The sequence below is a fragment of the Pagrus major genome, chromosome 5 (assembly GCF_040436345.1).
Source record: "Pagrus major chromosome 5, Pma_NU_1.0".
NCBI lineage: Eukaryota > Metazoa > Chordata > Actinopteri > Spariformes > Sparidae > Pagrus > Pagrus major.
Window position 1 is genome coordinate 35,745,800 of NC_133219.1, and position 144,179 is coordinate 35,889,978.

Here is a 144,179-nt window from a genome sequence, read left to right on the forward strand (position 1 = left end):
CAAGTCAGTAATGTTGCAGGATGCTTCAATTCATCAGATGATGACAGTACTGAATCCAAAGAACCAACCAGTGTTTTTACCCATGACACTCACAGATTTAACAAACTCACATTAGTATGCGTGAGATGGTATTGGATGCATTTTTTTGCCCCATTTCTTAAGTTACTCAGTGTAGTAAAGATGCAGTGTTAACATTCTTTGACAGGGAATCAACCACGGTGACTCTCTGGCTGTTTCTCAGCACACTCTGATACCATTACAGGTGGTTGTTCATGTATTCATGCAATCGTGGCTGAATTCAGACACTGTCTCTTGCTTTTCATCTTTATCTTGAAATGAAGGCAGCACAATATAACAAATAGAGCTCAGTGTTTGAATACAGGCTAACTTAATGGTATCATTTGTTTGAAAAAGATTTCCTTATTTTTGACGCCCAGTTCGTCTCTGCAGTAAACCCCTCACCCCCAGGTCGCCCATATAGTCAAACTATCTGGGATTTTCTTGCATGCCATGTTTTTATGCCTATAATGTTTTGTTAAATTATATACATGTTGTTGAGGTAGAGAATCTTTCCAAAATGTGATGTAATGATTATATATGGGATGTGTATTATGAGTCTTATTTTTCTGTCAGTCAACATTTGCACTGATAACAGTACTGTATTGGCCAAATTATTACACTTACTGTTTCACAGTACATGACTAAACGGGACGCAGAACCTAAGATTGTTTTCTCTCATTCCATCATCACGTTCTGTCTTATCTTGTGATCTCTGTTTGCAAATTTTACCATGTGTAAAATGAAAATAGTGTTTTTTTTTAATGAATTCGCAGAGGTATATAGTTGACTTGAAGGAGGGACTTGATGTGCGTGTACTGTAGCGTGTGGTTACAGTCTGTAGCCAGTGACTTGTGTGTATGTCTTATTAGTGAGAGCATGTGTGAAGGAGTTCTGAATTGTTATAATCATGTATGTCAGTGAAGGAAAGTTTCACCCAGTTTACTAATGGATTGTGGTACTGATGTTGGAGTCAAGTGATCTTAAGGGGTCAGATTATCATTTATTGTGTGGCATCCCAACACAGACTTCAAAAGATTCAGGGTCTTGTATTTTAAACACTGAAAACTGGGGCGAAAAGAACGAAGAGCAAACTTGTTTCTCTTCAAATCGCACACAAGCTCTCTCGTGGTTTTTAATATTTCCATCACCACAAAAATATCAGTTTCTGAGACAAAAAAACAGCTTGAAAACACTCCATTGGCTGCAAGACAGAGGTTTAAACCTTCCTTTCAAGTATCATGGAAGATACGCTGTGTATCATTTGACATTACCACTTGAAAGCTGAGAGATGCCAGTGAATCTGTCTGTTGGCATATGTCAGTACCTGATTGAATGCTACATTCAGTTTATATTTATGTGCGTAAACTGCCTGTTGACCGGCTGGTAATTCCATTATTTAATGTACTGTATCCTACATATTATTATTCCATGTAGCCTGCTTTTTTTATAACATGCTGTGCCAATAATGGACATTTTTTCTTATCATTTTTATTTGTTGGATTTTATGTAGATGTCTTTCATTTCATCAGTTAATATTTTTAGACCTTTTTTTTATTCTGAATATTTCTGTACTTCAGTGATGTGGCAAAGCACCAAACTGTTCTGCCTGCTGTTGTCTACTTTGCGTGTGTGATTATTTGTCTTCATGAAAAACCTGCTGTTGGGTAAATGATTCTTTTTCTGTGTCTAAAGTGAAAATGAGGTCCAGATTTGAATAAATGAAGCACCGCACTATGAAAAAATGTCCTAGTTTGTGATTCATTACAATTTAATGCAGACGTGATATCACTGAGTGTAAATGTGTGTTATTTCAGGATTTTAACATTTCTGTTTTATTTAATGAAACTATTAAATGCATTACTTTATTTTGTAAATGATTTTATACTTATACTTGATAACATTCTACTGAAAACATTTCCGACACAAGGTGGCGCTGGTATATCTTTGGTATTTCCTAAAAGCCCATGGTGGTTTTGGAGTAGGTGATCATTTCTTGACAAAAAGAAAATCCAATAAAAATGTCTTTTACTGCTACCACTATTAAATACTTTGAAAGCATATACATACATGTATACTCTCGATGATATTTAACTGTACAAAAGTGTGCTTAAAAACAAAACTATCCATAGTTCTGTTGTAGCTCATGCAGCAGGCAAGAATATTCTTATTGTGAAGGATAAAGGATTTAAAAAAAACAGCTGGGACAACACAAACACATTGTCATGATGTAAACCAGTTAACCCTAATCAGATCAGTGAAAACTGGCCAGTGTGCACAGCAACTTTCAGGTGTAAACTTGCTGAAACATGCCAGTAATGTCAGTTAGACATTATTAGTTATGTTGATGGAAAGACGGTAATTCTCCCATCATTTGTATTAGATCTTTTTTCACAGTAGGCACAATGTACATGCAATTGATTTGAACTGAGATACATCTCTCACAGGAGTGAGTTCATTTAATAACAGCTATGCAGATGACATAATAAATACTGTATGCCTGCAGTCTCAGCAGATGCAAACCAAGACGTACTCCTCAGACATTATGAAATGCCTTATTTATTGCTCAATCATAAAGTATCAAACAAAGATAGATCAAATCAGCTCAACTGGTGATGTTGAGTGACGACTAACCGAACAGGGATTTCTCGCCAAATGAAAGATCTGATCACTTATGGTTCCCTACTGCTTGCAGCTGAATGAGTTTCCTTATTGCCACGCCTCATCTTCCTGGAACAAACCAATCTGCAGGTGCATTTGAAAACACCTGAGGGTGCATTCCTGCTTAATTGGTTATTCTAATCCAGTTGCAGATAATTATTTAAAACAGAATTCAATGATAGAGCAACCATTCTCTTTGTCGGTCACTTGGATATCTACAAACAGATGTATTATATTAAATTAGGTCATTTTCAAAATGCTACAACTGAGAAAGTGATCAGCTTTATACTTAGGCTTAAAATACAACAGTGGTTTAACTCACGTCAGGACAATTATCAGTTCGGGTAGGAATATAATGTGCAGCCACATTCACGCACTAAAGGCTGCTAATATTAGCATTAGCATATCTGTGAATGGCTAACTGTAATAAAGTATCTGTATAAAACAGCACAGTGGCCACATCATACTAAAAAAAAATCCTAAAACTTCGATCAGTCCTGATCAAACAATATCTTTAGTGACAGGTTTTATGTTGACAAGTCACAAAGCAGAATTCTTTTGCATTTGCAATATTTTTTATTCCCATTTGTTTGCTCCAACATTATTTTATTATGTTTTTGCATAGTAATTTTCAAATATAAATCTTGGATATCAGTACCAAACATCAGCTATCGGCAGCTTCAGTTCAAAAATATCGGAATCTGTATCAATTGAATTCTACCTAAAAACAAAGCATGTTTATACACTCTTGTGTCGTAGGTATTCATTTGCTCTAACACTTGACAGGTTAAAGCGACAGTACAAACTAACCAACAGTAACATTACTATAAACATACATGAGTTTCTCATTACTCTGTTTCACTGATAGAAACAACTTTCCACAGTGTGTTTGACAAACAACACTTCGAGTCTGACTGCACTGACTACATATTATCCAGGAAAAAAGTAATTACATACTCTCAGTATGAAATTCTATTTGGCTTCCAGTTCTCTATCACAACACTTTCCTGCCACATCCAAAGTTTCAAACTTTTCAACACCACTCCTGCTGCATTAATGGATTCAGCATCACCAATAAAACCACCACATGTGTATGGAGCATCTCTGCAACTCCAACAAGCTGAAGTAGTGTATAAAACTAAGAGATATCCCAAGTTTTTCTGGTTGGTCAAAGAAGGCAGCAATCCAAGCAGGATCATTTTGGTGTTTGTAGTCTCAACAAGTAATGGGTGATGTGACTCAAACGAGTCTCCCAGAGGAGTAGCCATGATGGGCATCCTGGTGGCTCTGCTGGACAAAAAAAGCATCCTCCATTCATGTCGTTATCATCCGTTTCTTTTCACACTGATCTCCTCTGTCATTCTTCACTGTATGGCAGTCTAGTTCAGCACAATGTCTATAGAAATATGTAAAATTATAAAAAACAAAAACAAAAAGAAGAGTCCACATGCAGTGATACTGCTCGCTGAGTCACAGGTTAGGGTAACGAGTCATTCCAGGCTCCTCTGGGCCATCAGAAGCGTGCCAGAACTTTAATGTCCAGGCCACCAGCTCCACCTGAGCCTGCCCCAGAACCCTGAGCCTGGTTTGATCCATGGTCCACATGGATATGGTGAAGGCCCGAGTTGAAGCTGGCACACAGCAGACTGTTTGAGTCACTGGGAGCGAGAGAAACCAGCGGACCAGCACCATCCAGAGACAATGTCGCTAAACAGACTGAACGGAGAGCATAGGGGTTAGTGTCAAAAGACTCATCACCCAAACAGTGTATGTATACGTGCATGAGTGTGTCCATGAGTTACCTGCTGTGTTCTGGTCCCAGATTTTGACGGAGCCGTCATGGGAGGATGTTGCTACCCGAGCTGGGCCTCCAGGAGGCATGGGCAGAAACACACAGCAGGCGGTGGTCTGGAGGTGGCCTCTGTACTCCACAACTTTACAGCCAGGCTGACGTAGGTCCCATAGCTAATGACACAGACACAACTCCAGTGAGAACAAATGTTTCAAAACTATCTGCACAAGACAATAGATACATTAGAAACCACCAGAGATTTCAAGGATGTGTTGGAATCCCCACATGAGGAGCAACACTGTGTAGGAGCAAAACTCTTGTACTGAATCAAAACAACAACAATTAAAAAAAATAATTAACTGGTAATTAGTCATTTCTCTCTTGCTACTTTTTTAAAGAAAAGTCTTTGCAGTAACTGAGTAGCCACTGGCCTCCCTGCCTTATCAGTGCATTCACACTGGTAAGTGCCACACCCTATCCACCATCTGTGCATTTCCATCAATAAAGCCAACAACTACACAAACACCTCCCAGTGGTCTCACCGTGGCCTCACAGCCCTGGCCTCCAAAGCCATTGCTGCTGGACACCAAGTAGTTTCCATTTGGAGAAACGTCACAGTGGGTCTGGATGTATTGCTTGGCTGGAAAAGTATTGGTCACCTGCCATGCACGGCTGTCCCACACCCTGTTCACAGGTACATAAACCAAAATACACTCAAACAAGAAAAACACATACAGTATATATTCAGACATCTGTTTTTGCTGTAATACTGGGTCAGCTCAGGTTGTTTTCAAGGGCTTCTTAATCATTTTTTTGTATCATGAGTGCTAAGAATTGATTTCACTTATAAAAATGTTGGATTATACCACTTAATAGGTGTTCAAATAGGCTCCATATATGGGAAATATTTCTTAAATACATAGCAGGATTTATCCTCCAAATTGCAGGAATGAACCAATCATGTGCTCAGAGTTTTATACCTTTATCTGATGATGACCACCTCTATAGAACAAGAAGATAAGATAAATCTTTATTGTTCCCCAGCAGGGACATGTGGTTGGCAAAGCAGAACAGTCAATGACAAATATAATAAAAACAGATAAATCTAGAAAGTAAAAGAAAGAAATAATAAGAGGAATATAAACTAAAGTAAGGATAGAATAAAATATAAACAAGGTTATTTGGAGGAAAAAACAAGGTAAAGTGACATTAGTGACGATCAAATGCGCTGACAAATTTTCCTATAAAGTAGAAATGTGTCAGCACATTTCACATTGCCAACTGCAAACAGAGTGCATTTCTACCACAGTGATATAGTTGCAGTAGCAAATCTTTTGGTACCTTATGGTCTTATCCTCAGAGGTCTGGACTACAGAGGAGCTGCCTGGCACCCAACACACATGAGTAACCTGGACAGAGAAGAGAGGAAAGTGCACAAGTTGAAAGCCTGCTGGGCATGAACTGAGGAACTAAAGATGAATGGCTTATTGATTTGATTATTTTTCCTAAACGTTCAGGAACACACCTAAGGCGCTCCAGCGTGCTTGAAACAATTTTCTGTACAAGATTGTGTGCACAAAAAGCCCATACAATTATTCTCACCAGGTTTCTAGAAATGTTGTGTCTCTGTTCACATTTTGCTGATTCAATATCCCACAGGCACATCCAGTTGTCCCGAGAACCGGTGCACAGCTTTCTCCCTTCTACAGGACACAATGAAAACAGTTCCATGTGTTTGGTGCATATCATTAATGTGAAATAAGTGACAGTGTTCATGAACTTAACATGTGAGGAGACTCATTGTATGTGTGTGTGTGTGTGTGTACCAGGGCTGACAGCTAGTCCGTTGACCACCAACTCATGGCCACAAAATTCCTGGATAGGTTCGTCCCCCTGGTTAAGGTCCCACATCAGAACAGTCTTGTCCCGTGAGGCGCTGAAGATCCACGTACTGCCTGGGTAACACAACACCTGGCAGATAGTAGGAGGCAGAATTAAGAGAATGTATACAGTGTGTGACATGTGTAACAGCTCCGAACAGCGTCACACCTTTATCAGTTTGCGCACACAAAGTATTGACGTTACCTTGGTAACCTCTCGGTTGTGACCCTGGAAGGACTGACACATCCGGCCTTGTTTCCAGTCATACACCACCACAGCCTACACACACACACACACACACACACACATATATATGCACACACACACACACAAAGTAATCACTTCATGTTTAAGGATTGTCCACAGAATTTCACATTCTTGTTTCAGTCCTGTCCTTTTCTATAGTGCATAGATGAAAATTCTCGCTTTAGGCATATTTATAAATGATCAAAAAACTATGACACTGATTCATTCATGACTTAAATTCTTCTAAAAGCCAGACAAGATTATCAGCAGATTAACACTGTGATTAAAATAATGCATAATGTTGCTTTAACGTACCTGATCAGTTCCACCAGAAACACACAGATCTGGGCTGAGGCTGGTGACAGTGTTGACGGACCCTTGATGAGCGGGGTCATACTGCACCACCTGACTGTCAAAGCTATTATCTGCCTTGTCCCCCTGAGATGCCCTGAACACACAATAATTCATAAATTCAACATATTGAGCCACTAGTTCTATTTATATTAATGGATATATATTCATAAATATTACTGTTGGTGAGCATAACTGATTTGAGCCTATCTCTATCCTTGTATTACACTCATTTTCCTTTACTGACTTCACTGCTTAAACCGCTGCTTAAGATGAACTACTGAGATGAGAACAACCCTGACACATCAACACATCTGTTGATGACACATGTAGATGTAGATATACAACATATCAAATACACTAATAATACATTGTATCTATGAGCAAAAAGCAAATATATTATTGTATTTTCATCTTGCCTTGTTTTGTTTTGTTTTTCAATCTATCATCTAATCACTGTTTTCCCTCTGTTTGTTGTAAAAGTTGTTGTTTGGAGTGAATTTCCCCGGTGAGGTGATCAATAAAGTCTTATCTTATCTCATTTCGTGTACTGCAATCAAATTTACATCGGTATCTGCTAACAACAACACATGGGAGTAAACTCAACAGCGAGGAAATTATTTTTCCAAAGATTTAAATTGCTATTTATTTTAGAAGATGTTCCAGGAGCTATCTCACTTTTTTTCTTTTTTTTTGTCTATAAGTAGCTCCTCTACATCTGTTGCACACTGTCATGTGGACAATGAGTTACCAATTCTGCACCCAATCATTAAGGATCTTTAGTATGAATACCGACATCTTCAAGAGTACATTTCATTTTTCAAACGTGTAAGGACAATATACTTAAACCCTGATTTTAATTAGAATAACAAGGCTATGGACTGCGACTATTTTGGTTGCACATGCACCCAAAAATCTGATTACATTTTCACTGAGCACTGGTGCACAAATAATGTATAAAAAAATGTTGGGACTATAATGTTCTGCAATTCAAATAAAGAAAAACGTTCATCTGCACCTTCATTCCTCTCAACAATCATTCACATAATTTGCTGAGAAGTGAAATTAAATTGTGTTATTACTAAGTTTGGATGCTGGTGGCACTGGTGCACCTAACTTTTTCATTTAGGTGCACCTAAATTATGTGATGGTGCTTAGGCGCACCAGTGCCACCAGCATCCAAACTTAGTCCAGATCCCTGGTATACAGTGCATTCAAGGACACAGTAGGGCACTTGTCTCACCTGTAGAGATCAGACCTCTTGCGAAACTTGCTCTGTAGTTTGCCCATGTCTGCTAGAAACCTGCAGCCACACTGACACACACACACACACACACACACACACACACACACACACACACGAAGAAATGCTGTGAAACTGGGGCAAAAATTATGGCTGCATCCATAAATATCTATCCTTTCCTTTAGTGAGCGGTGATAATGAGGGCAATGGATCAAGCCAAGAGCTGAAGACTCAGTAAGATCATGTTCTAGGAACAAATACAACTGCATAACACTTTTCAAGGCTTACCTACACCTGTATCAACACATCACACATCTCAACTTCAGTAATGCAATCTCTTGCTGCGAAATATCTTGCGTAGGAGGTAAGACAGACCAGTCAACAAGGTGAGATTAAACCCCACGTTCCCACGCAAACACCACTTTATCTCACACACACGCACAGCTAAGCTCCTCCCTCGTCATCCTGGCGTACTCCTCAAACAATCGACAGGAAGGAGAGGGCTCAAATCCTATTAGAGCCGCATCATTACTGTCACAAGGAATTAACTTAGTCACTCGAAAACACCTGCTGTGAGCTGCGCTGCCGATCATTACGCAACGCCAGAGGCTTTTTAAAACGTTAAGTTTTAAACGGTGAAAATGGTGCATGACTCGTGGTGCACAGTCATGAAGATAAGGGACCAGTTTCTTACCTGTCACTGGCAGGTGTGGTCCGTGTGTGATGCTGAGGCAGTGTGTGGGCTAGCGCGCTAGCATGCTAACTAATCTTTATCGGTCATGCCAAGATAGATCAATGCTCTAGTAGCACCAAAACGTGGATGTACAAACGTTGAAACTTGGCAGAGTCGTTGTCGAAACGACCGAGAAGCTTTTCCGGCTGACTGCCATGGTAATAAGTTGTCCTAACTCCATGGGAAAGTGTACAGAAGTGTCTTTTAACTACACGGTCCCATCCCTCTCTCCGTAGCGACCATGGAGCGACGCTTTCTCGTATCTAGGCGAGGGCGGGGTCACGTGACATGACACAGGAAGTGTCGGAAAGCTTTTTCGCTTACAAAATAAAAGTCGGACGTATATTTACGATTTTTTTGTCGCATTTCTGGCAGTTAACGTTTAAATTTTAGGACATGTGCACCGTTTTATCAGGTCGAGTGAACGGGTTAGTGATTGACGAGGTAAATTATTTATTTATCTTCTCCAGTGGCAGATCTCTACCCATGGCTGGATTAACCTGCTGTAGGGCACAGGGGCAAAAAATGAGCTGCTGAGCTGCCCTCCCCTCTCACTCCCTGTGGATTGTCTACAGTGTTAGTAGTGATTCAACATGCATTCACAAATATGCACCATGTAATCACAATTTCAGCTGAAATAATTAAAGGAACAGTTCACGCAGAAGTTTTGTAGAGCACAATACACAAATGCTTCCAGCTTGGAGATCCCAAATTGATTTGAAAAGATGTCATTCACACCTTCTACAGGAGGTTGACCGAGTCGAGTGAAGATTTTGTAAAAAAAAAAAAAGTCCCCACGCGCTTCAGTTATTTTGGAGAATGCTGCTATGCTGTTTTGCTGTGAAAACTCAAGAAATGTTTATGGGCCATGAAACTCCACCCAACTTTGCCATCAGCATGAAGGTGAGTAGTGACTGGATTTTTCATTTTTGGGTGAATGGTTCCTTTAAGATCTTTTTCAAAACAAGGCTTCAAGATTGGCCATACGGCAGGACTCACCTTAAGGCCCTTATCATCATCAGTTGATGTTTCACTTTAGTAATCAATGTTCCCATAACCCTGAATGAAAATCACAAGTAATAAAATACCATAAGCCAGCTGCCACACAGTAACGTGGATTGTTTAGGGTTGCTGGGGGCCATGTGGCAGTCTACTGATTTGCATAGTTGGTAATCCAGCCTTGTGTACACCCTTGTAGACAATTTACACAGACTGTCTACATATACAGTATGATACAGTATATTGAACAGGCCTTGCCTAATCTGACATGGTGTAGCTCTGGCCACGTTCAGGACATTCAGTATAAGCTGTTATCCAGATCATTTCTAAACTACTAATTAATCTATGAAAGTTTTAACACTGTCAACAAACAAAAGCTTAAAATTGTCTTTGCAGATATAATCTGTCTTAGTGCTCTTTCTTCTATTAAAGATGCAAGATAGTCCTATTTTCTTTTCTTTGGTTCATATGTAAGTCCTGAGTAAAGATTATAAAGTATGTGTATAAATAATTTGTGAATTTTGTACATATGTTGTTATTTGTAAACCACCATTGAATCCTAACCAATAAAATATTGTAGTACTTCAAATTTGCATGTTTTTCTAGTTGATGAAAAGTAAACTGAGCTGATACGGCTTTCAGACAACAACATGATGCATTTGTTTAAAGGGGAATGTCGGGTATGCTGAACAACACATGACAGGTTAAAATGTTACTGACCTGTGGCTGGTTGTTCCTCTAGAGAGCTGGTCTGTTGACCTTTATTACAGGCACAGGTTTTGAATGGCTCCCCAAGCTGGAAATCTGGGACGGATCAGACAGATCCCTGGACAGCTAACATTAATTCTACCAGAACCGTTTAACAGTTTTTCTTTTCATGACATGTTTTCATGTGCTTCATTGTAGCTCAGACTTTTTTTTTTTGCTTTTTCTGCTAGATAAAGTCAGTAAAAATAAGAACGGCTTTGACTTCATGAGCTGGATTTAAACAAACTCATTACATGCAATTAAGCACTGAGTCACTGGGATGTTCCCATTTAAAAGGTCTAAATAGGCCACTTAGTTAGGTTACAATCAACACTGCTCAATACCTATGTGAGATGGCCTCAATTCTAACTTTGTTTGCAGCAAATGGTTTGAATGAGAATGACTACAATTCAACTCTTGAAATTAGTTGGCCAGGCATTTTAGACTATATACAAACTAAAAAAGTTTTCCAACACATGTCTCTGCTCAGGTGTATAAACAGGAATCCAAAGCCTTAGTCTGTTTGTTATATTAAAATGGTTGAAATCCCCTGGTGTAATGTGCCTTGACTAAGGCAAAGCACAAGCAGCTCACAGAGACAAGTGCTCTCACTTCACTATAATCCCCATCCTTGACTTGATGTTGCAAGACCCATTTGCCTCACCCACACTGTCACGAGGCCTGGTGTAGTGACTTATGTCACACACTGCTGAATGTATGCTATGGTACTACAGATAATTTATGGCACCGTTAAAAAGTCCTGAACTTTGTCCTGTGAATGGCCATCTGCTAATCTGAAGAAGAATTATGTAGTTATAAAGTTTTGGACAGGATTGTGGCTATTTCTCCAAATAAGAAGTAAAGCCATGCAGAGCAGTGCAGAGAAATGAACTGTATTTACAGGTGAAACACACACACGACCTACCAAGAAAAAAAGCTCGCAAGTTTTTAGGAGGCCGTGAACACAAAGGGCCTTCAAACCAAAACTGGCCTATAAAGCGGGTCAGCCATGGCTTTGAGCAGGATCCAAAAAGAAAAATTAAGCATGTTGCTTGCTTGCTCATTACTGTTCTCACTGGATTGGCCTGGAGACGTCCATTTAGAGAAAGGACCCACTCAGAGGGCTAAACCCAGAACAAAACAGTTCCCATAATAATGCACTGACTTATAATTTAATTGATTGTCCTTCCAATATTTAGTGGGCAAAAATCACTGATAACTTGGCAACAGCATTAGGGATGATCATAATGGAAAAAAACAGTGGATATATGATATGGCCTCTAACATCCATCCATCTACTCATTTCACCAATCTCTAAGTGTGTGGGTCTATTGTGAGAATAATGTGGCTAACAACTGCTGTACAGCTCTCCATATTGTAAAAGGCAGATGGAACAGATGATCTATGTAGCCTAACATTTAAACAGGGTGGATGCAAAGCTTATAACGCAGTCCAACTATCCTGCAATAAAGAGTACATTTATGGAATGTATCATATGATGATTTTGTTGAGACAGAGATTCAATGCTGTATTTCGAGGACGTCCTCACAAAAGCTAGCAATAAAAACAATACACACACACACACAGCAATCTGCACACTTCTTAATCTCAACAGAATCAGAATTTATTCTCAAAGGGACAGGGGCAAAAGTCTCATATCAACTTTGGATTATGATATTTTCTCAAGAGCAATCACTGAGAAGGACACTAGAAGTATTAGCCCTGTCATCCAGGGGCGTGTCCAGAAGGGGGCCTAGGGTGTCACTAAAGTAATGTCTAACATATACTTTGTTTGACTACTTACTGGAGGTCAGCTAATAACAGACTCAGACTCCCTTGTAGCCAGCTGTACCTGTATCATGCCACTGCTGAGGCCTAAAGGCTCGTTGCTCCCTTTACGTACAAAAATAGAAAAGTCAGTTTCAAACGTTGTAACCGTCACGGCCCAGATACTTCTGTGCGCTCTTCACGTCGGCATGAATGTCAAGCAAAACACCACTACCACTTCCTTGACCACCATCCAGCCTCCTTGCAGCTTCCTGTCTCTGTACCAAAGCGAAGTCACATCATACAGATGTTTAAAACTTTTCACCAACTCGCATAACCTCTCCTCAAAAAGTTCCTCCAGCTTTCAGAACAAATGAACTGAAAGTATGGACAGAAGGCTCCGTCCTTATCCGTAAGGTTGAGCATAAATGAGCCTTGCGAGGGCACAAGTGCTTTTATTGCCTGTTATTAATATAATTGAAGTTACAAATCACATATTTCCCAGGATGGGGTTGCGTCCCCCCTGTGTTTTACACCTGTACAAAGGGAATATGTAGGACAACACAGGCTGCGCACAAGGAGGATGAATTTAACACTTTGAATTTGTTGTGTTGTGTGGGCTTCAATGAACGACAAAAGTCTGAAGTTTATAAGCCAAGATGATTTGTAAAAACCCCCAAACCTTTCAACCTTGGGAGAGTTGACTACCATGCAATCACACACACACACGCACACACAAAAACATGAGTCATAGGTATATTTGCAGTGACTCTTCAGTACTTTCTCCCACACAGTGAGCAGAAAAAGCAATATAAGTGGAATTACCTTTCTATTACACACATGCTGCCCATAGAGAAATGAGTTCAGCTCCTCCATTCATGCACATTTTCTGTTCCACAGGTTGGGGGTATAAATACGTGTGTGTGTGTGCGTTTGACGTGACACTCCCCCCTAGTCGATGGGAGGCCGACGTCACCCTGCCAGCGGAGGAGTGGATGGCCTCTGTAATAAAAATACATGAAGAGAATTGAGGAAAAGGAGAAGATTGGCCGGGGGAGAGGAGGCAACAACACGGCGTCTATTCCTTTTTTTCTTCTGTCTCACCCCTGCTCCTCAGACATGGACGTGGACGCCTTTTAACGCAACACCGCGGGGATACATACACGTCTGCTGCGGCGCCGAGAGCTCCGGCTGAAAAAATGCTGTGTTATGTGTGGCTTTTCTTCTTTTTCTGAAGCAGACACACACCACAGATAACTGTACTGTATCCCAGCCTAGCGGATTGGAGTGAAAGTCCGCCATATTCTGCCTTACCACGCCCGGGAGTCGAGCCACTGGAAAAATAAAGCGACAGTTTTACGCATGTGTTTCTTTTTCTCTCTCTCTCCCGTCGCCCACACCCCACGGACGATCACTTGAACTGAAGGGATTTTTTTTTTCTTTTTGTTTTTCGGATTGAAAAGAAATTGGGAGACTTTGTAGAGAGAGAGAGAGAGAGGTGGCCGGGGCACGGATGGCAACGCTTACCGAGATCCCACACGGAGGATGTGTTTTTTAAAAAGGATCTGTTGATCATATTGAGTAGAGAAAAAGCAGATTACACCAATTAAGATCGCACAGATCATTCAACTCGGACACTGTTTTGAAAAGCTGTCGGGAGGCCCCGGAAAGCGAACCGAAACAGGGGGGAGGGAGGGCTGGGGGTCAATAATTTCTCAAATATCTTAATTTTTCCCTCTCCAGCACAATCTGTGCGCTGTTCACACTCATTATAAGGGCGTCCACGCGTAATTTCCACCACCACCAGGCCTGTATGAGGACGTTATCTGGCATTCACAGGCCTCCTGTTTTTGTTTTCATGTTTTTTGGACTCGAATCTGAATTCTGAATGAATCAGTAAAGGAGAGAGGGGAGGAAAAAAAACGCAGAAAAGTGAGTGTTATTTTTTTTTTTGGGGAGGAGGAGGAGGAGGAGGAGAGGAAAGAGGAGCGAGAATGACCCTGGAATCCATAATGGCGTGTTGCCTCAGCGAGGAGGCGAAAGAAGCCAGGCGGATCAACGACGAGATCGAGAGGCAGCTCCGCCGGGATAAGAGGGACGCACGCCGGGAACTGAAACTGTTGCTTCTCGGTAAGCTCGACAGGGAGGAACACGGGGGGGAGGGAGAGGTGAGGAGAGGGGAGAGAGATGCAGAGCCCAAATTCCTCTCTCCAGAAATACCTATGTCGGGTAGGTAGAAGAAGGTGGGGGTCTATTAGTGGGACTTCCCACCTGAGTGAAGTTGGGGAGTGGGTGGCTGCAAATATGTTGGGAGTGGAGCGCACAGATTGGCAGGTCAGCAGAGGGAGGAGATGCTTAACCCAGTCAGGCCTATAGAGCTCACGGTGTGTCACCTGATTTGAATAACAACCAGTTAAACAAATGCTCATCAAGTCACTCTCACCCCCCTCCTCTGTGCATTCACAGCAATCTGTGTGGCCCCCAGCTACAGAGAGCCCATCCAGGTGGTGTGTCAGATATCAGCTGGACCAAAGTCTAGCGTTTTATTGCGAGTAATCTAGGCAGCATTGCAGCTTAAGGCATAACCCTGGCAATGATTATATGATAGGTGTCAAGCTAGGTTGGAAGCGGGCTTTCCCCATCTTTGGAAAGGGGTTCCCACGCGTCCTGGAAAAACCTGGAAAAACTGGACCAGTTTTCCAGTCCAGACACTGAGAGAAAAAAGCAGAATGTTCTGGGAAACCTTGTGTTGTCCTGAAGCATGATTTAAACTCACCAGAACTACACAATCCAGTGTGGTATTGGTAGTATGCTGTGTAGTATTTAAAATATGTCGATTTTTTTCTTAAAAGGAAACCAGTTAGTTGTTCGTTTTAAGAGACTTGAAGCAAAAGCAAAACTTCCAGCAACCCTTGGTTACTGGTGCCCAGGCAGTCATGGATAATACACTGCAATTCACAAGAGAAAAAGGCATTGAGGTATCAATATATCATTGTATGGGCGCTCACTGTCTGTCATACCAGCTAGATAGTCACTGAAAATGTCCATGTGTGATGGTATGTTCATGGACCCACCTTTTATATGCATTTGAATCATTCCACACAGCAGAGAGAAAAAATGAGTCTTAACACCTCAACCTAAAATATCATAACATCTTAAAAGGTGTGTAAATATCACGGACATGGAGTACCTGTGCATATTTACAGCGTGGGGTTGTTAGATGTGAGGGTGGGGGGGGTGTTGGCAATCCTGTCGAGAAGTATTAGTCATACTGGAGAAATTTGAGGAAAACAAGTCATCTACTCACCATCCCGTTTTTAATTAGATTTTCAACAAAAAGCCCATTAGTTGTGATGACCGCGGTGAGTGGTGCCAGAAACCCTCTCTTCCTGATCCAGTGCCCTCCTCTCTCAATTCCTTGGAGGAGAAGGTGGTGGAGAAGGCCGGGGCTTGAGATCACGCCATCTAGCCTGCGTGTTAATGAAGGCGTGTGGGGTTTATGAGAGGCTGAAGGAGAACGTTTCCCCTTTTGCCCTCCCTGTTGGTACAAAATCCTGAAATGAATCCCCCCTTAACAGGATTTGAAGGAGCCGGCTACCTCCGCCCCTGTTAACTATGGACAAATGATTGTGTTGTTGTTGCCCTCTAATCTGTTTTAATACCCAACAATTCGCCCATTATGTAAGCACGTAAACAGCCAAAGACCCAAACCAAAAAGCAATGGAAGTTTGAGGACGTAACAGTGCTACTCATGAGACACAATATGGTATTTTTTCAAAGATTACTCACTATTCTCATATGATTCAAACGGAAGAATCAATGACTATGACTCATGTTCAATATTTATTTTTTTGTGTGGTGGCTGCTTATCAGTCAGTCCTCTCAGTATAGGCTATTATATTTCAGAGTGGTTTAGTAGCACGCCTTAAATGACAGGATGCTTACAATTAATGTCTCCGAGTATCGAGTTGTAGTGGAGATACAATCCATTAAGTAGCAGGGTAAAAAGTTTCCTGTAATGATGGATTACAAGTGTGATTTTTCTCCAACAAACACATATAACTTTTATGAATTTTCTAGTAACACTTAACATACTGTTAAGACTCTGTCTGTCAAGCACTCGTGAGTATAGTTGTTGTCAGAGGGTTGGTTAGTTGTAGTTGCTGTGTGGTGCTGTGGTGAATTATTGAAGGGACAATTTAAGTCATTTAGAGGCTGACTGGAGTATAGATAAGAAATGTGATAAGAATACAGTCCAGGCCAAACCAGGATACAGGCCATCATGGAAAGAAGAAGCACACGTCCCAACATGTGCATGTCTGAGCTTATAAAATAGTTACCTCAGCCAAGAAGGTGATGTTTTCGCCTGTGTCCATTTGTTGGTTAGTTGGTTGGTTTGTCAGCAGGATTACACAAAAACTACAGAACAGATTTCCACAAAACTTGAATGGAGTCTGGGTCTCCATCCCGGAATAGACTTAAATTATGGTTAAGCAGTTATGGGTGGTTAAGAACATAGAGTGAGCTATCAAGTTTGATTTTGGATTGAGCTTGATTAAATTAAAGGGGGCTGTTGAGCCTTGGCCGAGGTATGCACTGTACTGAGTGCCATCCTAGTTATGTTTATTTATCCGAGGTGGAAGAAGTACTCAGATCTTATACCTGAGTAAAAGCAGCAGTACCACAGCGTCGATAATATTTGTTTCATGTAAAAGTGCAAAAGTATTATCATCAAAATACAATTAAAGTACCAAAAGTGAAAGTAGTCTTTACGGAGAATGGCATTTCAGAATAATGTATGTGATGTTATTGAAGTATTGATGCATTAATGTGTTCATTCCTCCAACATTGAAGCTGGTGAAGTGGTTCGACTATTTTATATAGTTTATCTGTGGAGAAGCTTCCCCTCTGGATCAATGAGGTCATATCTTTATCCATAATAATACATCATAATTTTTTTGTTGATTAGATTTTGTATTATTAAACTAAATCTGCAGTAACTCGTAAATAAGGTTCTCAAATAGATGCAGTGGAGTGAAAAGTACAATATTTTCTTCTGATTTGAGTGTGGCAGTAGTATAAAGTAGCAGCCAATGGAAATACAGATACAGGTACCTCTAAAATTCTGCTGAAGTATAGATTTTGAGTAAATGTACATAGTTTCTCACCACCACTGGTGTACATTTCATACAGACTCCATCACTCCACCACTTGTGGCAGAGTTAACTGAAGAAAGGCTGTGCGCGCTCTGTATGGCGTCAGTAACCCATATGCTATCAGTGTATTATGGGGTTTTTCAAACTCACTAATTGCTTAATGTCCCGTGGGATCTAGCACAAAACTCTCCAGTCAAGTTTGGAAGTTTCTCAATTCTTCAAAATGTCCCTCGCTTGTTTTTTTTCACAAATCATCTTGGCTCTTAATTCACTTCTAGTCTTTCAAGCCCACTAATTGCTTTATATCCACAAGGGACTGTGTACATTGAAGCCCACACAACACAACAAATGAGCAAGCTTAAGAAACGCTGAAAGCATATCATCCGTCCTCCTTGTGCACCTAATATCCATTAGGGTGTTGTAAACTGATAAAGGGATATGTACCAAAATTAACACAGGTTTCACCTGGGCAGCAAACCAAGAATACTTAACTGGTCACAAAGTGGAGGAGTTGATGCAGCGGCAGGGGGAGAAGGGGGGGTTTGTAAGTGTAACACTTAGGAGCTGTCTGGCACAGAAGTAGTTTAAAGCCTGCTAATGAGTCAGAGATACTAAAGGCTTCACTAAGATAGGTGACTCAGGAAAAGTCCAGTAAAAATCGATGTCCGCCACAGCAGAATAACAGTAAGACGGGCCATCTCGGAAAGAACCAGCTGAAATTGATCCCCTATAGCAGTATATGAGCACAGGCGCATGAATTTAAAGTTATATCAAAACATTATACACAAATTGTGAATACGTTTTTGCCTAAATTCTTTCAGATTTAGTACTTTCAGACAGGACAACATTCAAAAACTGCAGTCCATTTCATATCGAAGCCTCCAAATTCTCATGAATGTCATGATTGTGTAATGTTTGTGTGGATCACGAATACAATACTTGTAACTAGAAACGCTTCGCTTCGTTGGAAAATGTTTACTGACAACACAGCGAAGTGAAACTACTGAGAGAACACATGCACAGTGTGGGGTCTCTTAGATGGCGGTGCTTTTTACTAACTTTATTCCAAATGAACCTCACAAAGTGGTCGGATATTGTGTTATATCCACTGAGGGCAACCCTGTTTAGATACTGTTGAACAAGATTGACAACATCTTTTGTCACCTATGATTTTTTGTTTTGTTTTTACTAGAGCCGAAACAATTAGTCAGTGACTCGGCAGCTATTTTGACAATGGAGTAATGTTTTCAGTCATTGTTCAAGCAAAAAAATTCCAAACGTTTGTTAGTTGCAGCTTTTAAAATGTGTAATTTGTGATCGTGAACTGAATATCTTTAGGTTTTGAACTTTTAATCTGTTTGAGTATGTCAGCCCGGGCTACTGGTCATCATTTCCAGACATATAATTGCTGCAAAGAACTTTGTGATTGCATTATTGTACGTATATCGCATCTGTGTGACCTCCTATTTATTCAACATTGAAGTTTTAAGCAGTCAAAAGGGTTAAACATGAATAATTATCAGGCCCATCTCCCTCTATTTAATTGATCTGAAATTGCTCAATTACAAAAGTGGCACAGCCCAGTTCAAAGCCTCGAGAGAACATTGGACCTAGTTTATGATGCCTGCCCCCCTTTTACGAACTTACACACATAGACACACAAAATTATCGACAAGTGGGATGACAGATGAGGATCTGAAAGTGAAGTTACAGTTATGAACAACTTAGATCATAGAATTACCTCTCTATAGTCACATAAAGTATCTGCTTAGGCTACTTCAAGGCTTGCACAGCTGAGCAGTTTCTTAAATCATGGCAGCATTACAGCATTTTTCATCCACATGTTTGCGCTCACATTTTTGCATATCTGCTGTTAAAGATATTTGCAAAAAGTGTTGATCTTTCCAATCACTGTCAGCTGCTTTTATCAGACGAATAAAAGCTGTGGGAACTTTATGAAGGCTGCGACCGAACAAAGTCCACCGCAAACTTTTAACAAGCGTTTAACAAACGCATGGTTGTAATTGTGAGAGGAAGCACTAAAGATGTCATGTGATTCTTGTATGAATGTGACCAAGTTAGTTAGCAGTGCAGTCTTAGAAAGTGCACAAAAAGGGGGGAAGGCTTAAACATTTTTTTAAATTCACAATGTGATTCAATGCTACTACAACCAGTCTTCATGCCGTACTTTAATGCAGTTAAATACTTGTCATAGTATCAACATTATCTCCAGTATAGTCGAGGTTTTTCATGGCACTCCCATAGTTATCCTAAACTAACACAACTCACACTAACATGTAGTGTTGCACATTGCACATTGCACATTGCAGTATTTTTTTATTGAATTCAAGTCTCTGTCTTGTGTTTTGCCTGGAGATTTGCAGGTGCTGCCTAAAGGCCGCCTGCCATTAACACTGAATCGATTTGACACCCACGAGAGAGTTTCTCTATGAAAGAGAAAAACAAAACGGACTCCTCAGATCATTTCCACAAGCATCTTTCAAGAATTTCAACTGCCCAACAAAACATCAGGTTCAGTTTCATTCTGTTGGATTTATCATTCAACATAGACTGTTAAACATCACTGATCTGACCTGCAAACTAGTTCAACAGGACACTGCTTTACCACAGATTAATACCTGAACATGTATATTTTAGAGTTATTTAAACAACTTTCAATTCTATAAAGCAGTTTGATAATCGTATAATTTTCACTGTCTGACTACTTTACGTTGGCCCACTGGACTTTTGTCGGACAGTTTGTTATTCTGGAAACAAATACCAACTCTGAAGGCCAGTTGTTTTCAATTCACACTCTATAATACACAGATACTTATGGATGTAACTTGAGTGACGTAAGTGATGTACTTATTTTAACAGAAACCACAATCCTTTGGTCCACTACAGCTTCAACGTTTAGTCGATTTAAGAGATATTTCCATCAAGCAAAAAATGTTTGCTGGTTCCAGCTTCTAAAGTTCAAGTATTTGCTTCTTTTCTTTGTCATTTATTAAAGTAAATGTCTTTGGGTTTTGGTGAGCATTTTGCACTTTATTAAAATATTTTGTAGACTAGAGCAATCAATCAAGAAATTGTGGAAATAACTGCCAGGTTCGTTGCAGCCCTAACGTCCAAATATACTAAAATATTACTAAGAGGAAATAACTTTCAGACTATTGGGGTTTTGAAATAATGGACTGTCGAAACAGTGGGCAAGAAGCAGGGCTAAATAATCATAATCCAATAATCCATGTTGACACGGGAAAAATCTGAAGTAAATAATATTATGTTTTCCAGATCTGACCTCTGCACAGAAGCTACAGGTTGTAGTTAAGAGAGACACACTGTAATTTAGACTGGAGGATTTGGTACTAAAGTTTGTCTGCCCTGTGCTCTGTGATGTCTCTCTCTTCTTGAGTCAGTTCTGTGCATAGCTGGCACTGATGTGGTGGTGCATTCAGGGGTTGTTGAAATGTACAACCTTGAAGATATGTCTTATGTTCTACCACTTTAAGTTGAGAAGAGAAGTCTGGGTTCTCTCCTTTTCTTCACCCTCTGAGTCCGACAGTCACGAGCCCTGGGGCTTGGCCTCTGGCTGTGGAGCCAGATCAGACACACTCACCTCAGGTGTAACGTCGATCCATCCACACCAACCTCAAACGCCAGGATAATCCTGGGTCGCCACATTGAAAGGTGACTCAGCAGCCTCTAATGGCAAGCACATACTCATACTTAGTCATCCTCGCTGTGTCTCTTATCTTTTCGAGCGTCTCTCTCATGGGTATAAAAGAGAAGACCCATCAGGACACAGATGTGGTCGAGCGATCTTTAATTATTTTGGAGAAATTGTTTTCCTCAATATTTTAAAGCTTTGAAATCATTTTTCTTATAACTAATTCAGCTGTTGGTCAAACAATTCTGTAAAAATGTCTCTTTTTTATAGCCTTGGGGAGCCTGTACAAAATACCGTAGCCTTGTAGGGTAGTAGCTTATAAATTAAGTTTCATCTTTGGGGAACACATTCTTGAACGGGTGGATCCCCAGAGAAACATTTACTCCACACACTCAACCTTTAAAAGCAGACTCGGCTGTCTTGAAATTAATTGTTTTTCATGTAATATAGACCTGAATTGCAATGGATTTTTACATTCCCTAGCCATTTGACCAGTGAACCAATAAGTTAATTTTGCACCCTGTCAGCGTCCATTTATCAGGTCAGACTTGGGGATATTAGAGGCCGTCAATAGTCATAAATGGATGAATTTATGAACCACTCACATGCGTCTTCCTGTTTGAGGACATTGGGTTCTTTCTCTGTTTGAACAGCCACGAGCAGCTCAGATCCTTTGTGCCTGTACACATCCAAAACCCACTGGCACATTTAATTTAAGTTTTTGAGATTACTCACTGTTCCACTTTGCCTGTTTAAAAAATAGAATGTGTCTATTTTTAGGGCGGACGCTGTAAGGCATTAACTCTTGTTCAACACTGTTTGTGGTCTGCAGCCACTAGTATGTGTCATCAAGGTTAATGTGAATGGGTGGACAGAGTGGTGTGTGGGTGGACAACACGTGGTCACAGGTCCAACTCACCCTTTGGTGCTGCAAGGTGAATATTTGAAAGCGCACCAAAGGATATGCAGTAGTGTTTTTGTAGCATTAGCATGTAGCACTAACAAGAAATAGGAAATCCAATTCAAAATCAAATGGAGTGAGCATGTACGAATTTTGCCTTGGTCTGTTAAAAAGGAGATGTGTGTGTACAGACTGTGTAGTATGACTACAAATAGCATAGCCATAATTTCATATTTCAAAGCCACCTTAACTAAACAAAGAAAAAAGTTGCATGAGAAAACACAGTATATTCTGATGCTTTTGTGTGCATGGTAGCTTTGATACAATCACATCTGCACGTGTCATGGGCTACGTACCTTATTGACATTTCTACAAAAGGTGTTATATCACGTTTACTTTACATGTTTATTGCCTGACTTTTATATTGGGAAGTGGATGGGATGGTAGTGGAGTTATAGGCGAGAAGGCTGGCCAGCCAGTGACCATATGTAAGCATGAGACCAGTGGACATTTTCAATGAGGGACCAGCGCATTTCAACATGTCTAAGTGTACACCACTGGATATTTTTAAAGATACCAAGGGGCAATTTCCAGCCGTGTTTGTGGCAACAAAAACAGGTATTTTAAGCCAAAACGTGATCTTTTACTAACCCTTACAAAGTGTTTTTAGTGCCTAAACGTAACCAGAGCATAAGCAAGGTGTTGTCACAAGATAAAACTGAAAATTGTACCAAAAGAAACATAAAGTTGCAACAAAAACAAATCTTATATCAACATATTTGCAACTGCAAATATTTATTCTGGTGATTGCATTTCCTTATTGGTTCATTCACTTTATAAACTGAATTTCTAAATATGATCTAAAGTGCTTGGCTAAAGAGCACTTCAGGAGTAATTGTGCTGACTCCAGTTTCCTCGTTACGACCTTCCCAGCTCATTTCAGGCTTCTGAGTCAGCAACCCTACAAAAGAAATGCTGTTTCCGTAGAGTTTATAGTATTTCAGCAATAACCTGTAGCTTGGTTTAGTTAAGTGCTTACTCTGTGTTGTGGGCCCACAGTATGGAGACGAAAATAGAGTTTATAATATACAGTACAAAGGAGTGTAACACAGCCAGACTTTTACAACAGAGTCTGTAGGTTACTCACTGGAATGCAGCACGTCTCTTGGCCGCTGCTATGCAAAACACACACACTGCTTCCTGCCAAGTTTTTCAAGAGTTAGCGGTGAGGTTAAGTAAGACCGTTGTGTGGGTCTGCCAAAATTCTCAATGAACCAAAGAGAAACTACACCCCCGGCTCTTCACACCCAAATAGTCCCTGTCACCACTGAGAAGAGAGAGATGTTGTTCTTGGTCTGTCCCCAGACCAAGCAAACAGGCTGAGAGGAGAGAAGCCAGCACATAATATTATACATGTGAATGACTAAGTGCATGAGTGAGTGAGTACATACTGTATGTGTGTTTGTGTACTGTATATCTGTGTGTATAAATGTGTGTGCACATGATAGGATGTTGCTACAAAGAACAATGATTCAGCTTTTTTTCCCCTCAGGAGAAATCTTCATACACCTTCACATTTTAAAATGTTTTTGAAATAGTTTACATTCCCAGATATGGCCAGATCTTCTTTTTCAGGGTTTGTGTTGCTTGAACTTAACTCTGAAGCTGTCAAGTAACAGTGGATCTAATGTGTAATATGTTAAGGGTTGTTATAAGGAGAAAACTCACAGAGAATTATCACCACACTAGGCAGATTTCCTGACCTCTACAGATCCTTTTAGCCTATTTTGGTTCATTGTTTTGGTTTTCTGGCCACTAGCTCCACTCTACCTAACATCACTGGCTCCATGTATCCCTTAAAGTGATGGCATATAAATCAGACACATCAATGTTTTCTTACAGCCCCGATCAGACATATTCCTGCTAGCCAAAGTAATTGCAATTCACAATATTATCCTGATAATCATCAAAATATGCTTAGAACCCTTTAAATGGTCTGGTAATTTTTTTTTTACTGCATCACTGTAGAACTAGCTCTCTGATTGCACTCAAGATTAGCACCATGTTTGAAGAATTTAAACACTCTCCTCTTGTTGTTATTGTTTTATTGTGATAATACGATTTCTGTTATGTTGTCGCTCTTCCCTTTTTTTTCCCCAGTAGGGCTCCAGGAAAAGTCATAAATGACTAAATGTCCATTTAAGGAGCGTGGATGCTGACACTGGAGATTAAATGTGCTGTCTTGTTAAAAGAAAACCTACAAAATAAATAAACTCTGCTCATTTGTCCTCTTTTCCTGTCTACTTTCTCAGGCACTGGGGAAAGTGGGAAGAGCACATTCATCAAACAGATGAGGATTATCCACGGCGCCGGTTACACAGACGAGGACAAAAGGGGTTTCACCAAACTGGTCTATCAGAACATCTTCACAGCCATGCAAGCAATGATCCGAGCCGCGGAAACGCTCAAGATCCCCTACAAATACGAGCACAACAAGGTAAACTGGATTCTGTCGCACAAGTGTCTCAACTGAAATAACGACTGACTTATAACTTGAGAAAAAGAGAGAAAGATGCTACAAAGAGGCCACGGCGTCGTTGTATATTTTTAGAGCGCTGTCTATCTTATTTGGAGCAGCCATCCATAATCGCTTCCTGTCCCTTTTTCACACTTCCTGTGTCCTTACAGCACACTAGCCCTCCATCACATGTTTGTGTTTGCACATATAATCACACAACAGAGACCAACTTTGACCGAATCTTCTGAAACTTTCACTTCAGCAGGTCTCTATTCTCCTTTTTTAGCTTGTGAGTTACTAACTGAGTTACGCAGTTCATTCCCTCCGAGAGTGACAAATGAAAGGAAGTGGAGCGTAGTAGTCTTCAGAGCCATCAGAGACCATTTCAGGGGTGACAGCTGACCTCTCGGCTTCGGCTCCTGCCTGCCTGGCAATGGTCCAGTGGCATGCTGTTGTTCACTGGAAGGTTTCGTGGAGATTTGGTTCAGAAGGGTTGATGGATCACTTAGTAGATTTTAGTGTGATCTCTTGCTCTCAGACCATAATGTCGGGATGTTAGAATTAGGACGCAGTAGATATTTTATAGATAATATACAGGAAAAACAGGTTAAAATGTACTAGGTAACACTTGAAACTGGCAATGTTTTATTAGCATTGTCCTTTCTGTAAACAGACATCAGTAAGTACACTATCTTCTGTTGGCTCCCATTCATTTCATCACTCGTCAAAAAAGGGTTAGGGTTAAAAAAAAAGGGGATCCAAAGTCTACCAGGTGTGCAGTAGAGAAGACTTAGTATAAACCATGAGATTTAAAATGGCACCACAACTCAGATTTAACTTGAGCACAGGCCCTATTTGCAACTGTGCTGTTGTGGTGGACCGTCATTCTCCGTGTGCTTTCGCTTCCCTCATGCTCACGAAGAGTGAAACTGAATGTGCTGTTGAAGCCCAGCAACTTCAGCCACTTTGAACACAGTAAAAACCAAGTACATCCCTCCAGTATGCTGAGTGAAAAATAATGCTGCCGTAATCATTTTTTATTAAAAAAGAAGGTAGCAGTACAAACGCTGGTCTGGTAGCTCACCAGGTAGAGCACTCACACCATGGCTTGGCCGGGCCCTTTTGTGCATGTCATCTTGTCTCTCTCACACTTTCCTGTCTCTCAGCTGATGCTGTATAACAAAGGCAAAAACAGCCCTGCATACCCTACATACTAAATAAAAAAATATATACTGAAGAAAAATACTTGAATACTTGTGGGGTACTATGAAAGTACTTGAGTACAGCAAGCAGCAAAGTTATGTGTCAATGAAAAAGTACAACAGAACTCCTGAACACCTGTCTGACTTTATACTTAACGTCCCTTTGCTCTCATAAGACTAAAATGGGAACTATTATACCTTTGACCTCTGACATCACAAAGGAAGTGAAAATGAAACCTGTTGATCGTGTCTACACTGGCTGCACGGACATTCGTTCTGAATGTCAAGATTGCAGGCACTTAGGCTAGTAAAACCTGGCATGTTGCTGTTATGAGACAAGGAGATGGAGAAATAAAACTCTTTTCTTCACCGTGGCTGAGTCTAAACATCTCAATCACATTTAAACCATCACATTGAGTTATTTGCCGCTATGATTGTTTTCTTGTTTACTTTTTTACTTGTTTACTCTGCCATCTCCACGTCCATTGCAGCACATAAAATAGGTATAACATGAATAACTTTATTTTACTTCAGTCATGCTGAATGACTTTACACTGTAAAGGAAATGGAACTAAATGAGGGTTAGATCAGTAATATAAAAGTCATGGTAGTATGTTGATTTCGTAATATCGGTCTGATTTATGGTAATAAAACAGTTTCAACATTCAGGCACACGTTGATCTTGTGTCAAGGGACTCAGGAGAGTTTTAACGGGAATCTGGGACGGCCACACTTTCCCCTTAATAGGCCCAGCAGGATTTGAGCTTTAGATATTTGGTCCATGCTGAGCCTGGAGGTGTAAAGAAAGTTCTGGATATAGAAATTGTGAGGGAGAAAATAAGCCAGTTATAATTAGGACTGCATAACCTGTATGTTGATTGGCTTTCATAGGTGCTGTCTTTTGATATTCAAAAATAAAAAGTTGCAGTTTTATTGAAGTATCACTTTTTTGCTTGGTGTTGTTAATTACATTTTTCTCCTTGTTTCTTCCCTCCAGGGCAACGCCAACATCGTAAGAGAGGTGGATGTAGAAAAGGTCAGCACGATGGAGAATCCTTATGTAGATGCAATCAAGAGCTTATGGAATGACCCGGGCATCCAGGAGTGCTACGACCGAAGGAGGGAATACCAACTCTCAGACTCCACTAAATAGTGAGTCGAGTGTCAAAATAAGTTGGGCATGAATTGAAATTTCTGAACATTTCTAAATATGTAGCTTCATTTTCTGTGTGTGTGTGTGTCTGTAGTTACCTGAACGCGTTGGACCGGATCGCTGAGCCGGCGTACCTTCCCACCCAGCAGGATGTGTTGAGGGTTCGAGTCCCAACCACGGGCATCATTGAATACCCGTTTGACTTGCAGAGTGTCATATTCAGGTGAATAAAGAGATATTTTCAGAAACATGATTGTTTGGTGTAAATACTCACAGTTTATGACTTATTCGCTGTTTTTGGTTCATAGAAAACACTTGTTTGTTATGTTAAGAGCTCATATCTATTATCTACCTTATTCCTAAATACTCTTTTCTTTAGTCTCACTAAGGTGGAATTGTGGTAGAAGGGGGCGCCATAAACACAAAAGTGACTTTTCTGCCAGTAGTCGCACCCAGAAATCAAGTCATCACATGTCTCATCTTTAAAACATTCAGAAAGGCTTGCAAAACTTTCAGTGCTTGTAGTGACTGATTTCTCACTTTTTGGATGCTGCTGCTGTCACCGTGACAGGATGGTGGATGTTGGAGGTCAGAGGTCGGAGAGGAGGAAGTGGATCCACTGTTTTGAGAACGTCACGTCCATCATGTTCCTGGTGGCGCTCAGCGAGTACGACCAAGTTTTGGTGGAGTCGGACAACGAGGTGAGTGATGAATACGCACAGTAAATAAATGTAATGACCAAACTAAGTGATTATTGTCTGTGTGGTACTTTTTGTTTCACATTTTCATAAACGATTTCGCCCATTTTAAAAGCTTTTGTTCTTTGATGTGGAAGCTATTTCTGATTTAAAACAATGGAAATCAGATTCTGCTCCTGCCTGGCCGTGCTCCACCTTTTTTTTCCCTTGGAAAGCATTTGTAAATGAACAGCCAGCTGTTTTGAATACCGCCTCAGGCCCCATCTCCTTCTTAAAAGGATATAGCAGTTGTGTCAAGTGTGTTAATGAGCAGCTGTGTGTTCATATGTGTGCTCGTTTTTGAACCCATGTTTATTTTCCTTCCTTTGCTTCTTTTGTTACATCAAACTACAGAAAACAGAGGACTAAGCGGCTGCACGTCCGCTGTATTCTGACGTCATTAGATTAGTTTTTATAATATACAGGAGATATTTCTGTTTAGCCCTCTTAATACGCTGCAGCGCTGGTGATGTGATAGCCGAGGCTTGCTTTCAGAATGGTTGTTTTGTTTAATTAAGCGCTGAAATGAAGTGCAAGCGGAGAAATTAAACTCTTGAAGACGACATGGCCGCCCTTCCCTCTCATATTTACTGCTCTCCCTCTGGTGCTGTAAAACATTTATTAAAATCTGTACTTAATGAGTATGAAAGACTGTGGTTTAATTAACTGATTAACTCTCCCTCTCTCTCTCTCTTTCTCTGTTTCTCTGTATGTCTTTCTCCTTGCAAACACACACATTCACACACACTCTCTGTAGAACCGAATGGAGGAGAGTAAAGCTCTGTTCAGGACAATAATCACATACCCCTGGTTCCAAAACTCCTCCGTCATCCTCTTCCTCAACAAGAAGGACCTATTGGAGGAGAAGATCATGTACTCTCATCTGGTTGACTACTTTCCAGAGTATGATGGTGAGTAACAGAAGCAACACACAGTTCAAATATCTGAATCTGCTCTTCTTGAGCTGTAAGAACAACACTGGACCAATGCTATTATGCTTTTTAAAGGTGTTATTGGCTTATACTAGTAGTGGTCCACACTGGTATTGGTATATCCTGTATTAGGCTGGCAAACATACCTAAATACAGAAGTTTAATATTTTGTATTTTCAGATTGTGAGGCTGCATGATATATCTTTCAGATGTCTGTATCTGCCAAAAATTCTGCCTGATATATGACACGGTATTTGATATAATGATGATGTATTGTCAAAGCGAGCCTTTCTTTTCACACGTCAGCCAGAACAGAACATTTCCCTTATAGAACATATAATATAATAAGAAGAAAAGCTCATTGTACCCTCTTGACAAGTCAGTTCATGAAGTGTTGTCCTCTCCTCTCCAGGGCCCCAGAGGGATGCCCAAGCAGGGCGAGAGTTCATCCTCAAGATGTTCGTGGACCTGAACCCAGACAGCGATAAGATCATCTACTCTCACTTCACCTGCGCCACCGACACAGAGAACATCCGTTTCGTCTTCGCCGCCGTCAAAGACACCATCCTGCAGCTCAACCTAAAGGAGTACAACCTGGTGTAGAGCGGAGCAGGGGCCGCCTAGCAGGAGGCCCCTCGACACACACTGACTGACGCAATCTGTGAAACGATACATCATATACACACACACGAAAAGAAAATCCAAGAAAAAAAATCTAATGGTTGCATAATACTAATTTATTTGCCATTTGTTGATCTCTTGGACCCCGAGGGGTGAGCAAAGTAAATTTTATCTTGCTATTTAAGAAGGAGGTAATGAAATATAGGGAGAGAGGGCAAGATACTCTGAAGGGTTGGGGAGGGATTTGCTGTTGACTGTACAGCAACGATCCTCATTTCTAGGCTTTGCGCATTGTGAAGTTCTGTTTTTTTCTGTTTATTTTCTTTTTTTTTTGAGAGAAAGAAAGAAACTACTCTGTGCACTTGAGGTTTTGGTGGCTTGTTTTGTCCATCAGAGCTGGAACAAATGCAATGTGCTCCCTGCCTCCTGCCTTTTTATAAACAAGAAGAAGAAGATGAAGAAAGGTTTTCATTCCTTTTTTTTTCACTGTTCGGTTCTTCCGAAGCTTCATCCTGGGCGTTTACCTGTTTACCCACTAGGAAAATAATGAAACCGATCTGTAATCGACAGCTTGACCATTTTCCCTCAAATGAGAGCTTGGCAGTTCTCTCGATAAATAGGCTTAAACTGTGATTTTTAAATGATTTCATACCGATTTGGTATTGACTTCAATCATTATTAGTATTACATTGCATTTTTGGTACCGTCCAATAAGTAGAGCATGTGTGAGTGACAGCAGATTCACCAAATTTTTGTGTGGAAGTAGCTCGAGTCTTGTGTCGAGTGAGAGTCTCATGTCAGTTCTCCATTAAAGTTCAGTATTGTTGGCTTTTAAAAAAATGCTTTCTGAGCTTCGAGGCGACCGGTTGAGGAGGCATGTTGAATCATGACAGTGCTGGTTTGCTTTTCACAGACTGAAGAGAGTTGAGGAGGTTATAATTTATGACACAATGTTGTTGAAAGATTTTGTTCGACTGTGCCACATTAACACTTTTTATTATGGTAACGTGTGTATTTATTGCCAAAGCCAAAACAACTCAAGCACCGGACTCCACTTTGCGCTGTTTACTACTTTAAATGAAGAGAAGCAGAATCGGACCGACTGACTTCACTGACCGACTCCTGACTGATCGACCAACTCATTCCTGAAGTATTCAACGATGGCGCCCTCCCCAACACACACACACACACACACACACACACACACACACACACACACACACACAGCTCCACAGCTTGGACTGACTAAAGCTAGAGTTCGTTAGAGGCTATCAGAGAGGAGGACGCCACCAAGTGCGCTGAACTGCTTGAACTGTCCAATCCCGGCCCCTCCACCCACCCACCCCAGCCTGCGGACTATCCAGTCACATTTCAGCTGTGTCTTTATAATCGTCCAATCACAGCCCGGCTGACTTGACTGTTCAATAGCAGTGGAGGATAACTTTGGCTGATTGCTACATTAAAGGGCGTTAAAGAGTGTTGATGTTCAGTTTGTACCAAAGTAAGCCCTTCTTGTTTCTGATTGGCACCTTTGATTTCCTCATTCCCAAGTTGCTTTAAGTTTTTTTGTTTTGTTTTTTTTCCAAGAACATAAGCCTGTAATTTACATTTATTGAGGCATAGTGCAATTATGAACGCTATAATCATTGTACATACATCTCTCTATATATATGGCAGCATCTTTGTTGGCTTTGTAATCATTACTTTTTTGGCAGATTGAATGTGCGGTATTGAAAATATGTATCTATGTACTTGTATTGTATGTCTAATGGCTAATTCATTTTTGGAAGAAAAAAATATGTTATTTACATGTTTGTTTTTGTTTCCTTTTTTCAGAGGAGAATGTACATTTTGTGTGTTTTTTTTGTTTTTGTTTTTCTCTCTCAGCAAAGAAACGTTGTTCAGCTTCAGTACTGTATAAAGAGGAGTATTATTATCCAACAACAGATTGATTGGTATGCCAGTACTTATAGTAGCCAGTCTGTTAAATTGACTTTTATATGGAAAAAACTGCAGAATCCAATCTACAGGGCTAATTGTAATCATTAGAGCACTTGTCATATAGGTGTAATCACATCGCTCATTGATTCTTATTCTTTTATATTAAGTGTCATTATTACTTCTCAATAAGTATTGATTATCTTTGAGGCATCTTGTGATCCTGAACACCCTCCAACCCCTCCGCCAAACACCTTTCCCTAGGAGAGATGTTTTATTTAGAGCGAGGTGGATGACAGGCAGGTAAAGTGTTGCTTTGGCTCATAATTTGTATGAAAATCATGGTGGAGGAGACGTAATTCTTTGATAGGTATGCCATCGCCTTTTAAACCCTCTCAAGTAAACCTCCGCCCTGATAGAAATTCAGTATTTTAGAGGCTGTCAGACTAATAAGTGACCGACCAGTGTACAAAAACATGCAAACAAAAAAAAGAGAGACTCAACCATTTGGCCTATTTAGAATATTTACATGGGCTTTATTTCTTTTATGGTTTACTTAATTTCCATTGTGATTAGAATGTACAGTATTACTTTAAGATTTATTTATGAGATGACGACATAAGAGAAAACACACAACAGTTCACATGTACATATTGCCTTATTGAATAAGCTGTGCCTCTGAAGTCTCATGCAAGGCGCCTGTGTTTTTATGAGAAGTGAAGCTAGTGCAGCCAATAATGTCCCTTTGTGCAGCTGGAGGATTGTTTTTTGTTACTCTGTGCTGTCAGAAGACCTGAGAACAGCTTTGAAATGTAGCTCATGTAGCTGATATGACGTGATTACCAGACATTATAAACACATCATGAGTGAATTGTAATCAGAACACACTTCTTTCTATTGATTTCATACTGTTGTCGCGTCAGATTCATGTCTTAAAACCCCCACGCCACAGTGCATTGTACTGCGTTTAACTGCCTGTTTGCAAGGTGTCACAATCCAGACTCCAAATTAGGTCTGCACAATTAATCAAAATAATATCGAAATAACAAGGAGCTGCAATTTTTTTTAATAAAGGTAAAATGTGTGACAAAACAGCGTTATAATGAAATACTGTAGTGCTGTAGAGACGCCCCTCGCCTACACATCTTGTTCTCCAGATGTAAAAAATTTTTTTTTTTTAAATTGCAATGGTGAATCATCATCATCAATAGGATTCTTTGACCATATCGTGCAGCCTTATTCCAAATGGCCACCAGCCGCATGCAGAGTGTTTTTGGGACATTTGGCTCTGGTCTGGCATCTCGCAGCCACTTTGGCAGGCGACCAGCCCTCACCTGGAGGTCCTGTTGTTTTCAGATATTTCAGCCAGCTGGTGAAATTGCTAACAAGGATGGTTGATTTTGGCAGGCAACGACCACTTCAGAAAGTTAATACCCAGTCCAGTTCACAGCGTACTCGAAGTATATTAAGGTCTTACAATAACCGCTTACCAACAGCGGGGAAGAATAGGAAAACAAACTGTTACTCTTGTTGTTGCCAGAGGAGATGTTTTGAAGTTCCAGCTTCTCAGTGTTGATCACTTGTTGCATTAATCAGTAACTTGTGTCCCTGCTGTTGTAAAGTGGCTATTTACACTGTCCCTTTTACCTTAAGGGAAAATCCTTGTTTAAAAAATTCAGATCATTGAACCCACTGAACAGAAAATGTCCGTCCACGAGCCCCAAAAAGAGATTCAAAAAGTGAATCCTGGAGTGTGTCAACTGCTCGTGAATCTCAGATGTTTTTACACAAGGATTAAAGCAGATAATAAAAAAAAAGAAGATATTGTACTGGCAAAGATGCAGAATGGATTTTGCCAGATAAATATGAGCCAGAATTAAGTACTGTTTCCAACTTGGTGAGAGACTTTCACATCATCACACTGAGGGAGCACATGTGAGTCATATCAGGCTGGATTTTTCCAGCAGGTGTTGACTTGCTGACACACACGGTTTGGAAACCTGTGCTGCGGTTCAAATATCAAGCAGACAAATCTTGTCCTGCTTTTTCTGCCTTTTAAATCATGAAGATATGAAGTCTAATGACTCATTTTGAAAATTGATGATAATCTCCAGTCACAGTTGTGTAAAATGTGTCCTGTATCCATAGTCACACCCCTTCAACATGTTTCTAAATGAAGCAACATGTTTCTTTTCAATAGCATGTCGACTCTGATTTTTATTTTCTCTCATTTCAGAGATCATTTCTACGATATAGTCAATTCAATGCCTTTAAATCTGTATCGTTTCTCCCCATCAGAGTTCAGGTCTGTGACTCTTGCATCACAGCATGAGCATAGTGCTTCTCCAGACGTCTGTGCCACATGCATTCGAACTCCAATTTGTATTACAAACCTCTGTCAAGCTCTGAAAGTTAAGTCAAAGTGAACACAGATGTGATTCTTGTTACTCTATAAAAGTTCAACAGAATGTGCCCCAAGCTTATTGCCAAGCAAGATGGTTAAAGTTGCCTCTTAGAGATTATTTAGGCTAATTTTCTTTCCTATGTTATCTTTGGTAATTTACATTTTACATGCAGTTACTGAGATGTAACCCAACAATTCCAAGAAAATACATCACGTTTGATAAATTCAGTGCTTTTTATATCCTTGAAAGATTGATGCTCTTACCCCTCCAAGACCACGGGGAAGAAAAAACCCTTAAGCCTGATTCTCCATTGAGAAAAGCTCAACTCCAAATGAAAAATGTTTGCATTAAGTTTTCCTGCCGATGATAACACGTTCAGTCTTTCTGGTTTTTGTGAATGTTCCTGTTGCAAAGCAATCATGATGATACAGAGTAGTTTGGACTTCTCAATAATGTATGTATTGAGAGCATTGTTCAAAAAGAGGACAAGAGTGTGGATAAACAGAGAGTAAATTGCACAAAAAAGCCAAAAGACTGCTTGTGGTTATTTTATTAAGGTTAGCTGCAGCCAAAACTCACTAACTTTGTTTGTATACCTGAACATGTAAAAAGGATTGGTCAACGTCAGGACACACACACATTCACAGGTACTGTTTGTCATTATCACTTTCTCAGTCAATCGTTTTTTTTAATGTTTTGATTCCCTTAAAAGTCCTTATAAGATGCATATTAACATTAATAAGAATATGTAAGTGTTAAGCACTCTTTAAGCACGTAAAAAACATTTAAGAACATTAATAAAAAACCTATACTATTACCTATTATGTTATTAAACCTTTAATGAGCCTTTGTGGTCGCTTTATTAAGATGAATACTTACTTTATTATACATTTATTGCAGTCAACTATGCTTTTTTCATCTACCAGATCTAAAATGAAAACACTATGCATGCACATTTAGTAGATTATTACATGTTTTCATCTCTTTATGATCTTTCATTTGATTGTTTCTATGACTTTATTTATAAATAATCTCATATCCTGTTTATTTTTTCTGTCTTTTGAGTTCATAATACTGAGCACAGATCTGTGCAACCGAAGCTCACTTTCACCCATGTGTGTTAACCTATTATTGACATCACATCCTAACAAAAAGAATACCCAGCTTTCATTCCCCTCAGAAACATTTGTTCTACTGCAAGAGGAGAAGGTGTAGAAGTGTTGAAGGTGAAACAATTGAATCCAGCCTGGATATAATTCATTTAGACGACTCATTCACTCACAGCTGGCCTTCCTGCCCCCTGGTGGCCATTTGGAGACATGGCACTGAGGCAGGATCCTTCACTTTCCATTTCCCTGTAATGCTGCGCAACTTTGGAGGATGTTTGACGCCCTGAGCCCCTTCTGACACATGTCGGATGTATAAAAACTCGCCAGGAAAGCTACTTGCAGCCTGCAACCATGTGATCAACGTCAGTTTACGCACCAGGCCCATGGATCCTACTTTTTTTTTTGTCTTTCATAAAACCTAATCCACCATTCTCAGTTTGCATGATCTCTGTGGGGTAAAGTCAACACAGTCTGCCTGCTCTGGATGCCAACTTCCCATTTTATCTGCTTCTATTTGCAGCCGGTGCCACGCCCTCCCGAAGAGGCTGGATAAAGTTGAACAAGTGTCCTCCTGCTTCAGACCGACCACAGCACCTTATCAGAAAAGGTCAGAGCTTTTTACTGCTAAAAAAAAATAAAAATCTCTGGACTTTCCCCTTAAACGCAGAATTTCGGAATATTTAAACCATTAAATTAAAATTAAAAGGAAGAAGTGGGTTTTCAAAGATGCTCTGCGCCCTTTCCTGAATTTGTGAAGTGAGAGAAGGGAGCAGACATCTCCAGACATCTCCAGAAGCCTTCAGCATTTTCACCTTGACGGCAGAGGGCTCATTGGTGTGAGGGATGGCTGGCTGCTGCGTATCGGCGGAGGACAAAGAGAACCAGAGGATCAACGAGGAGATCGAGAAGCAGCTGAGGAGGGACAAGAAGGACTCCCGGAGGGAACTGAAGCTGCTGCTGTTGGGTGAGCATCATCTTAGTGGCCCTCATCCCAGAGCAAAATGACATTTTCTGGGGTAAATCATAGACTATGAAATTAAGGGCGCATACTGACCATATCTTTTCTTTCCCTTTCCGGCCAGAGTGCCACAAAATACATTTCCGAAGCTCCTCTAAAAGTTCCCCTGATGGAGTTATATTTAGCTATTTTGGGGGGGTTGTGGTTTATATCCTCATGAGTCATGAGCAGGTTTAAATGTGCCATTACTGCTTCCTGACCACACCTGGACATGCAGGTATCATGGCAGGTGGGACAGGACTCAGCAGAAGGATCTCTTTCCTCCATATTTTAAGATGTTCTTGGATTGTTATGCATCAAGCACTCAGGTCAATGATAGTGTGAGGAGGTCTGTGTTGTATATCTTAACTGTTGTCTTTGTTTCCTTTCCACCTCATTTTTCTCTCTCGTCTCCGGATGGAGCGCGGTCAGTCAGTCAGTGCGCACTGGCTCCACCGCCGCACCGTTGATTTTACGCACAGTGTGGAGCGTTTTCAACCTTGATTATTTTGTCTACTAGACTCATCTGACTCTCACCTGGCACAGAGGCACTGCAAATAGTAACATGCAGAGATAGTTAAAGATGACAATGTATTCGGACTTTGGCTTGTTTCCAGTCAAAGTGTGTGTAGAAACCGAAATTCGCTCCTTCATCGCACTTGCCGTCTGCGCGTTAGAAGATTTATTTATGTTTGCTCCAAGATGGACTGGAGAAATAAGGGCGTTTATCCGCCCTCTGTTGGGATGAATTCCAGCCTCATTTTAAAGGAAAAGGGGATTAAAGAAAAAATATAAATTTATTATCCACTGCCGATGATGCATCAGGTCTATATATGGAGATATTAATAATGTGAAGTTTCTGATGCTCAGAGAAACATTAGTTTTTCCACTTGTCATGTCACAGTGAAGAAGGGGTGGACACTTCCTGGTATCAGCTCACTGACTTGCTCAAGGGCTCTTCAGCAGGTCTGAGGCTGGCTGGGAACAGGCTTTTTTTCTTATTTCTTATTTTTTAATTTTCTTTCTAGTCTTTCTTGGATCCAAAGATCCAGGACACCATATTCACCATACACATATACAACATTACATCTGTGTTGGGTTATTATGTTCATGGCATGTGTGCACCTCCAGCTGTGTTACATTATGAAAGTGGTAGTTCAAATGTTCTCAAACATCCTGTTGTGCATTCATTTCTGACTCTGCTGCCCCAGTGAGAGGAAGGCTGGGTACGGACCAGTAGTCTCACATTAAGTCTCATGTGTTAGTCAGGGTTGGGCTTCTGATCAGCCACTTCTTATTTGAATGAGGGTCGATATGTCAATATTGCAACAATATTGTAGGGATGACTATTGGTACTAAAATATGAACACAGTGAGATTTTTTATAAATAATCACCAGTAATGTGAAAATAATGACTAAGTGGGTAAAGGCAAGTATAAAAACAAGAAGAGCAGTCTGGTAAGTCACGTCACTTTACTGTAATGCAGCCTTTAAAACCAGAGAAAGACAACACTTTTCACGTTATAACGATATCCAAAATCTCAGATGATATTACAATAACAATATTAAATCAATACATTACTCTGCCCTGAAAAATACACCCTGTCAAAGTGTGACACACTTTTAATTCTTGAGAATATTTAGACATTGAAATTGTAATGTGAAACAAATATTAAAATATCCCTAATGAATAAACATATTAAATAAAACCACACAAACAAAACAAGAATAACAGACAATGTTGAAGTCAGCAAAAACGATGGAGGTCATGTACATATATCGACAAGACACACATGACAGATCAATAACGTAATAATGGTGACGGACATTGGGAAACACTCGACTGATCCAGTGAAAGATGAAAAAGGGTGTTGCCACGTGGCCTCCATGAGTCTGTGAGTGCACACAGCCTATTTTACTGCAGCAGTGAGGCTGCATGTCAGGGACGGGAGTGACTGTCAAGGCCCTCGGTCAGTGGTGTGTTTGGAAGCCATAACTAGCTGCTGTGGGCACACCTCATGCAAACGTCATGCAAATCCAGACCTGTGCAGGACGTGAGCTGTAGGTCTGCCTCGGCTGCTCTCTGAGAACGAGCTTTCTCTTAAAGAGAGTGTCAGGTTTCTGTCCGTAACGGCTTTATGAATACACACTTTATTTGTTGGGGAAATTCTTTTTTCTCTCAGCTCACTGTAGGGGATTGATGGATAAGATCTGAAGGAGGTGGTGAACGTTAACAGTCAGTATCATGTGGATTATGTGGATGTAAGGGCTCCTGGGAATTTCATAGCGATTTACGTGGTGCGAATAAACACAGAAAGAAGTCAGTGTGATGAGGGGGAACAGGTTTAACAGGTCACCAGAGGAAGATGATTCAGTTATAAAGGGTTCACTGTCCCAATTACACAATATGTGACATGTCTCTTTGTATCCGACTATTTTCCAGGTAACTCAAAGTACTCTAAGAATTGGATGACGCAAGTTTCCTTTAACAATGACATTTATTTATCTGATCACTGTGAGAGTGGGAGTGAAGCAGAGTGAAAGATCAACACCTACACGTTCGGCCTCTTCAGTCAATTCATTGACAGTGTGCGAGAGCTGGTCATGTAGTTCAGCTGCAGTTTATCTGCAAGTGCTAGACGCCATTGAAAAACCATTGAAAGAAAGCAGGAATCAAGCGTTTTTATGAACCACCATGCGGACTTGCTCATTTGAATAGATGTAGTATCAGTACCAAATATTAACAGTCTCATGCAAGCACACAATATGCAAAGAGAACAGACAGTCGTGGTCTTGTTCACAAATGAGGAATGCAGAATAAGCTGATTATCTGTTTGTGGAACCCTGGGATAAAACAATAAACAGGATGAAGAATTGCAAAAAAAGAGATTAATATCTTGTTTACAACCACTTTAGTTCAGTGTCTGATCAAAATATTATCGAAATTGCAAAGTGGACAAACTGCTGCATCCAAATCACAGGAGCTGCATTTATTCGATGAAGGTAAAATGTGTCCAAACATACCATTATAAATGAAGCTACCTAAAGTAACCTGAACCTACACTTAATTAAAAAGTTATGTTTCAAATGTTAGTTTCATTTGCAACTAGAATGGCACTCATTAGAGCGCATACCTCCGCCAAGGCCCAACAGTCCGCTTTGATTCAATCAAGCCTAGTCCAATATCAAATAAAGCATATTTAAATCTGCTGGATCTGGATTTTTATTTGGTTTCAGCATCAAATTGTGCTCGTAGATCCAAACCACTGAGTCGCACCTCATTTTTTCCATGAATGAAATGAATGAAAATGTAAAAAAAAACAAAAAACAAAACGCCATGTGAAAAAGTGAGTAAATAATTCCTTGATCCATCCCTTTTTCTGGATCTGCAGTAAAAGTTAATGGGGTCTATTCCTGGGCTGAGACTCATCCTCCATCCAAGTTTTATGGAAATCTATTTAGTAGTTTTTTATATAATCTTGCTGACAAACTAACCAACAAACAGACATGAAAAAAATTGTTTGAAGGTCGACAGGTGATAGCAGCATTCATTCACACAGCTTCTATGTGTCGACATTTGTGGTCAGTATTTATCATCTGAAGGGAAACTGTAAACACCCCATACAAGTCAGACATACACAAATACATGCAGATGTGCACAAAGATAAAGGCAAATAAACAAAAGAAAAGCAACATAAATAACTCAGTGAACTTTAATCCAGTGATGTGTTTCAGCATCACTGCAGTACCTGACTCAGTAAATTACTGTTAATGCACAAATTCATAAATAATTCACCCCGGTGATTTCATGTTCCTTCCTATAATGCACCTTCAGAGCAGATATTCGTTAGACCCTGTCTGGCTGGTAAATGTCCAAACTGAACATCCCAAGTTTGTGACGCAGGCTTCCCATCAAAAATGAGTCTCCAGGTCAAGATGTCCCTAATCACAGATCCTGAGACTGTTTGTACAGGCTGAGTAGCTCTCCTCCTCGCTCCTTTAGATATATACTGATTTAAACAAGAACAACACTCAGCAGAGCGCATAGATAGATAGATAGATAGATAGATAGATAGATAGATAGATAGATAGATAGATAGATAGATAGATAGATAGATAGATAGAGTTTTTGTATAATCCTGCTGACAAACCAACCAACATACAAAAAGACACAGCTGTTAACATAACCACGGAGGTGATAAAATATTTTTGACGGGGAATACATTTGGATTTACATTTTATTGGGGCTAATTGTGTCCGCTGAGAGATAACTTTCAGAGAAATATGAAAAAAAAAAATTGCTAATGTTCAAAACAATATGGTCGACATCAGAAGTGTGTGTGGTTTAAAAAAATGTCTGCCACATTAAAGACAGACAATAATAATAAATGTAATAATCGTACATGAATCCAACAGAATGTATTCAGTTGTAAAAGACTGAGGCCTCAAGGGTGAACAAGTCAAACACAGCAGGCGTGCAGGATCATGATTTGCCTCCGTCTCAGAGTTGACCCGCCCGTCTCGTCCAAATCCTCGTCATCTTCAAGAAACTTGACTTGTAAACAAGGTACATTCAAATGCAGACAATTTGTCTAAGCCTTTGTTTGCTAAGATGTAAAGACTCAAGTATTCATGGTGCCATGCAAAACAGCCAGCAAACCAGAAAACTGCCGCCACCACCCAGGCTCTCCACAGAGCTTTACCACACTGCTGGGAGGACATATACAGATATATACTCTCTCACACACACACACACACACACACACACACACACACACACACACACACACACACACACACATGCACATTCACAAACGAAGCTACTTCCAATATTCATGGTGTGTTAACAAACACACATTTGTTAAACAAATGGAGTCAGCATCATGTGGGCTGAATGAGAAAATTAGGAACTTGTGCTGTAAGAACTGAAGAGGGAGGTGACATGCAGGCTCTCTCTCTCTCTGTGTGTGTGTGTGTGTGTGTGTGTGAGAGAGAGAGAGAGAGAGAGAGAGAGTGTATGCGAGTCAATGCATTTTGAATTTATTGTCATGAAGTGTTAGGACAGTGTGTGTGTGTCTTTGTTTGATTGTCAGTGGTCCCAGCCAACACCGCTGAGAGAGAACCATGAAACTATCAAACACACACAATTTGTTGCATGTAAATATGTAATGATACTAAAAGTACGGCATGTATGACGCAATATGATTGGATTTAACCCTACAGGTACTGGAGAGAGTGGGAAGAGTACCTTCATTAAACAAATGAGGATCATCCATGGAGGCGGATACTCAGATGACGACAAGAGGAGCTACGCCAAGCTGGTCTACCAGAACATTTACACGTCCATGCAGACGATGATCCGAGCCATGGAGGCTCTTAGTATATCTTTCTCTGACGCGCAGAACCAGGTACGGACTGGGTCAAACTGGGCCTGGAGTTTATTTTAGTTATGTTATTATGTCTTTGTTTGAAGAACTGTTCTTACAACACGTGCATGCCCTTCCTTTATTCAGCACACATTTAAGATTTAAAGTCCGAATGATCATTTTGTAAATATTCATAGGAATTCAAGAAAAGTGACTCAGGCGCCAAATACAAAATCACAAAGCTTCAGTGATAATCCCTCCAAAAATATCACAATGGAACAGTTCAATGTTGTAAAAAATGTTGTTTCGCTATTTAGACACAAAACCACATGAGACAATTGTACGGAATGTAACTTTAATTCAGGCTATCCAGCATTTTCAACTGATTTTCACAGCTTGTCTGTTCATGTTATATAAATAAAGTTGTGTCACTACAAATAAAACATTCCCCACAAGAAATAGACTCATTAACTCATTAACTCATTAAGAAAATGCCCAAATTCTGCTGCTCTGCACACACAATACTACTTCAAATCCTGCACATTTCCTTTCCTTTCCTCTAATGTTTTTTTGCAGATCATTAGAAAACAAATCATATGATCAAAAGTAGGTTTCTGGATGGAAACAGAAATATTCCTGCACTAACAAAATATCAGGATATAAATGTAATTTCAAGGAGACGGAGGTGGAATGTAATAAAAATTGAAGCTAGTTCCCTGCTTCTTTTCTTGGATCTGTTTCCACAAAGTGAGAGAAGTCGGAGACATGTCGGACGGACCATTTTCTATTTGTCTCTGCGTCTGTTTTTCCGTAGAGTCATGCAAACGCAGTCCTGGAGGTGGAGGTGGACAAGGTGGAGGAGTTAGATCAAAGCCTCGTGACGGCCATCAGGAGTCTGTGGGCCGATGGAGGAATACAGGAATGCTACGAACGTCGCAGGGAATACCAGCTGTCCGACTCCACCAAATAGTGAGCATTAGACAGTATGAACACAGAGATTCTGATCTGTTCAGCTCTGTTAAATAGTTTTCTCAGATAGCTTAGACAGGTGAGTTAAACAGGTGTCTGACAGTCTCAGTATCAAGGCTAAAGTATTGGATTGCATTATAATGGGCAGGCTGTCGCTACCATTGATGTCCTTGGTATTGCTTCCTGTAAAGCAACCTGCAGGGAATGTATCCTATCATAAAAAAAAGTTCACGTCTGGTATTTTTTAGGCTAATTCCTTTTTATATTGAAAACGTTCAAATGTGACTTTTTTTTTTTTTTTTTGCTGGAAAGATCTGGTAGGCCAACTTTGGCTCCACCTTGGACAACCCTGATTTAGACCTTAATTTTGGGAAATAAAATGCATAAAAATAATAACAAAACAAACTGAGACTAGAGGCTCTCTTTTGGAAGATAGATGGGTTATATTACAGGGATTGGACTCCAGAGAAAAAGGGAAAAGACATTTTTTTTTTAGCTTGTGGTTGCTATTTTTAGCATTGTAGACTAGAACACACTGCATTTGTATTTCTGCACCGCAGCAAAACTCTTTCTGATTGGTTTTAACTTCCTGGTTAGAGTCTTCTTTAATAGCCTCCAATCACAACATTTCTCTTTTATATTTCCTCTTCCTGCTTGTGCCTATTTTCTCTTCTTTTTATCAGCTATCTCACGGATCTGGATCGAATTGCACAACCCTCTTACTTACCTGACCTGCAAGATATCCTCAGAGTCCGAGTGCCAACCACAGGTATCATCGAATACCCCTTTGACATGGAGAATGTCATCTTCAGGTGAGATATAACGTACAGATCTGACAGGTACAGGTGAATTTTGACGTTGCATAACTCTTCTCTTGTTGTTGGGCTCGGCTGTTATGGCAGGATGGTGGATGTGGGGGGTCAGAGGTCAGAGAGGAGGAAGTGGATCCACTGCTTTGAGAACGTTACCTCCATCATCTTTTTGGTGGCGCTCAGCGAGTACGACCAGGTTCTGGCCGAGTGCGACAACGAGGTGAGAAATCAGCTCGACAGCAGATCACCGCTCTATTCTTCGAATGTGTCGTCATTGTTCCATCTTTCTGCGCTGCAATTCGATTACAGAACCGTATGGAGGAGAGCAAGGCCCTGTTCAAAACCATCATCACCTATCCCTGGTTCCAGCGCTCCTCTGTCATACTCTTCCTCAACAAGACCGACATCCTGAAGGAGAAGATCATGCACTCTCATATAGCCACGTACTTCCCTGAATTCACAGGTTAGATATTACGTTTGAATAATCATTCTGAGGCCATGCACATAGCTGGGTCATTTCTTTGCATGTGCCACATGTTTAGATGTTTTTTCTAATCACTCTTTGCACCAATGTTGGACATTAAAGTGTGTTTACAGGTTTTGGTGAGTATGACTGCACGTAATCTGACAAATTGCCTCCAGTGATGTCACTCAGTGGCTAAGTGGCATTCAACATATTAAAATAATAACCTTGAATTGCAGGACCGCAGCAGGATCCTGGAGCAGCTCAAGAATTCATCCTGAAAATGTACCAAGAACAAAACCCGGAGAAGGACAAGACGCTGTACCCTCACTTCACCTGCGCCACAGACACAGAAAACATCCGCTTCGTCTTCGTGGCCGTCAAAGACACCATCCTCAGACACAACCTGAAGGAGTTCAATCTGGTGTAAAGAGGAGCAGGAGGACAGCAGAGGGTAGAAAGAACGACGTGAGGAGAGCCATGATAGGAGATATACGTAAAACTAGACTTTACAGTGATTTATCATGGTTGTCTAAACAGAGAACAATTGGATTTTACAGAAAGTTCCTCCCTGTTTACACAGCTATTGACAAGATCCTTGGTGTCATTGTGCCTGTAAAAGTCCAGCCAAAGAGAATGTAACCGTGTGGAAGTTGCTCTCTGAAATACAATTTTTATGTATTGTGTGTAATTAATAGCATTTATAGAGATCTACTGTATGGAAAAAGATACTTTACAGCAGAAGTGAGGATGTGAAAACTATTTATTTTTTAAAAGTTATTACGTAATATCATTGACCTGTTGTGTGGGCTGAACATTTCTTTAATTCTTAAAATAGTTATCAGAAATCATCTGAACCTTCAACTATTTCTGCTCATGCACAAGCTGTTTGTAAGACTTTTTTGTTATTTAATACTGAGTAGGACATTTTACGCCTCTCCCCTTTTGCTTTTAACACTGAGCCCTGTCTCTTCCCGCCTGCAAGTGCCTTATTTACTCAGCACAGTTTGTTTTAGATGAAAATAATCCACATTGTGCTTTAAGACAAATCCAACTCAACTGTTTCTTTTCATGAGAAATGCAAAGTTTATGTATGGTGATTTTGAATAAACAATTCTAGTTACTTAATGAAAAGTGCAGTTTGTGTGGGTGGAATCTTCTGGGTACAACAAAAGAAGGATGATGAAACTGATATTTAATACACATATTTTATTTTTTTGGAAAGAGCAGGAAAAGAAACAAAACTTTATGCCACTCCAGTGTACATTTTGCTCCCCAAAAACCAAAAACGACAAACATTAACTGGCAACAGAACTATTTAGTAGCATTAAACTGCGATGCACCACAATCCAAAAGCAAACCTTTAAAAAGCTTTTCAGAGTTACCAGCGGCTTATGATAATTAGCATTCGTTTCTATTAAATATACTTTTCTCTGCATAACTCATTAACACAGTTGGCATTGCATACATGTGGTATAAAAACATAAAAATCACAAAATTACAATCTGTAACACCTTAACACAATGGACTATTGTGTGAGTGTGGATATATACAGATAGTATATTATTTTAGATCAATATACAGCAGATTGATAAGTGTAGTATAAAAATAGCATGCCTCTCTAAATCACACACTGACAGTCTTCAACTGCAGCAACGTATTAAAAAAAGAGGAAGAATTAAGTAAGAGAGTAAAAGTAAGACGACATCTTTTGAGTTACATGTGTTATAAAGCCATACTCAAAATTTTAAATTAGTTTCCCTTTTACATAACCTGGTAAAATTAACACTGTACAACATGAAATGTGCTACAACAATTACGGTTGATTTGGCCTCGGTGTTATTCAAGCTGTTTTCTACCATTTCTCTTACTGGCTGTTGCACTGTAACAGTGTAGCTTCTACAGCAAAACACAACTTGAATTATGTTCAGTGAAACTGAAACTGAATGAAGTTAGTGACTCCATGTGAGTTAGACTGAGTGCGGAAAACTAAAGGCCTAGAAAAGTGAAAACCCTCCAATTTCAGCAGCATTTCAGACGCAAGCGGATTGTGCGAAGCAACGAAATAAACTATGATAAAATCTATTATACAGTGTGTGCAAGAGACAAAGATTGGTTAAATGTATTCAGAGTTTCTGTGGTAAATGAATGTAAGTGAGCTGTCCATTTAGAGAACTTCAGTTGGCATGCACACATACACACTACTCACTCAGTCTTTCACCCCCGACACAAATTAACAGTCAACATACAGCATCGTTTGTGTGTTTGCACCACTACTCACACACGGAGGTAAACAAATGGAGCATGCAGTAGAGAACAAAGGCACTGACACACACAGACTGTGTGTGTTTTCTTCTTCTTCTTCTTTTTTAAAATTTTCACGTTTATCATTTCTCACTCTTCTTGTTGAGTTAGTATTTAGGTAAACTCTCTCTTGCATCCTCCAATTTGGCAAGAACCCACTGAAAATAAAACAGAACCAAAGTTATTAACGGCAGGTTGGTCACATAACTTTAGTCTGGATGACATGCAGAAGCCCTTTAATTATACCGTACACAAAGCAGATAACAGTCGGGCATTTCTTAGACAACTCAGAATATAAAGCATTTAAACAGGGACATCTTTTAGTCTGAATCGTCAACTTACCTTGGCTATCTCAGGAGTTCTGAAGTTTATGATCTTCCCAAACTCCTTGGCATGGAAGACCGACTTTACTCTCTCCTGCAGTACACAAGACAGAACATTTAGTGCAATGATCTGCTAAATAATTATTTAAAAACAGTCTTCTGATGGTTAAAAGGTATCTTCTGATCTGGATTATAAATGAAAGATTTCTCGTACCTTGGCCTCAATGCGAAGTCGGCGGTTCTCTACAATCATCGGCTCCTTGGTGAACTCTTCAAACAGATACTGCCATTCACAGGTCAGCTGGCCAAATGTGCCTTTGGTCACAAAAAATATTCCCCTGGAAAAGAAACGACACAACGAGGGTTAGATCTGGGATACACTGAGTTCAGGTATGCAGGAGTCTTTGAGAACATGATAGGAAAACAAAATGTGCTGATCGTCTCAAACACCCACCTCTTGGTGATCATCAGGAAGTCAGAGTCATTGACCTTGGCATGAGCAAAGTATCTGTACTTGGCAAAACGTCCATTTTCAATTTTCTGAGGGGAGAGACAGAGTATATTATTATATTATAATATTTAAACAAACAAGACTAAAAATCAAAATGAACGCTCAGATGTTTCATGACAATTTCTATCGAAAAGCATTTTACACTTCACTCCGATGAAACTGGAAAATGTTGTGGGAGGTGAGGAAAGATGGGATGAAACAAAGACAATGGCAGAGAGACGATTAGATGTGAACATTTTATTGAGAACAAGAGGACAGGGAATAGTGGCAGTGAATGACAGAATGATAAATCAAACAAAAAAGCTTCATGAATATGAGGATTTTTCAACAATGAATGAAAATCTATACAATGAGAAGAAATATTTCTTTTGTGGCGAGAAAAATGATGAAAGAAAGAGTAAAGTCTAACACAGGAGTGATGAAGTTAAAAAAAATAAAGTAAGACACTCACAAAATAAAGAAAAAACACATTAAGTTATTGAAATACATAAAAACATTTCTTAAACTACTCAGACGCCTTTCTTTTGTTTGCTGAATCCTTCAAAAGTGAGTGAACTCCTAACTAACAGACGTGAGGCTCCAACACAGACTACAAACAGAACACCAACGCTACACTACAGGTGTCACTTTTCCTCATCACCCTCATCCTCTGAGCCCCTTCTACTCCATTCAATGTAGGCCAATCTTCTCTGTGGACATGACAAGAGAGAAGAGTCAAGGTCAGAGCAGAGAGAGAACCAGAAAGCCTGTTTCTACCCCTGAGAGGCTCAACGTGTTGTGTGGAGTGAAGTCAGTGATGGTTTAAGTTTAATCAAGGAAGTATAAGTTAATTTTAATCTGACTGCATCAGCAGAAGAGTTACAACAACTTGGTCCTTCAAATCTCTACACTACGTGACCATTAATTCATAAAATGTGCCATAATTGATATTTCTGTTTTGATTTGCGTATGGATTTATTTATTGCATTATCGCCCCTATTTATTTACATTTCATTTAATTTTTTTATTTATCTATTTTAAAATGTATTTATTAATGTTTTTATTCCTGTATTTATTTCTGCATTATTTTCCCTTTGCATTTTGCAGGATAATACATAGATAAATACGTAAATACATAAATACATAGATTTAAAAATTAATTGATAAAACAAATGGGAAAGTGAATAAATAGGCAAAGTAACAGAAAGCTACTTGAATACAGAAGCAAATTAAACACAGATATCAATTTATGTTCATTTTTTATAAATTAATGAATGCCTACATTTATCTTTTGGTGCACTAAATTAACTATTTTCTTATTTATGGAGCTATTTACTTACTTCTTTTCTATTTTTGATTTTGCCAGGTTCAGTCCTCCATAAAGCGCACTGGTGGACCCAAAAATATGGTTTTCATTCTGTTGTAAGTTTAATTTTGTCTAAAGATTTCAGATTGTCAATTTGCTATATTTAAACCCAAAATATAAATTCAATGAAGTTCTATTACAATGTTTGAATCCTATTTAACAAGCTACAACAACACCATAAAACACAAGCACGAAATGTGGCACTGTGATGTGTATTTGTATAATTCTTGCCATCGTTCACTAACACTACAAACACAAACCTACAGTAGCCGAGGTCTAAAGCTGCTGATAAGGTTCGGTGACAAATTAAAAGGTAAAGCCTGAATAAAACAGGGGAGAAACATGATGACGTCAGATGCTTCAGCACAGAGCACGAGAGGTCACTGTAGCATTTGCTCCACATCATTTTCATTCTCATCAAACCCTACAGTGACATACAGTGGCATCGCTCAAAGATATTTGAGCGATGCCTTGGAAGGTGCTCATCAAAACACCACAAGGGAATATCTTTGGGACCAGTGGTGTTCATCACTTCAATGAGCACTGAACCTGTGGCTCAACACCTACAGTAATTAAGACACTTTAATTTGTCACCTAAATTATAGGGGGGAATCCTACACATGACATCTTTACTATAGTCTAGCCAAATGGTGTAGCTCTGACCTGAGACTCATAAGCAGAAACGTCAACCCACTCCATCCAGCTCGACAGCTAGATAACATCATCACAGAAAAAGTGACCCACAGTTTAAAGCTTAAATGAAGCAGAACTGAAACACTTTGAAGCTACACTTAAATCTATGAACATGAGAAACCCGTGCTCCTGACAAACTGGCCCTGAACCACATCAAGGGTAAGGTGCTAATCAACAGTATGTTTAGCCAAAGGGCTGCATTGCAATGCTATTTTTGCTAAAACCTTAACAAATTAATTTGCATCCAGATGTAGCTTAGTCTACCAACATGAGGTAGCTACATTGCACAGAATTACTGCTGCATTAAAATACATAAACTACTGAGTGAGTGAAAACACCCATATTAACACTAAATGTCTCAGCAAACATCTTTTCTTTGGAACTGTGGGTGTTCTTACATTTCTCTCTACTCAGGCTGTAAATGTGTTCCCCTTTATCTCCTGACTGAATCACTGATAATTGAGCTACTTTTTTCTAAGGATCTATAAACAGGAAAGGCCTATAAAATTGCTGAAACATAAAAAGCTTAACGATAATTAAAATAAAGCAGACTGAAGGGAGGATGGTAAAAATAAAGAGGTTTTCCTGTGCTCGAACACGCATTAACACAAAGCTCAACTAAAACTGGCAAAAGTGCATAATGGGTGAATCATGTAACTCACTGCAAGGTGGTTCAGTCGCATTAAAGTGAATGCGAGTTTTCCCTGAACTTAGTTAACTGAAAAACTAAAAATATCGTCACTGAGTTGATAATGCAGAGATTTTTGTCCTACCTGGAGCATCTGACTGCCGAGGCCTTCCTTCTCCTTATATGGTCGTATGACACCATCCTCGTGGATGAAGCGTGGAGGACGGAGAGATTCAATATCTTGTGAAGTCTCCGCTGCCCTAAAAATGACACAAGACAAACCTTACTTGTTACCTTATTTGTGTACTGATTTGCCAAGTGGAATTTGTATTTTTCATTAATATTTTAAAGAAAAGTCACAATTTTTCATGAAAACATCGGCCGATTTTTTCAATAGCTCCCAGGTCATTTGTCCGATTGAGTCGAAATCAATGCCAAAAGGTCTTTCTATACTGGTTGAATGAGACACATCTGGTTTTTTTGGGATTTTAGTGGAATTTCTATTTTTCATAAAGATTTTAAAGAAAGTAAACTGGCAAAAAGCAAAAAACTAACTGTTATGAGGCTAGACATTGAGCGTACACCTTCAACATAAACATTTCTCATCTGTACATACACTGATGTGGTAATCGCATCAACACTGCAGCACATCCATGTGATCACATACCTCTTGATCCCTTGAAAAGTACTACTGGCCATGTCAATAATGCCTCCTGTAGGTCTGGCTACTGCGCCAACCAGACCTTTGCCAACACCTTTAAAAAAGCCTGCTGCACCCTCCTTCTGGGCTCCTGCAAAATAACACATCAGACATCACCACAAGGCTGGACACACAATTAAATAGTTACATTATTAGCTGTATCAGTACAAGCGCATACTAAATGTCAGCACTAATCATCAGTATGATTTTATGGTCCAATTCAACATACCTTTAATGGGTTTGGTAACAATCCCTGTGATCCCACTGACAAATCCCTGACAAAGGCAAAACACAAGAATATTACCAAGAAGCTGCAGACAATTTACTTTAGGTCATTACTTTGCATTCTTACACTTGAACACAAGCTTGTGTACATACAGACACTAATCCCTTTCCACCCCTGGTAAGCCCCTCTCTCAGGCCGCTGGGTTGTTTGTTCATAGTCTCTCGTCTCTTCTGCTGGTATTCCTCGTCCATCGTTATGGCAGCAACACCCTTTGCCATGGCACCTGTGATCCTGGAGGCTGCACCTGCTATTCCCCCTGGAAGGCAGATAAGAGCCTTTATAGTTATTTTTTAAAATATGTCTATTTATTTAAGTGTTTGTGGGAAAAACTGTTTTTATGCCTCTGTTCATCTTCTGTTCCCATGACAAGGCAAATTAATCTAAAAAGCACATCACATCACAGTTTTTTGGGCCAAGATAAATGTGACATGAAACTTTTATGTCCCATACCTAATGTGGAGGGAGAGATTTTAGGTCTCATGAATAACACAGTTCTGAATGTAAAACATGACATCATTAAAATAAAACCCAAGAAAAGCCAGAACTAAGTGTGACGCAGTACTGGCTGTAAATTGCCTGCAGACCAGCCCAACCTACATAAAAAACATAACTAGGGGAATGCCCAATGTCCACTACTAGGACAATAAACCCATAAATGAACAAATGCCTCCTTTGGATATAATAAAAAAAAATGCTTTTTTGGGTATAATAAATAAATGCCTCTTCTACAGGCCCCAGGGAAATAAAATAGTAAACTGAAGGTGCAAAGGGGCCTGGGTTTTAAAGGGTTCCCAAAAAAACAAAGTTTCCTCACTAAAGATGTGGGCAGCCCAGAAACAAAAAAGGGCCGAAATAGGGCACAGGTGCTCTGAATGCCCTGTGATTAGTCATGAGGGAAAACCAGCCCAAACAAAGAAAAATAGCAAGTCAAATTGGACTGCTACGAGTGTATGTATCTATATACCACAGCAATCAGATTCAGGTTTCTCACGTGTGAAGAGATATCATTTCCGCCATGTGCTTACCTACAGCTCCTCCCACCAGAGCCTTCACCCCAAGAGCCATTCCTTCAACAAACTCCTCAGGCCCCTGGATGGCTCCCTGGAAAACCACAGATAACAGTCACACAAACACAAAGAAAACATAAAGACACTGACTGCACTATCGGGGCTTTAAGCAGCCACACTGATGTTGATATTAACATAAACCTAATGCTGATATTTTCCCAAAATACAAATCTTACATATTCAATATTCACCCTAAACTGAGTATTCCATTCCTACCTGATAAGGCTCATAAAAGAAAGCCTCCACCCCCTCTGACAGTCCTCTGATCAGTCCAAAAGGATTTCCAAGTACATCCAGGCCGAGCACCAGCACATACATCTGTTTGATAGCCTGAAATATGCACATGCAGACGCCGGTAAGTCAACTTGTAGCCAGCACTTGATTGGTTTTGGTATAATTCTGCTTTTTTTTTCATTCATGAATGGATGACACATGAAAAATACTCTACTGGCCACTTCTGCAGTGTCATTGTCCATGTGTCCATGTGTGTTACCTGCTTGGAATAATGTTTGACGACCTCCCACTGTAGCTGCTGAGTGGTACAAAACTGGAAGGTCAACTCAAAGAAGGCCAGTCTGAAATAAATGACAGAATCAGTTAAGCAGCAGGGAATCCTGAAACAAACATAGTCACACAACCATGAATGAATGCTGCCGATTGCGATTTATGTGTTGCCTGTTTGGGCCTTCACATGTGTTCGTACTTGAAGACAACGTCCTGCACATCAGTGAGTGTTGCACCGATGCTCTTCAGCAGCAGGTTGAGTGACTGGACAGGAATGAGCTCTGTGTCTCTCTTCTCTTTCAGGCCGTCTTCTCCTCCGGTACTCAGAGAGAAACTCAGGTGCAGCTGCAAAAACAAAAACATGACTAAACATGGCTGTTTTTGGTTTAAACATGTGCCATTTAATGTGTCTTGTGAACAGATTTTGATGCTGTTCATGCTTGTTTTGTTTCAACTAAATTAAGAAGATTGCTGCTTAATATTTGTTTATCATCTTTTTTTCTGTACAAACCTTGATGGGGGAGATGTGGAAGTACTCATACAGGCTGATAGGAGAGTTGTCAGCAGCAGAGACATTGTTTAATTCTGTCATCATATACTCCATGTCCTTCTCAAACAGTTCCACCTAAAGTTGGGCACAAATATGCAGAAGCATTAATGTCAGACTGGATCTCAATGACACTTCAAGTAGATAAAGATTATATTGATGCATCGTAAGCTGCGTTTCAATATGTGATTGTCTGACCCCCTGTTCTGAGCTCATGATGCTGGCATTCTCAGGTGTGAACAGGTCCAGGATGGCGTACAGGAAGCCCAGATCGAGCTTCAGATCCATCTCCTGAATCAACACCTTGAAGTACCTGAGGCAGACAAGACATTCCCATCAGCATTTGGGAGCAAAACTGAGAAGAGCAGAAAATGGAGGCCAGAATGTGGCTAAAATAAAAAGCAATTTTAAGCACAACTGGTTTTCAGGCCAATTGGATTGTAGAGGGCAGATCAGAATCAGAACTGAAGTATGACTCCTGCCTACTGAAGGCAGTAAAAACCAATTCACAGAACAAAAATACAGTACAGTACATCACAAAAAGAAAGAATCACTTACTTGATGCGAGATATATCAGAGTGCCCTGCTGTTCTGGTAACAATGCTGATATCAGTTAGTGGTTTGGGTTCTGTAGAAAAATTCAAATAAAACCATATTACTGTCTGATATATCGCAAATTGACATCACATGATACTAAATTATACAGGACATGTACAGACCTGCGTCCATGGTGATAGATTTTGGCAGTTTTACGGGGTAAAAAACGTAGGGGAAGATGGCTCCTGGCAGCTGATTCTGGATCTGTGGAAGGAAAAAGAGGCAACTAAGGACTGCTGCTACTAGACTGATATTCTTCTGCCAGAAAGAAGATGTTGTGGTTTCTTTTTTGTTTTGTTTTTTTCAACTTCTTTTCACCTGAATGCGGTGGATTTGGACACGGTAGGCGCTCTGTCGGGGTGAGACGCTGTACTCAACCTTTACCCCAGGCAGGAAGTGCCTCCTGAGAGGAGCATCACACGGCTGAAGCATCCGCATGTCCAAGCCATTGGGAGTAAAGCACACCTTGGAAGACAACACCACACAATCAATCAATCAACAATCAATAAACCACTTGGAGCAGAAACTTTTTAAATTCAAGAATACAGCCTACATTGGTAACATGAAATAGACAGCTTCATTTGTACCATTTTTAAATTTGATTAATACCGTATTAGTAGTTAAAATCAAGAAAGGTGAATAAACAGTATTTAGTCTCAAACCTGCATGTTGTTCTCCAGGTCGACGATGGCGTTGTCCACGGGTCCAGATTCAATGTACTCTTTAAATTTGTCCTCCAGCATCTCAGCGTCTTTAGTGCTCATAGTCTTCCATCGACTCTTCTTCTTCGGCTTTAATTCCCACACCACATCAGAGCTATGACAAGAAAAGAGAAACACATGGGATGTAAAATCATGATATGTTATAGTAGCTGCAGGATTAATCAGGAGTGGGCAAACATACAAAAATCCATTTCACTGCAGTCTAATAAAAGACGACATGATGTATAGGTAAAAAGTTATTGCTTCTTTGTTATACTACAGTCGCAAACATTTAACACAGCCCTTGCAAATCATAAAACAAATGAAATTCTGTTGCTGTGGCCCTTTTTCTTTGCAGACTCACTCACTGATGTTGAGTTTAGGGAAGGTATGAGAAGAGACAACATATTCAGCAGCACAGTAACTTAATCTCGGCTGTATAAAATTAAGATCTAGTTCTAGTGTTCAGAACAGTAGGTTGACTTGTAATTTACACACAATATTGAGCCATATTCGTGACATGTTCATGTCATGACATGTTCATGTCATGAATATGCTTGAGCTTGGCCAGTTTTTGTGCTTTTTACTTCATGCGTAGATGTGTGCACATGTTTATGTTGCTGGTGATCTACCTTGTAATCCCAATGAAGGAGACCTCCTGACTGCTGCTGTTGTTGATGAGAGACACTCCCATGTTCTGTAGTGACAGGATTATTTCCTGTTCAGCCAACTGTGCCTTCTCGCTCTCACAGAGCAGCTTGTAGATACGCTGCTCCTGAGTGAACAGCACAACACGCTGGAGACCTTTGGATCAACAAGAAATCCAAATCATACAGATTGAAGACTTTATTTATCTCCAGAGAAAAATTATTGGTATCCCTTCCCCCCAGAAGTCTGGATCAGTTACAACACTGTGTCTCTTCAACTGGTAGCGATTCAGTGATTCCTGATTTATCTCATCAAAGATGAACGTTAGTTTACACCTGAATCCTGTGATCAATATAGCACCTTTTTGTCTTTTTGTGTTGGTTTTGACAGTCGTAGCCATTGAGTTCTTGGTACATGACAACACTCTTGCACTAACAATGAACTCGCAATTGTGACGACCATCTTAAGTGAATATAAGACTGTGAACAACAAAATTACAAATGCATTTACATGATCTGGGCATTGAATTTGAAGCTCCTTGAACTTTACCTTCATAAAAGGAGATTACAAACAGTTTTCCCTCATTGTTCATGTCCGCCCGCAAGTCCTGAAGATGCAGAACAGACAAACACACATACTGTTTGAATAAACAACTCATTATTTCATCTAACAATTTATGTTTTATGTTGTTTATATCTAAAACTCAATAAAGGTTAAAATGTGTCGACATTTAATATCATTACAGGCAAAAGACTACTATTTACTAGAAGAACTGATGAATGAAGCCAACTCTATGTCTACAGAGTTTTTAAAACTCATTCTTACTCAAAAAACACTGCACAATTCGGCATTCATCTCATTGGCCTCTCCTTAAAAATATGTAACTAAACTTTAAAAAGTGAGACTCATATATATTATTTTATTACTTTATTTACTACATTAGCGCATTACTATCACGGATTTTAATTGAAAACACAGTGTGTTTTGTTTGTTTACTTCAGGGCTTCATTAATGAAGAACATCTGTGTTACTTGAGCAAGTAAAAGTTCTGAGTGTGATATCTACACAGTCTATGTGTAACAAATTTAGCTTTATTTGTTTCAATGCTAAAAGCAGACTGATTACTGCTATTAGCAAGAAATACAAAGTCAGAGGCCCCTTTACTCTTGAAAAGGTGAGAAGTTAAGGTGTATCTCTGGTACAGTACAGTACCTCCTCACTCTTCAGCTTCCCACTGTAAGCACCACATTTCCAGCAAAGCTCTCGGGACCCAGTAGGTTCAGTCCAGGTGTAGTGCACAGCTTTCCCAGCCTCCAGCTCCTCCTGCTCTGCCTCCTTCTGTGAGCTGCAGACACATGAAACCCAACCAAACACACACATACTGTATGTATCAGAAAAATCACTTAGCACTACTAAAAGACAAGAAGTAGTATTCGACAGATTTGAGATGACAGGAAGCGGATAATGACAGACGGCTGTACAGTGTAACAGTAAAACAGAGGACGATATAACAGAGCCCAGCCACCAAGAATGTACCGCCATGACAAGCATCCAATCCAAAGTACCTGTTTGACACAAACAGTTCCTATAAACAGACAGAAATATGACACAACGACAACAAACACCAACATTTCCCCCAATATCTCTCCCTGAGAGTTAACTTTGAGATATGCATATTCACTTTGATACCGATCTCGATTCGGACGAGACAAAGCGGACACAAGAAAATGAAAGAAGCCATAATCTACGGATGGAGATGAAAAACAAGAGGATACAACGCAACAGAACGACTGGAAGAAGCAGGAGGTGTGATTCCACCGGCAGAATCCCATCCAGTCAGCAGCATTCAAAACTAGTGTTTCTACAAGTAAAGATGATTTAACACTTGATAATAGATCAAAGGAAAATAGTAATAAATGAGTACATTGGTTTAGATGTCTAACCTGCTCCTTTTACTGTACTGAAATGGTCCTGAAAGATTTTTGATCAGTGTTCATTTCCAGCAGATCAATAAGAGGTAGATATAGTTGGTTCTTTATAAATAAATTATTTAGGAAATGGAGTGACAAAGTTTTGAAATATATAAGTGGCTCATGATACATGGCGCAATGAGTACAACACAATATGATATAATGATATCATATGATAGAGTTTCTGTCAATGCCTGTAAATAACTAATTTCTCATTGGTAAGGGTACGGAGCAGATTACACAGACAAACCAGAATCAGAGCTGAATCAGTCGTCTTCTACTTATCTTTACCTGCACTCTTGATCTGAACACACTCTGAATTCAAGTGTGCTGTCACACTGAAGTGACCGTTTTCATTTCATTCATTTATTTTTCCCTGCTGCATCATTTCTGTGTTTCTGCCCTCTTGCAGGCCTCGTAAACTGTAAACTGAAAAACTGAAAAACATTTGGATCTTTTTTGTGATTTCATGCTGTACTTGATTTTTTCCACCAGGTGTCATCCACAACTTCCTTCCTCAATAAAGATAACCGTTAAACAAACTAAAGTACCTAATGCTAATGTGTTGCTCATAACACATTGTAAATAACTGTGTATTCTACATGTATTTGACGCTTTACTTTTACTCCTGTGAGCCCTAAGTGTATTTATATATACTCTGTTTTTTTTCTGGCATGACAGAAAATAGAAAGCTACTTTGTTTTGACTAGTTTTCATGTTACTACTCTCAATTGCACACTAAACTGTTGAGCTTTTGTCACTTTTATGAAATCTATTTTTAAATTTTTTTAAATGTATTATCACTATAATTGAATTTGTCGTCCACTATTGTTTTTAAAGCTTCACAATTGCTTCTTGTGAAAAAAAAAAATCTCAGGACAACTGCTGTCCTCAACCTTCAGTGGATGTGTTTAGCTCGCTGTATTACAGTAAGGGCACTACGTTCCCACACTATACGTAAATTGTTATAACAGTCTACATTATCCTCAATATGAGAAATCTGGCAACTCAACTTCCTTCATTCCCCCTCAATATGTTATTTGGCACCTACATAAAGAATGACAGCAACAAAATTAATGCAGCACTTTCAGAGTCTTTTTTTCTTCTCTCTAATTGATCTAATTCTTTCCTCCCTGAGTTCAGAGTGTGTCAGAAGAGTTTTCACATTTTTCTACCTGTCCTCCTCCACTGAGAAGGAGAGGTCGAGCAGCTGGTCAGCCACCCACGTGGTTTCTGTCCGGGCGCTGCATGACCCACAACACAAAAACATAAATGGCTGTCAGCAAAAACAAACACTGTTAGTTATCGAAATGTTTAAGGCTTCTGCAACAAGAGAAAAGAGTATCGTCATTCAACAAATATGCAAAATCCATATCAATGAATCAATGGAAACAAATGTTAATGTTGTGCATGAAGAGATCCTACTTTGATGGCTAAATTAAAACCTGCTGTTAACAAAGTGAGTCACATAAAATAAACAGCTTATAGAAATAAGCAGAATACCTAAAATAAAAAACAGAAGGTGAACGAACGGCACAGCACTACGCTTGGTTTTGTACTTCTCCATCTTAAGGCAAGTGTGGCATCTCCACAACATAATTCAAATTGAGCTCTTTGAAAGCACATTCACAGACAACATTTACACTGAGTTCAACTAACACTGAACTTACTGAATGGAAAATAACAGGTTCGAAGTAAACAGAATTTCCAACAAACGGTTTGTTTACGTCCATGTTGTGCCAGTCCATCCTCAGCAAATACTTTAACTACATCTTATCCCTTTTCTCATCAACTTCCTGTCTCCATCTGTCCTGTGTCTCATTCATTTTATTGAGGCCCCTACCTAACTACTCTGTTGACCTATCATGACACACATCATCCCCATCATGTTTAATATTTTCAATTCTCTCCTTTCTCCTTGGCATTCCCAGCCTTTTTGCAAATACACCCCACCCTTAATGGTTTCCCTCTCGGTTCTGTTCTCTCACCTCTGATGGAACTGCAGAATCTGGTCTTTTGTGTGGTTGATAATGAGGAATGGAGCCGCGCCGTCGTGGTACTCAGAGAATTGGATCGTGGCTGAGTGTTCTGACAGGTTCACGTCTACAATGATCCCACCCACCTGCAGGAAGGAAACAAATCACAGTCTACACACTGGAATATAGTATAAGGGTTTCTCCAATGCTCTGAAACCAATGGTAGTACATTTGATCAGGACGACACATATCTGAACTTTTATCACAGACAGAAACAAGCTCATTGTACAGGTTGTTAAATAAACTAGTTAACATGAAGGTAAAACACTTATCTTTGTATGTGTGTCTACTTACAGAGTCGTCCAGTTGCAGCAATAAGCATTTTTCTTGTCGTGTGAAGTCAATAGTCTGAGGAGGCAATAAACAGCCTTCTACTTTGATCTTTAGCCGTTTGGTGTCGTTCTCAGGCCAGAAGGGAACAGCTGACTAAATGTGGAACAAACAAAAAAAAATTCTTACACTTTACGGTAAAGGTTTCATCTGAAAATTGCACACAATTAATCATTCAGCATTTGAAAAAAAGTTTAGATAGTGTCTTGCCGATTCTGACAGCATAAAAAAATCTGACTTTATTTGATTTATAACATTTTAACAATTTCAGAAGGTTAAAGCTGTGAATATCTCCAAAAAATAATATTAGTGAGAGTCAAGTGATCCGACTGTCAGGTAAATTGACTATTCATTTGTTGCTGCCATGACAGTGTATGATTATAGCATTTAAGTATAATTCACTGGCTGTAAAAATAGTAGTATTTGGGTGAAAAAAAGATGCATGTGCAAGGAAGCAACCGTTTTTTGGCTCTGACCTGTTCTGGCTGAGACTCTGTCCAGTTGTCTTGCCCCTCTTCACATATGAAGACTGTGTTCTTGGTTCTGTTGACCAGCATGTAAAACGGCACAAAACTCACGATGCGGGTCAGACTGAAACTGCTCGCGTCAATCTTCACACCAACCTGAGATCAGACAGACGTCACACAAATACACAGATGACAGTGAACAAAACCACAATAACAAAACCTGCTTTGGTTAAACAAAAAATAATTTAAAGTGAGAGTATGTCTGAATTAATTTACGTTTAAATATCAAACTCTTTGGAGGAATCTCACCAGGTAATCTTTGTATCGGCCTTTACATTTGACATCTCCATGGCTTCCAACTGTGTCCAGGGAGAAATCATCAGAGAGATCACTGTCTGAGATCAAAAGACGGACCTGAGGGAGGAATAGAATCACATTTATATAAAATATGAAATTACAACAACAAGTTATGGGTATGGATATTTAGAATACCCATTTGAATTGTGTACTGTATTCAAACAAAGAAAGACACCAATTTCAACTTGGCCTCAAAGCTACAGCACTAGTAGCACTAGAAGTTCTACTCAGTTTGGCATAGAGGCATGTACATGAGTGAACTACTTAGTTTCTTACTTTAATAAAAGTAATAGAATTTCTTTTACTAATTCATTAACTTATTTATTGAGCCTGCAAATTATTTTCTAGTATCCTTCTGATGTTCCTTTGCATTGAATCTTCTAGTTTAGTAGGAATCTTTAACACTTCAGCATACAGAATCTGTACAGCCCAAACGATACTCGATACTTTGGGGCTGATGCCAATACCGATAATAGTGAGTGAAAAATTCTGTCAGTATACACATATTTTTTTTACAGTGGTCTCTTATATGTGGTTATCAAACACTTGTGGCAAAGATATTTAACGGTAGGAGGGTATTTTACAGTTTAACAATAAACTTGACTGTCTTCAGTGATATCATAGAAACAGTTAATTTCACTGGGAATTTAATAATTAGAAATTATCCAAAGCATCGTTAGCTGCATCACAATCTCTTGACAATGAATATACCAATACCGATGTAAGAAGCCAATATCTGCCAATAATATCTGGCAACTGATATGTTGGTCGGGTTCTACAAATTTGCTAATTTTGTTGTAATACCAGAGATCATAAACTGTCTTACCTTATTGTTTTTCAGGAAGTATCGGGGCTTGAAGGAGAACAGCAGGGGCATGTCATAATCCAGAGGGTGTTTACGGTGGATATCATCGGCCTTGTACTGCAGCAACCTGCCTGTCTTGTTCAGCATCCAATATGGAGAATGGATAGCAACCTCTGTTTGTCCCTTGTCATATTTAACATGCACTGCAATGTCCAGCTCAGCCCTCTTCCGCTCAGACCCTTCACCATCGTCTTCGTCGTCCTCTCTTAGAGACTGGAACACTATGAAGGTGATTTCTTCCTGGTCACTTTTGAGACTGTAATACACAATAATTTGTTTATTCCGATTAGAAATGTAATTGCAGAAGGCGAGTGTAAGTTTGTATTTCTCCTTTATATAATAAGGATGATTTATAGATATATATCTATTTAAAGATGGCCCTCCTATAAAAACAGTTGATTTCTCAGTTGCTACTTACGACCAATATACTCAGAATAAGGAGACAACAAGTACACAAGAATGATGTAAAGTAAAATATCAACAGGTCAAACCTGTACTCAGAGGACCAGTCCTGAGCCAAGTAGTTCAGTAGGCAGAGATCAAGTTTTGATTGGTTGATGACTGCAGTGTGAAGCTGGGCAGAGTGGCCAGGGTTCAGAGTGGCCTCAGGGGAAGCGACTCCACTGTCCTGTTGAGCAGCAGGTAGAGAGAGACACTGAGTACAACAGTGAATCTGGATTATCAGAGTTTGGCAAGATCCTTAGCTTATAAGTCATCCTGTGGACTCTGCACTTTGCATGTCTTTAGATTTTCAAAGTGTGTAGGGATTATGATGGACCATTTTCATTTCTCAATGCATAGCATTTTCTTAGACTTGTTTTCTGTCTGCAATGCAGCCATCTCAAAAAAGCAATGCATTTACAAGCTGTGGTAAAAGCTTACTTGGATGCTGTGAAATTAATTTATTGGCACTGCAAATTTTAGCGCTCTCAACTCTCAAGTCTCAAACAAAAACAACTGACACTGGAATACACCAATAAAATGCCTTAAACTACTCGCAATTTGTATATTGTAATGCGCTGAAACCCATATGTTCCTTTTTAATTAACAACATAGTTGATTACCCGACACACCCTACCTTCAGTTTGTAGGAGATGGGGTAAGGCAGCAGGTTGCGAAGCAGAATCGAAGGCCACAGGTGCAATACAAAGGGCACATCAAAGTTCTCCCCAACATCTCCGGTGTGTTTGAATGTCACTGCATCTTTTACTGGCACGATGTTGACCATCAGCACACCACCCTCATTTCCACGGCGACGGCAGGTCTGCTGGAGGTGTGTCCCGGGCTGCTGGTTGCTGACGTCCTCGTAACTGAAGCCCTCTGAGCATTCAAACTGCTCAGCCTGACTGTCAGCGTCATCCTCTGTTATTGGCTGAAGACTCAACTCGGACCTGAGGAGGGCAGCAGAGAGATGTGGTGAAGGGAGGTGTGTACCATGTTTCGTGACAAAGAGAAAATGAGACAAAAAAGGAGACTGCTAAAGATGTGTGTTTATGTGTTCGTCCTCACCTATATGAATCCAGAGGCACACAGAACTCCTCAGTAGGAAGAGATGTACCCAGACACGTTGTTCCTTCAAAAACTTTGAATGGGATTGAGAAATGATTGATGATCTGCATGAAATGAGAGAAAGACTTGGACTTAGAGATTTCTTCCCTGTATTTCAGATTTAATCTTTAATACATAGAAGACGTACAAGAGAAACCTCTTGGGACTTCTGCTTATCATCCTTTAATCTGAAAAGAATCAACCGCCTAGCTAAATGACATTAATACATATTTAATTAGCTTAAAGGATGAGAGGATTACTGCATCTTGAAGGGAGGATGTAATTTATATCAATACAATCCCCTTTGAAATATGTAAAAAAAACATGTACAGGATAATAAGTGAAGTACCTGGAAAGGAGAGCGGATCTTGATGTACTTGCTGCCCTCCACAGAGTAAATCTGGCAAACCAGGAAACGAGTGACTCCTGAGTCTTTGTGCATTACACTGTACATTCCTCTGCCCACCTTAATCAGGGGGATCACACTGGCTGAGGTGTGGCCCATTGGAGCTGGAGGATAAGGGTGATAAGAGCAGTTCATATGCATTCAACTCTAAGTGTTTTATTTCTGTCTTTCTTTCTTTCTTTATATTCATATTTAGTTTAATGATGAAGAGCAACAAGAGCTAGATGAGGACATGGATGATGACATTCGTCAGAGAAGATAATAAGTAGTTTTTATACAATCTTAAAAAGACAAAGTCCTAAGTATGATCTAAACCGTTTTCTCTTCTGTGTTTGTGTGGAAAACATTTGCCAGGATAATTTTTTTAGGTGCTTTTTGTTGTAATACCCATTTAAGCCACAAGAGGCTGAATTGCCCCACTACAGCACGTATTAAATAGAACTAAAAGAATTTATCTTTCCTTCCAGGTGAATTTTAATTTCTCCATGCAACCCTAAACACAAGGTCTAAGCAAGCTCTGTAACATTACTATAATATCTTTCTCTTGGCTCGAAATGTAGTGCATCAGTGTGGATCTTAAAGCATATGGGTTCAAGAGAGACACCAACTCAAAAACAGAAACTGAGTATACTGTAGGCGGTTGGCAGTAATGTGTAATTGTGATATTGCAACAGCTAATGACTAACTTTCATGTGCATATACAGTATAACTGTGAATGCAGGTTGACTTACCAGGCTGTATGTAGTAGTCCTTTCCACTCAAAGAGATCATGGCTGAGAACTGGTCAGAGTCCGTTGTGGTTGAATAGTCCATCCCAAGGGTTTCCCCATCCTGCAGTGTAACAGTGAGGTTGGTGCTCTGCTGGCCGATGGGACAGAACATCTCACTGTGGCGGACTGACACTGGCAGGCCCAGGCGGTTCTTCACTACAAACGGAGCTTCATCCTTCTGGAAAGATTCAGCTGTCTGTTTAGCAGCCTCTGCAAATGCCTGGAAAGAATGAAAACATGACTGTTATAGACAACTGTCCATCCTTAGACTTCTTGGTCAAATGATTAAAGCTCTTCTCTTACCGTGCCCAGGTTACCCAACATGGCCAGTCCACATTTGGAGAGGGTAATGTTGAGCTGGTCTTTACTGCTGATGACAATGACTGTCTTATAGTCTGGGACATTGTAATCCACTTCATCTGACAAACCTGTGTACTTCATTGGTTTCTTCTTCATCTGGGTAGAGGAGAGTAATAAGTGTGAGTACATCTGTGAGTAAACTGTGTATGTGTGTGTGTGTGTGTATGTTTATGAACAATACATGAGTACCTTCAGTTCCAGTGTCCACGGTCTGAAACCATCTCTTGTATCATCTTCTAAGGGCTCCAGCAGTGGTTCCCACACTCCCATCATCTCATTGTAATAGTGAACCTAAAGGCAAAACCCAGTACAAGGCAAAAAGACAACAACAATATCAAAAACACAGAAAGTCAAACATTGTCCATTGCTATTTTACAATGAATGGTTCTGAGATCAAGTTTAGCAATTAAATGTAGAGCTTGCGTCTGTTACCTCCAGGTTGAGCTCGCTGTGTAAATTGATAAGTGTGGACCAGTTTTTCACATCTCCATGGAAGGAGGACTTGGCCAGAAGCATGGGTATAGTGCGGTGTCCCACTCCAGCCTCCAGAGTCAGACAGATGGATTTGATGATCACCTGCAGCAATGAATAGCCAATTAATTTACACATTATGTTCTTATGTATCAAACTGGAATAACTTTTATATGCAGTTAGAATAAAATGCCACTTAAAAAGAAATCTATGATGTGTAATATAAAAGAGACCAAAATTGATCAAATAAAAACTTCAAAACAAATCACAATTAGCACGATACTATAGCTTGCAATCATGTATCACAATAAGTCACAATGCAGCTAAATACCTGTAGTGACTCTCCCTGTGGTATCAACGGGGCCAGTGATGCAGTGTCTTCATCACCATCCTCTTCTAGGAACCAGAGTTTGAGCTCCTTCCAACCCCGTTTCTCCCACAGGTCCACAGGAACAGGACTATCCAGCTCCTCGGGGGTCTCTGCTGTGGGTGTCAGTGCTGACTGTATGGTGATCACTGTGTTGATGATGATTGGAGATACCTGGGTAAGAGATAAAAGTTGACTGATCATCATTTTTTGTATATGCATCATGTATACAAGGCAATCAAGTTGATCCCATTTATTTCACGGATTTAATTCCTGGTGTCAGAACATGTAATAATAATTTTAAAAAACTACCTTCAGAGTAAGAGCATTGATGGAGACCTCCATAGCCTGAGGGGATGTTGGGGAGTCTTGAGTACTCTGGAAGAACACCTGACAAGGTTGCAGCACTGTGGTCACGTTGTTTTTCCTCTTCTCTCTCAAGAAGGGACACGCCACAACCTAAAATAACAACCAACAGTAATTTTATATTGGTTATTGAAGCATGCTATTTAACTTTATAATTCTTTAATCATTTTCTTTACAGTAACAATACAAACCTTGAGGTCCTTGATACCGGCAGTCATCTGTGATCCCTCTGCACCGCTTTTCATCACTAGTTCACACTGTGTGGTCATCACCAGGGCCGGGGCGTCAGCACGCGTCAGGTCGGCCACAAACACAATCTCTGGGTTACGCACCAGAACATTCATCTCTGTCTTTGACACCACGGCTGGAGCTGCAGCTGACAGTGGCAGAGAGTATCAGAGGAAAACATCAGTTCAGGCCAGAAGACAACAGGGTACAATGTACAAGTATATATGACCCATTGTGTTACCAAAGACACAAAAAAGTCATCTAACTAAATAAAAACTGATTTGGGTAACTCACCTGACTCCTTAGATGTGACGGAGGAGTTCATGTTCTTTTTATCTCCTGCTCCTGAACTGCTCTTGGGTTGTGGCACTTGAGTAAAACCATGCTGAGTGGCTTTGAGGAAGATATCTGCCACAGTGAGCAGGAAGTCCATGCTGGCACACAGGTACACATCCTGTACCACTGTGTCCAGAGTGGTGCCATCATGGCCTTGACGGTAGTTTACCTCCACCATTGTGTTCTGTTCTGCACCAGGACGCATTGCCACCATCCTGGAAAAGACGTAGTTCAAGGGGGTTAAGGTTATTGACAGGAGGGATGTAAAGGAGAGGACAAAGTGAGACATATGTATACAGTAAATGTCACAGACGGTCAGAGACAAATGCTGACATGAAAGAGGGACTGAGAGAGTGGTGGTGAGAATGAGTGGTGATTATTATAATATCACCTCCAGCAGAGAACATTTGCTCTACATGATATTTTTAGACATGATAATTATGATACATAGCGGGACAGCTCTTCCCCTTTTCTTACTATTACAACTTTTACATCTTCCAGTCATTAAGTAAGATCACACTCACACTCTTTACATGAGCTACATCAGCATCTGAGGACAGACCACGAGAATATTTCATCAATCAAGCCGGACATATTGTTATTTGAGCTAGCATACTGTATATTGCTGGTTTGTATATCTTTACCATTGTGGGATCAATTTGGGTGTTGCCATTTTTCATGGTTTAATAGGCAGGTGTACAAAAATACACATCTCTCCCTGGATGTGCATAGATGATGCACATCTGAATGTGTGTACATCAAGGTGTGCATCTGTAACGATAAATATATGAATTTGTCTGTGTGCGTGTGTGCACCTGTAGTACCTTGGGGTGACCATCTTGATTCTGGGTCTCTTGTCATCAAGGAGGCAGGCAGCTAGTCGAACTGAGGCCTTCATGGAGCTGTCGGAGAACATGTGGAGGGAGGTGGAGATGGTGCCCAGAGTAAACTCTGCTAACTTCAGCTGCTCATCATGTGAATCAATCATCTGTATCTACATTATGACATAAACAATGTGTTAGACTGTGACAGCAAGATAAGCCTCATTTGATATGTTCACATATCACTTGTGCGTGGCTTGAATGCGTGTGTTTGTGTGTGTATAAATTACCACATTCTCATTAGGACTATACAAGACCAGCGTCATTGAGTCGAACTTGAAGTCCAATTTGAGCGTGGTCTTCAGCTTGTTGTTTTTCTGGGTCTCCACAACCGCAGCTGTCACTACTGTGTTACCTACAGAACCACATGTTTAAAAGATTTATTAGTTTTGGGTTACAATGGTTCAAAATACATTTTTCATCATATTTAAAGATTTTCATGGTCCTAGAAAACCTGTACATGTCAAACTCTAAGCTAAATATGGTCCATTTTCATTTTCTGGACAAACAAAAACATATTCATTTGCTTATCAAGTTCTTATGTCTGATTTTCGTATGTTTAACACCACAACTAACAACACAAACAAGCGTAACCACAAGCCCTTACTGCTGGCTGGTCCAGTGGTTCCAGAGCCTTGTGACTCTTTGTTAGATACAGAGTCAGAGGAGGGGTCAGTGGTGGGTGGACGAACTGGAGGAGGGTCTGCATCTGACTTCTCTGACAGGTTCTCACTCAGAGTCCTCAGGACCACTATCATGTCATCCTGGCAGAGCAGCAGCTGTTGGGAACAGACACAGTTTTTTGACAATACTGCAATAATGTACTTATCTTGGGATCAGATGTCAGAACAGACAAAAACACACAAAGACAGACAGATGGAAGCACAAAATTACTCTCTAATAACTCTAACATCCCAATAGAGCCTAATCTGTAGGCCAGTTAATTATTCATCCAATAAAAATAATCTAAAAAACTTTAAACAAAACAAAACGTACACTCATGGGCTTAAGATGAGCAGTGATCTCTATGTCAGGTATGCTGTGGTACCAGTTGGATGAAAGATTTCTCAGGATTTCCAAGTCCAGGCTGACCGGCTTCAGCAGCTGGGTTTCTCCCTGAAAACCTTCATCTATGTATGTGGTCCTGGAAATAGCAACAACACACGAGTAATGAAAGACACTATTGAAAGGATGTGTGATTATTGAAAATCTAAACTGATCACATTTTTTACAGCTTTGCAAAAACCCTTCTTGCAGCAAGTAAACATGTAATCACTTTTTTAATTATAATTCCCTCCCTGGTCTCTGACCTGTACATCTTGAGGTCGGTCAGTCTCACAGTCATTATATCCACAACAGGCGGGATCTTGGCTTCACTTTTAAAGGGCTGCTTGGTGAAGCTGTTCTTGACAGACAGCAGACCGAGGTCAGCTACAATGACATTGGAGGAGGACGACGACTGGGGCAGGAAGATGACGGGTGCATTGAAGTGGACGTCCAGAGCGATCCGAGTGCTTCGTTCTGCCAGCTCCTTCACACCTGACGCTGCCTTTTCCGCAGCCTGGACTGTCACCTCTGCCAGGGCCTCTTTAGCCTCCTGGAAGTTATTGATGAATGCCTGAGAGTAAGAAAGCATGGAAAACAACAGAGTGTAGGAGAGAAATTAATAGGAGTTGGTGCTGGAGTGCAGAACACACAGGAGAACTGAATGGTGTTCAAAGTGTTTAAAGTCTTGGATTATGACAGGGATGTGTTATTCTTACCAGAATGGAGGAGACAAACTTGTTGAGGAAGATAACCTGGATGCATCCCACAGTCAGTTTGACAGAGGTGTCAACTTTAGACATGTCCAGATAGGCATCTCCTTCTGTTGCATTTGTATAGTTTACCATGCAGAAGGAAAACACCTCCTTATCTGCTATAGACACAGCCTAAGAGGTGAATCAGGACAAGAAAGCAGAATTAAAATTAACAGAGCCATACAGGAAACAGAATCAGAATCATCAGTCAGCTATGATTCTTATCCAGAGTGACTTTTGTTTCGTTAAACTAGATTAGCAGTTTCCAAATTTTAATGGAAGGCCACTCGCTGATTGTACCTTCTTGTAAATCGCATCTTTGTCACAGTCTAGGATCACAATGCTCTTCAAGTTGGCCAGAATGTCCATCTCCTTTTTCTTCATCAGAATCTCAGAAACCAGACCTAGATGGTTGAGAAAGCAAGACAGTGAGGAAGCATTTGCTTGCATTTCCAGCTTCATGGCATACAAGTGCAACACATGGGTTATCAACACTACCATACCTTCAATACTAATCTCAGAGATCCTGGCTTTCTGTCCTCGGATGAAAACTTTCAGACAGCGCAGATCAGCTCTGATATGTAGATTCACCACATCTGCAAACTTTGAAGTCTTTGTACCTGTGAGAAAAAAGCAACGAGAAAGAAGAGGTGAGTATTTAAAGACATGTAGTAAAGGCGATGACAGAAGAATTACGGCTTTGGAGCGTGAACTTTAATGAAACTCTGAGAAGGTTCATTAGGGTCAGTTACTTTTTTTCCTGGTTACAATAGCTTCGCCTTTCTTCTCTCCCTCCTTCTCTGCCTCTGCCTCCTCCTCCTCGGGGATCGTTGGGAGCTCCTCCTGCCCTCCCTCCTTCTTAGTGGATGGAGGAAGGAGGTTGCTGAGGAAGTTCATGGTGTTGAGCAGAGCCTCTGTATGAAGATGGACATCCAGGGATGAGAAGGTCACCTGATGGCGAATGCAATGACAAAATGTTAAGTTAGTGGCTCGTAGAGAAGAAGAATAAAATGGCATCTTTGCTTTTTTGCATCAAATATCATTGTTTCATTCTTATAAAGAACATAAGATAAGTTCAGTTTTAAACATTGAATTAGCATTATTTTCCAGCATTGAATAGTTGATAGTGGAAACCTGCATAAACATGCTATACATTTTCCAATACAGCAGGACAGTATAACATAGAAGCATTAGTTTCCCTCACCTTGATGAGCTGCTCTGTATTGTTGTGTTCGGACTTGAACTCAGGGCCGTTCTTATCAGCCTAGGGAAGATATACAATCCTCAATGAGAAAGCCATGTATCACCATTTGGAAAGTAATCATCATTCAATACACAATTGTGGAACTACTGTAAACAAGTAGATTTTGATGCATAGTATCACACATACTTTAATGTACTCCAGGGTGAGAAGGTCAACCTCTGTGTTGTCTAGAGTGGTGATCAGTTGAACCTGCTTCTCTTCAGAATCTAAACAAGAAGCAAACAAATAAAACATGACATATGACATGACATAAGACCTGTAGCCAAGTCTCACCTGACTTTTATTCACAAGTGCTTAATTTAAGTTCTGAGGAATGTCTCCATAACTGGCTGAAGTCAAAGTGAGGGCAGTCAGAGACAATCCTGCAAGCATCTACTGACCCATGTATTCAGGACACTTGAGGCAGATCTCTCGTAGGTAGGTTTTAGAGGTCATGTCAAAGGTTCGCAGATTCAGGTCAGTGCCCAGACCCTCTATGTCCAAGTGGAGCACTGGGATCTCCTGACCTCCAGACAGACGACACAACTGAACAGAAAACTAGATGAACAAAGAAGATATAGAGGAAGAGAAAATGAAGAGAGAAAAGGGAAACCACGGGTTAGAATAACTAACTGAACACCACTGCCACGGATTGTTTGTAGCCTAGTTCAACAGGAACTCTCTGTACCTCACTGATTTCAAACTTCATGACTAAGTCAGTCATGTTCTTTGGAGTGTCCTCCTTGAATAGACTTTTTCTTTTGTGTAGGTCTCCGTACCGCAGCGGCACAGGATTATCTGAAAAGAAGGGTCGTTCGCCAATGGGAGAGCTAGGAGCATCGTAAAACAAATCTTCCTCTGATCCTGAGGGGTGGCAAAAACAAAAATAAACACAATGACCCAACTGGTATAATAAAGGTACACACAGCGTTATAGGAACTATAGCACAATTATTATTGGCTATTACCCAATGAGGTGATGCTGATGGTCTCACAAGACTCGAACATGAGAGAGGAACGTTGGTCAGCTAAGTTCAGAGGCCTTCTTGGAGTGAGCTGTGGGGTGAACGACTGCCTTGGCTGAGGAAGAGATCACCAAAACAAGAGCTACATCAGCAAAAAACATATTAACTTACTCAATTTATAAAAAATCTGCTATTCATTAAAAGTTATAAAAACTTGTTTTCTAGTAATAACAGCAACAATTTATTTATTCAGAGGTGTGAAGCCTGCAGTAAACTGTGTAGGCAAAACTGCAGAAACAATTTCATTTTCTTCCTGGATTTTGCCCAAAACAGTTTCTTTGTTATTCCCACTAGGTAATTTATCTGATCTACACAAAATGTAGACAGGAACCACATTTTGGAAAATCCAGGGACGATCCTGCTGTTCTTACCTTTACTGCAGCAGTGCCCTGTGCAGCAGGTCTGCTCTCAGGCAGTGGGATACTTTCTACCAGCTCGAGAACGCTTCGAAGTTTATCATCAGATATATGAAGAGACAGCAGAGGAAGCTCTCCATACAACTTATACCTGGAACACATATGCAAACATGGAATTACAAAGATATACACAGAAAAATACAAACTTTAATTTAAGTCTGAACAGCATCTTTAACCCTTTCAACATGGAAAATAAAATAACTGCATGTTTAGGGAAATAAAACGTACTTTGCCATTAAGGAGTCTTTGACAACCATCGCCCTGCTGAAAACCACTTTTAGATCCACTGGCTCTAGGATGTGGAGAGGTGACTGTTTCTGCTTACGTGCCATTTTCCAGTCGCCATCTATCACGCAAACAAAGGTGTTACATTTCTTTTTGTTGCACGCACACAAAACAAACATATACAAATATTTTTGTTGGAGCAATGAATATGTGTGATCCTTTCCTCAACTTGAAACACTTTCAAAGCTTTGAGACAATATCTGATGTCTATGGATTATTATCTTCGCTAATTCAAAGTACAGCAAACAGGTCTCTGAGATATAACCACTGAGATTTTCTCAATCTAATTTTCCAAGTAGAATTTGTATTATACTGTAAAACTGATCAAAAATATCTAAAACATTTCAGCATCCTTGCCCACAAATGACAAGTGCATGCTCTCCTATTTGTACCTGGTTTGCTATAAAGGAACTGCAGGCTGCTAAGTTGTATGTCAAAGCTGTCATATGCTCTAGATATGATTTCGTCAATGTTGCTGGAGGCCACTGATATCTGTGGAAGGTGCTTCTTGCATTGACTGGACATCTGAAAAAGAAAGAGAATAATCGATTTCACATGTTACAAGTTTCATACTTTGTTAACTCTGAACCATATTAATTATTTATTTACACTTCCTGGTTAAAAGTAGGACCAGTTTAAGATTTTGTGTGGGTCCAGTTTTCATCCCAGTGTCAAGCGTTGCACTTTCTGACCTGGAAATGTCCAAGATCCAAGAGTAAGATGTTCTGAGTGCCATTGTAAAAGCCAGTCTGTGGAATGATGACATAGGAGGCCATCAGATTTGCCTTCAGGTCCAGAACTTTCTGCGTTTCGATCACGTACATTAGACCTGAAAAACAAAATGGCATTAAGCTCATCAATCATAACCATAAAAAAAATCTGCTTTTTGATCAAATACAGTATAGACTTTCATGACAAAAAAAAATTATTTATTTAAAATGATGATGTTGATGAAACAAATCTTAGCCAGTCAGTTTCCACATGAAGCTCTACATGCAACATAAAGAATAAACAATATTAAACGTTGAAGCTACTTAAATTAGCAACAGTGAATCAAGCCATTGTAAGAAAAACCATGAGCTTCAAACTGCAAACAATCTCAGGAAACAATAAACAGGAAGAACACAAATCAAGGGACCCAGTGGCTGAGACATGCAGGCTGTTTGTAAACACATTTAAAGCATATAAAAACAAGGACTGAGGGATGTAAACATCTGCCCATCAGAGAATTGAGAGCAGTCTTGAAATCAAGAGCAGTAGTAGATGTACATCGTAGTACATGTTTTGTGCAACTGACCAGTGGCTGTGCGGTCTCTAAACTGCTCCAGTTTCATGAGGGTCGCGTTGGTGAGCTCGTCCAGCTGCAGGTCGTCAGGAGGCATGAAGAACGCTGACATGCTGTTCACTGTTATCTACATGGACAGACAAACACAGAACACACTTGATATGTAGCCTCTATTGTTTCTTTCATACTGAAACATGCATGCTGACAGACACCAACTCACAGCATCATAGATGATTTCCAAGGGCTGTGATTCCACATGAAGCCGCTGGTTAGCACAATCATCAATTGGATTGGTCTCAAACAGGATGCAAAGCAGCGGGGTCCCTGCTCCTGTGGCTGCCTTCCTTGATGACAGGAGGGTCGGTGCAGGCCGGTTACTGGCCAGGCCTGTGACTTCAAACAAACTAAGCTGGGCTGTGAGTCTGATAAAAAGAGCAAAAGAAAGGAGGAGATATATTGTAGGTACTGGGAGCAATAATCATGACCCTATGTTCCACCCTGCTGAATAAATAAAAGATGAGCTACAAGGTTGGTACTTTGTAGTGGACTCAGCAGGCAGACATGTGAAAACAGATTTCCCCTGCAGGGGTTTGGTGTGAATATGTTTTCAATTGACTGCTTATATCTGCAACGTTCTGAAAACCTGCCACTTAACACCAACCGCATATCGTCTCCATAACAACAGCTCTCCAATTTCGTACTCACTGCCGGTTTTTCAGAATTTTATTTGTAGCCTGATATCATTTGTAGCATCTGAAAATATGAATGAGCATAGTGATAGTGAGTTACTTGCTATAGTTGCATTTCAAGTATTGATGAAACAGCGAAAACATAAAAGGTGTGGTAGAGCGAGTGAAAATGAGCTAGCGGAGGAGAGTCACAGTGAAGGGTAGTGCAGAAGAAGTGCAGTTGTTAAGTTTAAGTTGTTAGTTTAACCATAAATTTAGATTTTACCATTTGTGTCACATACATGGCTTTAACTTTCTCCATCCAAAACTCTGCCATATTGACTAGCTAACATTTTGTAACTGATCTGACCAGCTGACTTTGGTATGGACTGTTTAGCTGTTGAAACATGTGGTGTGCATTGCGTTCTAAAACCAGCCACTGGCAATCAGCAGCTTTTGTCCAGCCTACACAGGGCAGTTCACACAACGGCAACTTTTGCCTGCACCGTTCTAAAACAGTTTCCGTCTTGTCATCAATGTTTTATCTGAACAAGCTTTCACACATACAGTGTGCCACAGAGGACCCCCCCCAAAAAACAAAAAAGTTATGACAAACTTGATGGCTTGTGCTCCAGGTCTCTGCGTGAGTGTGGACATGAGCTCTCCCACAGTCAGCCTGATGATCTCATTTTTGTCTTTGTTGTCTTTGAAGGACACAGTCAGCCTCTCCATGTGGAAATTGACCTTCATGTCTTCAAACTATAAAGAAGCAACAACAAAGGTATCAGATCCAGTAGTTTGCATTTTTGTTTTAGTAACATTGTTTAAGTGGATGGAGAGCCAAACGAAAGTGTATTATAAGTTGACAGGTGGGCGTCAGGGAGGGAAGTGACTCACATTCTTTGGCAGGTTGGGATTGACAGCGGCCTCGCTGTATCCAATGGCAGTGTAGAGTTTAGCTTTCTCAGCAGAGGTTAATAGCTCATCAAAACCTGACGCAGAGACACAAGGCAAGAGGGAACAAATGGAATAGAAAGAATATTATGAGTAAGAAAAACATTAACTAACACCATAAACTGTTACTTTATAAAAAATATCATGGAGAATTTTGCTTTGGTCCTGTTTGCCACTTGTGCATATTATCTTTAATGCACACTTCTTGCTGTTTTTCTAAGTCCTTTATTCTTTTCAACATCCTACCTCCGCTCTTGACCTCTTTAGGTTTTGTCTCATCTTCCCCGCCCCAATTCCACATCCAGCTGAGCCAACCCTGAGACTCCTCTTCCTCCATCTTCATCCCCGGACGGTAAATACACAGGCCTGCCTTACTCGCCTGGGCAAGTACAAGAAACAAAAAAAAGACATTCAAGTTCTTACTTTTTACAATTAATTAGAAATACACTGTCTTACCCTAACTTAGAGACTGATTGTATATACAAATATTTTCCAAATGTTTCTTCATATTTCCAGCTAAGCATCACCGCTAAACTTGAACAGTTTTCTCTATTCAGTTTGTGTCAGAGTAGAGACCATTAATTAAGGATTGGTATTAAGCATCACCTGAAATTTATCCAAAACAAAATAATGTCTGTGAGGGTTCTCAGTCATCCAGGTCATGGTATCTCTAAGTGCTAAACAAAGGTGACCAGACTTGCTTGATGGTTCTTGAAGACATTTCACCTCTCATCAGAACTAAAGAACTGAATAAACCTAGGCGAAGTGTCTTCAAAAACCTCAAGAAAGTCAAGTTGTCTTTGTTTAGCACTTAAAACAAAATATTATTTAGACCACCAAAATGTATTACCAAGATATTGAATGAGAAATAGTGTTTCAGTCTATGTCTAAGTGGTGTACAGGAAAGCCAAGATTATGTCAGAATGTCTAACCAGCTGTGAAGGAAAAGGAAATATTGCACACTGTGTGATATTTCAGCCAAAACCTCAACCGCTAGATGCAACTGCTGATAAGTGTTAGCACTTTCTGTGCTTAGTCTTGTACCACTGTGGTCATATGTGGTATGTTGGAGGAGACACATATTGCATTCTCGAAAAGGAGGCATACTGTGTATCATTTCTGTGTGTATTTGTATCTATTTATATTAACCAGTTTTTCTGCAACCATGGAAAAAAGAATTATGGGGATATAAGAATCCAAACCACAACTGTTGAGCACATAATTTGTCAGCGACAATACTGACATTACAATTTAAGCTACAGATCCAGCACAAAGTAATCATACAAAATGAAGATGCCAAAAATACAGAGATATAGACAGAGAGCTTACCTCTACTTCAGCCTGCTGTCGGGCCAACGTGATGTTAAAAATATCCAAGGTCTTCTCATGCTCCTGAGAATAGATACAAACAGCCTGATTAGAGCTTTCAGAAGCTTCTTGCTATTCCATGCAGAGATACTTCAATTACTAAATGTCCATTATTAATCACTTCAGGAAAATATAAAGCTCACAGAGCATAGAGACAGAGGAAAAGACCTTTAGCTGTAATGGTGTATTTCCCTGAAACACATCATCAACCTCAAATGCACTTTAATCAATCCTTTTAAAGGACTGAACACTCGATACGTGTAATTATGTACAGTAATGTAAGTATTTATGGCTAGAGGAAAGAATAAATGCATCACTGACAGGATACTGAGGAGGTAATACCTTTGTAATTAATGACTTGCATATCATATTACATTTCCATTTCATATAAACAATGTCGTATGGTTACTGTGACTGTAGTCAAGTACAGGAGGGGTATTTGCCGGCATGAAATCAAGCAGAAACAGAAGGTCTGATTTTTTACTTGGACAAATAGGAATTTCCCAGCAGATATATTATATATTTGGTGAGGCAAAAGTAAACCAAAAAAGGTACAGAGCAAAGCCAAACACTTCCAGCCAAATCACAGTTATATTTAGGACAGGTTGGCTGACATGTGATGGCTGTTCAAAAAGATTAAATAAATAGTGAACTACCATAACTAGCATTCTAACTACCTCCCGCAGCCAACTCCTTCCCTTCTGTGTCCACCTACTTTGGCTGCTGCACGCACAAACCCCATTTCAATTTCATTAATAAACTTATTAGCATGACAGATAAAGTTTGTCGAAGCATTTGCCAACAATGATATTAATTATCTAAATAGCATTGCTATACAGAAGCAATTTAGTAATTCTATCTATTTGAAATTGATTTAGCATAATACTGGAAATTAAGTCGGATGAGGGGACATTCCTTCTACTAATCTAAAACGACAATGAAAGAAAAATACTCAAAATGCTACCTCTCCTAATGACAAATAAAGCCGTTAGTGGTTCAAATATGCTGATTTTAAGAGATGAAAGTGGGAAACTAGATCTTCAGTTCAGCCATTTCCTACCTCTAGTGCCTTGAGCAGCTCCTCGCTGGGTTTCTTACTGGTGATTTTGGTCTTATAGAGTTCGCGGTAGCGTTTTACCATCTGCCGGTGGTGGCGAATGTGCTGCCATGACCACATGTGGAGACGTGGCTTCACATCCACCTCCAAGATGCCTGTGATCGCGTACCTCCACCTGCAAAACGGACCAACATGTGCAAGTGTGCTAAAATGTCATACGGCATAAAGTCATTGAATGGCATTTAAAAATCAAAGTGTTTTCTAACCATATACGGGCATTCCTGTGAACATGGTCCACAGGTCTGTACTTCCTGTACGGCAGGTTCCGTGACATCATATCCACTGAGCCCAGCAGCTCCAAGATGCTAATGTACTGGAAAGAGAGGAAGTCACAGAATTACTCACCGGCATGGAGCACTGACAGATTTTATCATCACTGAACACTTGAATTAACTCTTCTCTCTCTTGCTGCCAAAAAACTTTCACAAGACTACACACACATGCTTATACACTATACACACACCTACCTGGGGTCTGTTGAGTTCAATAGCCACCTCACTGAGATTGACCATTAGGTCCACCTTTGGAAAGGTGAAGTCAATATCTGACCTGGGATTCATCCGCAGCTTCGCGTCCGCTGAGATAGGACGAAAAACTGCGGACAACCAACGAGAAATAAATTATTTAAAGCAAACTGTCAACCTTGACATAATCATGTTTTTATAAACTTTGGGTCAGTACATGGTTTACAGGGACAAAATTGGCCTGTTTTATTAAAAATTGTGAAAATTCTTTTCTTTAGCAAGGAAAGACTTTCAAATATCTGTGAGTCAAGTGATACAGTATGTGGTTTTCATTAGGTGGTCTGGAAAAATGTTTTAAAGTGAGCATATGAAATAATAGTATAAAACTGTGAATAAAATGTGACAGTGAGACACTCACTGAAGTCATGGCTGATAGTAAGAGAGCTGTGGATATCCATGCTGCTCTGGAGACATTGCTACAGACACGGGGAGAAGACCTTCAATTAGATTTAATCTGATTTCATTTCTTAAACCAAAAGACAACATTTATATACATTCTACCTAATGGGCCTATTCTTCAAAGAGCCTTTGTGGACGACATGAATGATTAACAAAATCTGCAGTGATCTCAGAATGATTTGCAGAAGGCCTTTTTACAGCATTCATCAAAAGAAACTGTTCTGTGTTGTCACAGTAATGACGTTGTGTCTTAAAAAAAAGCAGAATAAGACAATCATAAGTCAAAGGCATGGCTAAATCCAGGCTGGGGGAGAGTGGAGACAAGGTGCAAAACACTAATTATAGGGTGACTCACCAAAGCCTCATCTGCACTGTGATTGGAGAAAAGTATTGAGTTGACATTCCAGTAGGCAAACAAGCTGTCTAGTTGAACCAACTGAGAAGAAGGAAAACAGAAAGCAATTAGAGAAGTGCAGAGCTGAGACAGCTGAGACGAAACACAGCTGACAGTGTTCAATGATTTCTTAAGTTTGGATCATGGCCCAAAGAAATAAAATTGGTTTCAAAGAACCAAAAGTTTTCAAAAAGTTAATTTAACTTTCAATTAACTTGAAGGGACAAATTATTCAAAAGCAATAGTAGTAGTTTCACAAAGTATACATTTTATATTTCCTATACAATATAAATGTAAAGGCTTTAACTAAAGCTGCTGCTAACAGACTGAATTATTTAATTTCTCACCTTGAAGAAAAGCCTGGAATTCTCATCCAAAATACTGGGATTCCAGTTCTCATCAGATGTCTGAAAGGTCAAACAAGCAGTGAGTAAGGGGGCCTCCCTGAGATTACTTTACATTTTTACACTTTTACAATTTTATTGAAGTTTGTCGCATTAATTATTGATTAAGAACTCAATGATTGCTGAATGTTACATCGGATACCTGAAGGCTGAGATTTTTCAGTGACACTCCAAAGGACAAAGGACAGTGTGGATTAGTGACCTGTGGAAAACACATGAGAGAAAAACAGCTAAGTTGGTCTCTTTCTGCCTACTTTACAAACACAAATTTGAGTTACATCACCAAAGTAACTCAGCTTGAATACTTACATCATCTTCATAGCGTACGTGGATGTTAGAGATCTTGACCTGCACGTTTTTGATGACCTGAGTGACAAGCTTCTCCACAAACGTGTCCTGCTTTTCCAGATTAGGGTTCTCTGTCAAACACAACAAATATGAAAAGACCAGAGAGACCAGATCTGGTCCTGCAGCTTTCTTGAAGCTTTGCTTTAGGGAACAAAGATTTGACCTGTTGTTGCTCCCTGATAACAACTGGCTGTCCTTCCACATACGCCTACTTTCATTAACTTACAGCATATTATGTTCTAATTTGTTTTAACAGTTGTCTCTAGTTTATCACTGCTGTTATTCATAGATTACTTTATTATAAAGTGTCCTTTCATTGCTTTTAAACATAAAATACCATCTCACAATAAGTTGACATTGACATTTAATTTCTACTACTACGTCTTTTCACCCTGACTGTTTTTCTGACTGTTTTTCACTCTTCCTCACTTCCCCAGTAACACACGCAACACTTGCTCATTCCATCAACAGCTTGTGGTTGATCATGACTGTAAATTGCCATTTATGAGAAGAATAGACTTGATTACATATTCATGTCTGATTAACTACACCATTGTCAAGTAGCAAAATCAAGATTTGTCAAGAAACATTTAAACCTTGCTTATTTCAAGATGTAACTGAACAAATTTTTAGCTTGAACGGACTGTTGGACTCTGTTGGTCTCACAACGCAGCGTGAGTACTGCACCAACATGCTGCTGCATTGTTGATGCTGACATATCAACTGTAAGTCCTATCAGACAGACTCATTTGAATTTGTTCTCTCAATATTTGAATGCTTTGAATGTAGTCTTTATACTTTACAGTAAAAGGCATTTAGACATGTTCATGAGTCCAATATCAAGGAACATAGATATTTGTATTGCGAATTCTATGTTGAATGACGTATTCTGATAAAAAAATATGAAGACAGTTACTGGTGTTCATACAGTTATTTCAGAGTAGAAGATACGTGATGTGAGAGAGGCTCACTCAGAACATGTCCGCAGTGCTAAACCACAGATAATAAAGTGTTAAAACTGCTGGCTTCTCCAAAAACAACACAGGAACTCAAAACCACACAAACCATAACCACATGGCTTCAAATCTCTGTTCTTGTTACTTTGCTGCATCTACTCCACACAACCATCTTTTATTTGCTCCTTTTTAACCTCTGCTACTAACCTTCTTGCTACCATTCACATTTTCTCCTACAGCTTGGCTAACAATCTCTCTGAAACCTGTTGAAAAGGTTAAAAAAAATGCTTGATGTTCTGCAGTTATATACACAATAATATTTGCTGAACTTACAGTGTTACACACAGTCCCCTTAAAATCACAGCTGAACTCTGACCTTGCTCGGCAGCCTTCAGCTTCGTCTCTTCTATCCGCTGTAGTTCCCTCTGACGAGCCTCCTGTAGCTGCTTCTCCTCCTTTTCTGAATCATACTTTATACCTGGAAAGAGTCGAGCCAGTAAAAAAAAAGATATTAGTTGTCTGCAGATCTCTGAATACAATGAAATAGAGAGAGAGTTAAGCTTGAGCTTCCTGTTTATCTGGACAAGTACATTAGGGTCATGAATAAGTGAGAGACCTTCTCTGTCTGACTACTGTGCTACACTGTCTCGTGTCTGCTAATCTTAAGGGCTATTCTTTAGACTAGATTTGATATTACTGATACCGAAAATGCTTTGGCTAATGCTAAATTAAAAATCCACTGAATGCAAAAATGTTTTTGAATTTAAAAAATGTTCACGTGAAATGAGGAGTCTAAATATTTTTACGTTGACATGCAGCAGGTTAATATCCTTCTAGCATTGGTTATGTCTACCAAATGGTGTGAATTGACAATATACACTATAATCTCTATGAGTACCTGAGTGTCATAATTTTTTTATGCATTTAGCTGGACATGGATGATGATCTTACTCGCTGTGGGGACTATGAGCAGATAAACACCATCCAGTGTTGCCTCCACTGACTGAGTGTAGAGGTTCTTCCAAGGGATCTTTAGCTCCAGCCGTCCTATGAACAGAGACACAAAGTGAGAATATATTCTTCTGTAAGGTAAACATATAAATAAAGGAATGGTGGCATATGGGAACAGTGACTACAATCTCACCTATATGGCCGGCTCTCACTTTAAAAGGAATGTCAAGTTGACTCTGCGACAAAAGAATAACAAATCATTGTACCACAAATCCATCATGAATAGTCGTATGCACTGACAGACTAGTGTTGCTTCGTTACGCATTTATTTGCCACTTACCAAGGCATTTTCCTTTATTTCAAGATTTGTTAGAACGGCATCACCTGTGGAGACAGAAACCCTTGTTGTTACTATGTACATTCTGATAAACCAAACAGATTAGCATTATGTTATGAGACTCATAAAAAGAGAAGGACTTTGGCCTTTGTCTGTTGACTTCATTTAACAAACTGGGATATGGGGCACATATATTATTAAAGCCAGTCATGACACGTTTGGTTTCACTCTGAGATTTAGTTAGTTAACTTAACAATAGTTGTAACAAGTTGGTACATGCTTAGCATTGGCATTGAAAGCTCTCTTCTAATACTCTTATTCTCCAGGATAGTGTGCAGTCATGTGAGTGTCAGACTGTCTGGTCGAGCTTGTAAAAAAAGGTCTAATTATGAGACCAAGTGGCGAGTCATAACCTGGTTGTGTGAAAGGGTGTGACCCCGAACTGAAACTCCTTGCAATAGCAAGTAAGGTTGGTCAACACACCAGGCACTTGCAGCAGAAGCTAACAATGCTGATTGATCTATCCATAAAATTGCACTTGGCTGCACTATCCTGCTAACACTGGACAGCTTAAATCGATTTTGGGACGGATAAATTGACACTGACAGCTGAGGCAGCCTGTCACACACGACTGGTGGCTAACGTCTCTTAGCACTAGCTAGCTAGCTTAGCGAGCGAGCTAGTCCACTAAAATGACAAACACAAGTTCAGTTACCTCCCCATATTCCAAGCTTTAGCTGGGAGCTGTCAAGGTTGACAACGTAGTCCCCTAAAAATCGGTTGAGGACATCCACCACCACGCTTTCGAAGACCATTTTGGCGTTTCTTTCATCTATCTGTCACCATGTTTACATCCTGAGGACTCGCTTGCCTCAACGTCTGATTAGGACGTCGTGCGGTGGGCGGAGCGTGACGTCATGACGTACCTGCATGCAACCATGCTGCAACAAGGGAGTTTGGGGTAAGTAATTTCTGAAATACCCCGATTTATGGACATATATTTGATCATAACTGATAACATTGTGGCCAAACTTACTCCACAAATACAAAATCTTTATTGTAGTGGCTCGTTAATGAAACCAAACAGTACAGTGACACGATTTACAAACTATGAAAGCAGTTGAATCGAACAAAATGTGCTCTTATTTTCATGTTTTTATGAGAAGGCATACCTCTCTCCTCTGGCCTCTTCAGTGACTTAAGTTCCAGATATTTAAGGGAGAAAAGGGCCTACTATAAATGAGCTTTTCTAAGGGGAGACAAGAAAAATAGGAAGTACAGGAAACATGGGATAAAAAAAGCAGGGGCCAAATAACAGTAGAGGTCTGGGCCAGATGAGAAAGGAGCATAGCTGCTATATATTAGTTGAAACATCATTTTTTAGGTGTGCCAAGCAGGAGAGAACCAGTGATTTAAAAATTTAGATTGAGATCAAACATATTTCAATATTTTGTAGAACATTTTAGCAAGCAAGCCAATAAAGTTGGATTGATTGTGTGTAATAGTATCTGGACTAACTCAATGAAAAAGTTGCAGATGCAATCCCTTTGTCAAAGTCAGGCAGTATTGAACATTAAAACCCCATAGACAGCCTTTGTCATGAATTCAGTTGCTTTTGACAAACCTTTATGACAGTATAAAAATCATTATTGTAAAAGCATTACAGAGAACTGACACAGCATGACTTCATCATACCAAAACAGAATTACAGAAAGAAAAGATTCCCCAGATTAAGTTAACTTTTTATGGTCTTTAAAAATAAAAAAAATATTGAGCAGCTTTAAAAACAGACAGAAAAATATAGTAAAAATACACATGCTCCTCTGCCTATTCATTGTATAACAAAATATTAACTACATATCTTTAATTTGACTTGCAGATTTATAATTGCCATCCAACTAATGCTTATCGATGAACTACCCAGTATTTATAAACCATTTACAAAGAATATAAACATCAATTACAACAAACAAGTGCTTAATAGATGGTTTGTAAAGCATTTCATTGTGTTAACAGTGAAAAAACTATTAACTTAAGTTTAATTTACTATGAATTTACCATCTATTGGTGATGGTTATTTTAAAGTGTTACCCTACAATTGCATACTTTTTACATCAAATTGTAATACTGTTGCTTATTGCTTAGTAATCTTACCATCCGGGAAAATCCCATAGCGGCTACCAAATGCACATTTAGCCTACACAAACTATACTTTTTATTATGTCCCACTCCTCAACTCTTTTCTTGTACATATTGTAATACTTATCACATCTCATGTGCTGTCTTTCCTTCCAGATTACACAAAATGAGTTACTCTTCTACTGTTTTTGTAAGAGGGAGTAACTGAAGCAGTGGTTTGGTGATCGCGCCAATGATTGTCCCTCTCCTCAATGTTCCAGCTGCAGGTTTATCCACCACTTTTATCCTGAGCTGCAGCTCCAGCAGATCCTCTCTACTGAGCTCTGTGAAGAAGAAATCTTCATTGAACACGGGGCTGTGGCTGTTCCTGACGGTGGTGCTCTGCTGTTGCTGTAGCTTCCCGGGGGTCAGACACAGACTCACTGCACAGTTCAGGGATCGTCGCTCAGTGTCATCCAAAAGGCCTTCCACAGACACCACACGGACTTTGACTGTGAAAATGGGTGAGAACGTGTTGGTGGAGAAGGTGGTGTGCTCAGCTAAGAGGTGCACCTTACCACGGCCCTGCAAAGGGAGGATGTGCTCACGCTGTCTCTCCTGGCACTGCAGAACGTCTAGTTGGAAGAGGACAGTTGGGGCTAAGGTGAGTGAGCTTGCTTCTAAGCTGGGGGGGCAACTGGGAGAGGTTGTTAAACTTAAACCCCCCCTCTTCCACATGCCTCTGCTCTCCCTGCTGTCAATTAATGAGGGACAAGATGTTGCTCCTTTCAGACGGCGATTGCCTGATGGGATGTAGGGGGAGGATTTAGCACCATCTGGGGAACTGAGGGTAGAGGAGTCACTGGAAGAAGCTGTTTCAGTTTCTGTACTTCCTGTCTCTGACAGGCTCCTGGATAAAAACAGAGGGAGAAACCCAGATAAAGTTTTCTTGGGTGGGTTTGTCTCCTTTGCCAGCCTGGGGGCAGCAGTACGATTGTTTCTATCAAACATGTAAACAGGGCACTTGGAGTGGAACAAAGACTCTTTCCTACGTGTGTTGGGGCTCTCATATATCCCTGTCAGGCCATATCCTTCTGCAGAGAATGGCAGAGGTTTTTGTGTAGCCTTCAGAGCCATTGATGCATCGCCAGTCTTCATCCTCAAATCCTTCACATCCTTTACATCCTTCGCCTTTACATGTGTAGTGTTTGAAATAAGGCGGCTATTGGCTATCTGGGTTTGGCTGTGCGGGTTAGGTTCTGCCGTCTCAGTTTCCAGCAGAGGGCTTCTCCTGCAAAGCCGAGGGGGCAGGCAGAACTCTGGGATTTTGTCTGGGGTGAGGATGTTGTTGTGCAGATTGTGAGAGACACTGACATCCTCCTCACTCTTTCCCACGTAACGACTCAGCTCAAGAGGAATGCTCTCCATGCTCTCTCTGATCTTCCCGAAGACCCACATAGTCATCTCCAGATGATTTAATATGATGCAAGTGTAAAGTCTTTGCACACAAATCCAAAGCTTTTTTTCCTTTTTGCAACAAGAATAGAAAATATAATTCAGCAATGTATTAAAGAGAACACACATTTTAAAGTTTTCTTTCAAAAGATGAATGACAAATATTTCCTTCTCACCTGCTGAGGTCTTGATGCGTCCAGCACCGAAGAAAGATCTGTGACAGATGTGCCACTGACAGATTTTAAAGGTGAGCGCGTGGCTCTGCGTCACTGGTCTGCTGCCCCCACCTGCGTCAGAAAACAGGCTGTGCACTTACATACACACACAACAGGAACACACACATCAGACACAGTGCATTGAATCACCCGGTGTCTGTTAGAGACTGGGTGGGTTTTAATCAGAAACGGTGTGCATTTAGCCGTGCTACGAGGATGTGATGTCAGCTTTTCACCATCATCACTTAACTCTGCAACGTATTAAATGTGATGCTGTAAATCCCAAAGCACACATGCAATTTTATCTTGAGTTTTAATATTTCTAATACACCATGTGATGATGTATGACCCTGCAATCTCAGAAACAGTCAACCCAAGTAAAGACAACTTTATTTCTAAGGCAAACTAAACTTTATGATAACAAAGTGTTCGATATTAAATTTAGATTCAAACAAATAACGTGTGTGTTGTTGTGGTCATGATGACAAGAGTATAATCTGCTTTTGAAAGAGCTGACCTCTTGTTCAAAGGCATTTCAAAGAGAGAAGCACCCCAGGCTTACGGACAGCACCCACAACCTTAAAGCCAGCTCCACCACTGCCGTCACCGCTGACCTTTAAACAGCTTGAATTCCGGACACACAACTGACCCTTATAACAGTCAAAATGTGAATGGATGCTGATAAACACGTCACTTTTTTAAAATGTTACATTTATTTTCATGCAATCTAGGACACATTTTGCATTAATCATCTCCATGAGACCAAAAGTTTGTAAAGTTAGTTCAAAAAGCCTCTTTGTTATCATTTTGGACACGACAGAAGTTGTGGTCGCTGTACTTCGTGCCAGAATTGTAGGCTTGGATTACGTACAGCATCCATTAGTTTGACTGCCTTTATTGATTTTAATTCACTTGGAATAGTTAATGCAAACTTAATACATCAATTACTGAACACAGAGTGTATTCTCTAATTGCAGAATGAATTCATCCTCCTCAGTCATTAGGACATTTCAATGGTGCAAATGATCCAGTTTCTATATTTTTATTGGCGCTGATGGAATGCATTATGGAATCCCACATATTAAAATCAAATATTATAATTTGAATACACATTTGACTTGTTCTCTCACCCTCTCTGCCATTGTCTTCGGCTAAAATCTAAACTTTGAAAGGAATTTAATTTTGATTATTAATGTTAATAGTTAGTACCAAATTTATTTTGTGGTTTCCGTACTATCTGAGCTTTGATGTAGGTCATATTCACTTTCTGGACTCCACATGCCCCTTTTGAAATGTATCAACTAATCTATAACGTGGTGTTATTTCTATCGATCTTCTAAGACCGCCAGTTATCCAAAGTTGTTGGTTTGACTTTTTCTAACCCTCATTCTGTGAGGAAAGTCCTTCAACCACAAGAGGGCGTTCATGGTTTAGATTTACTGCTGGGCAAGCTCAAACCTCCGTTTGTCTCAGTTAAGACAAAAGATGGATATTTAGGATATTTTTGTATAACATTATTCATTTTATTATAATTATAACATCTGTAAAATGATGACAAATGAAATGGAAATCAGAGGGTTTGTCAAATTAGTTTAAAGTCCGCACAGATGAGAACACCTTCACTGAAGACACCTGTCCCTCGCTTCATTATTATGATACTCTTATTACTGTAATTAAACAGTAAGTGTGAAATAACATCCCCATCTGTGTGCCAGCCTGCTTGCATGCAGTGTGTGTGTGTGTGTGTGTGTGTGTGTGTGTGTGTGTGTGTGTGCGTGCGTGCGTGTGTGTGTGTGACAAAGAATGAATATGAAGATGATGAATACATTCGGGAGGAGTCAGGGGCCTCAGGAGCACCCAGGGGTCAGGAGGCTTTTTGTGGAAGTGAAGATCGACTTTATTACACCAATAAAAACCCAGAGTGCTCTCTGTAATGGAGAGATAAATGATTGGGAGTCAGAGGAGGACCTTGCCTTTAACCGCTGTCACAGCTGCAATTAACGCTAACGAGAGAACAGTGCATTGTTGCCAAATGTTCTACCACTGTCAAGTGCATTACTGTTAAAACCTTTTTGTTCTGGAGCTCTGTAAAATGATAGTTTATTGTTTTTATTTTGTGGGCTTTTTTTTCGGTAATTCATTGTGGGGAGTACTATGTTAAGTCATCAACCAAACTGCTCTCGTCAGATACAGACTTTGTATTTTGTTCAGCCTAACTTGTGCAGACTTTTGTAGGACTCAAACTCAGAACCTTAGAACAGTGGTGTCTTCTTCATCTTCTATGCTACTCATTCACATGCAACAAAAGCCTTAACCAAAACACTTTGATGCAACATGAGAACATTATTCAAACCCAAATTTAAAATCTATCACTCTCTTTATTAAAATGAGCAGGTCAACTGACTTGTGGTTGTTGCTTATGTCATCTGAAACTTATACAAATGAAAACGCAAAGCAAAACATTCACTTTGCTTAAAACCACACTTCGACCCCTGAGTTTGTGTACATTATAACTGATGCATTACATCTATCTCCTCTCCGCAAGCTGTAACTTCATCCCCCCAGCCTCCTGCCCAGGGCTAAAAGTGACCTTTTAGCCTTCCTTCATCATAAGAAGTTACAAAAGAGACTTCAAACTTGTTCAGTAAGAGGAATTACTCCAGAGTGTTCAGCGTAGCGGATGAGACAGGAAGGACCTCTGGTGGCTCATGATCACAGATCAGTCAAACAAGTCTTTGTGGATTCTGTGGGTTAGTTTTTGTTTAAACCATCTCTAGCTCCAATTTCAAAGACTCAGTCAGTTTCATGCTCTCAGTTAGTTTTCCTTTTAAAACTCTCCTGATGATTTATCCAGTAATATTTTTGTGAGTTGTGTGTGAAGCCATATACCTACAGTAACAAAGGTACAATCAAATAATCATGCATCATGTATAATTAACATAAAATTAGCATACCTACTGTAGTGCATACATTTCTGCACAGTATAATCTGAGACCTGCATTAATTATGCTAGAGCATAACATAATGTGTATTTAAACTGATTAAATTTTTTGGTTATATAGTACAATTAAAAGTAAGTTTTGATTATGTTTTGCCAGTCTTGTAAAAAGTACCCAAAAGGCATACTTGAGTAAAAATAAAGATATCATGGTAAAATATTACTGCATTAAAAGTTAAAGTCACCCATTCGTACTTGACTAAAAGTCTTAAAGTAACTGAGATTAAATGTAGTTAGGTATCAAAAGTACAAGTAAAAGTAAATTCTACATGTATTTACATGTACTGTATGTATACTGTATACCATGGGTCGCTGATTATCGCCCTGGCCCATTATCAGATCTCATAATGGGCCTGCACGTCCTCGGCTCTGATGCAGCATGCAATCTGCAAAGTAACTAGCAACCAAAGTTACCAAATGGATGTAGTGGAGTAAAAAGTGAAAGTAGAAAGTAGCAGTAGTTTGAGTAAATGTACTTACATTACATTGTGCATATTTTCACACTGTGCCTTGATGTAACCAAACAGGTCCCGCCTATATCCAAGGCAGTTTTAGTAAACCAAACCTTTGTTATAAGTTTTCCTCTGTATCACTGCCAATTATTATGTTTTGACATTGTGCAGCGTGATTTAAAATTCCATGTACAAACTCCGATCAGGAGAAGAGCTGATGATACACTTTGTTAATTTCCATTTCACTTTAATCTCTATTATTGAGGATTCAAATAAGTCTATATGGGCACTCATTCCCTTGAAAAGCACTTAACCTCTTATGAAATTGCCGAAGTTTTGTGGCCAGAGAACTTCTTGGTCTGAGGTCCTAAGAGAAAGTGAGAGAGTGGGGAAGTTGGAGAGGAGAAACGATGGGAAGGAAGCCAGAATGGCTGCACCATTGACCTGTTTTGAATTGATAGTAAAATGTAATAATGGCTAATAAGGTGTAATAATTTGGGCCAATAAAGATAGATGGCAGATTGAAGATGATATGAACTGCGTCAGAAGACCTTACTTCGAGGACGGTGCGAAGACAATACACTTCAGCCAGAGGGGGCAGATAAAATTTGACCCCAGATCAGTGAATCAGTGTCCAATTATTAAGGAGAAGGAGAGCGAGAGGGAGGTAGGGAGGGAGGGAGACTGGAGAGCGAAATGGGTGAAGGAGCGTAGGGGGAGAAGGGAGACCGTTTTGAAGATTAGGTGGAAAAGAGTGGAACAAAATAGGTGAATAAAGATAAGAATGATGGTAACCTCCTCTGTGGCGGGGAGGATCTGGTGAGCTCTTTTTTTTAAGACACAACAGAGTCAGAGAAGAAGGAACAAGTGAAAGCAGAAAAAGAGAATAGGGTAGATTATGGAGGAAAGACAGAGAAGAAGAGTTATAGTAATATTCAGTGGTCCACAGTGACCTGTCGTTAGGACTCTCTCCCCTGACAGCTTCTTTCTGTCTCCAGGCCTGATGCCAATATGCTAATTCCCCTCAGATGGCCTTTTCATTGGCTGGTGCTGACTCCCGTCGACACGTGCCAGATGACTTTCCCCCTCGTCCCACTATTAAAGACCACGACCGTGACTATGGCAAGGCGACCATTACCAAGATAAGAGCAGATGTAGCCTTATGCCGGCTGCCTGCTTGCACTGAATCACATATAATGTTACAATAAGTTAGTCCGTGTATCAGACCTGCAGCTGACCGCAGTGAGTCAGGCCAGTGGTAGGGAAGATCAAGAGATTTTTGCACAATTGTTTAACAGATATAAAAACTTAAAAATCCAAATCCATTTAAAATTTTAATAACTTATTGACAATTTTAAGCAGCTACAATGAACTTTAATTTTTTTTTTTTTATCCTTGAGGCCCCTGTGGACAAAAGCAAAAGGAGTCCAGCCCCTTCTGGTCTGGTCCGTGAGACTTTATTTCGGGACGAAGATGTACAGTAGTCCATCATTTGGGACAAGTCATTTTTGATCCTGTTTGAATTGTGCCTTGAATCACACATATGATGTTTGTCCATTTAAAAGATCATTTTGCAAGTCAAGCTGCAGTTATGCTAAAGGAGAGTCATTTCTGTGAGCTATTTAATATCCAGGACCAGCTCTGCAAGGCTTTGGTTATGGGTTTTGGTGTCGAGAGCGCTTACGCAACTTTTGGTTGTCTAATTACGTACTTTCACACTCTTATACTTATACAGTTTTATGACCAATTGCTACTTTCTCAAGTTGAAGGATGATCTTCTCAGATTTCATTAGGAGGTCAGCAGTCATCTTGTAATCTGTGACAAATCTGGAGCAGGAAGAAACCTCTTAAGAATATTACATTTTCATTAGTTCTGTAAGAGGGCATGAAGCTCCAATGACCTTGTATAGCTGCGCATCTCTCACACAATGTCATTTCAACAGGAGACATTTCTTTCATTCTTTCTTTCTTTCTTTCTTTCTTCCCTCATTGGTGTTCATTGTCTTATCTCACTCATACTTCATACTTCGTTTTAATTTCTCATGGTTGCTGTCAGAAAATTGTGGCGGCCTGAGTTAATTTCCGGTAGGGAGAGTTTTTCAAATTTATTCTGATTCTGCAAATTATAAATCAATTTGATGCATATCAACTTTTAATAATGAGACTCTTACAAAGTCCATATAGACAGATTTCTGTCCTCTTTTAAAATGATTTAACAAAGTTAATAGTTGCTCTGATGTAGATTCATGCTTCCATTTATTGTTGAAATGGCTCCACTCATATTTTTAATTATCACTCAAGCTGTGACTGAAGAAGGAATCCTTGAATGACAATTATAGGTTTATAGAAATGAAGACAAATTTCTGTTTTACTCAAGTACTAATGTTGCCGGCGTTAGCTGCTGTCTGGAACAAAGAATAATATTTAAGGTTGTTCACGTCCGTGAGTGTGTATGTATGCCAGTGTGCTTGACTTAGTGCGAACAGCAGATCAGATCAATGAATTAAGCTGCTCATTATGATGGCCTGCTCTTGCTGGTCATTAAGAAAAATGCATGTAGAATTTGCCACCCATGCCCCTATGAAGTGTGTGTAATTACCACTAATGTATCATCGTCTATTCAAGAGCGTAACGTTTCGTTTCTGAGGGCTGACAGTGGAACACCTCTGACCCAAATGTTTTATTCATTCATAAGACACCTATTATTCATTTTAAACTCATATTTCAGATGATGAACAGTTTTTCCATGAATACATATTAATATCCTGTACACTTCTATCAGTGCGCACAGTTCTTCATATGGTTTAATATTATATTTGTGTTATTTAAATGAAATATCATTATATCACTTTCAGCTCTCTTAAACCTGGGATTGTTGTAATGGATGCATGAGAAGGGGTCAGCTTGTTCCAAAACCAACGAATAAACAGATTAGGTTAGAGTTACTGAACATTTTCCTCGTCATCAGTCATCAATGTTTTTAGTATTATTTATCAGTTGTATTGAATATTGTATGGAAAGTCTTTAGTGACCAAACATAACTCATTTTTAACCACATTTTAAACGCCTTTGCCTTTGGGAGCGTTGTTGTGTTGCACTAGAGCACATTTTAATAGAAGCTGCTGTACTGATGTTAAAAGTATTTTTAAAAAAAGTCTCCAGGCTTACGGTGTAACATTTTATTTGGAGAAGAGTCACCAAATCGTCCGATAACTGGATTCTATTTTTTATATTTTCTAATTAGTTAGATTAAACCTCATTGTTTTTTTTAAGAAGTAGACTGTAGACAGTGCAATTGTTATTAAGCAGTCAAACACAGAAGACTTGCAGTTTTCTGTGGTTTTAGTTTTGGAGTAAGACACATCGCTGAAACAACCCTCTGCAGTTGTGATTGTTTGGTTTATTTGCAGTAATTACTATACGATGCTTTTACCTCAGTTCGACGACATTCAGCTCCTGATTCAACTTAACCTCTGCAAAAACATTTAGGTACGCTGCCTCCCATCCAACTTACTGATTGCTTTTATCTTAAATTGAAGAGAAGCTTTTAGTGAGATGGCATATTCCCATCGAGTAGAGGAATTAATTCATTTTAAAAAAGAAATACCTTTGCGTTGTTTGCTTAAAAAACTCAAAAAGTTGTGTCAAATTTTTAGTCTGTTTGATACAAATAATTTATAAGTGTGGCTGTTTTCTACTAAGATTTACATTCAGTCCAGCTATTTGTAGAAATTGAACCTGCATACCAACATGCCTGAATAAGCACGAGGTATGGGACAATATGATAATTTCATGTCACAATTATCCTGTCCAATATAATTGCAATTCACGATATTATCCTGATAATCATCAAAATATTCTTAAAACTTTAAAGTGAAAACTAAAATTGAACTAAAACACACCTGAATCACTTTAATCTGACTTTTTGGTTGGAAACAAATATTTTTATTGCATTGCAGATAGGACACATCTTTTTTTTGTTGTGAAAAACAAACAATCAGACGAATCTTAAATAAGTCATCATGAATCATAAGATCTTCCTGTGGGATAAATAAATGGTGGTAACTGCTTCTTCCTGTTGTTTTTTAGTTTTGAATCAAGTATTTACACACATCCCATGGAACTTGTTTTTGTGTGGGATACAATGTGCCTGCCTTCCGCCACGGCGACCGGCTTTGGCAATTCAAAATAAATCAAGAAACCAATATAGGACTGTATATCAGCGAGCTAGACATTTTATTCGAGTCATTCATGTGAGGATATTAACGATTATCCTGATATGGACCAATCAACACGATCAACTTATTGTGGGTTTTTTTTTTTTTTTATCATGATCTGTGATAAAATCTGTTATTGTCCCATCCCTATTGAAAGCATCTAACACTTGCTTCGCAGACTAGTAAAAATCATTCAACATATGCTGTTACATGCTTTGACACAACCAGCTCAGTGTCTGCCCTTATAAAAATAAGCTGCACATACACCTCCTATTAGCCTGCGCAGTATAAACACATGTGCACATTAGGAGACCTCATGTGGTATTATGATTCCAGAGGCATCTAACTCCACTGTTGTGAGGACAGAGGATCATGGAGGGTAATAATGGCTGCATTATTACTCCTCTTATTGTGTCTTAATTAGTGGCATTTAATTATACACTAATGCAGTGAGGGCTATTAAAGACATTGAGGCCTGCTGATCAGGGAATTAAAGCAACGTGCGCACACACACACACGGGCACACACACACATACACACCTACAGGCAGAGGTACACACTTGTCACATAGACACTTTGGTCATGCCATTGAAATTGCAGTTGCCTTTAACTAGGAATCACAGACACCCTGCGGTGAAAGTGTGCGTAAAAATGCGTTTATAGACAAGAGAAAGTAATAGATCAGAAGAAATAACCTTTGGACGTCTGGATGCAGTAGAGGAAAGAGTGTAGAGAGCGAGTAAAAAAATCAGCTAAACTAAAAATCAAATGAAGATATAGAAAAACAGAATGATAAAATATTACCATAAGGATGAGGAAGATGAAGATAAGGGCAATCACTATTATATGTATTCTGCTCGTTAGCAATGACACCCAAATAGGCTTTAATTCTTCACTCCCACGCCTCTCCTCCACTGGTGCATCTCAATTATTTGTTCAGAGGCTGGTGTGACAATAGTGTCGGCTGTGGGAGCCTTTGGGATGCTAAATAGGGCACAGGAGGTTGAATATAAGTCATTTTCAGTGGGCTGAACCTGGCGCTTTGTGCTGCTGGAGAGGAGAAGCTTCAAAGCTACGAAACAAAAGAGAAAAACTTGATCCGATCGCCCTGCCCGCTTTTGAAGTTGTGAAGCTGCAGCCCAGAATGTCGGCTGCTCATATCCATCTTATGAAGACAGATCATAAGCACATCTCTCTCTCTCACACACACATACAGTATGCCCCAATCCAGACGTGATTCATGTCACATGTGCACATAATGGTCATTGATGGGCGATAATAGCATGAACTCAATGTAAATGTCTCTCCAAGCAAAGATTGGCTCAGGAAAGTTTGCTTTGAATAATTTCTCTTTCCACATCTCTTGAATTTGAAGAAGGCACAAGTCACGTGATGAGCTTGAGAGAGAACAATTTAAAACCATCCTGCTGAATTGTTTTATATTCAATATACACTTCTTCAATCAGAGTTTTGTGTTCAAGAGGGGTTCTCAAATTTGGTTGAATTAGTGCAGAGTCCTAAAAGCTCAAATGTCTTCTAAATTTTTGGATTCAGTAAATGCCCAAACTGATGCTTGATCACTGGATTCAGTATTACTGTACAGTTACAGCCAAAATGTAATTTAAAAATAAAAACTTTGAATTAAACTTCTCAATTCAAGTGCAGGTGTAACGTGAGGGAAATCAATTAAGTCAAATTATGCAATTCATAGAGCAACTGGTGGCAGTACGCACAGTAACCTGCGCTGTTATCATTTCCTGTTGGAGACGGATGTATGAGCACTTATTACAATATTTAATAACTGCGTGTAATTATTGCACATGCTAAAAGCAGCATAATTGAATCATACAAATCAGATTGTATTTGCAATTATATGAGTTTTTGCGCCAATCTCCAGTTGATTTAATTCAAAATAACACCGCAGTCTGATGGAATTTATCTTGTTTTTTTCCCCTCAGTTGTGATGTGCCAACAGTGAAAAACCCCGAATAACGTGTGGAGATTAAAACGAGTAAATAACTACAACAACAAATAAGATTCAGTCTTAAGTTCTTTATAAATATACTCAGATAAATAGTGTTATAATACAAGCATAACGTTTTCAATGCACCGATAAGTAACACACAAAAAAAAGTGCAACAGGCCTAATTAAACAACATGAAGGCCTATTTTGTTTTTAGCCGACAGGCCGGCCGTAGGTTCAAATAAAATAAATAGAGTAAGAGGAAAAATAGAAACAGAGTTGTTGGTTTGCATTTGGAAAAGAATTGTTTGTCTCCTAAATCAAAGCTTTCTTTGGGTTTAGCGTATCTACTTGTCTGATTGTATTTATCAGTGCCACATTACAGTATGTGGTAAATGCCCTCACAAATTGTGCAAATAAATTATGATTTCAATCAACATGGGTCTAATGAAAAATTCATCACACAGCAAAATGTTAACCTTACTTTTTAACAACTCTCCTACAGCTGCACTTAACGTAAACTATGCTGATTTATTTTATGCGATAACAGTGTCCTTCTTCTTGGTGTTACTTTTCAAAAATGACCCGCAATTTACCCGGTTAGGACAGCAGTAGAGCCGGGTGCAGAGGGTTGCCTTTCCCCTCTAGCAGATCACTTTTCTCCATCGCTGAGGCCGGTGAGCAGAGCTGGGTCGGGCCGGACTGCAGCCCCGTCAAACCGGGCACGGGACCCAGGGATGGGGTGGGTTTTATTGGCACGGGCACGGCGGGCAGGCTCTGCCCGTTGGCATTGTGGTACAGGCCTTTTGCTGACATGCTGAAGGGCGCGTACTCGGATGATGCGGGCACGGGCACGCCACCCATGGACTCCGACAGCATCCCGACGTGCGGCCACATGGAGTTGACCACGCTGCTGAGCTGCGGGGGCACCGGGTAACCCAGGTGGTGCATGACCGAGGTGAGGGGGAGCCCGCTCGCCATCACGCCCTTGTAGTCCCGTCCTATAATGTTCTCAATTGCGAACGGGTGTTTAAACCCGCCGGGCTGTGCGCAAGTGATGCCCCCGTAACCCTGAAAGTGAGGGAGCCGACCCACGGTGCTCGCCGGGCCTGCAGTGTGGTCGTGGTGGGCGGATGCCGTGCCCAGCTTGCTGCCCGGGTGGTGGTGGTGATGGTGAAAGTAATGCATCATCGGGGAGCTCTTGCAGGCCATGTGCTCAGCGCGCAGCACCTTGAAGCGCTTCCGTCTCCTCAGGAAGCTGCCATTCTCAAACATGTCACCGCAGTCCGGATGCAGAGCCCAGAAGCTGCCTTTTCCTGGCTGATCAGGCCGCCGAGGGATCTTGATGAAGCAGTCGTTGAAGGAGAGGTTGTGTCGCAGGGAATTCTGCCACCGTTGGGTATTCTCTCGATAATACGGAAACCGGTCCATGATGAACTTGTAAATGTCACTCAGAGGCAGCATCTTTTCGGTGGAGTTCTGGATAGCCATCGCTGTCAGGGATATGTAGGAGTATGGAGGCTTCTGGTCGCTGTAAGAGTTCTTCCCAGGACGAGGCATGACTGGTTACTGTTTTCTTGAAGTTTGAAATGTTAAATAAAAAAAAGCCTTTAAAGTTCTATTTCAAATTCTGTATTTTAAGGAGCTAACTTGACGGTCTTCATATCAGTCTCCATCTGACGCATATGTTCCAAAGTTCTGAGCCATCAGTTTTGATCAGTTTGAAATTGATTAATAAATACAATTTAGCCTCAAGGCCCGTTGCTGTTGGGTAAGATCCTTGAGAGGCTCCTGCATCCCAAGAGAGTTTCTTCTGAAGACTTTTCTCTGTCGGATTATGCTCTTGGCGCTGTGCGTAAAAGTCAGTCTCTGTGCGTAAAAGTTGAGAGGTCCCCTCAGTTTCCCCCTGTTACCGCGGCGTTTGAAGGATGCGAGGGGCCAGCCTGCTTCGCTGTCTGTCTGTGGTGTGTGTGCTCCTCTCCTCTTGTGCGATGCTCCCACTCGCCGAGCGTCGTTTTTGTAAGACCCCCGCAGGTCGCTGGCTCTGTTATCTATTATCCAGACACTTAGGGGACACGTCAGGGGAGAGCAGAGGGCTGCGTGTGTGTGTGTGTGTGTGTGTGTGTGTGTGAGAGAGAGAGAGAGAGAGAGAGAGAGAGAGAGAGAGAGAGAGAGAGATGGGGGTAAAGAAATGAATAAAAATCAGGGGTGGGTGGTGCGTTTAACACGCGTTCGCTTCTAATCTCCTGTTTGCCAATCAAAGACTCCTGCGTAATGTGCGCAGGGACAGAAAATAACCCGAGTGACTGATTTTAACCACTAAACTGTATTTAAAGGGGGCCATTCTTCTAAATGTCTTTCAGCAAGCAGCTTAAAAAACCCCAGCAGCTCCCTGATCGTGACCTTTGACCTCTTCTTTCGAAAAATAAGCTCCATGCTGTAATGTTACGGTCTTGGATTTCTCCGTCGCTTTGCATATAAAGCTCGCAGTAAACATTTCCGAAAGCGTACTGCCTGTTTTTAAAAAATCGAGATGTTGTTCAATGATGCTGAGATAACGTGATTGGAAACCATCCTGACAGAGAATGCGCATTTGAAACGGCTTCTTAGCGAATTTCACTTGAGGAAACAAATAGTAAAGAATGGAATATATAGAGTGCAACCTCTTTGTTAAATTTGCTCGACTGCACTTTTAGACTTTGCAAACAATAAATCATGTCTTCCTTTGCGCACAATCATCAGCGCGCGACTCCTCTGCTTCTTAAACAGACGCGCGCACACACACACACACACGCAGTGGTAAAGAGAGAGAGAGAAAGAGAGGGAGGCACGGTTGTTGATTAATTGCTGAGAGGGGAGTCCGGCGGCTGTCTGTCTGTTCAAACACTCTCCGGTGAATCCTACAAGGATGTAAACAAACTTCATCCCCTGCTCTGAATTCTGTTCAGCGGAGAACAACAAAAGCTGCTCCCCTTCCCGTGTATTTTTTCTCCAGCCAGGTGTCATGACTGGGTCCTTGACGGCTCCTGTCTTCTCCGGTGCCCCGGTGGGCCCCCGAATACATTACAATAATTAAGCCTTCCGTGATTTAGCCTCCTAGGAGAGAAGTCCAACAATGTAATTAAGGGCAAGCTCGCTGTATTAGGTATGAATATTCAAAACTGTGTCAATTAATTAGCCGGTGTATCTCTCCCGTTATGTCTCAGTCCTTCAAGCCCACTCAAAAGGTCAACTGTGTCGACGGAGAGCATATTTTAAAGACATCATGTAATTGCAAGGAAATCACTTCTTTTAGTGCCACTTCGCTTGAAAAACAGTGAACAATTATATATATATAACCGCTGCTAAATAAAGACAGTCGTTGTTGTGCTTGTGTTTTTGTTTTTTTGTGTGTTTTCTTTGCGTAATTGTTTTCCTGGCGCCTGAAAAATGAGTTTTGAAACTCCGAGGCCCTCAGAGGCCAACACGGGTAAAAGCATCCTCTTTAAACGCCCGGGAAAGATCAATATTAAATCTGTTTTCACAAAGGGGGCCGTTAAATAGACACCGTGGCTGATCTGCATAACAAAATTAATTAGGTAGTCTACGACAGTCTTCGCCTGCACCCAACTCCTGGACAAATAACTAGTTGTAAAGCACACCTTCTGGGCATACGGAACATATGCTGGAATTATCCTTAATTGACTAATTACATAAATTACTCATTAAGTTTACAGCACATCAATTATAAAAGATGTATCAATTAATTTTGCATAAATTACAAGCGGCACGCTGCACGGAGAGGGCGGCGGAGGGAATGAGGGTCGCCAGGAGGGGGTCTAGTCTAAGGTGGAGCGTTTATGTGTGTGTGTGTGTGTGTGTGTGTGTGTGTGTGTGTGTGTGTGTGTGGGCGTGTGTGTGAATGACGGTCGTCTGTTTGTTTCCTGTCTCTAATAATTATTTGTTCAGCTTAAGGGCAAAGATATTCTTTCTCTGTCTCCCATTCGCAAAGGGAAAGTGTGGGGGTAATGGCAATTATACTAATAATAATAATCTTAAAGACCTCTCTCCAAGTCATAAGGGGCGCATCGTCGCGGAGAGAGCCATTAAAATCAATTAGCGAGGCCTATTGTTTTCAATGGAAAATTAAACCAGTTTAGGACTGTTGTGCAGACGCTGTAAGCCTTACTTGTGTAATGGGAAATCATTCAGAGGCAAAATACGGCAGATCTTTCTGTTTTCCCATAAAAGAGCGAGCAGGCGGGAGCACTAATGGATCAAAGCTGCAGCGTGTCTGCCTGTTGCCTTCAAGAGTTTTCTCAGTCAGCTCAGGTAAAACTGGATCATCATTATTCATCACAGCGGCAAACTTAGTAACACTGCTGCAGATGAAGCTCTCAGTCTTCTTCCCAAACTCTCTGACCCCAAAACTTCCAGAAAAACAAAATGAAGAAATGCTGTCACTGAGAATCTGTGATTATTCCTTTTATTTTGCCCAAAGCTAATGAAGACTTATATACAGATAAATTTGGTAATAAACAGTTAAATGCTTTATAAAGCAATTGTAAAGGTTTATAAACATCAGTTGCATCTTTACAATGGCCATCCAAATAATGTTTACAAATGAGCTACATAGTATTTATTTACCATATATAAAGTATTATCAACTTTAGTTGCAACTTTACAACAATGCAACAAAACAATTTATAAAGCATTTAATTGTTTGTTAACAGTGAAATAACTGTTAACTGAAGTTTAATGATCTATAAATTCACCATTTATTAATAGGGGTGTAAATCGCAAGTTTCATCACGATACGATATTATATCGATTCTTTGGACAACGATACGATATTTGCCGATATCACAAAGTCTGCCACGATACGATTTGATTAGGGGCCTGCGATTGGTATGAGACGATATCATATGCCCAATTAACACAATCAGTTAAACGGGCTTTGATACTTTTATTACTGAACTTTTCAGTGGAAATATTATTTTATCATTGGTTCCAGACATTTAAATGGAAAACAATCAAATTTTTACAACAAATTTTTAGTAAAAAGAAAGCACTGTTTAGAAAGGAGCTGCTCATGGACGGAAACGGTGACACAGACGTGCCATGGGAATTTCAAAATAAAGGCGTATCTTAACGATGGCGGCAATATGAATCGATGTTTTCACTTTGCATCGATGCTATTGGATCGTTGATCATTGAACTGATATATCGATCTGGAGCGATGTATCGTTACACCCCTATTTATTAATGATGGTTATTATAAAGCTTTACCAAAACCTTTGACCTGATTAACCTGTGGATTAAAATGTGAATTGTCAAAAGCACATGCAAATCCCGCCTCACTGGTGATAAAGAAACAGATTTTTTTTTTGTGATAATCTCGGCTCTCATTAAAAAATCACATTGATGCCAGTGTAGACTGATTAGACAGACAAGGCCTGAACAGCAACAGAATGCTTTATAAACTTTAGCGCTGGGCAGTGATTGGTACTTCTCTTCTCTTTATTTCTCTCTCTTCCCAAATATGACCATAAATCCTTCTCTTACACACACAACTTTGCTATCTTTTTAATTCTCAGTGACTAAATTCAGAGGGACATTGAGGGGGCCTCTGAAGCTGCCTCTTCGTGCCTTTTATGACCCACTAACTTGTGTGTATATCTTTCATATTGCTTGTGTTTTTGCTTGTGAACATCACTCAGGTGACCTTCTCTCATGATGACATTCAAACTGAGGCCCTCTTATCTTTTGTCCACTTGTGAGCAGATTTCCTTGTTTAGTTTTCCTAATGTTAAAGTCCACATAGATGTGAGGTTTCGTCCACCCTCACCCTGCTTCCACAGGCTGTGAGGGTATTCTGAACCAAACTAGCCCTAATAATGCTGCAACAGACTCCAACACAGTGACCAAACCGTGGTCTGTTCCTCCACATCAGCTGTCGTTACAGGCTGTCCGTTGCTGTCAGCTGCTTTATTCACAGCAGTCATTCATCAAGATGATAATGCGTACAAAAGTTCACCTCAAACCCTGAACTCTTTGTGTATTTTGCTACAACTATTGACGATAAACTTGTCATTTCTAGATGTTTTTACTGTTTGGTTTTGTGTTTCTTCAAACAGAGTTGTCTCATTTCATCAGTGCATCAGCAGTTACTGTTTTTCAACATTTTATTTCAAACATCAGCAGCAAAACATCAGGCTTTTGTATAATCCCATTAGAGAGTACGTCAACACAGAAGGATCACACAGGAAAAGAAAGAGGTAGAGACGTCTTATTAACTCCTCACAGGTAAAGGACACATTGTGTGTTGCATCAGGTTATCTCAAATGGAAAATGTCAAAAGCAGATTAATTGTTCTAGTGCAATATGTGGAGACATGTTTCAGGTAACATACTATGTAAAATGATTCCTTTAAAAACACATATACAAATGAACGCACTATCACTTTATTCTCACTCTGTTTTACTTTAAAAATCAATATGGCTTTTATTTTGAAGATGGTGACAGGAAGTGATCTTGATTATGCTTGGCTTGACTCTGGTCTGAGAGCACAGAGACCTTTGGGTTCTCCATCTTGATAGTGCACTAACGCAGCCTTCACCACAAATACAAAACCACAACATACTTTAGAGATCATCATTCTGCTGACTGCAGCGAAAAGAGTTACGATGTCCAGTGAAAGTGGACCTAAACTGAAAGGCTGAGACAAAAGGCACACAAACACACATTTATACATTGGCATATGTTTGAGTATTACTGTATGTATACTGTCTTAACATGTCTCTCACTGTTAAAACTTCACATATACGTTCATGACCTCTTGTAGGAATATTATCTCCATCTATTCTGATCTTGTGATTATAGTTTTTTTGGCAACACTCAAAATCCTTCACACAGTCAACACAACAGTCATCGTGGAATAAACTTCCATTGCTGTGAGACAAAATGCATTAAATGACCACATCTTTTAAATTTATTGAGCTGCACTCAAACTCAACCAACAGCAAATGTCTGTGTATTTTAACTCCTGCTTTTACATACTATTTAAAAAACGATTACCTTTACGTTCATAACACTGAGTTCCTATTTTCATTCCTTGATGACCTCTGGAAGACAAAGGAGGCAGAATCCAGAACTATATGTAGTTTTAAAGGATGATGTGGCGTTTCACCTTCCTCCCCCAGTCACTCACAGAGGGGTCTACAGCCCTTTTCACTTTCACCTTACTCTCCATTTCTCAGCCCCATGTAGGATTTTGATTTTGTGGACTAGAGTCACTGTTTTGATAGCTTGCAACATGACTCGGCAGAAAATAGATGACATGAGACTCGAGTTAGACTTGGAAGTTACAGACTTGAGACGTGATGACTGGAATGACTTGTGTTGTGTTCATGGAAACCTCGGGGCAAGATAGCATCACTCCAAGATATGATTACAGGTTAGTGGTGCCTACTATGGGTTGTTGGATAGATAGATAGATAGATAGATAGATAGATAGATAGATAGACAGATAGATAGATAGATAGATAGATAGATAGATAGATAGATAGATAGATAGATAGATTAGAGAGTAAGGGCTAGGCTGTATGAAAACATAAATCGGTGGCACAGTGACCCAATGAAAGATGACTTGTCCATTTTGAATATTAAAGTTTCAGAGTTGGCCAACGAGCCATAGTGTGTGTGTGTGTGTGTGTGTGTGTGTGTGTGTGTGTGTGTGTGTGTGTGTGTGTGTGAGAGAGAGAGAGAGAGAGAGAGAGAGTGTGTGTTTCTGTCTTCCTTATTCTCCCTTTTCTCTGGATGTTACTCACACAGGCCATCCTTCAGGTTAATTAAAGTGCTCCCTGTCACACACACACACACACACACCAGACACTGCAGTGCTCTTTCAGTCCAGCTGTAGCTGTGGTTTTGATCATATTGCGGCAAAAACAGGGGGAAAAAACGCGTGAAAGAGCGGCACACCAACGTTGTTTTCTGTGCGCCAGCAGTGTGAAGGTGCTGAAATCAACAGTAAAGCCAGTGAGCGGCTGCTGTCCGTGGTGCTGGAGCGCCGCTATTCATCATCCACTACACCCACTCCGTTTGTTTCATTGGTGGACGCTGAGGCTGTGCACGGGATAGGATAGGTGTGTGTGTGCGTGTGTGTGTGTGTGTGTGCGGGGGGGCGGCTTGTCGGGGGGGGGGGGCTCCCAACCGCAGGGAGCGCGGTTGAATCACCGGGCGCGCCGCCGTCGGATCTCCTCTTCCTGCCGTCACACCCACTGCTCGGTGTTGTGGGTTCACCCCGTAGAGAAGGGGAGGACCGACGGCGCACACAGCAGCAGAGAGTGCTGCAGTGCGAGCGCAGCGGGGGGACTCGGAAGCGGAGGGGGAAAAAAAAAAAAATCACACACACACATCAGCAGCCTCATTGTCGAAACTTGGTCTATGGAGAGATCTGCAGCGACACCGTAGCGACGCAGGCCGACATGGAAGAGTATTTGCGGAGGGTCCAGAGCAGACTCGGGGTGAGTTGAGAGCCTTCAGCGGCGTTAAAACCAGGTTGTGGCTGTAATGAATGAGATCATGACGGAGAGGCTGATAACGCTGTGCTACAGGCTGCGTTCCTGTTGCTGGAAAAGCTCACAGCAAAAGCCTCTCACGTCCCCTCGGTCCCCCCCCAAGCACCTGTAGATCGACAATATGACAGTACAGGGGGAAAGGGAAGGCGTGTTTGGCCCCATACAATAAGCTCGTTGTGTTTACAGGAGCGTCAGTGTGTGAATTTGAATGAGGAGCTGATTTCTAATGAGGAGGAGGCGTGACATCAACAAGTTTAGCCAGAGGCTGTCCTTCCCTGCTATCTGGTTGCTCTGCAGATACTGACTCATAATTTGCATTTGATCCAGGAGTGGATATCTGTTCACACATAAAAGCTAAACCTCATGCAAATACCAGACAACCTAATGTATGTAGACTAAATGACTGTGGAGCCTCTGGGGGCACACATACCTTCATGTTGTTATAGATGATGTGGTTCTAGTCTTTTTCTGTATACAGTCTTGGCCTGTATACATTGAGTCTGCTAGGAAAGCCCTGACACTCTTGCACAGACGGTCACATCAGGGAGCCTTTCACGGATGCTGCACATGCCCCGAGGCTACGGGCATTAGAGCTCCTACAACTGCTCTTTCTACATGTGCTTGTTTAAATGGCATGACCATGTTAACAGCTGCAGTGCATGACAGTGTCTTTTCAAAGGCTTTGAGCAGTGAACACACACAGGTGTATTCTGTCCTCCCAAAGAGTATTAGTGATGACTCAGTGTCCAGCTGATGTTGGCACTGCTGCACTTTATCTTTGCATTTATATTTTGGCTGGGTTTCATACCTTGTGTTTTTCATTTAACGTCTCTGATGGGAACATGCCCAGGCACTTAATGTCAGGAATTGATCAGAAATAACTCTCTGTCCTTATGTCGGCCTCTGAAGAGCAAACGCTCCATTATTCAGTGACGTATTAATAGTAATGATTTTGCTGTTTTGATTCTTGAGCTGACTTTGTCCTGATTTTGATGCATTACAAACACATACAATGCCCACGATCAATTCAGTTTTTCAATTCAATGCAAAGACTCAGGCTCCAGATGAAAAACACAACATTCCATAGAATAAATAACATAAAAAATCAGAATAAAAATGGTATGAAAGAGAAAAATAGTATATATTAGTGTCCTGTAAAGAGACAGCTGTATCGATGCCTCCTCAACTGGGATTGGTAGCATGTAGTGATAAACTTTATGTTTGATAAAACCAAGATGATTTCATTTTCAGAGACATTAAGATGGCAGTTTATACATGAGATTTCTTTAAACAGATTGGAAAGTATTGACTCCTGCAGCAACGAACATTTCACTTGCACTATTCCATCTCAGTCTCTTCAGTAATATTCTCAAGGCATCATTATAAGCTACTTGAAGTCTCAGTAAGCTTGTTTGAAAGCGTGTCTGATTGTGAATACATCTCGCAGCATTGCCTATAAATATCATCATCATCTGTCGTTTGTTCTGTGATAAAAATCTTCCGGAGATATTTAACCTTATGACTGACCTCGATATTACCATCAGACAATTTAAAGTCAGCACTCTTTCTGGAAGATATGACGAATATTTATTCACGTTTGTACATTCAAACACGTGCACACATGATGTACAGATGTTTTTCTACAATTGGGATTTCATTTTTTTTTGTTTAATCATCATTCACATTCTGTTTATCCCATTTAGCAATCCCTACTCCCTGCAACCAATATTGGTAACAGGAAATATCCCTTCTTAAACATAATTGATGTGGGTGATAAGTAATCTCACTGGAGCTGTTCTGCAGAGGCTTTTGATCATATCACATGATCTGCATCAGCAGATGAAGTTTGCCCAGTTGTCATAGAATGGTAGATGTTCAAGTTACCCTTTTTGAGCACTTTAAAGAATGAACTTCAACATCGGTTCCAGTGTTTCCTCTGTAATTGTTTTGTAGCAGGGGGTCAACTTTGGTATTTGCTCTGCATCCAACGCCCTACGTTGGTCTTATAGGTTTGGTTAGATTCATATTAGTTATTTGATCATAAGGGCTGCTTCTATACACTTGGCCTAATGTTTATTTTGTTGTGTTTTGTTATCTAGATTATAATATTCAGTTTCCCATTTTAGCTGTGGTGGGAATGAACGAACGCAATGGGAAACACTGCATTCATGCACCTTGCAAACGGCAGGTGACAAAGTCCATTTTGTAGTAGTTTTATAAGAGCTGTAGAGCATATCGGATTATCTTATCAGCGGATAGACTGTTAGTCAGCTACAGGGTAAAGTTCATTGTCAGAGCTCAGACAAGTGTTTCATTCTTCTTGTGTCATTTACGTGATTATCCATTAAAAGTGTAAGTGATGGTGTCAAGCTGATGTAGTAGTATTAAAACATGCTTTTGAAGAAAATCTGAAGTGAACATGAACATAAACATGAATGAATCAAAATAATTTTCAGTCAAAGGAAGATTGAGATGTATGCTAACTGTTTTATTGGGCGTTATATAATCACAATAGATAGTGTTTGAGTTACGAGCCAGTTCCATGAAATGCTTTTCATCTTAAAACAAAAGGAGACTAAATGTTGTCTGTGATGGATTGGCTGTTTTTTTTAAGCGGATTTCAAGTCTGCAAGTCGATTTTGTACTAAACAGAAATAAGTGGAAGTCAATGTCTGCCATGAAAGGAGAAAATGAGTCTACAACACTCTGCTCTTCAATCCTGGTTCTCAAGGATCCCTGCCCTGCATATTTTAGATGTCTCCTTGCCCAAACACACCTGATTTAAATGATCAGCTCGTCATCAAGCTCTGCTGAAGCCTAATAGAGAGCCATTCATTTGAGGCAGGTGTGTTTGGGCAGGGAGACATCTAAATCATGCAGGGCAGGGAGACCCAAGGACCAGCATGAAGAACACTGTCTTACAAACTCAAAGTCTGCTTTGCCAAACATTCAGAAGTAATGTAAAAATTTAGATAACATATTGTAAATAAGACAATATTCATGCATTGTTGACATCAGCCAGGATGAATGTGTACATTTGCCTTATTCTCTTAATTAATTACATTTCCAGCCATGTTACAGTATTCAGAATATTCAGTTTATTCAAGTAAACAGGTGTCTGTCAGCACAATACAAACATGCGTATGAACAGCCTGCTGCCAGGGATGAAATTTAAAGAGGATAAGAGAGAGGACTTATCCGGGCTGTACTTCAGGTTAACGTAAGGAAAGCTGAGGAGAAGAAAAGATGAAAGAAGCAAATCCGCAGATCAGAGCGCGGCAGGGTAATTGAGTGATAAGGAGGACAGCTGATGAGTGTCGTGGAGGTTGCAGATAAAGTGTAACACATGTCATGATTATCAACCATTTCTCTCTCGCTCTCTCTCTCACTCACACAAACACAGGCATTCATGCACACAGACACACTTTATCTCGCTGTCCTAGCTCTCCTATATAAACTTTGATGAGTCGCTCTTTTGCTGACCACTCTCTATTCTCTGTCATTCTCTCTCTCCACTCTCTGGATGGCCACCGTCCAGAACATCCATACCTCTAATTGGCCTGGCTCTTAGTGCCTACCGAACCTATCTTTCTTTCTCGCTCAGTTTTTCTCGGTCTAGCTCCGCAGCTCTCCGTCCTCCACTCTCCCGTCATTTGGCATAGAGCTGGAGCAATGTGCTGAGTGGACTTCCAGCGTCTGTCCTCCAAACACATACACCTAAAAGGGTTTTTTAGGACCACTTTGATGTTGCTTTGGCTTTGTGTTTTATACCAAAATTTAATCATTCCAAAGTCTTGAAAGGGAAGAGATAATTTTCAAACCCTATGTGTGCCCATGGAGTGCTAACATTTGTCACTATTCATCCCAATAAATGTTTACTACAGCACATAATAGTTAAAGTGAAAGGAGGTCCAAATTGTCTTCACTGGCACTCCTACTGAGAAAAGAAGTTTGGCAATGGACAATGCAATCATTTTAAAAACATCACAGCCAACCAAAAGGAAACAAAACAACATATTGATACCATCTATCATAAACTAGTGGATAATAAGTCATAAATTTGAATAATCTCTTTTAGTATTTTCTTTGAGCAGAGAACAAAGTGTTTGTGTCCCTTAATATTTTTCACACATATCATCAAGTGCTTTTGTCTTTTTTTCTGGAACAAATGGCGTAAAGCATCAGATGTAATGAAAATGAATTCCTAAAAAGTGTAAATGTATGGATGTATATTAAGTGAATGATGTACTGTGGCTCAGTGGCTGGCGCTGTCGCTGCACAGCAAGAAGAACTTGCATCTCATTCTCAGCCCAGGTCCTTCATGTGTGCAGTTTTATGAGTTCTGTCTGTGTTAAGAGGGTTTTTTCCTCTGGACGTTTCACTTTTGTCTCGGGGTTCAGACACGTAGTCCAGGTGAAAATGAGACTCCCATAGATGTGATTAGTAGAGGTTAGGGCTGTCCCCGACTAAGGATTTACCTAGTGCTTAGTTCAAGCCATTAGTCGACTAGTCGTGGTGTGTTTATGATATTAATTGAATTTTTAAAACTTTTTGTGGGGGCACGCAACATTAATGATTCTGACTGCGTTGAACAACATATTTTAACACAGCATGCATCATACAAAACGTCAAAAAGACTGCAAGGAGTAACTTCTGATTTTACAAAAACAAGTAGTAGCTGTTTTATCAAAGCTGCTTTAAGTGTTGTTGATGTTTTAGCTAACTCTGTTTTGCAGTGGGAGGAGAGACATCTGTTACTGACAAAACTCGTGTAACAATAATAACTGTTTGAATATAAAGCTATTTAACACTTACTTTAAAAAGAAAATAATGCTTACAGCAGATTTAACACAATGTATAATGTATATTTACAAATTAAGCCACTATAGACTCGGTCCTCTGCCACTTCCTGGCTCTCCAGTCTTTGTCTGAACCAACTGTGCCTTCGTCCCTAGAGTCAAAGTCCGGGCAGCCTCCCAAGCCTCCATCACTGGGAAGCTGCCAAGCCTGGTTCCATTGCCCGCCTGCCGGGTTCCGGTTCTGGTGCTCATTTTGGCACCACTCCCTGCCAGCATTCTCCACCCTGGCTTGAAAAACTCCTCCCAGCGGTCCAAAGCTCCTGTGCAAGCGATGTAAATTCTAACACTTGTCCTGGTTAGCTGCACGGCTACCTGAGCTACAGGCAGCTACAGTTCACCACAGTTAGCAGCTACTGTGTTAGAAGAGAAAAGGTCTGAACTGCAACCATCCCTCTAATACGTTCGTCATAACCTCGATGACAAGGTGCAGCTCTTGAATGGAGGGGTTTTGTTTTTCCGCCCACTAACCGACTAATGAAAACTTGGTCGACTAAGACTGTTCTCTGGTTTGGTTGACTATTTTTCTGTGTGTGATGGATGAGTGACCTCAATCTAATGCGCTTGGACAGGCTCCAGTTGCTCCGATGGTTGCGAACACCACAGTTGTAAAAACATTTACCATGTTAGAAAACATTTAAAGGTTGTGTTGAACTTCCCCACAGCTTCTATACAAGGAGTGATTACTGTTAGCGGGTAAATCTCCTCATTTCGGAGTGATAGTTGGCTGAAAGTATACATTGAGGCAGCTGGGCATCTAAATGAGAGTCATAGGAGCGGAGAGGGGTTGATCGTGGTGAGACAGAGATAGAGCTCAGAGGGAGAGCACTCAGATTGAAGGATATCAGATGGCCAATGCATGCTCGTGCACACACACACACACACACACACACACACACACACACACACATACAGATGTTCTCCCGCTGCAGTATAACAGACACTGAGTAGCTTTTTCTCCTGCTAATGCATCGCTTCCTTTCTATCTAGTATTGATTTATTCTCTTTCTCTCTCCCTCCGCTGGCTGCAGACCTCCTCCCCCTCTTCTTCTCTCTTTCTCACACATCTTCTCCTCTTTCTGTTCCACCCATCTCTCCCCTCTTCATGGCGTTCTCTTCTTCCCTTTCCACTTATTTGCCTCACATTTTCACTCCCTCTTATCTTATTTCTTCCCTCTCCTTTCTTACTTCTCCCTATCACATTTTTTCACCTGTCTGTCCGCCATGTTTTTTTCCTGCCCCCCACCCCTTCGACAGGTCTGACTTATCATCCCGCTGCCCATACTCCCTATATTCCCCTTTTCCATAAGCCTCTTTGAACTCATTGCCCTCCTTACTTCAATCTCACCACACTCCTTCCTATTTCATTCTCAGTCTAATCAGCAGCCTCTAACCTCTCTCCTCCCCTCCCTCTCTGTGCTTTGGCCTCTCATTTCTTCTCCCCTCATTTCATTTATCCATCTGGCCCTCTGAAGAGAAACAAGACACTTCATTCCGTATGCATTATTACCGGAGCTTTATTCATCTATGTCCGGCATTAAGGTCCATTATATATTTGACGTGTAGACAAATGTGCTAAGTGTTAGCTAAACCTCCAGGATGATCGTTTGAGAAAGCAAGATTTCCTAATTAAATAAAAGTTTGAAAGTCACTGCAGTCTGTGGTGCTTAAAGCCACAGCTGCTGACTTAAATTCGTTTTTGCATAGCATCAAAATAGCTGACAGAGAGTCTGCGTAAGAATAGTCAATCCACCACAGGTAACATTTAGTCTGTTTTCAGATGAAAAGCATGCCGTGGAACCAACTTGTAACTTACTCACAGTTTATTTCCTTTTCACTAACGTCCAGCCAGCTGCAGACTGTTCACAAGGGAAAGCTGCCAAATCAATTGCACATTGCATAAATTATGTGCTTTAACTACTATAATCTGTTTGAAGTTATAGCAGCAGACTAGACTAAAACTACTGTTTCTGCAGTTTTTAAAAACTTACATATACACGTAAAGTGTCTTTTTTGCATTTTTTGTAACCTCCTTTAAAATGCATGTTTGTGTTTGCTAATAGTTTGATTTCCATGTTTTTATATTCCATCAACATTGCTTGAGTATGAACAAAGCTCTGCTGCTCTGTATGAGCTGACTGTTAATGTCTAAATGTCAGATGTTGGCACCTCGTTAATGCGACTGCATTTTTCTCATAATGATGTGCTTTCATACAAAGAAAGACGTGACTAATTGTTTACTGTGATGGGAGGAATGCAATCTATAAACATATCATCATCTGTGATAAATTGGACAGCAGTACTGTTAATTACAGCACACAAAACATAGCACTGGTAAGGTATTCTGCCAAGAGGGTTAAATGAGCTTCAACATGCAGTATGTACAGTACACATGCTTCAGTGCTCAAAAAACACATTTTCCTCAGTTTTCTCATACTGTCCAGTGCTGCAGCACTGTTTCCCCCCCTCTGTCTTTTTAAGGCCCTGCCTCCCAAATACCCAGTCAGATTGGTCAGCTCACACATGCCGGACCCAGCACCGCTAACAACAACAGAGCAGCTGTGCTATATCATCTAGCCGCTAGGTATACTTTATGCAAATATGTGACTCCTTGATATAGTGTGATGTCACAAAGTCACGGAATTAAAGGCTGACTGATGAGGTGTTTCAGGAGCAGTGTTTTCTGTGGGAGAGAGGAGCTTCTGTTGGTGCAGACTTTGATCTTGTTAACTTTCAAAATCTTTTACATGTACAAGAAAAAGCGTAATAGATCTGCTTTAAAGTCACAAAGCCAGTAAGCATAGCTAAGGTTGGAAGATCTTTCGAGGACACACAACTGAGCTTGTGACCATAAGGTTGCCAGTTGGGGATACCTGCAAGAATCTAGCCAAGAAACACGATTACTCAAGCTTCCTACTGATATTCGTCTCTGTAAACTTGCATCTTCCCCTCCACTGCTTCATTCTCTCCCATCAGAGCATCCTACAAACCCATTAAGATGAGCCACAGATAGACAGCATATTCATTGTATCCACATTTTGCCTCTTGATTAATGGCGCAGGCTGCAGGGGCAGTGAGTCAGCTTATCTGTTTTAGATAAAACATTGCTGATTGACACAGGACACCCAGTGCTAGCTGGAGGTGGTCGAAGGTGATTTTGTTCCCAATTACCAAGAATTCTGCGTTGTTTCCTACACTCTCAGGAAGTGTGATGAGGATGCATGTCATTAAAAAAGCATTTGTTAAATTCTTTTATTTTTTGAATCACTAAAAAGTTTTTTTTCATACTCATACTGAATGTCCAAAGAGCTGACCTATATAACTGTATTTTAATACCAATGGTGGAATCCGTCTATGAAAGTCAGGAGTGGTTTCTTAAAATATCTGCTGTGTTAAAAAGGGAGAAACTTAATTTTCTGCTCTTTTTCACCCAGAGATGAATGTGTAATCTTAGTAATGGAGCTGTCATTAGTGTCCACTTAAACTAAATGAGGAGTGTTTATCTGCATTGTTTATTGAAATTAATGGAACTCATCAATTCCCTGATAAAGCGAGTTTCTCTGAGTTAGCAGTGAAAAAGTTGCTCTTGTTAATTTAGACCATTGCAACATCTTTCTCTTGTGTAGAGCATGCTGAATAATATTCTCTTTCAAGCCTGAACTAAATCTTGCAGCACCAGGATTTCATTATTAATGCATACTGTTGGTTACAATATGCTGCAGTCATCAAACACTGGGTCAAGTTTCAAGTGATACAGTAATATCGGCTATCAAATCAAACAATAACATACAGGACTGTCACCTGCTTCCTCCGTTAGATGTTGGAAAACAAAGAGATTAAGTATCACTGAAATGATGAAGTCACCCAGCCACAGGCACAATAACCTTTTTATGTTTGTGTGTGCGTTTCCAGGCGGATGTATTAGAGGGTCCCATCCATGCTGTTTTAGGCGGACCAGAGCCAGATGTTGACACAGTGGCTGCGACACTGTGCTTGGCACTACACCTCAGCCAGGTAACATGAATTCTCTCTGCGTTTGTGCATGTACTCTCTGTGTGTTTTCTACTTTACATGTGAAAATCAAACAGATTGAGATCAAGTCAAGTCAGTTTTATCTACAAAGGCACAGGACCTATCAGTGCTCTGTAGCACTATCTGAATGTAACTGTATTGTCAGCCCTCACTTTAAAAGCTTGTGCTGTGTCCCAAACCCATTCAATACACTGTTATGTACACAAAAAAAAATATTCAAGCATTTTTATTTTAACAGGAAATGATACAATACATGCAACACTGGACATCAATCAAACCTGAGAATGATACTTCCATTTAAGATATTTTTTCCTCAAATGTACTCTTATTTCTTTGTTTTCTTAAAAATTTCACCACCAACTTCCTTTGTGCATTGCATTGTGGGAGAGTGGTGTCCATTTATTCCACACTCAAACATGTACCTTATTTGATATACATAAACTGTGTGTGCATAAACATGAACTGTCTTATAGTTTATCCATTGTGCAAAATCTCCCTTTCATGTTTCAGAGTACTGCACTATTTTGAAAAAGCTTCATCTGTCAGATTACCAGTTGTTGTAAAACTTGTAATTTCATTTATTTGGTTGTTTAGTATTTTATGGAAAAACACAAAATTAAAAAGCAGCTGGCCACCATGGCCAATATATCATGTTTTAAACAAAGGAGTGGCACTAGGGCAGAACTTTTTCATGCATCACTCACGTATCAACCAGAATGCACGCTGAAAATGCCTTTCACGACACTGTAGAAATTAATCGGTTCCAGTGAGATGCTGATAAATTTAATCCACCTCGCAAAATGTTCACTGTATACATAAAGATACTTTCACTATAGTGGTAGAACGTAGCCAAGTATTCTCATTATTCTCAAGATTTAATTAATGTGATAAAATAATGACACAATTCCTCTGATTTGATTAGTTTTCGGTGCACCCGTCTACGCAACAATCTGATGTCATACTACATTTTATATTTTACATGTTAATCTAATCAAATAAAAGGTGCTATTTGCTTAACTTTGTGAGATCATTTGATTCCAAGTCTGCTCATTTCATTTCATTTTTTAAATGCATTTGGTTTCATTTACTGTGTGTGTCTGTGTGTCCCAGAAGGAACCGTCAGGTGGAGTGTGTGTGCCGGTGCTCTGCGGCCGGCGATACGACATTGTGTTGCCCGGGGAGACGGTGAGGTATCTGCAGCGGGTGAAAATTAGTGAGAGCTCGCTGCTGTGGAGGGACGATGTAGACCTTGTGAAGCTTCATCACGGTGAAAAACTCTCAGTCACGCTGCTGAGAGATGGGCTGCTAGATAGGTACACACACACACACACACACACCAGACCAGTCTGTAGATAAGTTCAGCTAATCTTTAACTGCTTTATAGATGAGGCTCCAGGGAAGTTGTTAAAACCGTACCTGAAAGCAGGTTTAGTGAGTTTAGGATGTTTTCTTTTTTACTGGACCAACACTGATTAATGTGTTTACAGGTGATGCTGAAGCACACACACATACACACACGCAGACTACAAACATATGCGGACACAGTGGGTTCTGGCTGAGCCGACTGTATTTGTTGATGCGAAAATGAGCTTAAGAGTATGTTTGGGTGTGTATTTCAGGCCTGCGTGTGTTCATCCCTCATGACCCAAAGGGGAGTTGTATTTATGCAAATGCCTCACAATCATCGCTCCTTCCCCTGCAGCCATCCATATCTCCTCGTACCACCGTCTCCTCCCTCTCCTAGCTCTGAGTACCACACTTTGGAGTCCAGCGTCCTGCGAGTGGTCCATCACGACGGGCAGCAGGACGCAGGGGATGATGGGGCCTCGTCCGCGGTGACAACAGTCGCCAGGGAGATTCTTCAAGAGGCAGCGGAGCACATCGGAGCAGTGCTGGGGGAGACTCTCAGAGGTGAGGGAGGCGCAGGCAACCCCCCAGGGGGAGTAATGGGGCGGTGAAGGAGGACACACACAAATCCCCTGACATGACTCGCTTAACACCCACCAGGAGAGATGGAGAAAGAGAGAGATGAGGGGTGGTGAGTGTGTGTGTAAGGAAGAGTGTGGAAGAGTCCCATAATGTGACTCTTTGTTAAATTAACTTAGTTTAGTCTGTTAAGTTGTTTCTGTGTTGTCAGGTATTTATATGTTCCCGCTAATGTAAGAAAAGTTGTATGAGTAAATATTTAAAGGGATAAAAGGCCATTAATACAGGAAATAGTAAAAAGTAGAGAAGGACAGAGGAAAAAAACGTATGTATTCTCATCAATGAATGATGATAACATACATTTAAAAACTTTTAAATAGTTGTGTGAGGACACGAGTTTGCAACGTGTGTGTGTTGGGTGGGTGAGTGTAAGTTAAACAGGCTGACAAACAACTACTACATTGTTAAGTTTGGGCAGGAGACACGTTCACTGATCTCTGTTCAGTAACACTCTGCTGTTTTTCTTCTCTGCCGTCTCTCACTGTGATTTACAGACAGACAGACAGACAGACAATGGCCTGATAGAGGGGAAGTGAATTGAGGTGGATTAAGTGTGAGGAGAGAAGAAATGTGAAGACACAACAAGCAGCAGAGTGATGTTCTGTGTGAAGTTCACTCCTTGTATTTGTCTGTGAGAGTTCTTTGGACAGTGCATTTCCAGGTTCATTGATTCCTAAAGAAGCTTGTAGCTCAACTCAGTTCCTGATCCTGATAAAGTCTGGCGGAAGAAATATGCTACCAGGAGACGTACAGAAATTCTATGGGTTTAAATACTGAATATGTCTATTTCAAGAAAATGAAAAGAAAGAAAGAAAAGCTTTTATAATACATGTACTTGCTAGAGTTGTATTGTACATATTCTACAAAGTGAGTTGTTTTGATTAAAATGGAGCATTGGGAAATATTTGATGGAGCATGAAGAGCACACATTTTTAAGTATTTGAACTAGAAGTTGTCCATAATAGATTTTACCTGAATATCTCCGCACAGTTTCACCAAGAGGACATACGTTTTGTTCAGAAGTTTTCCATGAGCTGCTCTTGTCCCAACTTTGCATTCAATAACTTAAATAATTAATTAAAAGTGTGTTAAAAAAGGACAGTATGAATGAATCCACATCAGTATTGACTGAGTTCAGCTCATCACAAGAGGTTAAAAGGGCACTCAGTAATTGATGGTCATTGATCAGTATTGGCAATCAGTGACCTGCATTGATTTGTCTCTGGATTTATCTTTGGCGCAGTGCTGATAACTTGCTTGTAGATTTATTTCTGAAAGGGAGAAATTCACAATCCGTCATGTTGTATGTATTTGTTGATCCTATGTTGAATTTATACAACCTTCTCAAGAGCCAGAGTGTCCAGTGTCACTCTGGATGCACCAATATGTGTTTGTGTGTTTATGTATCTACAGAGGCCTTGCAGCTGCAGAGTGAAGCTTTGTGGAGCAAGCATGGCCGTCGCTCGGCCGAACTGGAGGAGCTCATGAGATCCTTGGAGCAATGGCGTGACGTCACTGCGGGTCAACATGGTGAGGCGAAGCTGCAAGGTGCATATTTGAACATGCAGATTATTAGTTATAACGTTACTGCATAAGATTTTGTATTTTTAAGTGTATTTTGTAAAAGGCTTTTTAAACAAATAGTGGACACGACTACAGTACAGAGGCTCTGTCTGTGTGGAGCTGTTAATATGTTTCCTAAAAATTCAGTATAACCTTTTTCCGGACAGCGCACTCATGCTTGTGTTTTCTCTGTCAGTCATGAAAACGTTTTGTATTCTTTCTGTGTGTGTTTTATATAACTGTCACTCTGTTTGTGTGTGCTGACTGGATATAGACTTGGAGCAGCTGCTGACCTTGGAGCTGAAGGAGTTTTCTGATGGAGAGATGACCATAGCGCTCACTTCAGCGACCACCGATAAGGAGGTATGTTTATATAATGAAGAAGCTTAAAATGCCCGATTCCATCTAGTTTTGGTCCAGTCGATAAAAAGCTAAACGTTGATCTGAAAAAGCAATATATCCTTCCTAGCAGCAGAAGTCAAAGAGAACGATCTCTTTTTTATTATACTGTATGTAGATCTAGAAGGCAGAGAAGGGTCTAACTCCACTGGAACACCAAATATAACACACCGTTTATCTACAATACTTGACCAGTAGCGTTGGAGCACAGGTCCCTCTCCCAGGCATGATTAGAGATGAGCTTTATGAGATATTTCTCAGTACATGATAACAATTAAAACTCTGTAAATGCTCCAAATTAATTCTACACATGTGATATGTGAAGATAAATGCCCTGACATAGAAATATTGGCTAATGATTAGAATTATTACTTCAATTAATGGCCTCATTAGCCTGACTTATATGATTATACCGGGATATAATGCTTCCTTTTGCTGAAGCTTAGGATAACTTGCATAGTCCATTGAAAGAGAGACGAGACGGAACTTTGCAAACAAAACAGAATAACAGGATTGTTCTTGTTTAAAAAAAAAAAAAGTTACTTTTGATGTTTTGGATACATCACACCTGCGCTGTGTTATTTTGGGGAGGTGTTGTTATGCATGTAAGGAGCCCCTCTGATGTTGTGATGTTCTGCATTTGGATGAGATGCAGATGGAGGCCTGAGAGCCTCACACACAACCAGGTATCACCTCCCTCCCCACTGATACCTTCAAACCCAACACACACACACACACACACACACACACACACACACACACACACACACACAAACACACATACATTTGTGGATGTTTGTGTTGACTTTTCTATCTTTCTCTCTGTCACTCTCTTGTTCTTCCTCTTCACACACACACATGCACACAGAGGGTGCTTTAAGCCTTTAAGCCTACCCCTTGCTTTTCTCCCCGCTGCAGCTTCTAATGTGTTCACCCCCTTCCCACCACCACCACTATCCCCCCCCCACCCCCCACCCCCACCACCACAAAAAAAAAAAATCATTCATTATTTCTTTTATATCTCCCTCTCACTTCCAAAGCCCATTTTTCTCAGCGGCTGCCTAGCGTGCGGTATTAGGCTATGTGTAAAATAAATGATGTCTGTAGCCGTAGGGGTATGGCTCTGCCTCCCCCAGAAAACTACCTAACGTCCAAGGAACATTAAACACCCAGATCCTCGTTTAGCGAATAAATAACCATTCATTTGAATGGCTTTGTCTGTGTGTGCACACCGGACTTTCTGTGCATATTTTACCAGCGCTGTGCCTACATGCTGTGTGTCAGGAGCGAGAGAGAGAGAGCGACAGAGAGAGAGAGAGGGCCCATTAGAGACTTAATATAGAATAAATGGCCAGGGGCCTCTGTGTCGCCAGCGGACCCTCCAACTCCACAGCGTCATGGTGGGTTACTAATGACCTGAGATCGGGCTCCAAAATGAACTCCTTATATGCATGTCATTTGCAGTGTGTATATATTTATATATTATTTTTTAATTGTGTTTGAAAAGAGAGTAAAACGGTATGAGAGTGTCATTTATTGAGGGGGCTTAGGGAAGTTCTGCCTTAAATGATTCTTTCCAGAAAACTAAATAAATTAGATTCAATTAGTCTTTAATGGTTTATGTGTTATGTGTTTGTCAAAGTGTGTTTTTTGTCTGTGTGTGTGTGTGTGTGTGTTTGATAGCAGTTAAAGCGGACAGAGAGTTAGATTTTGGCATAAAAAAAATCAGGCTGTGATTGCCTAGTTAGCAGAAGAAAAAGCTTCAGTGTGTTTGGTATAACGATATGGCCGCATCGTATAGACTGACTAATGTATTGTTGTATACTGTACAAACATACATTAGTCAGTCTGTGTGCAACTCTATTATGGAAGAGAAACGTGGAAATGAATAGAGGAAGCGTCTTAAAATCACAGCGCCTGCCTGCCTTTGTGTGTCATTTGAATCTACTTATCAATGTGCGCTACATTTAAACATGTAAAGACAAATATATTCATATTTCCACGTTTGGCTACATTTGCAAAAAAAAAATAAATACTGCTCTAGAATGAAAATCATCTCTCATGATACTGCACAATTAGCAACAATGATATGAATTAGTTTGTGAGGCTATGTGATGCTTGTTTGTGATTCATCATATACAAACAGCTGTATTAAAGGTGTCAGACTACATGTATTTGGCACAGTGGAGATAAAGCTGTGAAAGCAGTCAGTTCCACCTTTGCTCTATTGCACATTATAAATATTGTTTCCTCCAGTATGCAAATTCTCTCTCTGTCCCATAAGAATGTAACTTTTCTGGCTGCCACCTACTGAAAGTGTTCACACGCACATACTTTAAGTGTTTGGTAATTTTCTAATGTTTGAGTGTTTGAGTTCTGCATTTGCGGCGACAACTCTAACTGTACTGAGCTCGTTCCCTCATTGTTGAAGTACACACATGTCCTGACATCTACTTTCTGAAGATTATGTGCTTTGGAGGAGCATAATGTGTCACTGAATCATAGTAAATGAACTCACAGCTACAAATATTTCCACATTCAAAAGCCCAGGCTGTGTTTTTATTGTTGCTTGAATAGTTGAAGTCCAGACCCCTAATAGTAGCCTCACACAATTTGGCTTTTTTATCACAGTTCTATGCAAACTATGTGCTCGACCTGACATTTGGTAAATGAATAACACGAACTGTACTCTGTAATTGATGCAGAGAGTAGTCCTTACGCTCACATGCTCTGTATAAATGTGAACTTTGGGGAAGACTAAAGATAAATACATGCTTCTTCAGCCCATGTCATCATTGTGTATTTGAAATAATCCCTGATAGGTTAGATATTTGCTTCAATTTTGAGAAGTATTTCTAGAAAAGCACATGTTGAAATTTTACATTAGAAATTATCAGCAGCCTTTATTATCATTTGTAGCTATTTTATATTGTTACATCTATTTTTGTTTTTATTTTATGACAGAAATGTATTGTGTTTAGTTTTATGCATCATAACATTTTGCTGTTGTTAGCTTGACATCTCACTGTAGAAAATTGTTTAGACTTTACTGTATTTTAAGTCACCAATTTGTCCCTGTGGAGCTCATAGAAACACCACATTGTAAAATAGACTGGTTGCAGCACTGTGTCAGCAAGCAACAGAGGCACCACAGGAGCCAAAAGGGGTCAAGTGCCTTGCTCAAGGGCACACCGTCATCGCGCAGCATCACCTGTAGATGTGAAAGACATGACAGCTAAGAGAAGTAGGAAGGCTTTCCTTGTTCGTACGAAAGGTTTTGTGTAACATTTATATGAAGCCCATATTAAGAAACACACTAAAACACATTATTCACATATTCACACAGTGTGTGTTTGTGTATCAGAGGTTTTCATGGCTCAGTAATTAGCGCTGGCAGATGAAGCATTGGTCGGATAAAGAGTTGTCATGCTGTGGAGTTGATGAACTGTGGGAAGGACAGGAGCCCACAGTCTCACACACACACACACACACACACACACACACACACACACAGTCATGAATATGTGAATAATGTGTTTTTTTGGGTGTGTTAATATGGACTTCTAAGTATTACAATATGTTTTAGAGTTTTCTGTCTTTTGTAAGTTATTTCCACTCTTGAGACCGTAGAGAGGAGTGGGAAAGTAATAAAAGTTTGTCTCGTATCCAGTGTTCCAGCAAGATATCCGAATAATTGTGATGTTGTTTGTTTTCTCTGCGCGGTAAACAAAATCAATCAACTTTTGTTGTGTGCAAATGCGGTTATTGTAACTGCGCGTGTGTGTTTGTGGATGTGTATGCACAAATATCTCCTTAAAGGATAATGCATCTGCGTACGACTTTACATTATTTTGGACGTCGATAACTATTTTTCTGTTCTCATTGCTGTCACGTTATATGTTGTTGATTTGTTTGTCCTTTTTCTTTCTGCAAATGTGTACGTGTCCGTCTCTCCATCCGAGGTACGCTTTAGGTTTCATCTTGGCGATGTTGATTGTCTCTAATGTGTTGTTTGTTCACAGTCCTCCGGCCCTTCTGTTTGTTTATGCGGGGCCAGTTTTGCCCTACGCCACTTGCACAAATAATTATGCTCGCTAATGAAGGGGCCCGCAGCCACGGCGCTCTGTAAATGCCTTTCTGATGAGAGGCACTAGGAGACAGCAGGTGCAGGGTGGGCCTCCCAGGGACTAAGATTGAAGACCAGGAAGTCAGGGTGCCCCGCCCCTCCATCCCTCTGTCTTTCTGTTCCTCTCTGACTTCCTGGTTCTTCCTGGTACTTATGAAGAATATACTGCTGTTGATTTTAAATCTACTTGCATAAACATAACATCCTATTTACAAAAGCCTGAGATTTGCCGATCGGGACACTAAAGTGTGTACACATTTCTGTCTAGTGTTGTTTTTGTTGAGGTTCTTGTTGAGGAATATGTTCAGACACTCATAAGGATTATTATACAAAAAAGCATTGCTTTATCTGCTCTGTGGAAATATTTTGCTTGAAATTTGTTTGGCTGTAACGCAAATTATATAAATTGTTTCATATACAAAAATATGACATTTATTTAAAGAGGTCTATAAAACGGCTGCACAGTACAGTCATCATACTGTATGTTAAGTAACTTAGATGTTTCTTCCTCATCATCATCTCTTCTGAAACACTCATTCGTTCTCTTCCCCCATTTTCATTCTCCCCCTGTGGCTTCCTTGGGCTTTGAGGGCAAACAAATAAACAAAACAAAACATTTATAGACTCAGTGCTTGCATCTTGGCCCCCAAATCCCCGCACTTAGTGCTGAGCGAATGAAGCATGCGGAGAAGGCCCATATGAGAAAGACAGACAGAAAGACATTTGGGCTTCTTTCTCTACAAACTTTTACCCCCCTCCCTTTTTCCCTCTGTCTCTCCAAAAACTTCTTAAGCAGTAATACTCTTGTGTACTTGTGTGTGTGTGTGTAAGTGCATGAGCGTGAATGAGAGCGCATGTGAGCACATGCGTGTGTGAGTTTGGCTGTGCATGTGTGTGTGGTGAGTGGTATATGTGCCACATGTGTGCGTGCATTCGCATGTGTGTGTTTGAGCAGGGTGGTGTCAGCTCGCTCCTTGCCACCCCATTTGCTGTAGCTGTACCGCTGTGATCACAGACAGATGTATAAATCAAACCTCGCTTGATGGATTCATCAGGGTGGCGAAACGATCGCCTGAGAAGAACTCGCAACTCTCTTAGCGTTCTGTGTTCTGACGGAAAGGGTATGCAAAGAGCCTAAATGGATGAACGCTTGATTAATTCTTTGCCGGAGATGTTGGCGACAGCAGGAAATGTGTTTTTGCTTTGACTGTGTTTGCACGGGAATTTACGCGCGCGGGGCGTGAGTTATGAGGCCTGAGTTTTGTACCTAAGGCTATTGTGCATAATGATGGCAGGTTGGGAGAACTGCAAGCAGCCACTAAAGACTTGCTACCTGTGGAGCAAAGACAACCAAAGAGAGAGGGAGGGTGTGCATGTGTGTGTGCATGCGTATGTGTGTGTGTGTGTGTGTGTGTGTGTGTGTGTGTGTGTGTGTGTGTGTGTGTGTGTGTGTGTGTGTGTGTGTGTGTGTGTGTGTGTGTGTGTGTGTGTGTGTGGATTGGGGCCTAGTGTGGGAGAAAGATGAAGCTGCAAAGTGTGCGAAAGCAAGAGATGGAGGGCAAAATGTAACAGTGAAAAAAGGTGATGGAGGGGGAAAAAAAGAGAATAAAGAGAGAAGATTTAGGTAAAAGAAAAACACAGATGAAAGGATGCCACAAGAGAAAAACAAGAGATGTAACACACAGAGTTTATCTTTAAGGTTAAAGAGAGAGATAAAATCCCCTTTCATGTACATATAAGATGAGATGAGACTTACTTTTGACCATTCACACCACACTTTTTTTTTCTTTCTTTTTTTTGATTTTTCTGTCATTACAAGTGGTAAGTGAAAAGTTGTCATACACTGGGAGATGCTACAAAAAATGGGTTGTTGTTCTTCAACTGTATTCCATCACTTTAAATTGTATGCAGAAACTTTTGCAGTGAAGGGGTTAGGGTTAGGGTTGGGGGGGTTGCCAACTATTTTGATAATCAATCATCATTTTTCAAGCAAAAATGTCAAACATTTGCTGGGTCCCGCTTATAAAATGTAAGGATTTGCTTTATTTTCTTTGTCATTTATGATAAGAAATTAAACAATTTGGGAACATCAGTTTGGATTGACGATTAGATGATTAACTGTGAATACTCAGCAGATGAATCTATTATGAAAATAATTGCTAGTTGCAGCCCTAATTATTAGAATATCTACAGAGGAGTGAAGTTTTTCTTCTCCTGCTTGTTCTGCTGCTGGCATAGTTGCATTATCACCACACCTCAGTACCAACAAGGTTCCTTAACTCATAATCAAAAAAAAAAACTTTACATTTTTTTTCTTCAGCTGTGTGTAAAAGACATCTTAAAATCTTAATTTACTACTTTAGATTTTTTTTGTGTTTCATGTGTTAATTTCCCCGTTCTCAGATTGCTATGTTTGTGTTGTGTTGTACATTTTCTTCTTGTAATTAAAGTCATATTTCTTTTTTTTTGCTTTTTCTGTTTTCTATCATTTATGGTAAAAAAAAAAATAATAAATTAAAAAAAGATAGCCTTAGTTTCAAAGTTTGTCAAAAGCACATGTTTCTCTGATGAAGTTTAAAAATTTGAACAGTTACCATTCAAAATATGTGCTGTATTATTTATTCCAGTCTGTTCTTAAAACAACAACGGTTAATAATAAAAAGTAAGTACAGTGAAGAGTTTAAAGGGGAAACATTTTTTTATGATTTCTCAGCTTACCAAAAGCTCAACAAATGAGAAACAGGTTTCTGTGTCCGGATGCTGATTTTCTTAGAGACAGTTAGCAAGTAGATTTTAGTAGCTAATATGTTGGTAATTTATAAGAAAAGGCAATCTGGATATCTGGGGGTGGCAGAAAGAGGGAGGAAGAGGAGGGGCAGGCAATATGAGTAGTAATTTACTCTGTTAAGAGCCAAATGGCAGACAGACTGTCGCCCTGCGTGTTATCTGGGAGATTTGCACTCTGCTCGTTTTCTGACGATATTTCCCTGCCTGTGTGTGTGAGCATGTGTGTGTGCAGTTCTGTGTGCATATGCACACAGTTGGGAAGTAGCTTTAAAGTATCAGCATCATTTGAGCATTTCTTTGTATATTGTACTGTAAATCATGAAGGTTTATGGTTTATTGCTTTTACAGACCGCATATGTGTACATACTGGTACATGTTTGTTCATACACTCAGATTACAGTAGACGACTGCAGGAGGATAGATGTGTGTATCTGCATGTGTTATCATTTCATGTGCCTTTTCTTGTGTGTTTGTACTTATGTGAGTGAATATGTGTGTTTTAACGAAGCTTGGGAGGCTTCATTGCACTCATCAGGATATCAGTGTTGAGAAATGGCAGTGTCAGTGAAGTGACAGTTGTGTGTGTGTGTAAGGATTGATGGGCCTCAGTCTGACAGCAGCCATATTGTGGAGAGAGAGAAAGATGGGATGGAGGGAAGATCAGGGGGAGGAGTATTGTAGCCCCCTCATCCTCACAGGTTAATATTGACACAGCCTGGGCAGATACAGTGCCTGCAGCGCTCATCAATCACTTTCAGTGGACCCATACACATCACACTCAAACACACACACACACACACACACACACACACACACACACACACACACACGGGCTGAAGCAGAGAGAGGACCACACACACTGTAAGACACAGCACACAGAAATACAAACACACTCTCAAAGTCAGCCAGAAACATGGATCATTTGTTACAAGTCACACAGGATGAACAGATATATGTTTTCAAGAATATCACACACACATGAATGTCAAACTGAGAGTTCCTCTGTTAGCTTTACTAAGACTACACTATCTCTTTTGTTTAAAAGTTCCACTTAAATAAGCACAACAACAATTTTGAGAACTTCCCAAAACAAACAGTTGTACAACAAATCTAGATTAATCAAGCAAATATGTTTTCAAAAGTATCACTTTGCACACTTTATGCGTAACCCTGCGTTGCAAATTATGGTTTCCATAACATTGTTGTTAATCATTTCAGAAAGAAAGAAAAAGCGGGTTCCCTTGACAAACAAAACAATTAATTAATGCAACTTTCCATCCATCAATCATTGTGCCTGTCACAGAATTACCATAATCTGTGCATGGTGGCTGTTTTAAGAGCAAACAGTTAATTTCCAAACAATAAATCACAAAGTGTCTCTCTACCCCTCTGTGCGCTTTGACAGCTTCGTCTCTCATTGCTACAGATGAAGACTTACTTGAAACTACTTCAAAAAAATTAAATCATATGTGCAATAAAAGGCAGGGGTCTAACAAAGTTTCCCATAAAGCTGAAACCAAAAATGTAAGGAAATGTTTATTAATCATTTTGAGACCATTACAATCAATATTATAATTGCTTTTTTCATTATTTGTTCATTAATAACAGAACATTTCAAAAAAGTTGGAAAGTTGGGGCATCAGCCAAGCAGCTTGGCTTATACATTTCTGATTGTGATTACTTCCCACTCTTTTTTTTTAAAGATGCAATTTGTTTGTGACCATTGATTCTTGATTCTCATTCCCGGGTTATCACAGTTTGGGTTGGTGGCCAACCGTACCTACCAGCCCAAAGCGTCAGTATTTGATGGCCTGCGAATGAGAATGAAAAATCAACTATCTTTCCCCAGAATCACTTCTAGTACCTTAATTGTCCTTCTCTTCATTTATTTGGCTTTTTATCTCTCCTCCAGGACTGGCATGATTATGTGGACGGGCTGAAATCATTCAGTGAACGCCATGGCTATGATGCTCTGGTGGTTCTCCTGTCTATCAATAATACAGTTCATCATCCCCGCCAGCAGGTGGCTGTCTACTCAAACAACACAGATATCCTAAATCAGGTAAATAAAATGTAAGACCAACACAGCCATCTACAGTATGTCAGCAGTGAAGCATAACAGTGAAACAGAAGCGTTTCGGTAGTATACACCACTCTATGAATAACTCTGGTAACTGGAAATAGGCATTGTAATGGCTCTTATTTACTTGTCATCTTATGATTGTTGTTTGCTAAATTATCAAGGATTGCAACAGCAACTTCACTAGAGGTGTGTTGGGAGGTGTGGGCTGTAGGTTTGGGAAAAGTGCACTATGGTAAGGTTGCTCTGGTGAGGATGGTCAGTGACAATACAGGTTTTTTTTGCTGTTAAACAGGATTGTCATTAAGTCCTTCTTACATAAGTCAGTCAGCTTCTAAAATCAATCCATAACTAAACAGGAATAGTTCAAAAATATTGGTAACTTGCTTATTTGCTCTGATAAAGAGAGTTTAATAAGAAGATCGATACCACTCTGATATCAATCAATCAAATACAGCTACAGCCAGCTGTAGCTTAGAAGCTCTGGCAGCCTATATAACCTCCAATAAAATCACAACCTTTAAACAAAATAAAAAGGATACATTGGTAGGTATTTTTTTGTTTGTTTGCTTGTTTGTCTGGACATCATGCTTACTGTTTATCACACTTTGTCTTAAGCTAGGCTTACCAGCTGCTGGCTGCAGCCTCATATACTTGGCAGACATAAGAGTGTTATCAACCCACTCATCTCTCAAGAAAGAAAATTACAGTAGCATGCTTCCTCAAATGTCAAACTATTGTTTTAAAAAGTCAATAAAGAAAAACAAAAGATATTACAACATACTGTCTTCATTGCAGATCTGCTGTGAGTTGGAAGAGTCTTCCAGCTGGTCTCTTTCTGGTGAACTGGAGGCCAGGGAGAGTCTCCAGGTGTACCACATCCCTATAAACACCACCTCATTTTCTGGTACTCCTCCTTTGCTGGTAGAAGAAATACAAGGCCTTCTCAAGGACTTTGTTGACCGGCGGAGCTCTCTATTAGCCTGCCACCCCAGCAGTAGAACCTCTTCCACAGAGGGAGTGGCAGGTAGCGTGGAGTTTTCCCAGGGGTCATCTGGTATCAATGACATGGACGGTTCTGACACAGAGAGAGCCGAGGGAGGCGGCGGAGATGTGGTGGCAATAGCAAGGTAATAAAATGCACCCATCTCATTTTGTTTCATCCAATTTCAGTAAAGTCATCACAACATGAATTCTGAGATTGGAAACAATATATTCAAGGCCTTGTGACAAACACTGACACAATTCAATGACAGTTTTGTCTCTGTATATAGGGTAATGGCAGATGGTGAAGAGGACACAGGAGGTGCAGGAGTTGGTGCTGGCGGGGAGCTCGTGAGCCCTGACAGCGGTATGACCACCATCCGCAGCAGCCGCTCCTCCAAAGAGAGTTCAGTGTTCCTCAGTGATGACAGCCCAGTGGGTGAAGTTATAGCAGGAGGCGGGCCAGCAGCAGGGCCAGGTGGACTTTTCCTCAGAAACCCCTCTCCCCTGGGGTTATTATCCCTCTCCCCTCCTGTCCCACCTGAGAGGAGGAAGCACCGCCCTAGCAGAAATAAGAGTGACAACGTTGACCTGTTTAGTTTTGACCCTCTACACAGCAGTGACCACTCTATGCCAACAGGAGGAGAATTGGCAAATGTTGGAATAAGAGCAGGTGGAGAAAAAAGAGCAGAGAGCTCCAGCTTTTCCGAACTTGAAGAGCTGAGCTTGTTAGATTTCTCTGGTCCCAATTCACTGGGTGGGCTTGAAAGTAGAAATTCTTCAATTGATAATCATGGTCAAATTCATGGGAATTACATGATTGATACCGTGGTTCCTCCAACCCCAGTCAACAGTGTGGTAGGCAGTCGTCCACCTAGCAGTTGCGGGGTCAGATTCTTTCCAGAAGATGTAGTTGAAAGGATCAATGGGCTGCAGCATAAGGACAGTGTGTCATCGTCATTGTCAGAGACCTGGGATGATCTTGGCTTTGACACACAAGGAGCATTAACCTCAAGTGATAATAATGTCTGGAATAGGACCAAGGAATCTGAGAGTCCACTGAATATTCTGGAAGATGTTAGAGGGAAAGAGTCAGTTGATGATATGACAGGAGAAGAAGGCAGAGAAGAAATTGTACAGCCAGAGAAGGCCCACCAGAAAGGAAAAATCCTTGAACCCCAGCTTAGCCTGATCACTGAGCAGACTGAATCATACGACAACTGGAACCTAGATACTGCACTTAAGGATGAATGGAACCCTGTTTCTTTGGCATGTCTGCAGTTGACACCACCAGAGGAGGAAGTAACTGGAAAATGCAGGGCTGGCATCATTGGAGTGAAAGAAAAAACATCCTCATTGTCGAGAAAGAAAGCAATCCTAAACACTTTAACACCAGACACATCGAAAGAAGAGGATGAAGGGGTACAAGGAAAAAAAGGAGACAGAAAGATGGAGCTCCTAGACTTCTGGACGTACTCAGCTCAGAAGGGACTTCTCAAATCAGATAGCGGAACCACCACATCTTACCCAGAATCACTGGATATGTGGAATATGACAATCAGAGATGACAGTCTATCACCTCTCACGACCCCTGACAACTTGTCTGAAACATCAGGTTCTTTCTGTCAGATGAACTCCAATGTTGGGGCAGGCACATCTGTGGAAAGTCCACTCGGATACTCTGAAGGTGGAATGGTGATGTGGAACACCACCATACGGGAAGACAGTTCCTCCACAATAACAAGCCCAGAGGGACCTGAAAATGAAAAAGACCTCAGTCACATCGGATCATTGGATGGCGGTGATTCTCCTGAGACACATGCAAGCAAACAGGTGGAAGAAGATAAAGCTATAGAGGACGAGAGCGGTATACACAAAGTGCTTAGTGAGGCTGTCGACGAAGTGAGGTGGAGAGGTAATGAACACAATGTTAAAATAGTCATAGAGGAGGCCGAAAGTGAAACACAGGGTGAAGAAACAGGTGACGATGACATCCAGAACTTGGTATCTGATCGTTCAGAAGATGGGACTTCCTCTTACCAAGGTATTGACATGTGGGACCTACCTGTGCCTGGCATGGTCACCTCCACTTCAGAGTATGACAATGTAGGAGCTGGCACTTGGAGCCTGACATCCTCCCCTGATGCCTATGCTAGCCCCATAGTAGACATGGTTCAGCTAGAGGGGCAGTCCAGTCCTTTTGTAGCTGTGACACAGCCTATGGGTGATCCTCTGGAATACAGAGCAGTAATTTCAGATGAAGAACAACCAGCCAACCAGGTGTTCCTTTTTGAGGGAACTAGTGAATTGGGTCACATGATCACGAGTGGGCGAAGTTCAGTTGAGAGCAAGTACGACAACAAAAGTAGAGAAGGATCAGTGGAAACTGACTGGATAGAGCAACACAGTGATCATTCCCCATTTGTTCTGGTTGACTCCTCGACTGTCATTCAGGACACTTCAGCCAGTCATCATTCATGTCCAGGAGAAGATGCCAAGACTCAAATTCAGACTGACCAGTCATTATCCCCAAGCCTTGTTGATTGGGACCATTTTGTCTCCAAGAAACATGATAGCTCTGAATCAACTTCATCATCACATGATCTGCCAGTCACCACGGCCTACAACGAAGATGGGCCTGCCACAAGAAGCCAAGGTGGTCCGAACAATGAGAGCAACGGAAAGGAGGGAAAAATAACAGAAACCATGTCTCTGAGCTCAAGCTCTGGGGGGGAGAGAGACGCCATGAAGTATAGCCCCGACGGCCTTCACGCAGGTAGTCGAGATGAACTTCGGTCCAATTCTGACGGAGATTCATCATCAGGCCTAGAAATGGAATACATCATTGTGTCTGGCACAGTGAAAGAAACTGAGAGAGAGTGGCGTGATAGGCCTAAACATGGTAACAGGCAATCAAAAGGAACAAGAAGATCCATGGAGACATTTAGCATGCTTTCCTACGCTGCCACAGTACTGCAATCCCAGGCCCAAGCTTCACAAAGAGAGCAACAGGGGACCACAGAACAAAGTAGGCAAAACCAAATGATCAGGAGTACTGACAGTCCACTTAGTACAGAAACAGAGCAAAATCCAGCTGTTTTATCTACTCATTACCAAGCAAGTCTTGATCATGCCACTGAGCATTGCATGGTGCCAGAAATGATCACTCCCAGCCAATCAACAAATAACTCTGAAGCTTTTCATCTGTCGGATTCACGACCAACAGGTTGCAGTCAAACACAGGCAGAAGACGGAAACGATGATGATAAATCAAGCATTGTCGCCAGAAGCATGTCTCCATCATTAAGATATCCATCAGATCATTTCTTGAAAACCAGAGAGGAAGTTTATGTTCATTCACAGATCTCAATGGAAGATTCAGATGAGGGTGGGCAGTCACCCTCTGCACCTCCACCATGTCCTACGTCTTTGGGTGACTTTAAAGTCTGGAGGGGGCAGGACACACCTAGAACCACTTCTGACCCACAATCACCTGTCTGTACCAACAGTTCGGTGTCCCACTCCAGCTCTTCTATTGGTACCCCATTGAGTGAATCAGGCATTTCTACTGACAGAGGACTTGGGTTACCTTTTTCTGGAGATTTGATGGAAGAGGAGAATGACGAGGAAGAGCAGAAGGAAACTGATACGGAGCACTCTGATATTCCAAAATGGACTTCACCAGGGCAAAGTGAGAGGGAAGAAAGACAACAATTAGGTTCTTCTGATCTGCTAAGTTTCACTGAGGAGCTGACTGGAGAGTTTTCAAGTCAACAAACAGATTTAAAAACAGGGGAGCCAAAGAGGGACAGATTCCTACAGAGTACACTGGATTACTACGATGAACAACCTGTAAGGACTGCTGATCGTGATAAATGGTCAACTCAACAACAGATCGGAGACCATGCAGCTTCTCGAGATAGCTATTCACCCGTTTTAAGGTAAGCAACACACCTTAAAGCAGTGTTTCCTTGAAATTTTTACATCGTGTTTTAGCCCAGAAAAAAATGTAGGCTCTCCAAGTAATTAACGTTTTGCACTGTTTGCTGCTAGCATTAGCGAGTGCTGCGGACGCTTAAGAGGCGCTGCTAACGTAGTCACTAGCATTTGTGCTCAGATCGCTGTTGTCAACTTCAGTTTCATCTGCTCAAAATGTACTCCTGCTCTGGCTTTTCTTCCCGAAAGTTCCTATTTAGAGCCAAGTTTGTAGTGTTTAACTATCATTTACTATCTTGCCATCACAGTTTGAGTTTAGATTTCAACTAATCATGGATGATATATGCATACAATGTGTATGAACGTGACTACGTAGCAGGCTGAAATTAAATTAATAACATTTTCCAAAAACGTTTCTGGGATTTACCACTACAGGGAGCTTGCACACTACCAGTCATACTTGTACCACAGTTTGACAATAGTGGCCTTAAAGCGTTTGTTTATGTCTTAAGCACTGTGAAATCCTAATTCTGTCACGTTTACAGTTATTCAAAAGTCACGCAACAACATGCAAATGAATTATCTTTTCATAAATAAAGACAATATAAAAGAAAACATATTTTCTCATTTACATCTAGTTTGTATCTAGCCATGCAGAGAGTTTTGGTTCGATTTCTCTGAGATTTTCAGCCTCCACCACAACAGAGTGGAAGTGAAGGGAAGTTGCATTGTGCTGATAGGCTACAAGTTAAGGATTTAGAAATATCTGTCCAGCATTCTTGCTTTTATTCACGACAGACTTTCTATTCTCTGGCTGCTAACAGCCAGTGAATAAAAAATGCCTGTGCTCACATCTGCCTGTCCTGCACACACACCCACACACATGCCAACCACCCCTCCCCTCACTCTCCCTTAGTTCTCCGCTGGGTTTTTGAGTCTCGAAAGCTTTCTCAATGGAGTCTGTACATCAGAGGAATATTAGCTTCGCTGAACAGACGGGCGAAATCGAGCTACAAGGCCCTCCTGGAATTGAGTCTGATGATCATCTGTGTGTGTGGGTGTGTGTGTGTGTGAGTATGTTGAATGGATGAGTGACAGGCTGTGACTGACAGACAGGACGTGAGAATAAATATTAGTGATGTGACAGAAACAGATTATGAGTATTTGTGTGTGTTTGAGTTAGAAAACAAACTGTGTATGTGTATGTGTGGATGTGTTTCATGTGTTCGGCAGCGAGCGTTGATCTGCTGCTCTGTGTGTGCGTTTATAAATCTGTTTACGCCTCATTAAATATGCATTACCTGCCTCATTACAGCTGGAGCCCCACAACAGCTAATGGAAACAGCTCCCCTAGCGCTCTTACAAGGTGTGGGTGTGAGTGTATGCGGGCAAGCCGGTGTGTGAGTGTGTGCATAGGTAATACCCAATGTATCAGACAATAAAAGTTTGCCCATGTTGCTTCAACTTTACATTAGGAAAACATGTCATCATATTTATATCTGTGTTATTTGTTTGTTATACTGTATGTGAAGCAGACCGTCTTTTATTATCTTTATTATTACAGACACGGTTGTCACAATACCAGAATTTCTTTCCTCCATACAATACCTTGAAAAATATCGACATTCGATACTGTATTCGAAAAATTGACAAGATTTTCAGATTTTATGAAAAGATAAATATAACAAAGCTTGTGCGCTGTGTGTGAAACAAAACAGCATCTTAGTTAATTTACTTCTGGAGGAGGTGGGACTAATTGGGCGCTACAGCGGTGCGTGTGTCAACATGCTGTCGGAGAGGAGAGCAAAAAAAACGCTGCCAGTACTGGAGTATGGATACTGTGAATAATGAGTATTGAATCCATTTTAAATATTCAGTATCAATATGTATCAATATTGCAATACTTTTGGCAACACTATTGCACATATCAAAAGATATGGTTTTATATGGATGAATGGTATATGTTTTTGGGTTGTAAAGCAGAATCTTATGTCGCTCTGTTTTGGTGGTTTAAAACTGTACCCTGGGGAGTGTTCATGTAAACAAACTGCTTACGTTCAGTGTTACTCACCATACCACATTGTACGTGTCCTTGAGGCCTAACAAACACGTTGAATACATTTCCCTCCTCAGAAGACATTTGCGAAGTAGATTTGTTGTTAATGTTTAAACCTTTCATTGTTTACATCCATGTTTTCTTTGCTCATAGTCCTCATCTTCCCCGCTTTTGCTGTAGCAATTTCCCAACACATAATCACCTTTTAATCAGTAGAATAATGTCAGGAATGTAAATCCAAAACCCGTGTACTCATGTACAAGCATGTGATCTCATGCGCGATCACAAGAACAAATTAAACAGGAAGCCACTCATAATAAAAATGTTCCATGGTGCTACTCGTGGTCAAAAACTCCACAGGGTACCTTTAATTTCCACCCAAAGTCACCAGTCTACTGAACAAGCTGGGTCGAATGAAACTCTTGCAAGCCATTATGTTGTAATAAGAGTATATTTGGCTGTTTGAGTGTGTTTGATATATTCATTTAAGAAAAAATCTTAAAAGTAAAAAAAAAGAAAAATACATAGGCTGGACACAGATAGATGAGTTTCACTGCATACCATTTTTATTTACAATTCTTTCTGAATTTCCCCTCTCTTCACCAATCCCCCATCCCCTGTTCCCTTCAAAGAAGACACCAACAAGAAGTGACATCACAATTTTCCTCCCAGCCAGCCAACGAGAATGCTGCATACGAGTGGACAGGAAGTCAGAATTTAACTCAGGGCCAAACCCAGTATGGCTACAACTACCACCACATTGACCAAAGAACTGAAAACCTGAGCCCCCACCCGGCCTGCGTGGATACAAAATCCAACAGCCAGCGAAACACTGCAGATGTCTATGCTGAGTTTACTACTGATGCCACAGCCATGCAGTACGGATCTGAGCAGGCTGAAAGCTATTATGAACCCGGGGTCAGTGCCGAGTACAGCTTGCAAAATTCAGGTTCCAAGTTTCAATATCTAACAAAGGGCCCGTATGGAGATGACTCTAACTCCATGCACACTTCTGAACTCCAGTGCTCTCAGTATCAAGCTGATGGCCAAAGTCAGTATGAGTCTGACCACGCTCATTACCAGTTTGATGGACAATCGTACTACCAATCCGATGTCCACACTGAAAGGGAAGATCATGCGCGGTATGTGCCAGAGGAATATGTTCACTTTCTCCTGGAAAGGTGAGGTTTCAATTTTGCCCCTCAGTACTGTAAGTTCAGCAAGCTCAACACTAACATCTTGGTGCTTTCTGGTATCGAATAATACTTTATGTTCTACTGATAGGCCCATCTCCTTTGCAAGAAAATGTAATTTCATATACAGGTGTCCTGTCTTAAAAGCTGAAACATGATTTTAAGGGATTTCCGTCTATTTCAAGCCAATGAACGAGAATGAGATCAACAGTGGATCTATAAATGTTTTTCCAAACCGAAGAGCTGCACTACTGTCTTTTACCCACAAAGGGGCAGTACAGATCAATTTTAAATTGTGATCAATCCTTTAGATATCTTACAGTAAATAAGCAGCCTTTTTTTTTTTTACAGTAAGTCAACCAAGTAATCAACCAAGATGTAATTTTCAATCAGAAGTCCAAATCAAAAGTCATGTTTTGGTATCAATATTGAATGTGTTTACATGAGTACAAGAACACATTGCATATGTGTGTGGGTGTGTGTATACACTGCAGTTTAATTGTTCCTCATCAGCAGTTGTACCATGGCACTCGTTTTGCCCCACTTTGTAAGTCTGATGACCCGCCCCCTCTTTGGGAAACCCTCCCCTGTCTGTTACTGTGTGTGCGTGTTTACGTACATACACAGCAGATCTTTCCATATTCAAGTGGTCATGTGACTTGATAGTGGAAAGAGTGTTTCAGTCACTCATGCTGGGAGAAGAAAGAATGAGGGAAAGGTAGGTATCCAAAGACAGAGATGTGTATGAGTGTGTCTTTGTGCCTGTGTTCATGTGTGCTGGTTTGTCTGTACTGCTTCTCTCTATTGTTAGGATTTATGGTAATCAGAGTCTGTTAGAGGGGCTTTGGTTAGGGGGGAGGTAGCAACACTGCTCAGTATTGTTTCCTCAGCCCACACGTGCAGCCTGGGAATGAAGCAGTGAGTTCCTGTTCTCTCCGTCTGCTTTGTCACTTCTGTAATCTTTTGGAGTCAAATGAACAGATTTTACAATCTTCCTCATTCAATGTCATGGGAAAAGTTAGATTCTCTTTCTTTGTAGATGATAGTCTTGTTTGGCCCAATACTATGCGTAGCTGTGCCGATGGTGGCAGTGATGATAGCCGTGATAATTTATGTTGTGGCTCATTATTGTCTTTCTGTGCCTCTGAGCAGACACTCCCAACAGGGAGAAGGTGCAGCAGGGATGATGATGAAAATGGCCTCCAGTGAGGAAGCTGCTGAGGAGATGGATAACAGAGAAGGTAAATGTTATATTGCTGCTTTTATTTGAACTATTTGGATAGGATTGAGTGCTGTTGATTTTTGTTGCACCTTACAGGTCAAAGATGAGAGGTACAGTCTTGAGGGTAAATTATAAGATGGATATCAGTGTTTTTTGTGTGTTAGCAAACTGTTTTGACTGTTTCATACATTTTTTAGGCATCTAAAATCAGAAAGATTTAGGAGGCTGACTTGGATTTCGTGATAAATGCTTAACACATGAATATTGTACTCTTAGTTGCTATAAAATCCTGCGCTTATATGACGATCTATAAGAATGTAATGTAATGTTGACTTGCCCTAGTTTCTGAAGTTTAGTTAGCTTATTAGTCTTCTGAAGACTTCTGAAAACATAGTCATATGAGGGGAAACTACCTGGATGTTACATGTTACAACTAAGAAAAAAATTAAATCATCTCTCTTTGACCAGATCAACCGTCCTCTGCAGATCTGTCAGGCGGGTCCAATCAAAGGAGAAAGTTGGCAGCTCCACCAATGAATGTGTCGCTGGACCGCAGTGAGGGGTCTCTTCCCTCAGATGATACCCTGGACACAGAGGACGAGGCCTTGGACACCGGTGATGAGCTGGATGTCAACATAGATGAGCTGGACACACCTGACGAGGCTGACTTACACGGTCAGCCACACACCTGAATACACAATACAAACATGTCTGAATTTGCACACAAAATATAAATTTGTTGTTATGTCGTCCTGTTAATATTAATGTTCTTATCCGCTGTCTTTGTGTCACAAACAGGGGACTCAGAGGAGTCTGATGTGGGTGCAGGAGCAGCATCAAGTGATGCCATCGTAGGACACAGAGCAGCAGGGGAGAGCAGGGACAGCAGGCTTTGGAGGAGCGTGGTGATTGGAGAGCAGGAGCATCGTATTGATATGAAGTGCATTGAGCCATACAAAAGAGTCATTTCACACGGAGGTATGCAAACATAAAATGCTTAAAATGAATGCCGACTAGTTCTTCCTCTACGTTTCAAAGTTTTTGATCACTTGCTCTCTGCTGATTACCTCCCATTTGATTCTTTCCATGCAGTCGCATCTTGACGTTTTTTCCCTTGTTTTGTAGAGTTTTTAAAGGCAAGCACTCTGTTACTGTTGAGCATTTCTCAGTATTGCTAAGAAAGTTCAGCCAAAAGCTTCTTGCCATCTGGTTCCATTCTATTCAAATGAAGGCAGATATCTCTACGGCCAAAACTCTGCAGCTCACAACAAAAGACTGAAGACATATATGTCTTGTCAGTTTTGCCTAACCATGACCCAAAGTAGCGTCTGCCATGTTAACAATAGTGCCAACTTGAATTAGTAGGTCAGAATGACTAATTAGATTAGATGTTTTGAGAAAAAAGTTTCATACAGGACCAGCTCAGGTTTGTAAGTGTCTTTTTTCTCTTTATGTTTTGTGTTTTCAGGCTATTATGCTGAACAGAATGCCATCATCGTGTTTGCCGCCTGCTTCCTACCAGACAGCAACTGTGAAAATTACAATTATGTAATGGAAAACCTTTTCCTGTAAGTGAAGCTACAGTACATGCTAATAATATGTCGATATGTAAACAAGTCATGTGGAAAGCTGAACACCACACCTATTTATGATACTGAGACATGTCATTCTGAAATTGATATGTTGCAGTAGCAAGCCTCACTCTTCTGGCAAGGCTTGAAACAAGATTTACTTACTCTAATACTGTTTAGTTAACGAGAGCATTGCTTGTGTTTCTTTTGTTACATTCCTTGTGTGATAACATACTGTATGCCTATCTTACACAGTGTTTTCTATTGTGTGTGTGTGTGTGTGTGTGTGTGTGTGGGGGGGGGGTGGGTGTGTCTGTAGGTATGTAATAAGTACCTTGGAACTAATGGTGGCAGAGGATTACATGATAGTTTACCTGAACGGTGCAACACCTCGCAGGAGGATGCCTGGCTTTACGTGGATGAAAAAGTGCTACCAAATGATAGACAGAAGGTAATATTCACACGAACAAGTGCACAGCAGCTGTGATGTCTAATATTACGTAAATTCAACACAAACACAGATTAAGATGGATGATCCACCACTAATTTAAGCCACCCATGCCACCTTTTTTTTTTTTGGCAAAACATCTTTATCATTTACTTTAAACAGTGTAGACACAAATACCCATAACAAAACAGAATTGTTAATAAAGAAATAAAAGGAAATACAGTTAAAATAACTATGAAATCAAATAAAAGGATGTGTTGGGGGGTGTACTGCACTTTCTTTACAACCTTTGATTCAGCTGTACACCTGACCCACTTCTTTTCTTGTGTGCAGTCCATTTTCCCCAGCGTTGTGCATGGGTCTTTGCTTTAGTCCCTAGATAATGAGGGAGTTTTTCCATGGAGTATATTTCTTGTACAATGTCCAGCCACTGTCCTGGGTCCCTGGGAATCTTGTAGAGAAGGCTCTCCTCAAGAGTCTGAATCACCCTGACCACATAATGTGTGAATTTTTATAAATGACCAGAAAATATGTGAGTGATTGGCATTGATCCGACTGCACTGTCTCCAGCACTGCTGCATTTTACACAACTATCTATTTTTAATGTAGGGTGTAACAAAAAAAACTAATTAAACTCTTCAATCTGAATTCCCTTATTACATCGTTTTGTTTTACCCCTTCAGAATTGGTTAAACATGTCAAATACATTTGTTAAATAGTAAGAAAGATCAAACCTTAAATTGGAAAAGTAAATTAACCCTCACCATTAAAAAATGAATTAAATAATTTTTAGAAAGATTACTTATACCATATCACTTTAAAAAAAATGTATATGATTAAAATCAGGCATGTTCACCCTAAAGAGTTTTACTTGATAATTTGTTTGTATCTGTAGGTTTTCACTGTGATGCAAGAAATATAACTCAGTCCTTGGTTGGTAATTGTTTATTTTATTTGTATTTTTCTCCCATCACTATTCATAAACAGGTTCATAGGTAGGCCAGTAGGGGGCATACTTTCATAGTTTTTTACCAACTGACTGGGATAAACATAAACCTTTTTTCACACAACAGTTGTGTGTGATGAACTTGTTTTGAACTTTATGACTTTAGTTATGTACTAATATATATATGTATGTATATATATATACTGTGTGTGTGTGTGTGTATATATATATATATATATATATAAATACAAAACACTTTATTCAACCATTTCCCACTCCCTATTTAATAGAGCAGTAAACAGCCTTACTGTGAAAAGAACAACAAGCTGTGCCTGTCACGTCTACTCCTACTCTAAAGTGTACTTTATATCTGCCAGCAGTTATAGTTGATAATATCTACTTGATAATAAATGAATAGGTCATAGTTAGTAATTAAGCTCTTAATATTCTTCTCACACCATGTGTGCCTCTCCTCTTGTCCCACAGACTAAAGAAAAACCTGAAGATGTTCATCATTGTCCATCCCTCCTGGTTCATACGGACTTTGCTGGGAATCACCAGACCCTTCATAAGGTCTCACTGTTGTACTTCACATTTATATGAGACTCAACATTACACTATACATTACATTATACCAATTTCAGAAATGACACTCTTAATTCTAACAGTAATTAAATCCATGCTGCCAGAACATAGGAACACTGGCACATTTCCCAGGATACAGTATTTCACTATCCCCTTCTACGAGCGTACTTACTGATCTATCAGCACTTGACACCACCAAAAATCCCGAAACACCTAACTATTTTCACTTGAATCAGCACATTACTGAGACATACCTTTGTGATTTCTGTTTTCTACAGCTCCAAGTTCAGCAGCAAGATCAAGTATGTGAATAGTCTGCAGGAGCTGGGAGAAATCATCCCAATGGAGTATGTCCATATTCCACCCAGCATTGTAAAGTGAGTCAGCCTGTATTAACATTTAATATAGGAATCTGCACTTCACTTTCAGGTTGCCACGCAAGGTGGAAACAATACTACCTGCACAGGGACATTTTGCCCTTTGGATATCAGGTTGTTTTTTTTTACCACTGAGTGATATTGTAAGCTTTCAAAATAATCAAATGAATACAGTCTGCCATTATTGTCAGCATAGAGCAACTTGTGTTACCACATTAATTTACTCCCCCCCCCCTCCTCCACTAGAATTTGTTTTTTTGCAAATGCAGTTTTTCCCCTTGAAAGTAAAAAACCTGTTTGTCATGTCTGTTGAAGCTAAAATGAATAGAGTCTTCTGTTTCCAGCAGCTGTTCATATTTATGTAAATGTTGTGTACATGGGTGTGTGTTTTATTTAAACATGACAAATACTGTAGTTTCTGATGCAATCATGTCATCGAGCCAAATGTGTTTTTAAGCAGATTAGTCAAGAAATACACACTGAATGTCTTCGGAAGAATCACAGTGCAAATTATTCTAGTGCCTAAATTAGACATGCTCATATTACATCTCTCACTGTGCCCTAAGGTATGACGAGGAGAGGGGTATACACAAATTTGCTTGCATGAGGTAACTCACCTAATCTGCCTGTGTTGATCAGTTGGTTGTATAGACTCTTCCCGGAAAAATCCTTTAAAGCTGCTGTGAACTTCCTCATGCTGGGACTAACCTTTGACTGACCTTTGGCTGTCTCCTTACCCAACACAAAACGAGCCCGATATCGATTTTCTTACTTCAGTCTGTGATGTGGCCGTCCCTGTAAACTGGTTCATTTCATCTCTCATATGTGACATTTTAGTGGAAACCCACTAAATGAACGCCCTGAGGTAGCTTGCATGAACAACCAGATACAAATGCAGTCACTCCCAAAACTCGGCTGGTCTGATCATTTGCTACTTTGAAATTTAAGTATAATGCAAAGTTTGACAGACTCAAAATGGAAAAACACCGGTTTTCTCCAAATTGAACAGTTGCAAGGAGTTTCAGTGGACTTTCTCATAGTTGGCAGCAAAATATTCCCACAGTGTAAAAGAATATGAGGTACAGCATTTAAACTGCAGCTGGCTAACAGAGTCTTCCGGAGAGATGTGTGGGAGCCCGTAATGAGCGTAGGTTAAACAACATTACAGTGTCTTGTAATAGGGTGAATGGTGTCTCTGTCACAGCCACTCTGCCCCCCTGTCACTTGTTTCTGGACTATGTAACTTCAGTGAGAGGGTAGGGTCACAATGTTACATACACGTTCACTTCAGGACACAAGTTTAATAGCAAAGCTATATAGTACATGAAATGAGCGTAAGAGACATCAGTCAGACCTCTTCGGCCATGTACATGACTATTGGTCGCTCATCAGGAAAATGTAAACTCCCTACATCCACTGACCAATGATGTTGTTTATCTGGTGAGAACTTAGAATATAAAGTCGAATATGATACATGCCATTTTATGTATATTTGCTTCCTATTTAGCCATTTCTATCCAAATTTACAGTGTAAAAGGGAAAAAGGGTCTCTTAGCAGCACAATTACATACTCGCTGATGCTTTAGTGGAAATAGAGTGGAGATGAATCTGTGGAAATATAAAAGCTTTAACCCTCTCCATTATCTAAGGGGCCATGTTAGATGCGTTGTGCCACTGAGCATGTACCATGTCTGAAAACTTAATATTGGCATCGACCCAGTGCTTATAAAAAAAGGTGTTTAGCTGAGTGGTTATGGCTAAAATATTGACTCTTCTGAATGTTTTATTGTCAGAATATGATTTCACCCTATGCATTGCAGTGCATCTGTGCCTTACTCCTTTGACCTTGAGCACTCCCACTTCAGAGATGCTTGTTTTCCTTCCCTCCCATTCACCATCCTTTGGCAATGTGGATACAGGCTACTAATCCCCAGCAACTGCATGTGTACTGACAATATGGTCACCCCCACTTCACTTTTTTACCTCCCTCACTAACTTTTGCTCTTTGCCTTCTGACCCAATGCTAAACCAGACTGGATACAGAATTGCAAGACACGGCAGCTAAGTAAGTAGTGGGTTATAGTTTCCTCTCTGTGAGTGATCTTAACAGAGACAAAGGCAGAAATGAGAGCTGAGTATTGACAATAAACTGCATGCTGACACTGCAGAGATCAAGAAGTGGTTTACACATAACTGCTGTGCAAAAACAGTGGCAATGCTGTCCATGACTAACAATGACTGTGGTACAGACTGAAACATCAAACAAATGCTGATTTTGTCAGGTTGCAGTTACAGAAAAACGTGTTGTATAGTTGGAATGTCAGTAGGCACATTTCATGTCCTAAAATCATCTGCAACTGTGTCTGCATCTGCACGTTTTCACTTGATGACTGTCATTTACTTTAAAATCTGACAACAATTCCCTCTCTTTGTCTTCTCTCCCACTCAGAGCCGACAAGACGGGGAGCTCCGTCGTTTGACACTCACAAGATACCTGACTGCTGCCAATCTCCTCCCCTTACAGCATTTTGCTGTACTCGGCATACCTGAATATAAGCCAGCCTGTAGCATGACGTGTACGGCACATAGTTGTTACACCAACAACTGGAAATGGATAAGAGTGGAAGATGCTGTTGTACAAAACATCAGGCAGTTGCTTGTTCATTGAGGAAAGTACCAACATGAGGGTGCTGAACATAATACTGTATTTACAGTACGGAGACTGTCACTGTGCTGAAGGGAAGATGCTTTATCCTTTACTACCGTATGTTATACAGCACTTGATTGTGTTCCCCATTCTGAATGGTATCATTTGATTTCTTTGACTTAATTTTTAAGTTGAACAATACTTTTTTTTTTTTTTTTTTACGTAATTCACATTGGAGGAATTACTAACTGACTTTGTTACATTCATGTATTAATCCACCCTGTCAGTTGCCATATGTACCTTTTGTAACCCATGGTAAGTATGGACTCTCTGAAGCCACAGGCTTGTGACTCTTTGACCTTATAACCAAATACATGCCAACAGAAGTCGTATCATAGCCCACAAGGGATGTTACTACACCTTAACTCTGTCAATAGACTGTGTTATAAATGGTTACATTATTTAATTTGAGGGAGTCAATGTTTACCTGAATTTGATCCACACCCGAAATAGTTATTGTACTGTACTGTAACCTCGTCAGTTTGTAATGGCATGAAACAGAATGTCTCAGCTGGTTTTTGAAATGTTTACAATGTTGAAGGCGGCTCCTTTTACATCATGTCACCGTCTCATTCAAAAATCTCATACAATCTTTAAAAGGCTGTCTGTAGGCTGTTCTACTAACACTGTATATCACTGTGAAACATCATATCATAAAGAAGGTAGCAAAATAGCAGTTATCTGTAGCTGCAGTAATGTGTTGCATGCTCTCAGTTGCTACCGTTTGAGATTGCTCCGAACTGGAACGATTACTCGCCCAAAATTGGTCATTTTTGTGATGGTTATTAGGAGTGTGTGCGTGTGTGTGTGTGAGAGAGAGAGAGAAAGAGAGAGAGAGACTGTTAGGAAGTGATGAAGATACTATATATGTTGCCTGATGTTTGAGAGGTACAGTATAAAGACTCCCCACTGTGCAGGTTGGGCTGTGTCTACTTTTAGTAGCTTTTTCTTATATTTGTACACATTTCTTTGTTGCTTGCAAGGAATTCATTTGTTCTAAAATATGTCAAATGTTTTACCTCATTAAATATGTGTTCCCCTGCACCAAAATATATACCATACACAACAATGTATATGTTGCACACTGCATAATAATTAAAAGTTGACTTCAGTTGACCAACTTCACTGCCTTAAGTTTTTTTTTTTAACATTGAATCGAAGAGAATGAATTAATCCTTTTTTTGGACCCCTTTTTAGTGACCAAAAAATAGTAAATGCAAATTAATTATAAACTAGAGACCATCTTGCGATGGGATAACACCAGGCATGGTTCATGTTGTGATCCATGACTGTGACCACACACATCTTCAAACTCAGCTACACATTTGGATACTTCACATCTACCTGTTCTTCTTTAAGCAACTTTTCCAGCTATGTCAGGTTTCATTGGGACTGTGATAGGAGAGTCATTTTGGCCCACTCAAATTGACATTGCTGCTTTGAAGTTAATGCTCTGTATGTTTGGCTTTAGATTTGGGGTCAAATATCTTCTCCAAAGTTGTTATTTGACCAGTAGAAACAACTTCGAGTTTTACTGCAGGTTCTCCATAGTTTGCACATAAGCACATCCAAAAACTAAACCTGGTATGCTATATAATGCTGTTTTCACATGAAAAATGCTTCAAGGACTTTTTTTCTGGGCTTTTTAGTATATTGATGTAATTTACTGACTGATGGACAGCTATGAAATAACCTGATGTACAGCTGGATTAGCAGCAATAGGACTTGTTATACTCACCCTGGGAGTAGTCAAGACCATGAGTGAAACTCCAAAAGTAGACATTTGTTTACAGCTGTAGTGTCTGTGGCATACAGCATAAACATACCAGACACTGGAACATATTTCCCACCCAATGCGTCCAATTCATCCATGTAGTTTTTGTCTTTTAATTCACAGAGCCACTGAAATGTCACTGCGATCATGTAATTATCTTGACGTGGGTGGCGCAGCTGAACCAACCACCCAGCATCTTGAATAAAAAGACACTATAAGTGAACAGAAATTCCAGGTCTTGTGGCCAGCAGGGGGCTACTCCATTGGTTGCACACATAAATCCAATTGTATGTAAGCTTATGAGAAAATGACCTTACTTCACACTTAATTTATTTCCTCAGTGAACATTTTGCTAATGAGTTTATGGTGTCAATCACTGGTTTCAAGTCTTCTTCAAGATGATGATAATTTTGCACATTATTGTTCCCTTTAGAGTTAACTATACAATATAGCAGGGTATGCTCAAGGTGGTAAATATCCATCAACATATTTGACATTTCTTTGATATTCCCAACAAATTACCACAATAATTACCTAGAATGTAACACAGAACATTATTTGATTATAATGTCTTCTATTTTCCAATAAGCAGTTAATAAATAACTCATAATTTCTTAAATACATTTCCAGGAATCTTCCAACTGGTTTCTGCTTAACTTCTGCTGATCATGCCATTTTAACTTTAATTTCCCCTCAGTCGACCACAAAATTGAAGTAAATATTTGCAGCTTCAATTCCAATAGTTTCTGACGAATATCTGTTGATCATGCCATTTAATTATCTGTTACATCCATAAAAAAATACATCCACTGTAACTCAGCCAGTGTCTTTTCTCTTAGAAACTTCTCCAAGCAGTAGACAGCAATGGGATCTGTCTCTGTGTCAAACTTATTGGCAAAGAGGTGATGTTGCTTAAGCAGCCACTGTAGATCTCCAGCACCATACACACATATTGACCTGACATGGTTGCCTTGACACTCTGGGTATGCTACATTCAGTGAACCATTCACCCCCTCCTGCCCCTGCCACTTCACCAGTCGTGCAGCTGCATGCATGTCTGACGTGTCATATTTGGGGTGAGGCCATGTTGATCCAGGAACACCAGGGATTCGTTGAATAGTTGCCCAGAGGAACTCATCAGGACTCCAGGTATCTTTGGCCCACTCGATTAGTGTCTGTATTCGGTTGTCCTCCAACACACTGCGGACATAGCCTCTGTTAACCACAATGTAGGCATTTCCAGACAGAATAGGCAGGTTGAATGGAGGTGGGTCCTTCACCTTTCCTACTGCCTGAGACAGTTGAAAAAAAATATATTAATATGATGGTGACAGACATTAATATCAATCTCAAAACAAGGTTTTTGCAATGACAAAATTACTGTGCAAATTTAGCAAATTATAAGAATCTCCAAAAGAAGTACCTGGATTTTTCCATCAACTATCTGGTGAGCATTTGTCACCCTCCGTTTCTTTCTTTCAGGCATTTGTTCCGACTCCAAGCTGTTACCGCCCCTCAATGAACGCAACATTCGTACAATCTCCAAGTTGGTTTTCAGTGGGAAATCCTGACCACAAAGGTTGATGAAGTATTTCCATGTTGTGCTGGCGTTATAAAGATCAGCCATACAGTTAAGGTCAGCCTGGACTCGTGGCCAGGCAGCATAGACCACGCTCACAGGCTTGCTGACCATGAAGACATTCGGGAAACAGGAAGTAATGCCCATGATGGCAGAGAAGACGGAGATGTCGGATTTTTTGTCCACATGGACACAATAAATATTTTGAGGTGCATAGATGGCTCGAAGCAGTTGCTCAAAGTTCTGCACCTAGAGTATATGAAAAAAACAATGAATTCAATTATTTTTGTATATGTTGCATATACTTATTGTTGCATGTATTTGCTTTTATTTCAACCATTTATAAGGGCATCCTCTCACTCAGCCCGGTGTCTTCAGGACATTCCCCTGAGAGTCATAAAACAACTCCAAACACACCAGGACATCGTCGAGGACATCAAAGAATCAAAGGCCAAATGGCAACATCAACAATGACGGTTT

At 40.3% G+C, this 144,179-nt stretch overlaps 8 protein-coding genes across 10 annotated transcripts in view; 3 read left to right on the plus strand and 5 right to left on the minus strand.

Moving 5' to 3' along the window:
- Nucleotides 1-3,278: 3,278 nt before the first annotated feature.
- wdr31 (WD repeat domain 31) lies at nucleotides 3,279-13,333 on the minus strand. 2 transcript variants are annotated; one of them, XM_073466591.1, is made up of 10 exons: nucleotides 8,926-9,223; nucleotides 8,232-8,302; nucleotides 6,953-7,085; nucleotides 6,596-6,670; nucleotides 6,337-6,481; nucleotides 6,113-6,213; nucleotides 5,852-5,919; nucleotides 5,053-5,194; nucleotides 4,521-4,683; nucleotides 3,279-4,434 (listed from the first exon to the last, which is right to left on the minus strand). In XM_073466591.1, the coding sequence occupies exons 2-10, from the start codon at nucleotides 8,276-8,278 to the stop codon at nucleotides 4,232-4,234; spliced, it is 1,077 nt and encodes a 358-aa protein (XP_073322692.1). In that variant the 5' UTR covers nucleotides 8,279-8,302; nucleotides 8,926-9,223; the 3' UTR covers nucleotides 3,279-4,231. The 2 variants fall into 2 exon arrangements, with proteins under 2 accessions (XP_073322692.1, XP_073322693.1); XM_073466592.1 differs by lacking the exon at nucleotides 8,926-9,223 and adding an exon at nucleotides 13,303-13,333 and having other exon boundaries at nucleotides 4,132-4,434.
- Nucleotides 13,334-14,426: 1,093 nt separating this feature from the next.
- On the plus strand, nucleotides 14,427-31,184 carry LOC140995894 (guanine nucleotide-binding protein G(q) subunit alpha). Its single transcript, XM_073466049.1, has 7 exons — nucleotides 14,427-14,607; nucleotides 24,520-24,704; nucleotides 26,925-27,079; nucleotides 27,175-27,303; nucleotides 27,652-27,781; nucleotides 28,575-28,728; nucleotides 29,162-31,184. Exons 1-7 carry the CDS (start codon nucleotides 14,472-14,474, stop codon nucleotides 29,350-29,352), a joined length of 1,080 nt encoding a protein of 359 aa, XP_073322150.1. The 5' UTR covers nucleotides 14,427-14,471; the 3' UTR covers nucleotides 29,353-31,184.
- Nucleotides 31,185-35,632: 4,448 nt separating this feature from the next.
- On the plus strand, nucleotides 35,633-44,072 carry LOC140996559 (guanine nucleotide-binding protein subunit alpha-14-like). Its single transcript, XM_073466991.1, has 7 exons — nucleotides 35,633-35,786; nucleotides 41,043-41,227; nucleotides 42,000-42,154; nucleotides 42,838-42,966; nucleotides 43,057-43,186; nucleotides 43,276-43,429; nucleotides 43,669-44,072. Exons 1-7 carry the CDS (start codon nucleotides 35,666-35,668, stop codon nucleotides 43,857-43,859), a joined length of 1,065 nt encoding a protein of 354 aa, XP_073323092.1. The 5' UTR covers nucleotides 35,633-35,665; the 3' UTR covers nucleotides 43,860-44,072.
- A 546-nt stretch (nucleotides 44,073-44,618) lies between these two features.
- vps13a (vacuolar protein sorting 13 homolog A) lies at nucleotides 44,619-81,367 on the minus strand. Its single transcript, XM_073467135.1, has 76 exons — nucleotides 81,229-81,367; nucleotides 80,517-80,560; nucleotides 80,370-80,412; nucleotides 80,177-80,272; nucleotides 79,602-79,703; nucleotides 78,231-78,340; nucleotides 78,064-78,123; nucleotides 77,865-77,924; nucleotides 77,479-77,559; nucleotides 77,083-77,140; nucleotides 76,668-76,795; nucleotides 76,407-76,513; nucleotides 76,144-76,315; nucleotides 75,045-75,107; nucleotides 73,962-74,094; nucleotides 73,659-73,753; nucleotides 73,378-73,520; nucleotides 72,314-72,515; nucleotides 72,106-72,220; nucleotides 71,501-71,637; nucleotides 71,201-71,333; nucleotides 70,752-70,869; nucleotides 70,479-70,614; nucleotides 70,051-70,162; nucleotides 69,772-69,947; nucleotides 69,485-69,641; nucleotides 69,231-69,310; nucleotides 69,045-69,104; nucleotides 68,593-68,791; nucleotides 68,344-68,460; nucleotides 68,141-68,244; nucleotides 67,805-67,972; nucleotides 67,352-67,659; nucleotides 67,038-67,185; nucleotides 66,649-66,820; nucleotides 66,272-66,396; nucleotides 65,985-66,154; nucleotides 65,119-65,375; nucleotides 64,788-64,972; nucleotides 64,543-64,689; nucleotides 64,195-64,404; nucleotides 63,825-63,968; nucleotides 63,582-63,683; nucleotides 63,336-63,488; nucleotides 62,994-63,252; nucleotides 62,206-62,366; nucleotides 61,818-61,921; nucleotides 61,387-61,699; nucleotides 60,800-60,936; nucleotides 60,270-60,564; nucleotides 59,396-59,500; nucleotides 59,096-59,242; nucleotides 58,584-58,715; nucleotides 58,242-58,375; nucleotides 57,429-57,497; nucleotides 55,496-55,628; nucleotides 54,833-54,890; nucleotides 54,268-54,439; nucleotides 53,597-53,750; nucleotides 53,253-53,399; nucleotides 53,057-53,138; nucleotides 52,896-52,965; nucleotides 52,536-52,650; nucleotides 52,302-52,415; nucleotides 51,990-52,135; nucleotides 51,780-51,861; nucleotides 51,503-51,616; nucleotides 51,245-51,320; nucleotides 50,312-50,475; nucleotides 50,163-50,208; nucleotides 49,901-50,024; nucleotides 49,379-49,493; nucleotides 46,511-46,596; nucleotides 46,271-46,394; nucleotides 46,076-46,150; nucleotides 44,619-45,891 (listed from the first exon to the last, which is right to left on the minus strand). Exons 1-76 carry the CDS (start codon nucleotides 81,326-81,328, stop codon nucleotides 45,841-45,843), a joined length of 9,834 nt encoding a protein of 3,277 aa, XP_073323236.1. The 5' UTR covers nucleotides 81,329-81,367; the 3' UTR covers nucleotides 44,619-45,840.
- A 1,456-nt stretch (nucleotides 81,368-82,823) lies between these two features.
- LOC140995704 (C2 calcium-dependent domain-containing protein 4C) lies at nucleotides 82,824-84,089 on the minus strand. Its single transcript, XM_073465781.1, has one exon. The coding sequence runs from the start codon at nucleotides 84,087-84,089 to the stop codon at nucleotides 82,824-82,826; it is 1,266 nt and encodes a 421-aa protein (XP_073321882.1).
- Nucleotides 84,090-94,531: 10,442 nt separating this feature from the next.
- Nucleotides 94,532-95,491, minus strand: foxb2 (forkhead box B2). The gene has a single exon (XM_073467162.1). The coding sequence runs from the start codon at nucleotides 95,489-95,491 to the stop codon at nucleotides 94,532-94,534; it is 960 nt and encodes a 319-aa protein (XP_073323263.1).
- A 33,679-nt stretch (nucleotides 95,492-129,170) lies between these two features.
- LOC140996303 (protein prune homolog 2-like) lies at nucleotides 129,171-140,636 on the plus strand. Of its 2 annotated transcripts, none has more exons than XM_073466660.1 (10): nucleotides 129,171-129,246; nucleotides 131,933-132,478; nucleotides 133,643-133,731; nucleotides 134,181-134,387; nucleotides 134,511-134,690; nucleotides 135,181-135,280; nucleotides 135,603-135,734; nucleotides 137,164-137,250; nucleotides 137,541-137,639; nucleotides 140,089-140,636. In XM_073466660.1, the coding sequence occupies exons 2-10, from the start codon at nucleotides 132,171-132,173 to the stop codon at nucleotides 140,117-140,119; spliced, it is 1,233 nt and encodes a 410-aa protein (XP_073322761.1). In that variant the 5' UTR covers nucleotides 129,171-129,246; nucleotides 131,933-132,170; the 3' UTR covers nucleotides 140,120-140,636. The 2 variants fall into 2 exon arrangements, with proteins under 2 accessions (XP_073322761.1, XP_073322760.1); XM_073466659.1 differs by having other exon boundaries at nucleotides 129,181-129,246; nucleotides 131,930-132,478.
- A 2,240-nt stretch (nucleotides 140,637-142,876) lies between these two features.
- LOC140996197 (beta-1,3-galactosyl-O-glycosyl-glycoprotein beta-1,6-N-acetylglucosaminyltransferase-like) overlaps nucleotides 142,877-144,179 on the minus strand; it is a 5,274-nt gene continuing 3,971 nt past the window's right edge. Inside the window, exons 4-5 of the mRNA XM_073466507.1 lie at nucleotides 143,544-143,948; nucleotides 142,877-143,412 (exon numbers count right to left, since the gene is read on the minus strand). Coding sequence (XP_073322608.1) covers nucleotides 142,894-143,412; nucleotides 143,544-143,948 — 924 coding nt within the window. The 3' untranslated portion in view covers nucleotides 142,877-142,893. The remainder of the gene's footprint in view (nucleotides 143,413-143,543; nucleotides 143,949-144,179) is intronic.

Coding starts and splice junctions, on each gene's coding strand:
- foxb2 (XM_073467162.1), bottom strand. CDS start 95,491: ATGCCTCGTCCTGGGAAGAACTCTTACAGCGACCAGAAGCCTCCATAC.
- LOC140996559 (XM_073466991.1), top strand. CDS start 35,666: ATGGCTGGCTGCTGCGTATCGGCGGAGGACAAAGAGAACCAGAGGATC. Junction 41,228..41,999: donor TCTCTGACGCGCAGAACCAG/GTACGGACTGGG, acceptor GTTTTTCCGTAG/AGTCATGCAAACGCAGTCCT. Junction 43,187..43,275: donor TGGCCGAGTGCGACAACGAG/GTGAGAAATCAG, acceptor ATTCGATTACAG/AACCGTATGGAGGAGAGCAA.
- vps13a (XM_073467135.1), bottom strand. CDS start 81,328: ATGGTCTTCGAAAGCGTGGTGGTGGATGTCCTCAACCGATTTTTAGGG. Junction 75,108..76,143: donor AGCTGCTCAAGGCACTAGAG/GTAGGAAATGGC, acceptor ATCTATTCTCAG/GAGCATGAGAAGACCTTGGA. Junction 66,821..67,037: donor CTCATCTTAAGCCCATGAGT/GTACGTTTTGTT, acceptor TGTTCCCAACAG/CTGCTGCTCTGCCAGGATGA.
- LOC140995704 (XM_073465781.1), bottom strand. CDS start 84,089: ATGTGGGTCTTCGGGAAGATCAGAGAGAGCATGGAGAGCATTCCTCTT.
- LOC140996303 (XM_073466660.1), top strand. CDS start 132,171: ATGCAGTACGGATCTGAGCAGGCTGAAAGCTATTATGAACCCGGGGTC. Junction 135,281..135,602: donor GTAATGGAAAACCTTTTCCT/GTAAGTGAAGCT, acceptor GTGTGTCTGTAG/GTATGTAATAAGTACCTTGG. Junction 137,251..137,540: donor ATCACCAGACCCTTCATAAG/GTCTCACTGTTG, acceptor TGTTTTCTACAG/CTCCAAGTTCAGCAGCAAGA.
- LOC140995894 (XM_073466049.1), top strand. CDS start 14,472: ATGACCCTGGAATCCATAATGGCGTGTTGCCTCAGCGAGGAGGCGAAA. Junction 24,705..26,924: donor ACAAATACGAGCACAACAAG/GTAAACTGGATT, acceptor TCTTCCCTCCAG/GGCAACGCCAACATCGTAAG. Junction 28,729..29,161: donor CTACTTTCCAGAGTATGATG/GTGAGTAACAGA, acceptor TCTCCTCTCCAG/GGCCCCAGAGGGATGCCCAA.
- wdr31 (XM_073466591.1), bottom strand. CDS start 8,278: ATGGGCAAACTACAGAGCAAGTTTCGCAAGAGGTCTGATCTCTACAG. Junction 5,920..6,112: donor ACAACATTTCTAGAAACCTG/GTGAGAATAATT, acceptor TTCTCTGTCCAG/GTTACTCATGTGTGTTGGGT. Junction 5,195..5,851: donor TCTGAGGATAAGACCATAAG/GTACCAAAAGAT, acceptor ACCTGTGAACAG/GGTGTGGGACAGCCGTGCAT.